The sequence below is a fragment of the Jaculus jaculus genome, chromosome 13, assembly GCF_020740685.1.
Source record: "Jaculus jaculus isolate mJacJac1 chromosome 13, mJacJac1.mat.Y.cur, whole genome shotgun sequence".
Lineage (NCBI taxonomy): Eukaryota > Metazoa > Chordata > Mammalia > Rodentia > Dipodidae > Jaculus > Jaculus jaculus.
This window is the reverse complement of record NC_059114.1, coordinates 24,990,978-25,131,699: the sequence shown is the minus strand read 5'-3', so window position 1 is coordinate 25,131,699 and position 140,722 is coordinate 24,990,978. Positions and strand designations below refer to the sequence as shown.

Sequence of the window (140,722 nt, the reverse complement as noted above, 5' to 3'; positions counted from 1 at the left end):
GAAGAGGTGGAAGAAAGAATGTAAGAGCCAAAGGTAGGGTAAGACTCCTTACAATGTGCTCCCCTCAGACACACAATGGCCTGGATATCCATGACCTCACAGTGCCCAACACTACCTACACAAGACCATCACAAGAGGAGGAAAAGATCATGACATCAAAATAAAAGAGAGACTGATTGAGATGGGGAGGGGATATGATGCAGAATGGAGTTTCAAAGGGGAAAGTGGGGGGAGGGAGGGTATTACCATAGGATATTTTTTTATAATCATGGAACTTGTTAATAAAATTTGGAAAAAAAAATAAGGCTCAAATTTTAAAACCTCTGTTCTCTATCTTGGCATTTCACTTTCACAGAAAGGAAAAACCATTCCTGCCTTCAGAGTTAAGGACCTCATTAATTATCACTTACCTCATACTAAACATGAACTTCTTGCATGGCTTGTTTTTTTTTTTTTTCAATATTTGGATTCCAAATCTCTCTCTCAAAACTCATCCTTTTTATGAGGCCACCAAAGGGTCCCTACTCCAGACATGTGTGCCCTCTTGTGCATCTGGCTAACGTGAGTCTTGGGGAATTGAACCTGGGTCCTTTGGCTTTGCAGCTAATCCATCCCTCCCCACAAGCCTTTTTTTCTTTTCTTTTTCTTTTTTTTTTTTTTTTGTTTTTGTTTTGTTTTGTTTTTCGAGGTTTCACTCTGGACCAGGCTGACGTGGAATTAACTATGTAGTCTCAGGGTGGCCTCAAACTCCTGGTGATCGTCCTACCTCTGCCTCCGAGTGCTGGGATTAAAGGCGTGCACCACCACACTCTGTGCCTTTTTTTCTTTTCTTACATGTCAACCAAAGACAAGCCTCAGCTATTCTCTGCCAAAAGAGAGGTGATACTTTTCACTCCTTACCCTACCTTTCAAACAATTGGATATGGTAACCTGGGGATGACCCCCTGCCTCCAAACGTTTGCAGCAGTTGCCCTCCTGGTCCCTGAGGCTGATAAGATATCCCTCTGTAGTCCTTTCCATATTCTCCTCTCACTCTCTAGAGGACTCCCAAGTCACCAAGCCTTTCTCTCTTGCCCCTTCCCATGTCCAGATTCTCCATGCTTGCCTTCTTGATCCAATCTCCTTTTTGAACAATCACCCCCTCTGAACCCTGCTGCTCTCTTACCCGCCACACATTCCTCTACACCATCCAACAGCCCCATTCATGTCTGCACAGATTCTCTAGATTTCTCTCTCAACCCATTCATACACATTCACGACTTCCCCTTATCTGATGCCCCTGACGCTTTATTGATGGCAGCGCCCTTAAACAGGAACCCTTTACAGGAGGCTATGCCATCCTCCAGGGTGATCCTCAACATCCCCAACACCCACAAATTGTGGGACATAGGCAGGGCCTTGGGTTAAAGCAAACCTAAGCTGTCTGACACAAAGGCCTCAGGCTATGGAGAGGTCGCAGCAGCCTGAAACATTGGTCAAATCTTGGGGACCAGAACAGCAGGAGAGCTCCTTCCCCCATTCTTGGGGGTTGCAGTTAACCTTGACCCCTGGACAAAATCTCGGACCCTGAGATCGTCAGGAAGTAAGGCCACTCCCTCTCCATGCATGGATACCTGGACATTCAGATAAGACTTAGGCTTTGTCCATAACCCTGTGGCCTTTGGCCAGTTGCCTAGGAAACTCCTTATATGGTATCAGCCAGCAATCTTTGCACAGCCCATCCCCCTGAACCATTGCCTATGTGCTTGAATGTATGTCCCCATATGCTAATTAGGCATCAACAAGCAACCTTGTACATCCAATCCCCTTAGGACTCAAATGCTTATAAACCCATTTCCCTATTGACTGAAGAGAGCTGTTCAGAGACTGTCTCCCAAGAGTAAATCTTTCGTGCGCTCACCACGGTTACCTGGGCGCTTTTGTGGGGGACCATGGCTGGCCCCAGAGGACCCAGGAACCCACAACAAAGCACAGAAGCAATGTCTCTGCCTCCACATACTACCTCCCAACAGGCCGAACTTATTGCTTTAACCAGAGCTCTCACCAGGGCAACCGCTCTCAATGCGAACATCTATACAGATTCCAAATATGCATAACATATACATCATACATTGAAATATTCTAATCTGGAGAGAGAGAGGCTTTCTTACACAGAAAGGGTCCCCCCCCCCACCAACTCATCTCTTATCCAAGCACTGTTAGACTCAGCTCTATTATCCACCCAAGCTGCTATTATTGTTCACTGCCATGGCCACCAATGAGAGTACACTACGTTTCTATTCTCAATTACTAGGCAGACACTCTTGCCTGCCAAATGCCTTTTGCTTACCCACAGCAATCTTTAAAACACACTAATATTTTTCTCCTCTCTCCCAGACCTACACCTTTATTCATAGCCCATAATACCTCTCACAGTTTTCCTAGCCCACCCACTAAGGAAATGATTTCATACCTACACTCCCTGTTCATACAGCCTCACTTCTGAAGACAAACACTTCCTCTAAAAGCTAACCGCTTCTTGTTCTATCTGTCAGAAAACTAATCCTAACTCTATTATACGTCCCCCTCAAGTTCCAACCCATCACATGAGGGGAACCTCTCCTGGCATGGACTGGAAGACAGATGTTACTCACATGCTCTCTGTCAAACGCTGCCGATACCTTTTGGTTGTTATTGATACCTTTTCATGGTGGATAGAAGCTTTCCCCACAATGAACATGGGGCCTCAACAGTCGCTAGACTCCTCCTTACTGAACTGAGTCCCGATTTGGTTTACCCTCCTCCCCGCAATAAGATAGTGGGTCTATAAAATTTCTGCTAACCCTCAAGACTCAGGGCTATATTCTTTTTTTTTTTTTTTTTTGGTTTTTTTTTGTTTTTGTTTTTGAGGGAGGATCTCACCCTAGCCCAGGCTGATCTGTCTCAGGGTGGCTTCGAACTCATGGTCATCCTCCTACCTCTGCCACCCAAGTACTGGGATTAAAGGCATGTGCCACCACACCCAGCCTTTTTTTTTTTTTTTTGTATTTTTAAAGTTTACTTCTTTTTTTAAAAAAAAAACAAACAAAATAATTGTTCTAACAGTACCTACAGTTTAGCATGCAGCAAACCCTCCTTTAACATTTATACTCTATGTTTACTCCAAAAAGCTTTCACAAGGAGCTTGCAATAATAGTAAATGTAAATAAGTAATCTGTTAAAGGTACTTCAAAAAGCACTACAAAAAAGTATATCTCTGCCTATTCCAATATTCAATATGAAACAGCACAAAAAGGCATGGACAAAAAAGAAAGAAAGAAAAGAAAAAAGAACAACAGGAAAGGAAAAGCAGGTCATGTCATATCAGTCAGGCATATTCTTTTTTTTTATTTTTCTCAATTTTTATTAACATTAATGTTTTCCATGATTATAAAAAGTATCCGATGGTAATACACTCCCCCCCCCGCAACTTTCCCCTTTGAAATTGCATTCTCCATCATAACCCCTCCCCATCTCAATCAGTCTCTCTTTTATTTTGATGTCATGGTCTTTTCCTCCTCTTATGATGGTCTTATGTAGGTAGTGTCAGGCACTGTAAGGTCATGGATATCAAGGCCATTTTATGTCTGGAGGGAGCATGTTGTATGGAGTCCTACCCTTCCTTAGGCTCTTACATTCTTTCTTCCACCTCTTCTGCATTAGACCCTGAGCCTTGGAAGGTGTGATTGAGATGTTACTCAGTACTCCAGTCACTTCTTTACAGCACTATGATACCTTCTGAGTCATCCCAAGGTCACTGCCATCTGAAAAGAGAAGATTCTCTACCCAAAATGAGAGTAGCATTAATATAAGGGCATAAATATTAAGAGAAGTGCTTACTGGGCAGTTTGATAAGCATAGTATATACATTTATCCAGACATCAGCAGATGTGACACCCCTAGGGCTCATGACTACCCCTGTTTTAAGTTTTCAGTATCAGGGATGTGTTTCCCCCCATGGAGCGGGCCTCCAGTCCAATTGGAGGGCAGTTGGTTTCCACCATGACAGACCTGCCACTATTGCACCCGTTGGCTCATTTGGCCTGGCTGGCCAATTATAAGGCTTTCAGTGTCCACTGTTGAGAATCTTCACTGGTGGTATCTCTTTCTCCCATTGAACTACATGTAAAATGGCTTCTTCCAGCTTTCTGTCAGCTGGTCTACATGGAGGAGGTTATCAGCTCAGTTCCAACAGCATTTCTCAGTGGCCTTGCAGCCCAAGTATGTGAAGTCTTCAACAATAGGGTCTTACCATCTATTCCTGGTGGGAAACCAAGGGCCTCGACAATGGTCTATAATGTTTTGGGGGCATCAAGAACCTCCCTGGCCAACAACTCACTGGAAGGTATCCCATCCCTGGCACTGAAAATTTTCTAACAATGATCTATGGCTCCTGAGTGTTACATTGTCTGAAACCAGAGGATTCCATATGATTTATTTGCATACTCTTAGATTTTGATTAGCCCTCCCTCCACTTTCCTTTACTCAATCTCTTCTCCTGACCTCACTTTGAGCCTTTTCACCCGCATTAATCTATTCTTCTACTTACATATATATAATACCAACCTATTAAGTACCCTTCTCCCTTCCTTTCTCTTCCCTTTATATCTCCTTTTTAACTTACTGGCCTCTGCTACTGGTTTTTTTCCTTCTCACGCAGAAGCCCAACCATCTGTAGCTAGGATCAACATATGAGGGAGAACATGTGGTGCTTGGCTTTCTGGGCCTGGGTTACCTCACTTAGTATAGTCCTTTTCAGCTCCATCCATTTTTCTGCAAATTTCATAACTTCATTTTTCTTTACCGCTGAGTAGAACTCCATTGTATAAATGTGCCACATCTTCATTATCCACTCATCAGTTGAGGGACATCTAGGCTGGTTCCATTTCCCAGCTATTATAAATTGAGCAGCAATAAACATGGTTGAGCACGTACTTCTAAGGAAATGAGATGAGTCCTTAGGATATATGCCTAGGAGTGCTATAGCTGGGTCATATGGTAGATCAATCTTTAGCTATTTTATTTATTTTTATTTTTTTAAATAAATAAAATAAACTTTTTATTGTCAACCTCCGTGCATATAGACAATATAACATGATTATAATCCCTTTCCATCACCTTTTCTCTTCCTCCTCTCAATTCCCTCCCTCCTCTGAATCTCTTCTTTCCAGCTGGTCTCTCTTCTATTTTGATGTCATCATTTTTTCCCTCCTAGCATGCTGGTCTTGTGTAGTAGGTAGAATCAGCCACTGTGGGATTATGAATACCAAGGCCACTTTGTGTTAGGCAGACAGTATTGTAAGCACACCTGCCCTTCTTTTGGCTCTTATATTCTTTCCACCACCTCTTCCACAATGGTTCCTGAGCCTTGGAGGATGTGATCTACAAGTTACTTTTGATTGGGTGTTCTTCTCCAGCAATGAAACATAACTGCTACACTCACTATAGAGTTCTCTTGGTGTTCTCTTATGTTTTCAAATGAGTAAGACTTCTCAGTGAAGATGTGTACTCCAAGAACCAAATTTCTTCTCTCTGTCTTTTTCTTTCTTTCTTTTTTTTTTTTTTCGAGGTAGGGTCTCACTCTGGTCCAGGCTGACCTGGAATTAACTCTGTAGTCTCAGGGTGGCCTTGAACTCACGGCGATTCTCCTACCTCTGCCTCCCAAGTGCTGGGATTAAAGGCATGCGCCACCATGCCCAGCTCTTCTCTTTTTAAAAATATTTTTATTTATTTATATGAGAGAAGGAGGGAGGGAGAGGGAGAGAGTATGGGCATGCCACAGCCTCTTGCCACCATAGATGAATTCCAGACACGTGCTCCACTTTGTGTGTCTGGCTTTACATGGGTACTGGGCAATTGAACCCCGGCCAGCAGGCTTTTCTAGTAGGCGCCTTTGACTGCTGAGCCATCTCCCCAACCCTCAAATTTCTTTTCTAACTCAGGGAATGATTGACCAATTTCTGAGCAAGAAAGTCCCAATTAACACTAGAGCTGATCATCAGCTTTAGCTATTTTAGGAACCTCCACACTGATTTCCACAATGGCTGGATCAGATTGCATTTCCAACAACAGTCTAGAAGGGTTCCTTTTTTTTTCACATCCCCGCCAACATTTATGATCATTTGTTTTCATGATGGTGGCCAATCTGACAGGAGTCTACCTTGTCAGACATTAGGATAGCAAGCCCTGCTTGTTCTCCAGGCCTATTTGCTTGAAATACCATTTTCCAACCTTTCACCCTAAGATAATGTCCAGACAGGTGAGTTTCTTGGAGACAACAAACTGTAGGATCCTGCTTTTTAACTCAGTCTGCAAACCTATGTCTTTTGGTTAAGGCATTGAGGCCATTGATACTAAGAGATTATTGAAAGGTGTGTATTTATGTTTGCCATTGTTTTACTGTGGTTCCAGTTCTACCTTTGCTCTCTTGTGTTAACTAGTATTTGAGTATTGCTTGTTTTTTACCAGGTTCCTTATATGTGTGCTTTTCCTTCTCTTTGGCATGGAGGGTTCTTTCAAGTATTTTCTGTAGAGCTGGTTTTGTCTTCAAATACTCCTTTAGCCTGCTTTTGTCATGGAATATTCTTATTTCTCCATCTATTTGCATGGATAGCTTTGCACGATAAAGTAACCTTTTTATATTGTCTTGATTTTTGGTGTTTCTTGTGTTATAATGTATGTATTTTTGCATCTTGGATTAAGTTAATGCTTGGATTTTCTAGTTAGCTGGGTATTCTTAGCTGTATCAATTGATCTGATGTTATATATCTTCAGGGTAGGGGACTCAAATGTTAGGTGTGGCTCTTAACACTCTCAGAGTATCTAGAAAAGTGTTCCTAGGGGTGAGTTTGCCTGATATGGGAGTATTCAAGTAGGCTGACTGGAATAAAATACAGGTAGATTCTAAAATTTATCTAAACACTGTACACATGCAATCAAAAACAGCACCAAGTATGTATGCAAGAGTAGGTATTATAACAACCAGATCCTCTATCAACAAAGAGGTTAAGATTTCTGGTCTGTTGAGGGTTCAAAGTCAGTTCGTGACCAAGTGAGACCCTTCCCTGGTGCAATCCCAGTTACCTTTTTCGATGATTTTGGTCTCAGTCAAGTTGGCTGGTTGGGTAGTTGGACCACTGTTCTGATTTCTGGAGCTGGGCACTGGCCTTTTCCTGCAGGGCAAACCGAGCCTGGCAACTGTGGCCCTGCATACCGGCATTGCCACTGCTGGAACCGCCGCTGCTGCTGCTGCTGGAGCTGCTGTTGCTGCTGCTGGATATGCCGCTGCTGGAGCCGCTGCTGCCAGTGCCGGGGCTGCTGCTGTTGCTGCCGGAATTGTGGCTTCCACCGCCACTGCAGCTTCCACTGCCACTTCTGCTGCCAGAGCCAGAGCCGCTGCTGCTGGAGCTGTCTCAGCCTGCCTGTGTGGGCACTGGATGCTCTGGATCACTCCTACTTCTCTGCTGTCATTTTAATTTCTCATACACCTCACTTTTTAATAAAAGTGTGTATTTTGCTGGGTTTTCTTTGGCTTTTTTCTCCCCTATGTCGCCATATTAACTGGAAGTCTTGCTGTGGATTTTTATGGTGATGATGACAGCACAAAGGAGAAGCTGGCTGATGACCCACCAGCCACCCCCATGGCTTTCCCATTGGGAGGCTAAACAAGTGATTAACAGTTTTCAGTGGGCACCAATCCCATCACCATATGGGGCTCCCTGCCCCAAGGAATTGTTTGGATTATACACAAAGTTAAACTTACTAACTATACTATTTTATGTGTGGCTGCGATGGAATTCACAGGAAATAGATATGTATGTCACTAATGACAGTTTCCTGCCAGTGCCAGATTGGCATAAGATACTGACCTTGGGTACCCAACATTATGCATTCCCAATTTTATCCTTACTGACCCAATACCACAACCTTATGCCACTTATGATGTTGATCCTCAGATAAATTATAAGTGCCTTGAATACTATATCTTATGTATTTTGGCTCTGGCAGCACCTGGGTTATAGAAATCTACCAAAGCCCAGGTGTCCCCTGCAGCCCTGTGTGTGCAGCATCCAGAGACCCTACCTTTTACTATGAAATATTTGTGGATCGCACATAATGTGAAGATTATATCCAAAAGCAATCATTATTCCTTATTTCCAAATAATATGACAGCTACTTTTATCAGCCCCAATCAGTTTCATTTGAATGGGACAGCAGTCAATTGGATGTTCACAGCGACCCAACTACACCTATGATGTTATGTCAATATGACATATAATGCCACCTGCATATTTGTACATGATGGGAAATAACAGAAGCGGCTATACTTTGCCAATCTGACTGTGCCAGTATTTTTGCAACAGAATCAAGGAAGCGTGTGATGCTCTGCAAGGTTGCAAACCCTGCTCCTCCCTTGATGAGCGCTCCATGTTCTTCCTTGATCCGGCCCAAGCACGACCAGCAGGTGGCGTCACGGGTGCAGGTTTCTTCCAGCAGACAGTTAAAACTTAGGTGATACCACTCACATTAGGGCAGAAAGTTCGTCTGCACCTTACCCTGGTGCCTTTGGATGTGCATATGGAAAATCGGATTATGCAGGAGTTGCAGTAGCTCGAATTACAGCATGTCTGCAATTGAATACATCTTTCCCAGACTGTGTGTCACCCCGATGGCCCTTTCAAGGATTTGACCTGTTGGGCAGGTTACAAATGAGATATTCTGTTAAACAAGAGGACTAGGGAAATTTGTGCTGGTGGAACTTGGATTTGGACTCTGACTCATCTCTTTTAAACTTCACCATGACCTCCCGTACTGTTTCTGTGTGATTTTGCCTCTACCCAGGGTATGTAAATGGGCAGTCATGGACTTGGTGACTCATTCACCATTTCATTTGATACTTCCTTCCCGTCAGTGATGAGATACACCAGGTATGAGTATGATTCAATATGGACTTTCCCATTATCATTTAAGACTTGTGATATTAAAGATGATAGTGATGTGCCTTGCATTTTAAGTAGAGGTGGACTGAACCAGTCACATACATTCTTTTTTTTTAATTTAATTTTTTTTTTTTGTTTATTTTCATCGATTTATTTGAGAGACAGAGAGAGAGAGTGGATGGGCCAGGGCCTCCAGCCACTGCAAACAAACTCCAGACGTGTGCTCCCCCTTGTGCATCTGGCTCACGTGGGTCCTGGGGAATCGAGCCTCGAACTGGGGTCCTTAGGCTTCTCAGGCAAGTGCTTAACCGCTAAGCCATCTCTCCAGCCCACATAAATTATTTACAGCCCATTACAAGCCAGCAGTTTTGCAGGCAATGGACTTGTTAGACTCACCTAAGGTCACAGAGGCACCAGTGCTAGTTCCTGACCTGCCAACCCCAGTGAGACTTGTAGTTCAACCTCGAATACAGCCCATTAGGGTGACTTTTAATTTGAAGGACTGGGTGCCACCTAAGGGATTGTGTCCAGAACAGTCTCTCCCAGTTTTTTCCTATTCTTCTACTAATAGGTGGTCGGCAAGGAAACCTCTTCAGTTCCTAGTGGTTGGTGCATTCATAGTGGGTGCAGCTTTAGGTGCTAGCATTGCATCAGCTATGTTGACACCCATGCAGGCAGATATCAAATATATTAAACAGCTGACACAAGAGCAGTCACAAGCAATTACAGTGTTGTCAGATGTTCTGCAGACTACATTTGCTTTAGTTGCTCGAATGCAGAACTAAGAACAACTATTGCAGGAATCCATATGAAGTCATATGGAAAGTCTACTCTTGATTCTCTGGACAATTTATTGATATTTGTTAAGGGCACTAGATCCACCCAATGATGCATGAAAATTCAATCACTTATGAATAAGCTAGAAATGGAATTGAACCCTTTGTTTGTTTTGGTTTTTCAAGGTAGGGTCTTGCTCTAGCCCAGGCTGACCTGGAATTCACTACAAAGTCTCAGGGTGGCTTCGAACTCATGGCAACCCTCCTATTTCTTCCTCCTGAGTGCTGGGATTACAGGTGTGCACCACCATGCCTGGCTGATGGAATTGAACACTTTGTTTGCTACTGGCATGGGTACAGAAGCCCCAACATTTAAATCTATTTTGGATGGTCATGAAACCTCATATTGTGAAAATGGTATATGTGTCATCAATTACCTACAGGTTTTTCTGGACACAGCAGTACCTGCACAACTGACTGTGCCATTACCATGAAAGCTGGGCAACGCATTTGTCCAACCTGTATGGTCATACATCTGGGCGAACATTTCTAACGAACTCCAGTATTGTCCTTTAGATGAGACCTTCCATCTTGAAGCTAATACCGATGTAGTAATACCACCAAACCTTTGCTTACTGATTTGCAGATCTCAGGAGTCTCTTTAACTACCTTTTATGATTTTGGGAATGATGTTTTTAAAAAATTATTTATTTATTTGAGAGATTGAGAGAGAGAGAAAGTGGCAGAGAGAAAATGGGCACACCAGGGCCTCCAGCCATTGCAAATGAACTTCAGACGCATATGCCCCCTTGTGCATCTGGCTTACGTGGGTCCTGAGGAATTGAACTGGGGTCTTTTGGCTTTGCAGGCAAATGACTTAACTGCTAAGCCATCTCACCAGCCCCGACATTGTGAACAATTTAGGGAACTTTGTGTTCTCCGTTTGTGGAACCATACTATTTAACCTCACCACTTATTTTTTCAGTGTTACATCTTGGGAATACTCATCACCCTTAAGGCAGTTACCAGAAGGATGCCATTTGGCTTCTAACATGTATAAGGTGACCACCAATTTCTCAACCAAGTCCATGACTCATCTCCACAATCACAGGGCCACAATCTCACATCTTTGAGGAGCAAGACCTGACCCAGAAGCTGCCTCATGGGGGTCCAAGTAAGGTCCCATGCAAGTGCCCCAGGGGATTAGGGCCTGGAGGCTAGGTAGCTGGGAGGATAAGGAAAAAGGGAACTGGCTTAATTAACATGTGTGGAGAGTGAATAAAGTGTGTAAACTGATTTAACATAATCTACCTCTTGACTAATGAGTTGAGTTATTTAAGTTAGTTAAGTTTAGTTATCACTGAGGTTATAATATAAATCTTACAAAAGGTAACTTAGACATTGTGACTTTGTTCTTAGGAAACTGAGACACCTCCCCATATCCTAGAAAAAACTGCTATATACAAACAATCTTAATATAGTTTGTCTAAGCTTCATATATTCTAAGTCATAAATATTGCTTTATGTTAAGCTGTAAAATGGCTCAATGATTAAAGATACTTAAAAATTACTTTGTGTCTGTCATAATGTCTCTAATGTATGTTAAAATTAGGCTAGCTTAATTCAACAATAACCAGGTTTGACTTTATTCTTAAACTATGTATAATCACTCTTAGTCAGGTTTTTAAAAAATTATTATTATTTCGTGATTTTTGGTTTTTCAAGGTAGGGTCCCTCTGTAGCCCAGGCTGACCTGTAATTCACTATGGAGTCTCAGGGTGGCCGCTCACTCATGGCGATCCTCCTACCTCTGCCTCCTGAGTGCTGGGACTAAAGGCGTGTGCCACCACACCTGGCTAAGGTTTTATTTAAATAAGTTCATTGCTTATACATATATTGATACTTAAACACGTTCCCGCCCTAGAAAAATAACCTTAAACTACTGTCCTGCTTCAGTTTGAAGAGTGACTGGTACCTGCATAGGTATACAGACTAGCCAAAGTTGTTTTCAAACACAGGTGCCAAGTTTTTATGTCTTTATCTTTTCCTGACATACAATATCTAGATTAAACCAATTGGCTTAAAACTATTGATAAAACATAATGGATAAAATATTAATTTCAGAGCTACTAAAATGTTCTGCCTGTACTTATCATTAACAGATACTTAAAAACATAATGTATATGTTTTCTATGTTCCAGACATAGCTTACATTGTCACCTGACAACTAAACTTAAATACTAATCAAAATGATTTTAAATTATTATGTCATTCTCTGTCTAGATTGGCCTTGCTAACCAGATATGTTCTATACCTTTTTAACTAAACCTGTTTTGTTAATCAGATACTGACAGTCTCTCTGCATGATTAATAACCATATATAAAAGCCAAAGGCAATTGAAAACATCAGTGTTAAAAAGATAACCAGTATTTTGGTTCCTGCTCCCAGGTCAGAAGGCCTCGGGAGATGATAGGACACTTGCTAGCCTGTAGCCTCTGGTAAGTCACCTGTCTTCTGGATCAGAGAGGATATGGAGACCCATAGATGAATTCCAAGCCAGTGTATCTGCAACAGGAGAGTCACATCAGAGGAAACTCAGTCCTCCAGGCTTCCCAAAAGAGGGAGATCCACTTGGTCAGCACGGCCTTGACTTATCCTAGCAGATGACAATGCTGAGTGAGAGTCATAGAACTCCTCACAGGTCCTAAAAGTCTCTCCTACAGCGCCATTATTGACCTCCAAAATATACAGTTAATTCTGCAGTGTGTATGGTCTTAATAAAACCAATAAAAATATAACCACAAAACATCACAATATAAACAAAGATTCTGACTAATAGGCTCCTCTGTCTGATGCTGGCTTACAATACTAAACTCTAACATTAACTCATGCCTTCTGCCTCTGCCTGGCCCTGATTACTCACCACTGTTGCCTTTAAATAAAAATTCCAAAAATTGTCCTTGCTGGTTATGTTCACCTCACAGTTATTGATTTATATTAGTCCAATCTATCCTTTATGTATCTTAATTAAAGGAGGTACATCACTAAGGACAGATCTCAGACTACCATCCTAACATGTAAAAACAATTTAGAATTCTAGCTATTTGTACTTGCTGGTATGGGTGGTGCTGGTTGTTCAAAGATGTCTCTTTGCTTAGATTTATAGAGGTAAACCATATTTGCTTGCCATCGATGGTACTCCTATAAAATTTGTAACACAAGGTGACCCACATGCCATCAGGAAATTGGGCCTGTACCCATTAACCAAGGGATATAAATTCAACACCCCAGAGTCAAGATTTCAATGTCCTCAGCTGAGTGTAACAGCTAACAGATTACCAGGAACCCAGAGGGTCCCCTTCCAGTCAAGATCCAGAGGACACCTGCCCCTGACAAGGAGACTACAGGCCTGCTCTAGTCACTCTGGAAGCTGACTAGTCTACTCATGACAGAAGCTTGAAGAATTCAACATGAGATTTAAAATATATATGGACATAATGTACACTGTACCTGGTTTAAAAAATTGCATGTGAAAATATGAAAGATTTGACTGAGAAGAGAAGAAAAATGTAAAGTCACTATAAGAGTTAACTGCTATGCCAGGCATGGTGGCGCACGCCTTTAATCCCAGCACTCAGGAGGCAGAGGAAGGAGGATCGCCATGAGTTCAAGGCCACCCTGAGACTACAGAGTTAATTCCATGTCAGCCTGGCCCAGAGTGAGACCCTACCTCGAAAAAAACAAACAAACAAACAAACAAAAAAGAGTTAACTGCTAAGAAACTGAAGGAATCACAAAAAAGTAACTGGTATCAACCTTTGTTCAGTTGTTCCCTTTGGTTAACTACTCTTATTCCAGCTGCAAAGGGCCCTTTATCACTTGTCTTACTTCCCCAACAATTGGCTCATGCGTTCTCCGGGACATTACTAATTTTATATCCAGACAGACAAAAACCACTAAAATACTTGCTCTTTGCAAACATTATCAACCAATACAGTCTGGAAATACTGGAAATAACCCCCCTCCCATCAAAGATTTGACAGGGATACACAAAAAAAGGAGGAAATGACGAGCCAACCTGACTCCATTTTAACAGCAAGAGCCATTTTGATGTAATGACGAAGTTAAGTTTCTGTTCCTCTATGTTTCTGTGTCTGGGCCGGGGCCACCAGTTGTTCCTGGTTACTGCTCCCAGTATTCATAACATCCCGGGACGTAGTTTAACTGTAACGGCTGGTCGGCTTCTGCCACCACGCTTGCTTGCCTCTGAAAACCCCTTGCCCTGTGATTTCTATGGTTTCTCCCTATAAAAAGAGCCTGAAAAGCTGACTCAGGGCTGCTCTCAACACCCTGCCTCAGGGAGGCAGCCGCCAGACTGGCTTTATTGTGCACAATTAAAAGCTTGCTTCAGGGCTGGAGGGATGATGGGTAAGGCACTTGCCTGCAAAGCCAGAGGACCCAGGACCCTCAGCCAAATGCACAAGGGGTGCACGTGTGTCCGGAGTTCATTTGCAGTGGCTGGAAGCCCTGGCACCCTCATTCTCACTCTCGTGTGCACTCTCTCTCTCTCCCTCTCTCTGACTCTTATAAATAAATAATTATTTTTTTTTTTTAAAAAAAAAGCTTGCTTCAATTTGGCCACAATATGTGGTCAGTGGTCTTTATTCTTGTAAATTTTGGGTTAATAATTTCTTCAGCCCCAGATGAGTTTTATAATGAGATAAGTCACATCAAAGGCACACCTCTGACACTTCAGTTGTTTTGATTCAAATTTCCCTTTAAGTTCTTCTGACAAGAAGTTAAGAAGTTTAGTACTAGAGTGTACATTCCTTGGAAAATCGCTGGACTTCTTGCAACAGCCCCTTCTTTTCTAAGTTTAGTTACCACTTCCAGTGTGAAGCTTTGAAGTTGATAAACATATTCCTTCCAAGTGTGAGCAGTTGGTCCCAGTCATCAGTCTTCTTTCTCTTTCTTTCTTTTTCTGGGACGTGGGGGTGCAGTGTGTCTATGTAGACCAAGCTGGCTTGGAAGGAGCGATCTTCATACCTCAGCCCTCAAGTTGCTGAGATTGTAGGTGTGAGCCTCCACGCCTGGCCTTACCCTCAACTTTTCCAGCATTGGCACTGGAAGCTCCTTATCCCAGTGAAACCTACGTCCCAGGCAAACTGGAGAGTTAATCTGAGAATTTACCTCCCTTGCTAGCAACACTGCCATACACAAAAAGAAAAAAAAAAAAAGGCCTGGAGAGATGGCTCAGCCTTTAAGACACTTGCCTGCAAAGCCTAGCAACCTCGTTCAATTTCCCAGTAACTACATAAAGCCAGATGCACAAAGTGGTGCATACATCTGGAGTTCATTTGCTGTAGTTAAAGGCCCTGGTGTGCCCATATTCCCTCTCTCTCTCTGTATCTTTCTGCTTGCAAATAAACAAATAATAAAAAACTAGCCAGGCATGGTGGCGCATGCCTATAATCCTAGCACTTGGGAGGCAGAGGTAGGAGGACCACTGTGAGATTGAGGCCAGCCTGGGACTATAGAATGAGTTCCAGGTCAGCCTGGGCTAGAGTGAGACTCTGCTTTGAAAAAACCAAGCAAGCAAATAATAAATAACTTATAAAAATTAAATAAAAATTAGAAATACTGGGTTTCAGGGATGAAGCTCAGGTTTTCATGATTGCATGGCAAGAGCTCTTACCTGCTAAGGCATCTCCTCAATCCTCCCATGGTCTTTTCCATTCTAAGTGCTCAAAGGCTTTGGGTGTTTTGTTTGTTTGTTTTATTTTTCTTTTTGGTTTTTCGAGGTAGGGTCTCACTTTAGCTCAGGCTGTCCTGGAATTCTCTATGTAGTCTCAGGGTATCCTTGAACGCACGGTGATCCTCCTACCTCTGCCTCCCCAGTGCTGAGATTAAAGGCATGTGCCACCATGCCCAGCTTTGTTTTGTTTTTCAAGGTACAGTCTCACACTAGCCCAGGCTGGCCTGGAGTTCACACTGTATTCTCAGGGTGGTCTCGAACTCATGGCAATCCACCTACCTCTGCCTCCTGAGTGCTGGGATTAAAGGCTTGCGCCACCACGCCCAGCAAGTTAAAGCTTTAAGTTTACAATCTGAATACCATAGCAACTGCTACCAGCCAGGACTGTCCTATGTTAGTCTGATGTAAGCCCTAGGCTAATAGTCATTTTATGTCTCAAGTCTATAATCTGATCAAGTACTCTAAGGCTTAGTTAATCAACTTTGTCCTTAACTTTCTGTTTAAGTTTACTCATACCTTCATCCACATACTTTTACCTTACAATCTATATAATCACTCTGTAACAATGATTTTCATCAAACTTAAAAAGATTATTTATTTATATATTTATTATTATTATTATTATTATTTTGGATTTTCAAGGTAGGGTCTCACTCTAGCCCAGGCTGACCTGGAATTCACTCTGTATTCTCAGGCTGGCCTTGAACTCATGGTGATCCTCCTACTTCTGCCTCCTGAGTGCTGGGATTAAAGGCATGCACCACCATGCCTGGCTTAACTTTTTTTTTTTACAGCTTCCATACTTACAGACAATAAACCTTGCTAATTGTCTCCCCCCGACACTTTCCCCTTTACAAATCCACACTCCATCATATGCCCTCCCTCTCTCCATTAGTCTCTCTTTTATTTTGATGTCATCAGTTTTTCCTCCTGTTATGAGGGTCTTATGAAAGTAGTTCTAGCCTCTGCAAGGTCATGGATATTGAGGTCAATTTCTGTCTGGACAGTTGCATTATAAGCAGTCCTATCCTTCCTTTGACTCTTACGTTCTTTCCGCCTCTTCTTACTCAATATACCCTGAGCCTTGGAGAGTGTGAAATGTTTCAGTGGTGGACACTCCTCTGTCCCTTCTTCTCAGCACTATGGTGCCTTTTGGGTCATCCCAGTGTTTACCAACATCTGAAAAGAGAGGCTTCTCTAAACAAAAGTTAGAGTACATTAATATATGGGCATGAATGTTAAGTAAAGTGCTTATAGGGCAGTTTGTTGAGCATAATATATGCATTTAGCCAGACAAGAGCAGGTGTTACATTCCTAAGGCTCATGACCTCCCTCACCGTAGGCTTTTGATTAGGTTTTTAGTACCAGACATGTATTCTCTCCCATAGAGTCGGTCCCCAGGTCAGTTAGAGAGCAGTGGGTTATCCCCATAACAGACATGCCACTATTGCACCCATTTGGTCATTAGCCTGGCTGGCCAAACTTGAGGCTTGTGATGCCCATGGTTTTCATCACTGATGATGGCTGTCTCCCATAGGGCTGCACACAGTGCAGCTTTTTCCAGCTTCCCATAAACTGGTTTACAGGGAGGAGGATATCAGCTCAGCCCAAACTTGATTTCTCAGTGACCTTATAGCCCAGGCACGTGGAGTCTTTGGCAATTGGGTCTTACCATCTGTTTCTGGGGGAAAACAAGAGCCTTGGCAATAGCCTGTAATGTTTTGGGGGCATCAAGGACCTCCTTGGCTAACAATTCACTGGAAGGTATCCCATACCTGGCACTAAAATTTTTCTAGTAATATTCACTGACTTTGGATGTGCCATTGTCCAAGAAAGTAGGCTTTCAAATGGCTTGTTCACAATATCTTGATTTTTTTGTTTTGTTTTGTTTTTAGAGGTAGGGTCTCACTCTAGCCAAGTCTGACCTGAAATTCACTATGTAGTCTCAGGGTAGCCTTGAAATCATGATGATTCTCCTACCTCTGCCTCCCAAGTGCTGGGACTAAAGGCATGTACCACCATGCCCGGCTGACCACAATATCTTGATTTTTGGTTAACCTTCCCCCCATCTTTCTTTTGTTCCATCTCTTCCCCTGACCAACCCCCTCTCCTTCCTCCCTTATACCACTTTTCTAGCTGACTGACATCTGCTACTGATTTTTTACTCCAACTCACACACAAATCTAAGCACTTGTAGCAAGGATCAACATATGAGAGAGAACATGTGACATTTGGCTTTCTGGGCCTGAGATACTTCACTTAGTATAATCATTTTCAGATCCAACCATTTCCCTGTAAATTTCATTTTTCTTTACCATTGTGAATAGAACTCCATTGTATAAATGTACCATATCTTCATTATCCATTCATCAGTTGAGGGACTTCTAGACTGGTTCCATTTCCCAGCTGCTATAAATAAAGTAGCAGTAAATATGGTTGAGCAAGTATTTCTAAGGTAGTAAGAAGAGTCCTTAGTATATATGCCTAGAAGTGGTATAGCTGGGCCATATGGTAAATCTATTTTTAGCTGTTTCAGGAACATCCACACTTATTTCTACAATAGATGTACCATATTATATTCCCACCAACAGTGCAGAAGGGTTCCTCTTTTTCCATATCCTCACTGACATTAATTGTCATTTGTTTTCTTGAGAGTAACCATTCTGACAGGAGTGAGATGGAATCTCAAAGTAGTTTTAATTTGCATCTCCCTGATGGCGAAGGATATAGAACATTTTTTTTAGATATTTACATACCATCTGTATTTCTTCTTTTAAGAACTATTTAGTTCCATAGCACAATTTTTAAATTTATTTTTACAATGGCAATTTCCATAATTGTAGACAATAACCCAAGGTAATTCCCTCCCTCCACCACCACTTTCCCCTTTGCAACTCCACTCTCCCTCATACCTCCTCCCCCTTTCCATCAGTCTCTCTTTTATTTTGATGTCATCATCTTTTCCTCCTATTATGATGGTCTTGTGTAGGTAGTGTCAGGCACTGTGAGGTCATGGATATCCAGGCCATTTTGTGCCTGGAGGAGCAAATTGTAAGGAGTCCTACCCTGCCTTTGGCTCTTACATTCTTTCCTCCACCTCTTCCGCAATGGACCCTGAACCTTGGAAGGTGTAATAGAGATATTGTAGTGCTGAGCGCTCCTCTGTCACATCTTCTCAGCACCATGGTGCCTTCTGAGTCATCCCACGGTCACTGCCATCTAAAAAGAGAAGCTTCTCTAACCAAAAGTGAGAGTAGTATTAATATATGGGTATGAACATTAAGAGAAGTGCTTATCAGGCAGGTGGTGAGCATAGTATATACATTTAGCCAGACACCAGCAGGTGTTATACCCCTAGAGCTCATGACTACCCCTGTTGTAGGTTTTCAGTATCAGGAATGTATTCCCTCCCATGGAGTGGATCTCCAGTCCAATTAGAGAGAGGTTGGCTTCCCCCATAACAGACTATTGCACCTGTTGGCTCATTGCCCTGGCTGGCCAAATTTAAGGCTTGCAGTGTCCACTGTTGAGTGTCAACTCAACTGAAATCACCAACAGTGGTGATTTCTCGCTCTTTCCCATTGAACTTTATGCAGTGTAGCTTTTTCCAGCTTTCTGTCAGTTGGTCGACATAGAATAGGTTTTCAGCTCAGCTCCAGTAGGATTTCTCAGTGACCTTGCTGCCCAAGTATGTGGAGTCTTCAGCAATAGGGTCTTACCATCTATTCCTGGTGGGAAACCAAGGGCCTTGGCAATGGCCTGTAATGTTTTGTGTGCATCAGTGATATCTGTGGCCAACAACTCACTGGAAGGTATCTCATCCCTGGCACTAAAACTTTTCTAGTAACAATCTATGGTTTCTTGGTGTTCCATTGTCCAAAAAAGTAGGTTTCTGCCAGGTGTGGTGGCACACGCCTTTAATCCCAGCATTCAGGTGGCAGAGGTAGGAGGACTGCCATGAGTTTAAGGCCACCCTGAAACTACATAGTGAATTTCAGGTCAGCTTGGACCAGAGTGAAACTCTACCTCAAAAAACAAAACAAAACAAAACAATAAAAGTAGTTTTCCATATGACTTATTTATGCCCTCTTAGATTTTGATTAGTCCTCTCTCCACCTTTCCTTTACTAAATTTCTTCCCCTGACCTGGCTTAGGCCTTTTCACTTCCAATTAATCTGTTCTTCTACTTACATATATACAATACCATTTTATTATGCGCCCCCCTTTTTGTCCTTCTTTATAGCCTTTCTAGCTTAGTGGCCTCTTCTACTTTTATTCCTATTCACATCTAAGTCCAATCATTTGTAGCTAGGATGCACATATGAGAGGGAACATGTAGTGTTTGGGTTTCTGGCCTGGATTACCTCACTAAGTATAATCCTTTTGAGACTTATCCATTTTCTTGCAAATTTCATAATTTCATTTTTCTTCACTGCTGAGCAGAACTCCAGTGTATAAATGTGCCACGCCTAGTTATCCACTCATCAGTTGAGGGACATCTAGGCTGGTTCCAATTCCTAGTTATTGTGACTAGAGCAAGAATAAACATGGTTTTAGCAAGTATCTCTAAGGTTGTGAATTGAGTCCTTAGGATATATACCTAGAAATGGTATAGCTGGGTCATACAATAAATCTATTTTTAGCTGCTCAGGAACCTCCACACTGACTTCCACAATGGCTAGGCTAGACTGCATTTCCACTAACGGTGTAGAAGGGTTCCCCTCTTTCTGCTTCCTGGCCAGAATTTATGGTCATTTGTTTTTATGATGGTAGCCATTCTGACATCAGTGAGACGGATTCTCAACATAGTTTTAATCTGCATTTCCCTGATGGCTAGGTATATAGAACATTTTTAGATGTTTATATGCCATTTGTATTTTTTCTTTTGAGAACTCTATTTAGTTCCATAGCCTTTTTTTTTTTTTTCCTTCGAGGTGGGGTCTCACTTTGGTCCAGGCTGGCCTGGAATTCACTATGTAGTCTCAGGGTAGTCTCAAACTCACGGCAATCCTCCTACCTCTCCCTTCCAAGTGCTGGGATTACAGGACTGTGTCACCACACCCAGCTATAACCTATTTTTTAAAATTATTTATTTATTTATTTGAGAGCAACAGACACAGAGAGAAAGACAGATAGAGGGAGAGAGAGAGAATGGGCGCGCCAGGGCTTCCAGCCACTGCAAACGAACTCCAGACGCATGCGCCCCCTTGTGCATCTGGCTAACGTGGGACCTGGGGAACCGAGCCTTGAACCAGGGTCCTTAGGCTTCACAGGCAAGCGCTTAACCGCTAAGCCATCTCTCCAGCCCTGTAACCTATTTTTTAATTGCTTTGTTTGATATCTTACTATTTAGTTGTTTAATTCTTCTGGATATTAATACTCTGCCAGATGTATAGCTAGCAAAGATTTTCTCCCATTTTGTAGGTTGCTTCTTTGCTCTATTTAGTGTCCTTTGCTGTACTAAAGCTTTGTAATTTCATGAGATCCCAGCAGTTGACCCATAGTTTTATTAATTGGGAAACTGGAGTTATATTTAGAAAGTCTTTGTCAAGAACAATATGTTGAAAAATTTCCCTACTTTTTCCTCTAGCAGTTTCAGGGTTTTTGGGTCTGATATTAAGGTCTTTGATCCATGTGGACTTAATTCTTGTGCACAGAGAGAGATAAGGATCTATTTTCATCCTTCTACAGATACATATCCAGTTTTCCCAGCACCATTGGTTGAAGAGGCTGTCTTTTCTCCAATGAGTATTTTTGGCATTTTTGTCAAATATCAGGTGGCTGTAGCTACCCAGACTTACATCTTGGTCCTTTATTCTGTTCATCTGATCTACATGTCTGTTTTTGTGCCAGTACCGTGCTGTTTTTGTTATTATGGCTCTGTAATATAGGTTAAAATCAGGTATGGTGACACCACCAGCTTTATTTTTGTTGCTCAAATTGTTTTAGATATTTGAGGTTTTTTGTGCTTCCAAATAAACTTTTGAATTTTTTTTTCTATTTCTGTGAAGAATGCCATTGGAATTTTGATGGGGATTCCATCAAATGTGTAGATTGCTTTTGGCAATATTGACATTTTCACAATATTGATTCTTCCAGTCCAAGAACAAAGGATAACTTTCCATTTCCTAGTGTCTTCTGAAATTTGTCTTGAGTGTTTTAAAGTGTTCATTGTAAAGATCCTTTACTTCCTTGGTTAGCTTTATTCCAAGGTACTTTATTTACTTTTGATGCAATTGTGAATGGGAGTGATTCTCTGATTTCATCCTCTGAGTTTGTTGTTAGCCTATAGGAAGTCTACTGATTTCTGTGTATTTATTTTGTATCTTGCTACATTGCTATAAATGTTTATCAGCTCTAACAGTTTGATGGTAGAGTCTTTAGGGTCCTTTATGTATAGAATCACATCAACTGCAAATAATGATAACTTGATCTCTTCCTTTCCAATTTATATCCCTTTTATGTGTGTCCCTTGTCTTATTGCTATGGCTAAGACTTCCTGTACTATATTAAATAAAAGTAGGGACAGTGGACATCCTTGTCTTGTTCCTGATTTTAGTGGAAAAGCTTCAAGTTTTTCTCCATTTAGTATTGTGTTGGCTGTAGGTTTGTCATAAATAGCCTTTTTTTTTTTTTTCAAGGTAGGGTCTCACTCCAGTCCAGGCTGACCTGGAATTCACTATGGAGTCTCAGGATGGCCTCAAACTCAGGCAATCCTTCTACCTCTGCCTCCTGAGTGCTGGGATTAAAGGCATGCGCCACGATGCCTGGCATAAATAGCCTTTTTTATGATATGTTCCTTCTATTCCCAGTCTCTGTAGGACTTTTGTCATGAAGGGATGTTTGATTTTGTTGAATACTTTTTCTGCGTCTAATGAGATGATCATGTGATTTTTGTTCTTCAGTCCATTTACATAATGCATTACATTTATCGATTTGCATATGTTGAACCATTCCTGCATCTCTGGTATAAAGCCTACTTGTTCATGGTGAATGATCTTTCTGATATATTCTTGTATTCTGTTTGCCAATATTTTGTTGAGAATTTTTGCATCTATGTTCATGAGGGAGATTGGTCTGTAAATTTCTTTTTATGTTCTACCTTTGTCTTGCTTTTGGTATCAGGGTGATGCTGGCTTCGTAGAAGGAGTTTGGTAGGATGCTTTTTTATTTTATGGAAAAGTTTGAGAAAGATTGGTGTTAGTTCTTCCATGAAGGTCTGATAAAATTCACCAGTGACTCCATGTGGGTCTGGATTCTTAGTTGGGAGATTTTATTTATTTGTTTGTTTGTTTGTTTGTTTGTTTGTTTATTTAACAGAGGAGGGAGGGAGAGAGAAAGAATGGGCGTGTCAGGGCCTCCATCCACTGCAAATGAACTCCAGATGCATGTGCCCCTTTGTGAATCTAACATGGGTCATGGGGAATCAAACCTGGGTTCTTTGGCTTTGCAGGCAAATGCTTTAACTGCTAAGACATCCCTGCAGTGCAGTTGGGAGATTTTTTTATAACTGCTTGGATCTCCATAATTGTTACAGATCTATTTACATGGTTAATCTCATCTTGATTTAATTTTGGTAGGTCATATAAATCAAGAAAATCATTCATTTCTTTCAGATTTTCAAACTTAATGGAGTATATGTTCTTATAATACCAGCATGTCCCTATGATTTTTTGAGTTTCTTTGGTATCTGTTGTGATGGTGCCTTTTTCATCTCTAAATTTATTAATTCGTATCTCTTCTCTCACCATCTTTTTGTTGTTGTTGTTGTTTTTGTTTTTCAAGGTAGGGTCTCACTCTAGCACAGTCTGACCTGGAACTCACTATGTAATCTCAGGGTGTCTTCGAATTCATAGCGATCCTCCTACTTCTGCCTCCCAAGTGCTGTGATTAAAGGTGTGCACCACCATGCCCAGCTCTTCTCTCTTTCTGTTGGTCAGATTTGCTAAGGATTTATCAATCTCTTCATTTCATTCATTATTTGGATTGTGTTTTGGTTTGTATTTCATTAATTTCTGTCCTAATCTTTATTATTTCTTCCCATCTACTGATTTTCCATTTGCCTTGTTCTTCTTTTTCCAAGGCCTTAAGATGAAGCATTACATTGTTTACTTGCAACCTTTCTAAGTTCCTAATATAGGCACTGAAAGCTATAATTTCCCTCTTAGGATTGCCTTGTGACCCTAAAATTTTGGTATGTTCTGTTCTCATTATAGTCTGATTCTATTAATTTTTTGATTTTTTTCTTGATTTCTTCATTGACCCAAATATTTAGTAGTGTATTGTTTAGTTTCCATGATTTTTGTTTTGTTTTGTTTTGTTTTGATTTTCAAGGTAGGGTTTCACTTTAGCCCAGGCTGACCTGGAATTCACTATGTATTTTCAGAGTGCCCTTAAAGTTACGGCGATCCTCCTACCTCTGCCTCCTGAGTGCTGGGATTAAAGGCGTGTGCCACCATGCCTGGCTAGTTTCCATGATTTTGTGTATGCTTTTCCTGCTATTGATATGTAGTTTTATCCCATTTTGATCAGATAGAGTACAAGGAATTATTTCATTTTTCTCGTATTTGTTAAGATTTGCTTTGTGTCCTGATATATGGTCTATTTTAGAAAATGTTCCATGTGCTACTGAAAAGAATGTGTATTTTGCAGCTTCTGGAATAAATGTCCTGTAGATATCTGTTAACTCCATTTGTTCTATGATCTCATTTAATCCAGAGGCATCTCTGTGTATTTTTTAGTGAAGTGACCTGGCAATTGATGAGAATGGGATGTTGAAATCACCCACTACCTCTGTGTTTGGTGTTATGTGTGACCTTAGTTCTAATAGCATTTGTTTGATGGAATTGGGACCCCCCATGTTAGGTGCATATATGTTTAGGATTATAATGTTCTCCTGTTGGAGTGTTCCTTTAATCAACATAAATTGATCTTCCTTATCTTTCCTAACTAATGTTAGTCTGAAGTCTATCCTGTCACTTGCTTGAAACACCTTTTCCAACATTTCACCCTAAGATAGTGTCCATCCTTTGTAGAAAGGTGAGTTTCTTAGGGGCAACTGAAGGATCCTGCATTTTAATCCAGTCTTCAATCCCTATGCCTCTTGGTTGGGGCATTGAAGCCATTGATATTAAGAATTATTATTGAAAGATGTGTATTTTTGCCAGTTTCTTTTTAAAAATATTTTTATTTATTTATTTGAGAGCGACAGAGAAAGAGGCAGATAGAGGGAGAGAGAATGGGTATGCCAGGGCCTCCAGCCACTGCAAACGAATTGCAGACACGTGCACCCCCTTGTGCATCTGGATAATGTGGGTCCTGGGGAGTCGAGCCTTGAACTGTGGTCCTTAGGCTTTACAGGCAAGCGCTTAACTGCTAAGCCATGTCTCCAGCCCAATCTTTGCCAGTTTCTTGTTTTGCAGTTCTTCTGGTGTTACCTTTGCTCTCTTGTATTAGCTAGTATTTGAGTATGGGTTGTTTTTTCCAGGATCCTTATCTGTGTGCTTTTCTTTGTCTTCAGCATGGAGCCTCCTTTCAAGTATTTTCTGTAGAGCTGGTTTTGTCTTCAAATATTCCTTTAGCTGCTTTTGTTGGGGAATGTCCTTATTTCTCTGTCTATTTGACTGAATAGCTTTGCAGGATAAATTAACCTTGGTTGACAGTTGTTATTTTTCAGAACTTGGAATACATCATTCCAGGCCCTTCTGAATTTTCAAGTTTGTGTTGTATAATCTGCTGTGATCCTGATGTGCTTGTCTTTGTATGTGACCTGATTTTTCTCTCTAACTGCTTTCGATATATTTTCTTTATTTTTTGTGTTTTGTAGTTTAATTATAATATGACCGTGAGAGGGTCTTTTTTAATTTTTTGTTTTGTTTTGTTTTTCAAGTTTTTCAAGATAGGGTTTCATTGTAACTCAGGCTGACCTGGAATTCACTATGTAGTTTCAAGGTGGCCTCAAACTCACAGTGATCCTCCTACCTCTGCCTCCTGAATGCTGGGATTAAAGGCATGTGCCATCACGTCTAGCTTTTGTCTTTCCTGATTTTGTCCGTTTGGCATTCCATAGGCTTCCTGTATCTGTATTGGCATCACTTTCCCTACTTGGGGGAAGTTTTCTTCTATGAGATTGTTGAAAATGCCTGTTATGCCTTTGGAGTGAAATTCTTCTCCTTTTACTATGTCCTGAATTCTTATGTTTGGTCTCTTCATAATGTCCTAAATGTCTTGAGATTCCCATTCATGCCTTCCTATTAGTTTGCCTTTCTCTTTGTTGGCCTGTATTGGATCTGCCACCTGGTCTTATAGTTTAGATATTTTTTCCTCTCCTTGATCCATTCTACTGGTGAGACTTTGTACAGTTTTCTATTTGACTTACTCCATTTTTCATATCTAGTATTTCTGATTGGTATTTCTTCATTATTTCTATTTTTTCACTAATGTTTTGTATTGACCTACTTATTTCATTGAGTTGGTTTCCTGTATTTTCTTGGGATTCCTTCAGAAGTTAGTTTTCTTCTTTGATTCCTATAATTTCTTCTTTGATTTCTTTGAACATAGATATAATCTCTTTTTGAAATTTTTGTCAGGCATTTCATCTAAAGCAGTCATATTGAAAGTCATTTCTGATGGATATATAATTTTGGGTGGGATTGTATTGTATTGATTATTTTTTTATAAATTTATTTTTGTTTTTATTTTTATTTATTTGAGAGTGACAGACAGAGAGAGAAAGAGGGAGGGGGAGAGAGAGAAAAAAAAATGGGCACGCCAGTGCCTCCAGTCACTGTAAATGAACTCCAGATGCGTGCACCCCCTTGTGCATCTGGCTATTGTGGGTCGTGGGGAATTGAGCCTCAAACCAGGGTCTTTAGGCTTCACAGGCAAGCGCTTAACCACTCAGCCATCTCCCCAGCCCTATATTGATTCTTTTTTGTTTCTTGTATTGTAATGTAGACATTTTCACACCTTGAGTTAATTTTATGCTTTGGTTTTCTAATTATATGCAGTGTTCTTAGTGTAAATATGACTTTATATATCTTCGTAAGAGCTTAAGGTGCTAGAATGTAGCTCTTATACTCCACGAGAAACAGCAGAAGTGACCCTAGGTGATGAGTTTGCCTGCTATTCAAGTATTGTAGTAAACTGGGTGAAGCAAATCACTGGGAAATTCTAAAGTTCAACTGAGTAGTATAGACATTTGATCAAAACCAGCACAAGTGTGGGGATTAAACTAAATAGATAGTCGAGTAAAGCCAAAGTCCCTAAGGGTGTGTGTTGCTCCACATCCTTAATCCTGTAAACTAGGAGGCTGAGATTTCTAGTCTGAAATGGGTTCAAGTCAGCCTGGAGCCATTTAGTCCCATTCCCCAATAATGACAGAAGAAAAAGACAAAAGCCCTAAAAATCAGGAAACAAGATGCAACAATAGTTAACACCAAAATACAGCTTATTTGAGAAGGGTAAAGCCAACCAAGAATATCATTCACATGTCATACATAACCTTTCCTGACATGGAAAGAGAGATTATCACTTCCAGTGCAGGTTTATGTATCTGGCTTTGTATAAGTAGGCCCTGTTACCTTTTTGGATGGTTTCCAATGTCACCAATGCTGAGTGCCCACCTTGACCCCTCTTGGTGCTGGGCTGCCAGGGATGAATGAGTTCTCTGGACTTCATGGCCCTGACGGTTGGGGGATGGGCGACTTTGCAGGGTGCCTGGGTGTACTGTAGCTGCTCAGCTTTTGTATCTCCTTTAGCAGCTGCTCAGCTGGTCTCTGGTATCTTCCCTTTCCGGTTTCTTGCCTTTGCAAGGAGGCTGAGTGGAACATCCCCTCACCTTGTTTCTGCTCCTGCCGCTCTGCACAGACAGCCAGGCAGGCTTGTGGATCAGGGGTGCTGGTGCCTCGGCGGGATTCTGGCCCGTTTCCTACTTTCTGGAATATCTTGGTCTCTCCTGCTTCTCGGCGGTGGTTGATGATCACTTACACACCTTCACTTTTCAGTAGAAGAGTGTATTTTGCTCTGTTTCTGTTTATTTCCCTCCCTAGGCTGGTTTGGTGTAGCTAGTATGTCACCATCTTACCCAGAAGTCGCCATAGACCATTTTTTAAATTTTTTTGTTTTATGTTTATTTATTTATTTGAAAGTGACAGACAGAGAAAAAGGCAGAGAGAGAGAGAGAGAATGAGCGTGCCAGGGCCTCCAGCCACTGCAAAAGAACTCCAGATGCATGCGCCCCCTTGTGCATCTGGCTAACGTGGGTCCTGGGGAATCGAGCCTCCAACCGGGGTCCTTAGGCTTCACAGGCAAGCGCTTAACCGCTAAGCCATCTCTCCAGCCCAAGCCCATTTTTAATTGGGTTGCCTGATTTTTTTTTCAAGGTAGGGTCTCACTCTAGCCCAGGCTGACCTGGAATTCACTATGTAGTATCAGGGTGGCCTTGAACTCATGGCAACCCAACTACTTCTGTCTCCCAAGTGCTGTGATTTCTTTCTTTCTTTCTTTTCTTTTCTTTCTTTCTTTCTTTTTTTTTTTGAGGTAGGATCTCGCTGTAGCCCAGGCTGACCTGGAATTCACTATGTAGTCTCAGATGGCCTCAAACTCATAGTAATCCTCCTACGTCTGCCTCCCGAGTGCTGGAATTAAAGGCATGCACCACCACACCTGGCTTGCTTATTCTTTTGAGTTCTGAGTTCTTTGTATATTTTGGATATTAATTCTCTGCCAGATGTATAGCTAGCAGATTTCCTCCCATTCTGTAGGTTCCCTCTTTGCTGTATTCATGGTGTCCTTTGCTGTACAAAAGCTTTATAATTTCATGAGATCCCAGTGGTTGATTAGTGGTTTTATTTCCTGAGCCACTGGGCTTACATTCAGAAAGTCATTACGTATGCCAATATATTGAAGGGTTTTCCTTACTTTTTCCTCTAGCAGTTTCAGAGTTTCAGGTCTGATATTGAGGTCTCTGATCCATTTGGATTTGATTCTTGTGCATGGGAGAGATAAGGATCCTTCTAGATATAGATATCCAGTTTTCCCAGCAATATTTGGAAAAGAGGCTGTCTTTTCTCCAATGAATATTTTTGCATTTTTGTTGAAGATCAGGTGGCAGTAGGTACCTAGACTTACATCTGGGTCCTCTATTCTGTTCTATTGTTTTACATATCTGTTTTTGTGCCAGTACCATGCTGTTTTGTTAGTGTGGCTTTATAATATAGCTTAAAATCAGGTATGGTGATACTGCTAGCCTTATTTTTGTTGCTAAAAATTATTTTGGCTAGTCAAGGTCTTTTGTGGTTCCAAATGAATTTTAGGTTTGTTCTTTTTCTATTTCTGTGGGGAATACCATTCGAATTTTAATTCACTATGGAGTTTGCATTAAATGTGTAGACTGTTTTTGATAAGATTGACATGTTCACAATATTAGTTCTTCCAATTCAAGAAAATGGGATGCCTTTTCATTTCCTACTGTCTTCTGGTTTTTTTTTTTTGTTTTGTTTTTGTTTTTGTTTTTGTTTTTGTTTTTGTTTTTCAAGGTAGGGTCTCACTGTAGCTCATGCTGACATGGAATTCACTCTGTAGTCTCAGGGTGGCCTTGAACTCATGATGATCCTCCTACCTCTGCCTCCCAAGTTCTGGGATTAAAGGTATGCGCCACTATGTCCGGCTTTTTGTCTTCTGCAATTTCTGTCTTGATTGTTTTAACATAATTTTCATTGTAGAGATCCTTCACTTCCTTGGTTTTGTTTGTTCCAAGGTGGTGCACAAATCTGGAGTTTGCAGTCGCTAGAGGCCCTGGCACACTCATACTCTCTATTTGCATGTTTCTCTCTCAAATAAATCAATAAATAAAATGGAACATCCAACCATCCATCAGATTTAACGCATAATTGGCACTGCCATGGAAGGTGCAATTAGCGCTTCCAACGCAGTCCTAGGTACCAGGCTTTTTTGGTGGGTCCTAACCTGGAGTAAGTAGGTCCTGTTACATTTTGGGATGGCTTTGGTTTCAGCTATGCCGCATGTCTGCTTGGGTCCCTCTTTGCCGTGTTGTGGGCTAGCTGGGTTGGTGGCTGCTCTGATCATCTGTGCTGTGTGCTGTGTATCTGAGTTCCTTTCCCAGGTCTCTGGTGGCTGCTGGCACTGGTAGTTGGGGAGGGAAGGTTTTGGAGGGTGCCTGAAATTCTATCAGAGCCGCATGGATGGTCCCAGAGATCCTCTTTCTCATGAGCTGCTCAGCTGGTCCCTCCTGCAGGTTTCTTGAGTTTTTGAGGAAGCCAGTGTGAGAAAATCCTTTCACCTGGTCTCTCTTGCAGCTCAGGCAGAGCCTGGTGGCTGCACAGACCCGCACAGCTGCTGGAGCCACTTCTGCCTGCTTGTGTGGTCTCTAGAAGCTCTGGATCTCTCCTACTTTTCTGCTGTGGTTGGTAATTTCTTATACACATTCACTTTTTGGTAGAAGAGTATATTTTGTTGTTTTTCTGCTTATTTCCTCATTATGCTGCTTTGGTGTGGCTCCTACACCGTCATCTTACCCAGAAGTCAAAAAGTTGTTTGAGACAAGTTCTCACCAGGATGGTGTCAAATTCAAATTTTTTTGCCTTAGTCTCCTAAGTGCTGGAATTCCAGGCCTGCACCTCCAAGCCCAGCACATATACAACCCAGGAGCTTCTATATCTTCTGTAAACACAAGTTCTGCCATGTGACCCTCACTTCCTCACCCCAAATGGAAACCTTCTACTCAGCTGCAGCCACTTCCCACCCTTCCTTTCTCCTGGCTTCTGGAAACTAATCATCTACTTTCAGTTTCTAGAGATTTCTGTATCCTGGGATTTCCTATAAACAAAGCTTGCCATTTGTGGTCTTCTGTGTCTGCCTTATTTTGGCCTTGACTTTTCAGGGTCCATCCATGGTGTATCTGCACTTCACTCCTTTTTGCAGCTGAGTAATATACTAGTAAACAGATATACCACAATTTATCTGTTTAAGCTTGAGACAGGCATTTAGGTTACCTCTCCTACTTGGCTATTAAAAATACTGCTGTGTCCATCCAAGTTTGTATATCAACGAATCTATTCACATCTCTAACATAACAGATATTGTGACACATGCCTTCAATCCCAATACTCAAGGGGCTCAGGCAGGAGAACTGCTGCAAATTTGAGGTAACCCTGTCTTGAAGAGAAACATCTCTGGGAGTAGGGCGTGGTGGCTTATGCCTTTAATACCAGCACTTGGGAGGCTGTTGCAGTCCGGTTCACATTGCTGGTAGAAATCACCCAACCAAGAGCAGCTTCTGGGAAAAAGAGATTTATTTTGGCTTACAGGCTCAAGGGGAAGCTCCACGATGGCAGGAAAAACGATGGCATGAGCAGAGGGTGGACGTCACCCCCTGGCCAACATAAGGTGGACCACAGCAACAGGAGGGTGTGCCAAACACTGGCATGGGGAAACTGGCTATAAAGCCCATAAGCCCTCCCCCAACAATACACTCCCTCCAGGAGGCATTAATTCCCAAATATCCATCAGCTGGGGAGTTAGCATTCCCAACACCTAAGTTTATGAGGGACACCTGAATCAAACCACCAGAGAGGCAGAGGTAGGAGGATCACTGGGAGTTTGAGGCCACCCTGAGACTCCATAGTGAATTCCAGGTCAGCCTGAGCCAAAGTGAGACCTTACCTCAAAAAACAAAAAAAAATAGAAACACCTCTGGACTTCCAGTTAAGATGGCAGCGTAGGAAACATGCCAAAGCAGCCTATGGGAGAAAAATAAAACAGCAAAATACACTATTCTACCAAAAAGTGAGGTGTAGAGGTGGGCATGGTGGCACACGCCTTAAATACCAGCACTCAGGAGGCAGAGGTAGGAGGATCACCATGAGTTCGAGGCCACCCTGAAACTACATAGTAAATTCCAGGTCAGCCTGGGCTAGAGTGAGACCCTACCTCAAAAAAAAAAAAAAAAAAAAAAAAGTGCCAGCAAGCATCAGAGACCTGGAGAAGGGAGCTCACCTACACAGCATCTGGCACAAGTGATCAGAGCAGCGATCCAGTGACCCAGCCAGCCTACCTGACCCCACAGCACAACAAAGAGGGACCCAAGCAGGAGCGCAGCATAATTGAGACCAAAACCATCCCAAAAGGTAACACCAGGTCAGTACCCATCAAATAAGCCTAGTCTATAGGTTTGAATCAGAAGTGCTAATTGTACTTTCCATATCAGGGTAAATTATATGTTAAATCTGATCGGTGGTTGGACCTGCCATTCTTAAATAAGCTATATTTTTGGGCTTGTCATTTGTTGCTTCCTAATTTTTTTTTTTTTTTGTGTTTTGTTTTTCAAGGTAGGGTCTCACTCTGGCTCAGGCTGACCTGGAATCCACTATGTAGTCTCAGGGTGGCCTCGAACTCTCAGCGATCCTCCTACCTCTGCCTCCCAAGTGCTGGGATTAAAGGCGTGTGCCACCACGCCCGGCTGCTTCCTAATTTATAGTGCCTTTGTTTCCTCTTCTGTCATTCTCTAGGGAAGGGTCTCACTTGGTCACAAGCTGACTTGGAACCCTCAACGGACCAGAAATGTTAGCCTCTGCATGAGCCTGACCGAGCAGTTATGTGCCAGTTTTACATGAAAGACGGTGTTACTGCAAAGGATGTCACTTGTGAGAGTAGAAATTGTGACCTGATACCAGGTTCTGCCATTGATGCCACACTGTTCGATCATGTGGGTGTTCAGTGGATGAAATGAAATTGAATGGAACTTATTGGACAATCACATCACTCCAGAACCGGAATTTTCTTATGTCAGCTTTGAAACAAACTTATAAGTTAGACCTCCTATGATGACCTGATCATGAAAGTTGTGGACGTCTTCAAGCCAGGAAAGTTTGTGACCACTTTGTTTGTTAATCAGAGTTCTAAATGTTGCACTGTGCTTTTTTCACAACAGATTGAAGGTTTTAAACATCTTGATTGCCAGAGCACCTTGTTCAATGATTACAATTTTGTTTGTACCAGCTTTGCTAAGCAGCAACAATAGCAGAGTTGACTATGAAAAATGAAGAAAAAGTGCACAAAGAAAAGACACAACACAGAAGGTGGTGGCTGCTTCCTAGATGTTGGTATTGGGGGCCATGCTGTTCCTCACCGCCACCTTGTAGTTGCAGAAAGCCCTAGGTGTCATGACAGTGTAATCACTCTGAAGTGTATGCATTATTGCCTCAAGGAGTTGGATAGCTTGCATGAATGCTATCTTCTGTGTTTAGGTATTCTATGCCACTCTTGCTGTGAAGTGCATGTAGAAAAAAAAAAAAAAAACTGCCGGGCATGGTGGCGCATGCCTTTAGTCCCAGCACTTGGGAGGCAGAGATTGGAGGATCATTGTGAGTTCATGGCCCACCCTGAGACTACCAAGTGAGTTCCAGGTCAGCCTGAGCTACAGTGAGACCCTACCTCGAAAAAAAAAAAAAAAGAAAAAAAACTTTTACTATATGAATCTTTACAACTCATGTGGAGACAATTCAATGTGGTTTTTGCACAGTATATTTCTGTAAGTATCATCCAAAACTTCCCACTGACAAGGCTTTCATCCTCATTAGATATTGGCCTCAGCTGACCATCTGGGATTGTTCTATTAAATCCCTGCCGGAATTTTACATCCCATTACTTCCACTACCTAGAACATATTCTCTACAACTGTTAAAAATCAGTTTCTACTTCATACAGGTGTTTTTTGCAACAGCAATTCAAGTTTTCCTTCCACAAGATGAGTCTTTAAGAAAATGATTCCACTTCATTTGGGTATAATTATTTGAATGATTACTCCTACATTTGAAGTCCCCTCACCATGGTGTCGTGCCTCCCATCCCCCCCAATTAAAGCAATACACTGTTCCATAGTGGGTTTGTATACTAATCTTACACCCCCGATGGGGAGTGGGGGAAAAGGTCCCTGGGCTTAATTTTCCTTTAAGGCCACAGGAATGTGGCCTTTTGAACTCTTCTGGAAGATAATGACAATAATGTCTCAAAAATGAAAGAAATTAAAGGTCTCCTGGATGATGAGTGGGTGGACACATAGACAACTGGTAGATCAAGATGTAGTCGAGCCCTGTGGAAACCATCTGCTATGGGATGCTCTTTAGTAGTTAGCTTTTAATGCAGTAGTGTGCTGCCTTTACTAACTGGTTAAGAAGTGATCTGAGGCTGGATAGATGGCTTAGCGGTTAAGGCATATGCCTGCAAAGCTTAAGGACACAGGTTTGACTCTCTAGGTCCCATGTAAGCCAGATGCACAAGGTGGCGCATGTGTCTGGAGTTCGTTTGCAGTGGCTAGAGGCCATGGCACGCCCATTCTCACTCTCTCTCTCCCTCTCTCTGTCTCAAATAAATAAAATGTTTAAAAAAAATGAAATAAGGGCTGGAGAGATAGCTTAGCGGTTAAGGCGTTTGCCTGCAAGGCCAATGGACCTCGGTTGGATTCCCCAGGACCCACATAAGCCACATGCAAAAGGGGGCGCATGTGTCTGGAGTTTGTTTGCAGTGGCTAGAAGCCCTGGCCTGCCCCTTCTCTCTCTCTCTCTCAAATAAATAAAAATAATCTAAAATAAATAAATAAATAAATAAAAAGAAGTGATCTAAGGGGATTTTTACCAAGAAGTTTAAGCGGGGAGATTTAGTGAAGAGGTGTCCTGGACGTAGATCATTCACCTTTGCTTACTTCCAGCAGCCATCATCACCCGTTTCCACTAACGGTGTCCCGTAAACTTGGGCTTAGAGCTGAATCTGTGGCTTTTCCATCGCAGCTTCAAGTTGTGTGATTTGTGACGCATGTGGACTGTCTGGCTTTACCTGTTCCTTTTGGTCTTCATTCACACGATCAAATGTATGACTGCCCAGAATGAGAACTGTTGCCCTGATAGCCATACAGCAGAGTGCATGAATGAATAAGAGTCTTCTGAAAACACTCAATGGGAGCAGACAAGAAATGCCAGCTCTCTAGACTTGTCATCTTTTAGCTAATTTGCAAATGCTGTGGGATTTATGTAATTGAGATAAGAACAAAGTTGACTACATTTCAAATCTATTGTCCTCACAGGTTTTCCCTGACAACTTTTGGATTGATGCAGTGATATTTTGTTCCTTCCATATTTATATATGAAACACTTTTTTTTTATAAAGTATTTTTACACATAGAATCTACTTGGTTTGAAATCCAGTGGTTGGAAGAGTTCTGACTTTAATGTTACACACGCTATTGATGGAATGTTTCGCTGAGCAACTTTCAGTCAGCTGTATCAGTTTGCCTCTGTGGTGAGCCCAGAGCTTAACCTTTTGACTTGCTCGATGGCAAGGAACATGCTTAAGATGAACTTTGTTCTTGAGCAGTGCCCCAGTAAATTTGATGACACTTGTTGGCTTTAAGTTTGATTTCTTTTTCTCCCCCTCAATAGAATGAAGAATTCTGGGTCTGGGGAGATGGCTTAGTGATTAAGGTACTTGCCTGCCAAGCCAAAGGACCTAGGTTTGATTCCCCAGGACCCATGTAAGCCAGATGTACAAGGTGGCACATGCATCTGGAGTTCATTTGCAGCAGCTAGAGTCCCTGGCCTGCCCATTCTCGTTCTCTCTCTCTCTCAAATAAATAAAAATAAAGTTAAAAAATATTTAAAAAAAAGAATTTTGATGTTGAAAATGCACAAATTTGTGTGGAATAAAGCCTAAAAATATGAGAACTGTATATCAAAGGGGATTTAAAGGAACAAGGAAGGGAGGGAGGGGGAACTTAATAGGATGGTATTGTATATATGTAAGTAGAAGAACAGATTAATGGGCATGAAGAGGTTTAAATGAGGTCAGGGTAAAAGACTGAGTAAAGGAAAGGTAGAGGGAGGGCTAATCAAAATCTAAGAGCATATAAATAAGTCATATGGAAACCTACTTTTTTGGACAATGGAGCACTCAGAAGCCGTAGATTGTTACTAGAAAATTCTCAGTGCAAGGTATGGGATACCTTCCAGTGAGTTGTCGGCCAGGACAGCCACTGATAAGCCCCCAAACATTACAGCCCATTGCTGAGGCTCTTGGTTTCCCACCAGGAATAGATGGTAAGGCCCTGTTGCTGAAGAGTCCATATACTTGGGCTGCAAGATCACTGAGAAATCCTGCTGGAGCTGAGCTGAAAACCTCCTCCATGTAGACCAGCTGACAAAAAGATGGAAAAAGCTATGCTGCATGCAGTTCAGAGAGAGAGAGAGAGAGAGAGAGAGAGAGAGAGAGAGAGATCATTAGTGAAGATACTCAACAGTGGACACTGCAAACCTTAAATTTGGCCAGCAAGGCCACATGAGCCAACGGGTACAATAGTGGCAAATCTGTTATGGGGGAAACCAACTGCTGTCTAATTGGACTGGAGGCCTGCTCCATGGGAGGGAATACATGCCTGATACTGAAAACCTATAACAGAGGTCATCATGAGCACTAGGGGTATAATGTCTGCTGGTGTCTGGCTAAATGTATATACTGTGCTCACCAAACTGCCCTGTAAGCACTTCTCTTAATGTTCATACCCATATATTAATGCTACTCTCGCTTTTGGTTATAGAACCTTCTCTTTTCAGATGGCAGTGACTTGGGATGACTTAGAAGGCATCATGGTTTTGAGTAGTGACAGAGGGGTGCTCAGTATTGAAATATCTCCTCTATCACACCTTCCAAGGCTCAGAATCCATTGCAGAAGAAGTGGTAGAAAAAATTTAAGAGCCAAAGGAAGGGTAGGACTCCTTACAACATGCTTTTCCAGACATAAAATGCTTGAATATCCATGACCTCACAGTGCCTGACACTACCTACACAAGACCATCATAATAGGAGGAAAAGATGATGACATCAAAATAAAAGAGACTGATTGGGAGGAGGAGGGGATATGATGGAGAGTGGAGTTTCAAAGGGGAAGGTGGGAATGGAGGGAGGGAATTACCATGGGTTATTGTCTACAGTTATGAAAGTTGTCAATAAAAAATTAAATTAAGCCGGGCGTGGTGGCGCACGCCTTTAATCCCAGCCCTCGGGAGGCAGAGATAGGAGGATCACCGTGAGTTCGAGGCCATCCTGAGACTCCATAGTGAATTCCAGGTCTGCCTGGGCTAGAGTGAGACCCTACCTCAAAAAACAAACAAACAAAAAAAAAAAACTTTAAATTAAAAAGAAGGCAGGATGCTTTGCTTGTCCAGTTCACTGGATAGTATCTGGCATAAGATGTTTTATTAATACTTGCCCAATGCATTAGTGAGACTGAATCTGAAACTTAGCTATAAAAACACAGCTTGGAGGGGTGTTGGAGAGATGGCTTAGCGGTTAAGGCATTCGCCAGCAAAGCCAAAAGAGCTCAGTTCAATTCTCCAGGACCCACATAAGCCAGATGCACAAGGGGTCACATGCATCTGGAGTTGGTTTACAGTGGCTGAAGACCCTGGCATGCCCATTCTCTCTCTTTCTCTCTCTCTCTCTCACTGCATCAAATAAATAAATAAATAAATAAATAAATAAATAAAGTATATTTAAAACAAAACAAAACAATAAATTAAAAAAAAAAAAAAGCGCCTGAAGGTGGGCCCGGCTCCTCCGCACGCATAGCCCCTGTCGGTGGCGCCCGGGAGCAGCCTGCCTGCCCGATGCTTCCGCCCGGGTTGTGGCGGGCCGGGCTGGACACTTAGTGGCCGGCTCAGGCTCCCGGGAAGCACCCTGGGTAGCAGCGGCCTCCGCCCCGAGACCCAGTGGCTTGAGGACGATGCGGAGAGGAGGATGGGGCTAACTAACCACTTAGTGGTGCTCAACGTGTACATGCACTGGATGAATGAATGCACCTCACCCATTGGAATCTGAGTAGAGAATTTGCTTATGGTGGCCATCCTTATCCTTTTTCTGAACTATGTGAAATTTCCCTAGGAAATGCTTCTGAAGGAGGACAAACATTTAAATTTAAAGAAGCTGTTGTTTTAGGGAGCACTGACTTTCTAGAAGATGATATAGAAAAAATGTAGAAGAACCGGGGAAAGAATATAAAGGCCATCCTTATCATTTGATGCATAAAAACTGCAATCACTTTTCTTTAGCATTATCAGAGATTCTTTGTGGGAAAGAGATTCCTCGCTGGCTTAATCGACTGGCCTACTTCAGCTCCTGTGTCCCCTTTCTACAGAGCTGCCCCTGAAGGAGCAGTACCCCGCTGCCCTGAACTCCAGGATGGACTGGAAGAGGCAGAGGATGCCGCTGCTTCTGCAGCCATGGCAGGCCTTGCAGCAGGCTCCAGACAGACCTAGGGACACTCTAAAGGTTAAGCTTCTCCAAAGTCACACCTTTAGAACTGTTTTGCCAGCTGAGTATCACTAGAGAAAAGCAAAGTAAGCATCCTTTGGAGATTTTGTATGCAAAGATAGGTCTCCCCCAAGTCCCAATTTTTCAGCTCAGGATTATATTTGTAATAAAATAAGAATAAGAAAATTACTTGGCGCAGGAAGGAGAACTTTGTACGAAGCTGCCTTCTGTTTTATTTTTACCCACTTGTAAATTTAGGTTTACTTCTGTTTTATACATGCTCTGTTATGTTATGTTTACAGTGTCTTGTATCGCTGTTTACAAATTTTGCATGGACTTCTGCCACCATGAAAGAAATCTTCATCTTCAAAAATTAGGCAGGTAATCTTTGTACATATCCTGACAGTGCTATGGCAAATCATAGGTGCATAAGAAGGTACTCGCCAGTTATAGTTATCAACACCTGCTTAGCCGTCTTTTAGATTTGTATGTTTTTTTTTATTTTTAAAATATTTTTATTTATTTATTTATTTGAGAGAGACAGACAGAGAGAGAAAGACAGGTAGAGGGAGAGAGAGAGAATGGGCGCGCCAGGGCTTCCAGCCTCTGCAAATGAACTCCAGACGCGTGCGCCCCCTTGTGCATCTGGCTAACGTGGGACCTGGGGAACTGAGCCTCGAACCGGGGTCCTTAGGCTTCACAGGCAAGTACTTAACCGCTAAGCCATCTCTCCAGCCCAGATTTGTATGTTTTTGTTGCTATTCTGACACCAGATACAGGGAACCAGACTGGCCTGGCGTGAAGGAGCACACAGCACGGAACGTTCCTCCTCACACCCTCCCTTTCTGAGTAGCACAGCTCCCATGGAACAGTTGGTTTCATCCCAATTATCCGTCCACCTCAGCAGGGTGGGATTCTTGTATCTGTCTGCCTTTGATGCCTCTGATTGTATAAAAGATTTTCTGTTGTTGTTGAGGATATTCTTGTAACTGAAAGTGGTTTTGCACATGCGCTGGGGAAGGGGCTTCGTCTTTATTTTAATACATAATTCCCTCTTGCACAGGACTTTTTGGTAAGGTAGGAATATCTTGAGTGGTAGCCTTCTGACTTAACAGTACAAGTTGATATTGAACTACTTTTTAACTATTTGGGCTACCTTTTGTACTGGACCTTGAGTCTAAAGAAACACACCCCAAACAAGTAATTCTTTGATATTTCATACTTTTTACGTCCCATATCAGAAAGTTTGTTGGAATTTATTAGTTTATAATGAGAATAGTTTCACCTCATAATAGAAAGTCTATTCTCATTGACCTCTTTTTTGAAAATCACATTTTTGTGTGTCTTAAAATCCATCTCTTTATGTTCTTTCAAATGTATGTCTCTTACCAACATACTCTAAGAATGAACACTCCCACAGATAAATCCTCATTAGCAAGGAAGCTGTCTGCTAGAGTCTCCCAGACTGACCATTGGATGTAAGAAACAAGTCATTACATATCACAGTGTTGTGCCTTAAGAATGAATGTCCTGGGCTGGAGAGATGGCTTAGCGGTTAAGTGCTTGCCTGTGAAGCCTAAGGACCCTGGTCCGAGGCTCAGTTCCCCAGGTCCCACGTTAGCCAGATGCACAAGGGGGCGCACGCATCTGGAGTTCGTTTGCAGAGGCTGGAAGCCCTGGCGCGCCCATTCCCTCTCTCTCCCTCTATGTGGTCTTTCTCTCTGTATGTGTCTGTAGCCCTCAAATAAATAAATTAAAAAAAAAAGAATGAATGTCTTATGTCATATTAAATGCAGTATATAAATGACCCAAGGCAGTGACTTCAGATATAGATAGATAGATAGAGAGAGAGAGAGAGAGAGAGAGAGAGGGAGGGAGGGGGCAGGAGAGAGGGGAGTCATTTATACTTATTTAAACTTTTAGATTGGGTTATCTACTATTTCTCTATGTAAGGATAGATATCTTTCAGTATACATTTTTAACTTTTCTATAAGTTGATTTTGATTGACTTTTATCAACATAAGCAAACCCTGTTCATAGGGAAAATAAACTTTAGGTTATAAACATTGGCCTAAGGCAAATGAAACTACTTTATGATGTTTTGCCTGTTCTGTTTCCAGAGAGGAAAGTGGTTACAAATTTCTCTGCTCTGCAGGGTTTTAAGAGAGTTGATAGAAGGAATATGTGATGTTTATGGAGAGCTTAGTTCAGGTCTAGAAGTGAGGCTTAGGACAAAACATTAAGGCTCCAGTAGTAAATTGTTCCCAGATTCCTAGCCCCAAAACCTAAGTTACTAAGTTACCTTAGTGGAAAGTGCTTGTAATAATATGGAGCAGCGTTTGCTATCCGCTGAAATACACGTCGTGAGCCGGCTGGTCCCTTGAAGCCCAAGGGTGTGGCCCTTCCCCGTTTTGGGGTTAACAGCCAGAAACATTCTACCTGTGATTATCCAAACTTCAGACACTCAACACATGAAAAGTTTGATTCTATTTATTTCTTTCTGAAACATTTGGAGTTTTAAAATAGTGTAAAGGGTCTTAATAAAAATAAATAGTGGTCTAAGGCCAATTATCTAATAGCAGATTCTGGACATGAGATACCTTGTAATCTAATCGTACTTGAGGCTGAGGAAAAGAGTTTCGAAAATCTCACTCAAGTTAGGTCCTTTTCTACAGTTCAGATTAAGAATGGCTTTAACTAACTAGCATTTGACCAGCTTTTCTTGCCCTTGGGAGAAAAGAATCTTGTTCTCAACTTGAACTCTTAAGAAAATTCCAGCTCAAAACTCTGTGATTAAAGGAATCTCCCTCCCTCCCCCCCATATATACGCACACATACATACATACATACATATATGTATATATACATACATACATATATATATATATATATATATGTATATAATTTTTTTTAGTAACCCAAATGGACCACATTCTTCCCAGTGGGTTGATAGAGTTATACGGTGAGAAATGTCTGGTTTCCACTGTTTCTTTAGATTATCCTGGGGGGGGGGGTTAATCCTCAGCAGGGGTCATCAGCTTTGGAAAGTGTCTTGTGGCCTTGTAGAAGGCAGTGGTCTTAGAGCGCCTCTACTTGATGCCTGAACGCCAGCCAACTATTGCTCTGGCCCACAGCAATAGCATATGTTACCCATCATCAGCATTTGCACAGAGCAGGAAATTCCGGTTTTAGTCCATTGATAGCACCGTGTGTACAGAGATTCGACACCACAGACAGCTGTAGGACTCTATTTCCATGGCTTCTTCTATCACATAACGGGTAGAAACATGTTACTGCCTCAGGGCTATAATGTACGTCTTAAGGCCCCATTCTGAAAGATTCCCTGTAATTTTGATACAGGCTGTTTTCTTTAAATGACTAAGTTTAAAGCATTTGAGTTGTTTTCAGCAGTTGACCATCTCGTCATCCTTCATCAGTGTGCTTTAAGGGTACAGCTCGATTGCTCCACTTTTTGCTGTCCACTCGGTACACACACACACCTCTCCACTGTCGACAGCTGTACCACCTGTCAACGAATCTTCATGGACCTGAAGATCATTTTTTGTGAAGTTGAATCCAAGTGTACTGTCATTCATAGTGTTTATATAAAAATACCAGGAATCGGGGCTGGAGAGAGAGCTTAGCAGTTAAGGCACTTACCTGCAAAGCCAAAGGACCTAGGTTTGATTCCCCAGAACCCATGTAAGCCAGATGCACTGTAGGAAAAAACCCCCACAGGGGGTCCCCACGCTCTGCCTGGATAAGGCGACACCCCAAATCACTCACTCACGAGAAGCGGTCTTGATGCAAACTGCAAGAGGATTTTATTCCAAGCGCGCTGGGGCCCACAGTCGTACACCGCACAGGGGTAGAGGACTGCAGAGCCCTGAATGCAGGAACAGGACAGTTTTTATAGGGTTTCTAACAAAGCCTGTGCCTTAGACCAATCATTTTCTAATATTAGGAGCCCCACAGGGTGTTAGCCAGTCAGTTGGTGCCACCCCATAGTTTCTAAGCCAATTAGTTTATGACCTTGGTGGTCAGCGTTTGCGCAGGTCCTTGGGTGGGAGTAGCAGAGTGTGGTATCAGTCTCCTGTGACCTTGGAGGTCAGCACTTGTGCAATTCCTTAGGTGGGGGTAACAGAGTATGGTATCAGCCTCCTATGACCTTGGTGGTCTGAGGCAGGCTGCTACAGCCTATGGTGCGAGTTACTAAGGCTTACAGTGTAGGCTACTAAGGCTTACAGTGTGGGCTATTAAGGCTTATGGTGCAGGCTATTTACAGAAACCAAATAAGTGGTTCACTTCATTACTCATTTCCCATCCTTGAGGGCTATCTCAAGCCCTTTTACCTAGTTTTATATTAGGAGTGGGCTCTGATACAATGAGAAGAGGGATTCTTTACTTGCTTCTGACAGAGAGTAAAACCTGGAGTTTGAGGTATGCAGGTGGCCCGCTTAAGCTCCCTTTGGAGCGTGATAGTATTTCTGAGCTTCTGAATTCTTGGGCCTTTCAGCACAAGATGGCACATTCTCTCTCTCTCTCTCTTTCCCCTGCTCCCTCTGTCTCTCTCTCTCTCAAATAAATAAAGATAAAATATTTTTTTAAAAATACCAGGAATCTTCACATTAGCTATCTTGATATAGCATTCGGATATCATGTTACAACACTGAAGTACATCGATTTATTAAAAAATACTTTTATTGAAACAAACAAACAAACACAGCTGGCCGGGCATGGTGGCGCACACCTTTAATCCCAGCACTGGGGAGGCAGAGGTAGGAGAATCACTGTGAGATCGAGGCCAGCCTGAGACTACATGGTGAATTCCAGGACAGCCTGGGCCAGAGTGAGACAAGAGGAAACTGTGTCCAAGAAGAGGAACAACGGCATCATCCCACTTCCTCCGTATTTTTCAACTCTCCCTAAAATTGTTATAAGATACTCTCTCCTGGCACTGGGGAGACAGAGGTAGGAGGAGCACTGTGAGTTCGAGGCTACATAGCAAATTCCAGGTCAGCAGTAAAAATCGGTAAGTAAATAAAAAGCAACTGACTTTGGGGCCGAGATATGGCCTGGCTCCAGTTTCAGAGGAGGGCATTTGATGGGACAAGTGGCCTCCACCCAGGGCACAGGTGCAGATATCTCCGTGACAGCCCAAGTGGGTCCCCGAGGGTCAGGTCTGCTCTGAATGTCACTCCTCACTCGACAGCGGACCCTTCTAGGCGGCCTCTCCTAGTCCTGAGGGGGCGCAGTCACCCTCTCTGCAAACTCGCCCCCCCCCAAGGCGGACCTCGCTCGCGGGGAGGGTGGGGATGCGCTCCTCGGGCCCCGCAGCGCCTCTTCCGGGCCCTCCCCCACCGCCCACCGCGTCGCCGCGGGCCTGCGGGGCGGAGCTCCGGCGGGGCGGGCCCCGGGCGGCGGGGCGCAGAGCGCGGAGCGGGCGGCGGGCGCGGGCCATGGCGGGCTGCTGCGCCGTGCTGCGGGCCTTCCTGTTCGAGTACGACACGCCGCGCATCGTGCTCATCCGCAGCCGTAAAGTGGGGCTCATGAACCGCGTCGTGCAGCTGCTCATCCTGGCCTACGTCATCGGGTGAGGGGGCGCGAGACGGCCGGCGCGGGGGTCCGGGGAAGGGCCGCGGCGGAGGGTACCGCGACGGCCGGGGTCGCGTCCCCGCGCCTGCGCGCCCGCCGTGCACCCGCACCCCGGGGGCTGGCGACCCCAGCCCGTTGACACCTCCTCGCGGGGAACGGACTTTGCGCTGGGACTCTGGGGTCCGATGTTGTGAGGGCAAAGCCTAGGGAGCCGGTTCCCTCAGCCTTCTTCACCCGTCACCTCCCGCCTTGTTCATGATGTCCCTGGGCTGTGAACGGCCTTAACCTACAGGACCCAGTCTTGGCTCTTCACTTCTGTTCAGTTGTTTCTGGGTCTGTGGCTTCCAGTCCTTTGGTCTGAGCGCCATGTGGTAACTCAGTACACGCAGAGGTCCCACACTTGTCACATGCCTAAAGGTCACGTCCTTGTGTGGGGTTGTTTGGGGGTATGGGTAGTTCTGCACATGACCCTGACCACTTCCCCCGCTCCCTTCTTGTGCCTTGCTACTCCTGGGCCTCATACTGTGTTTGCTTGGTGGTGTCTATATATATACTTTTTCAAGGTAGGGTCTCATTCTATCCCAGAGTGACCTGGAATTCACTGCCTTATGGTGGCCTGGAATTCACGGTGATCCTCCTACCTCTGCCTCCCAAAAGTGCTGGGATTAAAGGCATGCGCCACCACGCCCGACTTTGTTTTGTTGAGGTGGGGTTTCATCTCAACCTTTTGATTCAGTTGCTTTAGAGAAGAACTCCAAACACATGACTCCCCCAAGAGATTTTTTATGCAACCCCAAGTATATAAAGCAGATATATAAATCAAACATTGATTGTTAATGCCAGAAATTTAGCTTAAAACAGTTCTCTTGTATACATGTAACTTTACATTTTTGTTTTGTTTTGTTTTTGGTTTTCGAGGTAGAGTTTCACTCTAGTCCAAGCTGACCTGGAATTCACTATGTAGTCTCAGGGTGGCCTCGAACTCACGGTGATCCTCTTACCTCTGCCTCCCAAGTGCTGGGATTAAAGATGTACACCACCATGCCCAACTAACTTTACTTTTTTTTTTTTTTTTCCCCCAGATTGGGTCTTACTCTGGCCCAGGCTGACCTATGTCTCAGGCTGGCCTCAAACTCACAGTGACCTTCCCACCTCTGCTTCCCAAGTGCTGGGATTAAAGGTGTGTACCACCATGCCCTGCTCAAACAGCTTTTTTTTTTTTTTTGAGAGCGATAGAGAGAGAATGGGTGCGCCACCTTATCATCTGGTTTATGTGGGTCCTGGGAAATTGATCCTCAAACCGGGGTCCTTAGACTTCACAGGCAAGCACTTAACCGCTAAGCCATCTCTCCAGCCCTCAAACACCAACTTTTAAAACTAAACATTCTAGTGCAATATAGTCAAGAGAAATACTAATTTGAGGGGACTGGAGAGATGGCTTAGTGGTTAAGGCGTTTGCCTGCAAAGCCAAAGGACGCAGGTTTAATTCCCCAGGACCCACGGAAAGCCAAATGCACAAGGTGGCACATGCATCTGGAGTTTGTTTACAGTGGCTACAGGTGTGCCCATTCTCTCTTTCAAATAAATTAATAAAAATAAAATATTGCCGGGCGTGGTGGCGCACGCCTTTAATCCCAGCACTCGGGAGGCAGAGGTAGGAGGATTGCCATGAGTTCAAGGTCACCCTGAGATGACAGAGTTAATTCCAGGTCAGCCTGGACCAGAGTGAGACTCTACCTCGAAAAACTAAAAAAATAAATAAACAAATAAATAAATAAATAAAAATTTAGCAGTGGGCATGGTGGTGCACGTCTTTAATCCCAGCACAGAGGAGGCAGAGGTAGGATCCCTGTGAGTTCGAGGCCACCCTGAGACTGCATAGTGAATTCCAGGTCATCCTGAGCTATAGCAAGACCCTACTTTGTGTGTGGGGGGGGTACTAAATAAAATAAAAGATCTCTTCCACCTTCGGTTGGGGTTTGGAATCTGTTTACACTGCTACACTAAGGGAATCCACAAGCTGGCAGGCTCTTTCTAACTTATATCTGCCCAGCAGCAGCAGCAGCAGCAGTAGTGCTTATTATTCTAGAATGGGTGTGGTGGTAATGAATACGCCTGCAAGTCCAGCACTAAGGAGGCTGAAGCCAGATTTTGAGTTCAAAGCCAGCCTGGGCAATATACAAGACTCTGTCTCCAGAAAAAAGTCTTGCTAGGGATGTAGCTAAAGTGTACTTAGTGTACATGAGGCCCTGGGTTCAATTACCAACAGTTAAAAAACAAGCAGAAAACAACATGATCCAGGTTTGGACTTACAAAGTCTCAGTATAAATTCCAGCATGACCAGCTTGTCCCACCACGAGCCATGAGACCCACCACTGCTGCTGAAGTAACTCACACTTGCCTGCTTAGACAGGAAGCATCTGGAGTCAAGAGCTCTCAGGTAGCTTTGAACCCCTGGCCTTTGTTCTCCTGCCTCAGGAAACTAAAATTTGGGGTTGGACAAAGTATCTCTGGTTGTCACACTTTACGGTGGCCATTAGGCACATTAAACACTTGAGCAGTTTTTCTTCCAAATTGAGGTGCAATAAAGCAAAAAACATGGGTTAGAGAGATGTCTTAGTCATTAAGGTGCTTGCCTGAGAAGCCTAAGGACCCAGGACCCACATAAGCCAGATGCACAAGGTGGCACATGTCTCTGGAGTTCCTCTGCAGTGGCTACAGGCCCTGGTGCGCCCACTCTCTCCCCCCACCCCCTTTCTCTCTCTCTTAAATAAATAACTGGTGTGATTCTGTCCTACACGTCTAGTGCAAGGCGCCATAGTTAGTTGTCTCTGTCCATCTCCTCACACCCCCCCCAAGTGCGTGCCACCCCCCATGGAAGATTCGATGGACATGGACATGAGCTCGCTGAGGCCTCAGAACTACCTTTTCGGTTGTGAATTAAAGCTGACAAAGATTATCACTTTAAGATGGATAATGATGAAAACGAGCACCAGTTATCATTAAGAACGGTCAGTTTAGGGGCTGGGGCAAAAGATGAACTGCACATCGTTGAGGCAGAGGCAATGAATTATGAAGGCAGTCCAATTAAAGTAACACTGGCAACTTTGAAAATGTCTGTACAACCAACGGGTTCTCTTGGGGGCTTTGAAATTATACCACCTGTGGTCTTAAGGTGGAAGTGTGGTTCAGGGCCTGTGCATATTAGTGGACAGCACTTAGTAGTTGTGGAGGAAGATGCAGAATCAGAAGATGAAGAGGAGGAGGAGGTAAGACTCTTAAGTATGTCTGGAAAGCAATCTGCACCTGGAGGTGGTAACAAAGTTCCACAGAAAAAAGTAAAACATGCTGCTGATGAAGATGATGATGAGGATGATGAAGATGATGAGGATGATTTTTTTCTTTTTTAATTTTAATATTAATTTTAATTTTTAAATTTTTATTAGCATTTTCCATGATTATAAAAAATCGCATGGTAATTCCCTCCCCCCCCACTTTCCCCTTTGAAATTCCATTCCCCATCATATTACCTCCCCATCTCAATTATTGTACTTACATATATACAACATCAACCTATTAAGTACCCTCTTCCCTTCCTTTCTCTCCCCTTTATATCTCCTTTTTAACTTACTGGCCCCTGCTACTAAGTATTTTCCTTTTCACACAGAAGCCCAATCATCTGTAGCTAGGGATGATGATGATTTTGATGATGATGAAGCTGAAGAAAAAGCTCCAGTGAAGAAATCTATACAAGATATTCCAGCCAAAAATGCACAAAAATCAAACCAAAATGGAAAAGACTCAAAACCCTCAACACCAAGATCAAAAGGTCAAGAAACCTTCAAAAAAAAACAGGAAAAAACTCCCAAAACACCAAAAGGACCTAGTTCTGTTGAAGACATTAAAACAAAAATGCAAGCAAGTATAGAAAAGGGTGGTTCTCTTCCCAAAGTAGAAGCCAAGTTCGTCAATTATGTGAAGAATTGCTTCCGGATGACTGACCAGGAGGCTGTTCAAGATCTCTGGCAGTAGAGGAAATCTCTTTAAGAAAGTAGTTTAAACAGTTCCTTGAAATTTTCCGTCTTCATTTCTGTAACAGTTGATATCTGGCTGTCTTTTCTATAATGCAAAGTGAGAACTTTCTCTACCATGTTTGATAAATGTTGTCCAAGTCCCATTGCCAAGAATGTGTTGTCTAAAATGCCTGTTTAGTTTTTAAAGCTGGACTCCACCCTTTGCTTGGTTTTAAGTATGTATGGAATGTTATGATAGGCCATAGTAGTAGTGGTCAGACATGGAAATGGTGGAGAAACAAAAATATTACATGTGAAATAAACCCAGTATTTTAATTAAAAATAAATAAATAGCCAGAAGGATTGATGTGAGTTCGAGACCATTCTAAGACTACATAGTGAATTCCAGGTCAGCCTGGGCTAGACTGAGACCCTACCCATAAAAACCAAAACAAACAAACAAATAAATAAAATATTAACAAATATACATTGGATTGTGAAGCTGTAGTTCCAAAAAGAGTAAAATATCACACCGACACCTTTTTTTCTTTGGCAGTATCGCGTTTTGAACCCAGGGCTGTATGCAGTAGGCTGTCAGTCTGCCACTGAGCTACACTCCAGCCATATCCTAATACTTTTTGGGTTTTGTTAAAGGGAACTTTGTCACCCAGACTGACCTCAAACTTGGTATATAACACAACGATGGCCTTGAACTCCTGATCCTCTTACCTCTACCTGCCAAGTGCTAGGATTACAACTGTGCTTAGCTCTCAGCCCAGCATTTAAAAAAATTGTTGACATTAAAATATTTTAGCTATATTGGGATATAGAAAATATGCCATTGACTTTTTTCCTGTTTCTCTTTTAAACAGTCATTTTTGTTTTGGTTTATTTGTTTATTTACTTGAGAGAGAGAGAAAGAGAGAGGGCGTGCCAGGGTCTCCAGCCAATGCAAACAAACTCCAGATGCATGCGCCCCCTTGTGCATCTGGCCTACGTGGGTCCTGGAAAATCAAACTGGGATCCTTTGGCTTTGCAGGCAGATGCCTTAACCACTAAGCCATCTCTCCAGCTTTTTCCTGTTTCTTTTTAACATAGCCACTAGAATATTTTAGAATGTATATGTGGCCCACATTTTTGTTTTGTTTTGTTTTTTGAGGTAGGGTCTCACACTAGCCCAGGCTGACCTGGAATTCACTATGTAATCTCAGGGTGGCCTCGAACTCATGGCAATCCTTCTACCTCTGCCTCCCAAGTGCTGGGATTAAAGGCATGCGCCACCATGCTCTGCTCCCACATTATACTTCTGATCATGCCACTGAACTGAACCCTCAGGCCCGCCTACTTGGGCATGAATAGTTCCATAGGGTTCCTTGTGAAGTATTCTCTGCCTGGATCTTTTTTTTTCTTCTTCAAGGTAGAATCTCACTCTAGTCCAGCAGTTCTCCTTATTCCTCCCAAGTGCTGGGGTTAAAGACGTGCACCACCACACCTGGCCCTTAAGTATTTTTTTATTTGGGTTGGAGAGATGGCTTAGTGGTTAAGGCACTTGCCTGCAAAGCCTAAGGACCAAGGTTCAACTCTCCAGAACCCACATAAGCCTGATGAACCCATTCTCTCTCTCTTTCTCTCTAGCTCTCCCTCCCTGTCTCTCTGTAATACATAAATTTAAAATTTAAAGGCATTTGCCACCACACTGGCTTTAAAAATAATTTATTTATTTGCAAGCAGAGAGAGAGAAAGAGAAAAGAAAAGAAACAGACAGAGTATGGGGGCACCAGGGCCTCATGTTGCTGTAAATGAGCTCTAGAGGCATGCACCATTTTATGTATCTGGCTTTACATGGGTACTGGGAAATTGAACCTGGGTCATTAGGCTTTACAGGCAACAGCCTTAACCACTGAGCAATCTCTCCAGCCCTTAAATATTTTGGGTTATTTATTTGAGAGACAGAGAGAGAGACAGAGAGAGAGACAGAGAGAGAGACAGAGAGAAAATGGGTGTACCAGAACCTCCAACCAGTGCAAACAAACTCTAGACACAGGTGCCTTCCTGTACATCTGGCTTTATGTGGGTACAGGGGAATCAAACCTGAGTCCTTTGGCTTTGGGGGCAAACACCTTAACCACTAAGCCATCTCTCCAGCGTTCCTTTGGTTTCACTCTAGTCCAAGCTGATCTGGAATTCACTATGTAGTCTCAGGGTGGCCTCAAACTCATGGTGATCCTCCTACCTCTGCCTCCCGAGTGCTGCGATTAAAGGCATGTGCCACCACGCCTGGAAATTGATTTTTTTTTTAATTTTTTTAAATTTATTTATTTGAGAGCGACAGACACAGAGAGAAAGACAGGTAGAGGGAGAGAGAGAGAATGGGTGCGCCAGGGCCTCCAGCCTCTGCAAACGAACTCCAGACGCGTGCGCCCCCTTGCGCATCTGGCTAACGTGGGACCTGGGGAACCGAGCCTCAAACCGGGGTCCTTAGGCTTCACAGGCAAGCGCTTAACCGCTACGCCATCTCTCCAGCCCCTGTTTTTTTATTTATTTGTTTGAGAGAGGAAAAGAGAGAGAATGGGTGCATTAGGACCTGTAGCCACTGCAAATGAGCTCCAGATGATTGTGCCACCTTGTGCTTCTGGCTTATGTGTGTAGTGGGGATCGAACCTGGATCCTTTGGCCTTGCAGGCAAGTGCCTTAACCACTAAGCCATCTCCCCAGGCCCTCCACCTTTTTTGAGCAGGGTCTCACTATGTAGCCCAGACTATCCTTGAACTCACTATGTAGTCCAAGCTGGCCTGGAACTTTCAGTACCTTCCTGCCTCAGTCTTATGAGTGCTGCTGTTACATACATGGCCAGGTTTATTTTTGTTGTTGTTGTTTTGTTTGTTTGGTTTTGTATTTTTTGTTTTGTTTTGTTTTTTTTGAGGTAGGGTCTCACTATAGTCCAGGCTGACCTGGAATTCACTATGTAGTCTCATGAGGATCTTCCTACTTCTGCCTCCGGAGTGCTGGGATTAAAGGCTTGCACCAGGGTTTTAATTTACTTTTTAGCCTCCTGATCTAACTAATCTTGGTGAAGGTGTGGTCTCTTTCTGAATAAAGCAACCTGTTCTCAAGAAGTCACTGACAACAAAATTCTAGTTCTGCTCCTCATGTGATGAGGAAATAACCACATGATTACACCATCTGTTTCTGAAAATCACAGTGGTGGCTTTCCTTCCCTAAGCTCTGTCAGGGTGGAAGTACCTGGAACCCGTGGTGCAGCTAGATTCCTAGAAGCCCTGTAGAAGGGGACCTGGCAGGAGAGAAGCCCACCCCTAGGAGGGCCAGTGACTGTGGGATGGCTCAGGTCAGTCAGACCCATTAATAAGTAATGCAAACTCAGTATCGAGAGCTTTAAAGGCAGGAGATGGATCTAGTGTGACTCGATTCTAGAAACAGCAACAGTTGTGTCCTGTAGAAATCGAACATCTCTGATGGGGAGGGATTCGGATTGCTGTAATGGTAGGCCAAAACAAACCCGGTTATGAATATCTGACATATCTGAACTCTGTAAGCTCATGACCGTCCCGTGAAGCTCTGTTATCACGCCTGTGAAATAGATCAGAAAAACTGTGACGCAAAACAAATTAGCAACTTGAGTGTGAACTGAGACTCACTGACTGCAAATTATGCTCCAGAATCCAGTCATAACGGCCTCCTTTCCTTTTCTTTCTTTCTTTTTTTTTGAGGTAGGGCCTCATTCTAACCCAGGCTGACCTGGAATTTACTGTGTAGTCTCAGGGTGGCCTTGAACTCTTGGAGATCTTCCTACCTCTGTCTCCCAAATATAGGATTAAAGGTGTGTGCCACCAACTCCCCTCCCTTCCTTCATTTCTTCCTTCCATCCAGGTTAAGTTTTGCTCTAGCCCAGGCTGACCTGGAATTCAGTATGTAGTCTCAGTGTGGTTTTGAACTCATGGACTGTTGTCCTACCTCTGCCTCCCAAGTGCTGGGATTAAAGATGTGTGCCACTACACCTGACTTCTTTCTCTCTTATTTATTTATTTATTATTTTGTCTGTGTCTCCAGCTCACCACCAAACTCTGGGTGAGCTACTCTGGTGACTGTAAGGTTTGGGAATAACCACGCAAACCACTCTGAGGCAAAGACAAAAGCTTTTATTCAGGAAAAGCATGAGCTGCCAGGGCTGACTCACAAGAGAGGAGCACGGCCAACCTGAGTTTTCAGGTGGTGGGCTTTGTAGGGCTTTTTCAATTGGGGGAAGGTGAGGGAGGGAAAATAACTCGTTTGTTAAATTGAATAAAGTTTCTTTGGGCTGGAGGGATGGCTTAGCGGTTAAGGCATTTGCCTGCAAAGCCAAAGGACCTTGGTTTGATTCCCCAGGACCCACGTAAGCCATATGCACAGGCTGTCACGTGTGTGTGTATATGTCTAGAGTTCATTTGCAGTGGCTGGAAGCCCTAGTAAGCCCATTTTATCTCTCTCTTTCTGCATCTTTCTCTCAAATAAATAAAATTTTTAAAAATTTAAGAAAAAAAAAGAAATGCCTTTAAATAAAAAGTTCCTTTAGGGTAGGTCATAGCCATTTAGAATAGTCAGGGTGTGAGACCAGAACAGTGACCAGGTGACTTAGGAGACAAGAGGGCAGGAAACCATGACCTGGGGGCATTGTTAGACAAGGAAGGGATAATAGCTGGGCAGCTTCTTGAGGAATTTGGATAATCCACTTCCTTATGCCTCAGTCACCATTCTGCTGTCCCTGGTGACTCCATCTTGGGAGCCCATCCCGACCTAACAGCGACCCATTATGCACCTCTGTAATGTCAATCATACTCAACACAACTGCTTGATTCCATTACTTTGCCCTCAACCTTGGCAAGCAAATGGGATGTCTTATAAGGATGGAACTGGTCTGTCATGTTGCAGATAATTTGGCTAATTAATGGTTATATCAGATGAAATCTTTGATTGCAACTTTTTGGTATCTTCTGCTTCTGGTGTGTTCTAACTCTGACTCCTATTTTGAAATTCTGTTATATTCACCCAAACTTTAATTGTGTACCATAATGGGTTGGAACATATACTTGGTTTAGTGGTAAAAAGGATTAGTGTGCTAAGGAGAGCATCCAGTGAGCTAGATTACTGATTTCCAAAGGTCTTTGTATGGACACATGCACGCAAATAATTTTTTTTCCCAAAATGTCTAAATCTTTAAGCTAGACATGGTGGCACATGGCTTTAGTCTGAGCACTCTGGGGGCAGAAGTAGGGGAATTGCTGTGAGTTTGAGGCCTGAGACTACATAGTAGACTCTGCCTTGAAAAAAAAGTTTCAATTATTAATCCCAGCTCTTGGGAGGCAGAGGGAGGAAGATTGCCATGAGTTCATGACCAGTCTAGGACTATAGAGTGAATTCCAGGTCAGCCAAGTAAAACCCTACCTCAAAAAAAAAAAAAAAAAAAAAAAAAAAAAAAAGCTCAAATCAACTGGGTGGGATGACAGACACCTTAATCCCAGCATTTGGGAGACTGAATTGGGAGGAGCACCATGAATTTGAGAATAGCTTGGACCAGAGTGAAACCCTGCCTCAAAAAAACAACAAAAAGTTGGGCTGGAGAGATGGCTTAACAGTTAAGGCACTTGCCTGAGAATCCTAAGGATCCAGGTTTGATTCCCCAGGACTTGCATAAGTCAGATGCACAAGGGGGCACAATGCATCTGGAGTTCATTTACAGTGGCTGGAAGCCCTGTTGTGCCTGTTCTATCTCCCTCTCTGTTTCTCCCTCTGTAAATAAATAAATAAGTAAATGATACATTTCTCAAAAAAGTGAACAAAGAGGGCTGGAGAGATGGCTTAGAGGTTAAGGTGCTTGCCTGCGAAGCCTAAGGACCCAGGTTTGATTCTCCAGGTCCTATGTAAGCCAGATGCACATGATGGCACAGGTGTCTGGAGTTTGTTTGCAGTGGCTGGAGGCCCTGCCATGCCCATTCTTTCACTTACTCTCTCTCTCTAATAAATAAATAAAAATAAATAAATAAAACAGTAAGCAAAAAGTGAACAAAGAGCCGGGCATGGTATCACTCGCCTGTAACCCATCACTTGGGAGGCAGGGGTAGGAGGATCTCCATGAGTTCAAGGCCACCCTGAGACTACATAGTGAATTCCAGGTCAGCCTGGACTAGAGTGAGACCCTACCTCAAAAACCAAAAAAAAAAAAAATAATAATAATAATAATAATAATAATAATAATAACTCTTCTTGCCCCTTGGTTATTCTCATAGGCCATGGTATATTGAGCATGCTCAAGTCACCAATAATGGAGCTGGCATTCCTGGAGCCTTTCCTCCCTGCTGATCGCCACTGAGCACTTTGTCTCATTAATGTCCCACAAAGAATGAAAGGGGGTTACAAAAGCAAACTGGAGCCTCCAAAAGTGAAGCAGTTTTTGCAAATTTCCGTTATTAGTAAATGCCATTGATACCAACCACACCCCAGTATGTGTCAGAATTCACTGAATCCTATCATACTTTAAGATGCCTGCTTTATTTTATAGGTGGGTGTTTGTGTGGGAAAAGGGGTACCAGGAGACGGACTCTGTGGTGAGCTCAGTTACAACCAAGGCCAAAGGTGTGGCCGTGACCAACACTTCCAAACTTGGATACCGAATCTGGGATGTGGCCGACTATGTGATTCCAGCTCAGGTACGTCTCCTTTGTGTGGCGCTGAATATTTACACTCATCCTTTTTTTTGGGGGGGGGGTGCAGTGGTTTGATATCTTGCTCTAGCCCAGGCCGACCTGGAATTCACTGTGTAGTCTCAGGGTAGCCTTGAACTCACAGCAGTCCTCCTACCTCAGCCTCTGGAGTGCTAGGATTAAAGGCATGCAATACCACGCCCCGCTTCACACTCATTCTTTATCAGCTTTGTACACGTGATTAACAATTCGGAGACCAGAGTTCTGCCATCTGCAAGGTCCAAGTGGTTTTAGCCAGAGAAAGCAATGCAGTGATGTCTCTCTGGGATGTCAGGTCTAACAGGCAACTGGGCAGCTCTGGCTCTGCAGCTGTGAAGTGTGGCTGGCTTCAACCCAGGACTTTGTCCTGCCCAAATGCACATCTCAGTCTGTCTCAGGCCATGAAAAGTAAGAAAGCAAATGCCTGAGACCCTGGGAAAAGTTCAGCTGGAAATAGGACTTTCCTATATTTTGTTTGTTTTCCTGGCTTACACCACAAGGTAAAGCCTGTCAGACAGTGTTAAAAACTTGAGCAGGGGGCTGGAGAGATGGCTGTGTGGTTAAAGGTACTTGATTGCAAAACCTGACGCCCAAGTATCCATGTAAAGCCAGACCCACTAAGTGGTGCATGCGCCTGGAGTTCATTTGCAATAACAGGAAGTCCATATTCACTCTGTCTGCCTTTCAAATAAATAAAACTATATAAAATAAAAATTAAGGGGCTGGAAAGATGGCTTAGTGGTTAAGGCACTTGCCTGCTAAGCCTAAGGACCCAGGTTTACCCCATGTAAGCAAGATGCAAAAGGTGGCGCATGCATCTGGAGTTTGTTTGCAGTGGCTAGAGACCCTGGTGTGCCCATTCTGTCCCTCCATCCCCCCCCTCCCCACGTGCCTCTTTTTCTCTCTCACAATAAAATAAATAAATAAAAGTTTTTTAAATTAAAAAGGTTGAATAGCAATCAGAGACCAAAATCTTAACCAGAAGGATCCAGCATCAGATTCCATAAGGAACAAAGGACAAGGAAGATATTGCGGGATTGGCAACTTAGTCTCTAGTTTGTTGATTCACAAAGCTGCCGCCTAACATTTTGGTCTCTTATTCTAGTGCTGAGGGTGAAACCAGAGCCTCATACTTGTGAAGCAAGTATCCTATCACTGAGCCACATCCCTAGCCCAAAGCTGCAATTAAATATTGACTGTAGCTGTGCCACTTGGCTAAACCCTGGCCTTGGCATGCTCCTCTTGCCGGCTGGTATGCTTGCCAGTGTGTGTGGTAGCCAAATGCAGAGAAGTTGTGAGCTCTTGGTGTTGTGAGAAGGAAAGCTAGAACTTTAAACTCTTTGAATGTGTTCATTTTCCTTGCCTTCCTGGGAGAAAGGTCTGATGGGGGACAGGGGCAAAGAGAACCCAGAGCTAATGAGCCAAAAAAGTCCAATGGAGGGACTGAGGATGGTAGATTGCCTGCCTAGCACACTTGAAGCCCTGGGGTCAGTCCTGGCAAGGTGGCACGCCTGTAATCCCTGCCCTCGGGAGGTGAAGACAGAGGGATCAGAAGTTCAAGGTCAAACTACTTCGTAAGCTTCAGGTCTGCATGGGCTACATGGGACACCTGCTTTTTAGTTTTAAAACAAGTGGGGAGGGGATAATCCGCAGATGTGTGGTTACCCATGTCTTTTAATCCCAGCTACTCAGGAGGTTGAGGCAGAATTACGACTTCTAGGCTTGTCTGGACAGTTTCCCAAACCCTATAGAACAAGTAAGAAAAAAAAAGGGGGGAAGGGTGCTTGGAGAGATGGCTTAGCGGTTAAGGCACTTGCCTGTAAAGACACAGGACCTAGGTTCAATTCCCCAGGACCCACGTAAGCCAGATGCGCAAGGAGGTGCATGCATCTGGAGTTCATTTGCAGCGGTGGAGGCCCCGGCATGCCCATTGTCTCTCTCCATCTCTGCTTCTCTCTCTCTCAAATAAATAAAAATAAAAAATAAAAAAAGCATCAACAACAAAAAGAAGTCAAATTTGGTGTGAACATGCCTGAGCACAGTGAAGGCAGCTTCCTGCAAAGCCACAGTCTTTTCCTAGCTCTGGGACTGTCACATCGAGGATGTCTGCCGCCCTGCTTCTGGCCCTGAGTGGGAAGAACTGGTGTGGCGCAGCATGGAGGCCAGTGAGTTCCCAGGGCCGAGCTTCCAGCACGGCCTGTGCCTGTCTATGGACGCAACAGTAATCACCACCTCCATGTGGCTCATCTCCACACTGAACCTTCCCAAATTTAAATAGAGAGCCAGGCGTGGTGGCGCATGCCTTTAATATCAGCACTCAGGAGGCAGAGGTAGCAGGATCGCCATGAATTCGAGGCCAGCCTGAGACTACATAGTGAATTCCAGGTCAGCCTGAGCTAGAGGGAGACCCTACCACGAAGAAGAAAAAAAAAAAAAAAAAAAAAAGCTGGGAAACAAAAAGTAGGCCACACTGAATCCTTTAAGTCTAACCTGGGGAGGTTCCAAAAGAGACTTTAATGACACCAGATAGGTGTTTTTACCTGTTAAACAACAAGGCGGTGACTGACAGGGTGTCAGGAGAGTACTCTAGCCTCACCCCTCTTGTGGCCATTTCCTTGAGTTCCAGCCATTGCCAGAGCTTTCCCTGCCTTGTGTGACCTAGGGGCGGACATGTCTGCAGTGATCTGATCCCTGAAATGGCTCCCAGAGCTGAGTCTCTTCCCAGAGGATGCTAGAAGCTTCCTGAAGCTCCTTAGAATGCCAGCACCCCCTGGAAGAGGATTTTCTGGGGCTGTTGTCTGTGATTCCTCACAGGTCAAAGTCAGTACTTCCTCTCTATGGTCTGTATGGAATTGCTTCCTAGAAACTGCTAGTCAGTGACTTGGCACCATCACAGCTAAAAGGAGTAAACAGAACTTACTTTAAAGAGACGTGTCAGTTGCTAACCCCAATCAAGTGTTCTCTGGAATGTTTTATGTTTTATTTATTTTATAGTTAGAAAAGGAAAACCAGTCAGTTTGGGACTTTGGACGCATCATGGTTTTATGGTTCAGAGGTAATCAACGCAGGATGTTACAAGCAATTGTTGGGGAAGCAGTCAATTGTAGACTGTTTATCTCGGCCCGGTGGCTCACGCCTTTAGTCCCAGCACTTGGGAGGATGAGATAGGAGTTTGAATTTGAGGCTAGCCTGTGGCTACAGAGTGAGGAGAGTGAGACTCTGCCTCAAAAAACAAGCAAAAAAAGCTGAACTTTTAGAATACTAAACTTTTTCTTTTCAATTTTTTGCTTCTTTTAAAAATTTTTTTCTCAATTTTTATTAACATTTTCCATGATTATAAAAAATATCCCATGGTAATACCCTCCCTTCCCCCACTTTCCCCTTTGAAATTCCATTCTCCATCATATCCTCTCCCCATCTTTATAATTTTTAAAAGACATATTTTATTTATTTATTTGAGAGAGAGAAAGAGGGAGGGGGAGGGGAGAGAATGGGCACACCAGGGCCTCCAGCCACTGCAGATGAACTCCAGACATGTGCGCCCCCTTGTGCATTTGCCTTACATGGGTCCTGGAGAATCGAACTGGGATCCTTTGTCTTTGCAGGAAAACGCCTTAACCACTTGGTCTTCCTGCTTCCACCTCCCTAAGTGCTGGGATTACAGGTACACACAACCCACGTTACACAGTGCCGGAGACTGAACCCAGCTCCTCTTGCATGCTAGACATGCACTCCTCAACTGAGCTAACATTGTCCAGCCCTGAAAATTTAACATTTTATTTATCTATTTACTTTTTTGTTTTGTTTTGTTTCGAGGTAAGGTTTCACTCTAGCACAGGCTGACCTAGAATTTACTGTGTAGTCTCAGGGTGGCCTCGATGTCAACCTCTGGCCTCTGCATATATGCGCATACACACACATTCACACACACACACACGTGCGCGCACACATGAACATGTGTGCACAGGTATTTGTTTGAGTTGCTATTTTAACTTCCTGTTTTATAAGGGGTTATAAACCCTCATGAGAGAGACCAGGAGATCATAGGTCAGTATTTTTATCATTCTATTAAGGAAACTTTGGTTCAGGCATAGTAATGAACACTTCTAATCCCAGTACTCAGGCAGCTGAGACCTGAGGATCAGGAGTTCAAGGCCAGCCTTGGGTACATAGCCAGTTCAAAGCAAACCTGGACTACATGAGACTCTGTCTCATTCCCCCTTCCCCAACCACCTCAAAAAAGAAAACCTTTATAGTTCTGTTCACCTCTTCTTTTTTCTTTTCCCAATTTTTATTTATTTGTGAAAGAGAGTGAGTGGGCATGCCAGGGCCTCCTGCCACTGCAAAGTCCAGACTCATGTGCCACTTTGTGCATCTTGCTTTACGTGGGTACTGGGGAATTGAACCCAGGCCGTCAGGCTTTTCAAGCAAGTGTCTGTGACCACTGAGCCATTTCCCCAGCCCCTGCTCACCTCCGGAAGGTGACTTGACAGGACTCTTCTCTGCAGGAAGAGAACTCCATCTTCATCATGACCAACATGATCGTCACCCTCAACCAGACACAGAGCACCTGTCCAGAGGTAGGGAAGCGCCTCAGGCCTCACACTCACCTTTCCACCCTTGGCAAACCTTGTGTGGGGCCGGACCACGCGCGACTTGTCTTCATAGTCTTCTTTTTCCAGATTCCTGATAAGACCACCATATGCCATTCAGACTCCAACTGCAGTGCCAACTCTGCAGACACCCACAGCAACGGTATGAGTCAGCACCCAGGACCCTCAGCAGATGCTGGACCTGAGGAGGTCGGCTCCCTGTGAGATCACATACCCTGTGCAGCATCTCCGATAGAGGACCACACCAGGACAAAGACATCGCCCAGCCTGGGGTGCAGTTCAGTGCTGTGTATGGGCGTAGCTGGCATGAGGCTCTGGGACTCATTCCCAGAACCAGAGAAGAAAAACCTCCCAATCCTCCAGTGCCCCATGGCCCCTAGAGGAGCCTGATGTAAGCATAGGACCCAAGGGGCTAGAGAGTGGGCTCAGCCGATAAGGTGCTTACATGCAAAGCCTAAGGACCCAGGTTCGATTTCCCATTACCCACATAAAGCCAGATGCACAAGGTGGTACATGCATCTGGAGTTCGTTTACAGTGGCTAGAGGCCCTCACACACCCATTCTTTCTATATCTGCCTCTTTCTCTGTTGCTCTCAAATAAATATATTTTATTTATTTTTAAAGTACTTTTAAAATTAAATAAATAAATATATTTAAGAAAAAGAGTAGGGGGCTGGAGAGATGGCTTAGTGGTTGAGGTACTTGCCTGCAAAGCCAAAAGACCCAGGTTCAGTTCCCTAGGACCCATGTAGGCCAGATGCACAAGGTAGCACATGAATCTGGAGTTTGTTTGCAGTGGCTGAAAGTCCTGGCACACCCATTCTCTCCTTCTGTCTGTCTCTCTCTTGCTCGCTCAAGTAAATCAAATACATTTTTTTTTTAAAATTACAAAAAAAAGAAATGGGGCCGGGCGTGGTGGTGCACGCCTTTATTCCCAGCACTCAGGAGGCAGAGGTAGGAGGATCATCTTCAATTCGAGGCCACCCTGACACTACATAGTGAGTTCCAGGTCAGCCTGGACTACAAGGAGACCCTACCTCAAACAACCAAAAAAAAAAAGTAGGACCCAGGAGGCCAGTGGTGGTGGTGCACGCTTTTATCCCAACACTCAGAAGGCTAAGGTAGGATGATTTCTGAGTTCCAGGCTAGCCTGAAGCTACAGAGTGAGTTCCAGGTCAGCCTGGGCTACAGTGAGACTGTACCTCAAAGAGAAAAACAAGTGCTGGAGAGATGGCTTAGCAGTTAAGCGCTTCCCTATGAAGCCTAACGACCCCGGTTCAAGGCTCGATTCCCCAGGAACCACGTTAGCCAGATGCACAAGGGGGCGCACGTGTCTGGAGTTTATTTTGCAGTGGCTGAAAGCCCTGGCGTGCCCATTCTCTCTCTCTATCTGCCTCTTTCTCTCTCTGTCATTCTCAAATAAATGAATAAAAATAAACAAAAAAAGAGAAAAACAAAACAGTAAGACCCAGGGACACTCTCAGCATTCACTTGTGTTGTGGGAGCCCCAGATGACCCGGATCTACCTGTCATTACCTGCTATCACTTTGGCATCTGTTTGCCAAGATGTGACCAGGCCTTAGGTAGTCAGCTTGCCCCCGTTCCATTTTCTGGACATCTAAAGTCCAGAAGTGGACTCACTCAGAATCGGCTGCCCAGCATACTGTGGGGGCTCCCACCGCACCCCACAAAGGGAGAAAACTGGAGAGCCTTATAGACCTGGGCCCCGTCCTTCCCTCACAGGAGTCAAAACTGGAAAATGCGTGCCATTCAACGAGACTGTGAAGACCTGTGAGGTGGCAGCATGGTGCCCAGTGGAGAATGATGCTGTTGTGCCAAAGTGAGTCCTTCCCAAGGTCCCCTGAGCCTGGTTCCTAACCCTGTGTGGGGAAAGGGAGATGAGGCAAATGCGACTCGACGTGCTGGGGCTTTCTGCACACTCTTGTGTCTAAGGGGTCCCACTGCCCTGGAACAGCAGTTGTCAGCAGCAGAGCAATGACTGTCGGTGGCAGAGGGGCCGCAAGGGTTTGCACCTTGTGGTGAGGATGCAGGTGACTCTTGTGTGTCAGAACGCTGTCGGTTGCAAATAACGGACAGGAAGCAATTCTGAGTGGGGTTCTCGCTCTTGTTTTCCATGTGTCTCATGTATTGTGTGGGTTCCCCTGTGTGCACGTGCCACGTGTGTGCGTGCATGTGGAGGCTGGAGGTTGATGGCAGTTTCTTCCTTAGTTACTCTTCATTTTCCTGAGATAGGGTCTTTTCTTTCTTTTTTTTTAATTTTTAAATTTTTTTTGTTTATTTTTATTTATTTGAGAGTGGCAGACAGAGAAAGGCAGAGAGAGAGAGGCAGAATGAGCGCATCAGGGCCTCCAGCTACTGCAAACGAACTCCAGACACGTGCACCCCCTTGTACATTTGGCTAATGTGGGTCCTGGGGAACCGAGCCACAGTGCTGTCTCCCCAGCCTCCCTTTTTACTTCCAAATGTGGCTGCTAGGAAATCTTCAAGTATATGGAGCCAGCTGTGGTGGCATGTGCCTACCATCCCAGCACTTAGGAGACAGAGGCAGGAGGATGTCAAGTTTGAGGCCAGCCTGGGGTATATCACAAAGCCCTATTAGAAGAAAGAAAAAAAGAGGCTGGGAAGATGGCTCAGTAGTAAAAGGCACTTGCTTGCAAACCTGCTGATCTTGGTTTGGTTTCCAAGTCAACCACATAGGATGGACGGAAAATGAGGCACAGGCTAGTATTGGCTGTCAGTGAAAAGAGGCCCCGGTGCACCCATACACATGTATGCAAGAACAGAAATGAATGCAAGAGAAAAAAGCAATGTGGCTTGTAGTTGTGTCTTACAGTATATAACAGCACCTTTCTTCTGCCTCTTTCTCTTTCAAATAAATAAAATAAAAATGTTAAAATATACACCTATTTCCATTCTTTTTAAAAAATATTTTATTATTAATTTGAAAGCAGAGAGAGAATGGATACACCAGTTCCTCCTGCCACTGCAAACGGATTCCAGACACATGTACTGCTTTGTGCATCTGCCTTTACATGGGCACTGGGGAATTGAACCCAGGCTGTCAGGCCTTAGGAGCAAGCACCTTCAACCACTGAGCCATCTGTCCAGCACCACCCCCAGCCTTTCCCTCCCAATCAGGAAGAATTACGGAGTTGGGATGCCTTGATAACCACTTGCTGATTTCCATTTCTCACAAAGAACAAGCCCCAGAATACACACCTCAGCCAGACAATGATATTCACTACATGGTGTTATTTTATTTCTTTGAGAGAGCGAGGGGAGCAACCACACCAGGGCCTGTAGCCCCTGCAAACAAACTCCAAATGCATGCATGCGTCACCTTGTACATCTGTCCTTACATGGGTACTGGGGAATCAAGCTCAGGTCCTTAGACTCTGCAGGCAGAGTTTTAACCACTGAACCATCTCTCCAGCCCTAGTTTTGTTTTGATTTCACTAATGACCTCTGATTTGTGGCAGGTGATGTATTTGTTGATCATAATAGACATTTTCATTATTTTAAAAAGTAAATTTTGAGCAACTCAAGTGTCTACCAGCAAGGGGATGCATAAACAAAGTACAGTGTGTGGTACAGTGGAATATTGCTCAGCCTTAATGAGAGGAACTAAGCATGACTAAGTGAAAGAAATGAGACACCAAAGCCACGCGTTACCTGATTCTATTCATATGAAAGACCCAGAACGGGAAAACCCATAGAAAGTAAGTAGACTGCTTGTTCCCAAGGGTTAGAGATGGGGGACAGGCAGTAATTGCTTAGTGGATATGCAATTTCAGTTTCCTCTGGGAGTAAGGAGACTGTTCTGGAACTAAATAGAAGTAATAGTTGTTCAACAGTATAAATGGACTAAATGATTCATTGCATTTTACTTTACATTTTGTTTTTTTGAAACAGGATCTAATGCTATAGCCCAAGCTTGCTCCACCCCCACCCACCCGTGGTCGAGTGGAATTCACTATGTAGTCTCAGGGTGGCCTTGAACTCAGTGATCCTCCTATCTCTGCCTCCCGAGTGCTGGGATTAAAGGCGTGCACCAGGCTGGCTTTTGAATTTAGCGATTCTCCTCCCTCAGCCTCCCCAACGATGGAATTATTAGTGTGAGCCACCATACCTTGCTGAATTGATTTATTTTAAATGGCTAATCTTAGATGCACAAGGTGGTGCATGTGTCTGGAGTTCGTTTACAGTGGCTTGGAGGCCCTGGCGCACCCATCCTTTCTCTCTCAAATAAATAAATAAATATTTTTAAATGGTTAATCTTATATGAATTCCACTTAGGTTTTATGAATTGAAAATAATGCGCTAATCATGAGATCCTTCCTATGCTGAGATGCTGCATAGGAAGTGTGTATGGATGGTATAGGAAATGACAGAAGTTTGAAAACCTCCTGTTACAATCTCTCACACTTATTGGGGACCTTGAGCCAAAGAGATGCTTGAGGCTTTACTTGGATACAGTGGTGATCACTCAGCTTTCATCAGCACGTGTCCCTCAGGGGCCTCACGCCTGTTGCAGAGTTGGCAAGATGCCATTTTTTTTAAGTAGAGTCTCGCTATGTATGTAGACTTAGGGTGTCCTTGAACTCACAGCGATCCTCCCACCTCTGCCTCCCAAGTGCAGTTTAAGGCCACTCTGAGGACTATATAGTGAATTATAGGTCAGCCCTGGGCTAGAGAGAGACCCTACCTCAAAAAAAAAAACAAAAACAACAAAACATAAAGATAAAAAAGAAAAGAGGGCTGGAGAGATGGCTTAGTAGTTAAGCGCTTGCCTGTGAAGCCTAAGGACCCGGTTCGAGGCTCGATTCCCCAGAACCCACGTTAGCCAGATGCACAAGGGGGCGCACGCGTCTAGAGTTCAGTGGCTGGAGGCCTTGGCGCGCTCATTCTCTCTCTCTGCCTCTTTCTCTCTGTCGCTCTCAAATAAATAAATAAATAAAAACAAAATTTTTTTAAAAAAGGAAAGAAAAACCTTACGGACAGATTCAACTTGTATTGTCAGTCCAGAGCTGACGTGGCACCTCTGAGGAGGCTGTAAACCAGCTGGCAGGCAACTGTGGTGCCCTTTGCAGCCTGCAGGTGACCTCACCTTGTAGAACCAGATCTGTGGAGCATTTGTTCCCCAAGAACACCTGAGGAGGCAACCTGGAGACCAGCACCTGCTGTGGAATGATTTCCCTGAGGCCATTAGCCAGGGCCCTCCTTAGCAATGGCTCACTGCCTGCTGCCTTGGCCAGAAGCCCCGTCCTTCCAGAATTATTAGATAGAAGAGTCAATCTGCCAGTGCTGTTTCAATTTCTCCTTGACAAAGAGACACTGTAAATCATGTTTCAGAAATAGTAACACACCTATGTCAGTAGGCACTTTTTTTTTTTTTTTTTTTTTTGGTTTTTCGAGGTAGGGTCTCACTCTAGCCCAGGCTGACCTGGAATTCGCTATGTAGTCTCAGGGTGGCCTTGAACTCACGGTGACCCTCCTACCTCTGCCTCCTGAGTGCTGAGATTAAAAGTGTGCGTCACCACGCTCAGCTTCACATTGGTAATTTTAATAACAACGTTACAATTTTTTTTCAGACCTGCTTTTTTAAAGGCTGCAGAAAACTTCACTCTGTTGGTGAAAAACAACATCTGGTACCCCAAATTTAATTTCAGCAAGTAAGTGGTGGGTGGCCAGGCGTATGAGTCCTTAAGCATTTTAGAGAAACTTCTGGCTCTTCCATGAGATTTCCCTTGCTCTGATTTTGTTTCCTCCCCAACTTAAGGAGAAATATCCTTCCCAACATCACCACCACCTACCTCAAGTCATGCATTTATGACGCTCGAACGGATCCCTTCTGTCCTATATTCCGTCTTGGCAAAATCGTGGAGAATGCAGGACACAGCTTCCAGGACATGGCCATCGAGGTAGGTGCCAGCTTGGCTTTTCTCACACTGTCCAGGCCACGGCTTGGACCTGGGCAACCTCTGACTTCAGCTCGCTCTGTGTCCACTGCTCCCTCCACAGGGAGGCATCATGGGTATCCAGGTCAACTGGGACTGCAACCTGGACAGAGCTGCCTCCCTCTGCCTGCCCAGGTATTCCTTCCGGCGCCTCGACACCCGGGACCTCGACCACAATGTGTCTCCTGGCTACAATTTCAGGTAGGTGTGAGGTTGGGCTGTCACTCATGGGTTGGAGAATGACTGGTACCCTTCAGGACAAGGTGTGTATCATTGGTCCGAGATAGGCAGGCCAGGTGCCGGGCAGAGTTCCAAGCAGGCTTTGTTTTGTGGTGTCCTGGCCCATGAGAGCTCCTTACTGCTCATTACTCCTCATGCTGCCAGAAATGTGTTGAGATTTTCAGGGCAGCTGGGAGAAGCTGGCGACTTAGGACCAGCCAGCATTGGCCATAACCTTTCTCACTGTTGTGTGGAGTGGGGTGCTTGTGACACTCCATCCAAAGGCCTATGGGGCCTGGCTCTCAATGGTTGAACTTGCCCTAGAGTCTCCGGCATGTGGAGGATGCAGGTTTTAAGCTCAAGAAAGGCCTGTGCTCAAGCTAGGAACAATGGCAAACATGTATAATTCAGCACTTGAGAAGCTAAGACAGGAAGAACACAAGTTCAAAGCCAGCCTGGGCTCCCTACCAAGACCCTGTCTTTTAAAAAAAAGCCTACACATATGCTTATATTTTCCTATTGAAAATGCTAGCCTTGGGCTGGAGAGATGGCTTAGCAGATAAGGCACTTGCCTGCAAGGCCTAAGGACCCATGTTCAACTCTCCAGATCCCATGTTACCCAGAGGCATGAAGGTGAGGCAAGCACAAGGTCACATATGTCCACTAGGTGGTGCAAGCGTCTTGAGTTTGGTTGCAGGGGCTGAGGACTTTTTTTTTTGTTTCACAGTTCTGAAAGCCAAGTGTCTGCACAGTTATGCTCCTGCTCAGGCCAGATCCTTCCTTGCCTCTTCACGTTTGTTTTTTTTTTTTTTTTTTTTTTGAGGTAGGGTCTCACTCTAGCCCAGGCTGACCTGGAATTCACTATGGAGTCCCAGGGTGGCCTCGAACTCATGGCAATCCTCCTACCTCTGCCTCCTGAGTGCTGGATTAAAGGTGTGCGCCACCACGCCTGGCTTCTCTTCATGCTTTTGATGGCTACAAGTAACCCTTGGCTCATACATGTGTCTTGTGGTCTTATGGTCTTCCTTCTGCATGTCCTGTCCTTCTCTTCATTTTTGCTCTTTTGAGACCGGGTCTCATGTGGCCCCCAGCTGGCCTCATAGCCGAGGATGACTTGGAGCTGCTTCCTGCCTCTCCCTCCAGGAACTCCTCCTACCTCTTGGTTCTCCAGAGCACTGGGATTAAAGGCACCACCACACCTGGCCCAGCTTCTTGTTCGAAGACACTAGTCATGTTGGATTTAGGACCCACCTGAATCCAGTATGACCTGACTAATCTTAACTATTTCCATCTGCAAAGATCTTATTTCCAGTTGAGGTCATATTTGCAGGTCCTGTGTGTACATGAAATTCTGGGGCAAAACACTATTAAGCCCAGGACATCCGATGAGAGACCCAGGAACATCTTTTCCATTTCCTTGAAGCCCCTAAATTTGTAGCTATGTGCATCTTTTTCTGTGCCACGGACTCCTGAGTGTGTCAACAGGCTCTTGTGTTGCCTGGGGCTCCCTCTTGTGGTAACATGTCATGCGGTATCAAATACACGTTCCACGAGAATACCTGTGCAACCATGCCATTACGGGTGGTAGGTAGGGTAGCGATTTGAACTTTTCCCTGGGTGTTACATCTGTGGTGGCTCCATCTCAGGATTCTAATAGAAACTTCTCTGGAGACCTCACACTTGGGGTGGAACCTAGAACAAAGCTGATGAAGCCCCCAAATCCCCAGCCCCTGGCCTTGCTTGCACCAGCCTCACCTGCATATGAAAAGCTGCAGACCAGGGGGCTTAGGTGTGGAGTCCTGGTTGGGTGGTGAGGCTGGGGCATGGTAGAGCTAAAGGGAATGAGGTTGCTTTTAGAGGTGACGAGAGGTTCCGAAGTTGACTGGTAGCTTTTTATTTTTAATTTTATTTATTTATTTATTTGAGAGCAACAGACATAGAGAAGAGGGAGATAGAGAAAGAGAATGGGCACGCCAGGGCCCTCAGCCACTGCAAACGAACGCCAGACGCGTGCGCCCCCTTGTGCATCTGACTAACGTGGGCCCTGGGGAATTGAGCCTTGAATCAGGGTCCTTAGGCTCCACAGGCAAGCGCTTAACCGCTAAGCCATCTCTCCAGCCCAGACTGGTAGCTTTTAATCTGTGAACACATTAATAACCACTGCGTTCTATACTTTTTATTTTTTATTTTTTTGGAAACAGGGCTGATGTAGCCCCGGCTGTCCTCAAACTCAGTGCAATCCCTCTGCCTCAGCTTCTGGAGTACTATTACTACAGGCATGTGCCAACATAGCCAGCTTCAATACTGTACTTTAGTGGGTGAATTGTATGACACTGTGCAATCTCAATCTGGATTATATATATATATCCGATGGTAGATGAGGAGAACTACTGAGACATTGCATGTCATATCAGGAGCCAAGGCCGTGGACCAGTGCTGCAAATTTTGTGGCTGGCTCCGACCCCAACCTGCAGTGAAGTCCTGGAAATAACTGCTTGACTATCAGAACAGACGTTCACAATAAAAGGGTGGGGCTTACACCATCTCGAGGACACTGATGACAGGAGTGGTCCTGTGCTTCTCCAGCTAGGTCTGTCCCCCTCACCACCACGATAGCTGGGAGACTGTCTTGAGGTGTTTGGTCTCTGCTAAGCAGGCATAGCAACTCATCAGCCAGGACCATCTGTGTGAGGGACTCGGGTCCTCCTCTGACAGCCCTCCCAGGACCCAGAATCTGGTCTGGTCTATGCCCTTTCCCCCAGCCAACACCCCTTTCTCCCAGGTTTGCCAAGTACTTCAGGGACCACACTGGCAATGAGCAGCGCACACTCATCAAGGCGTATGGCATCCGCTTTGATATCATCGTATTTGGAAAGGTTGGCCCTCGTTTTACCCCACTGGGACAGGGGCTATTTTTTTGGTCTTACTTACCCCTGTCAGAACTCTCTTCTACTCTCATCTTAACACAGGCTGGGAAATTTGACATCATCCCTACCATGATCAACATTGGCTCTGGCTTGGCACTATTGGGGGTGGTGAGTGATTGTCCCTTCTGGCCTCTCTCAGTGGTCAGTGGCTTAGTTGATATCCTTCCCCTAGACCTTGAACCCCTCCCTCAGGCTTCCTTCCCCTCCTCTACCATCCATCTCCAAGATCAAGCCCCTTGGGGCCCAGTCTTCTCGAGAGAGATGGGGAACCCTTCCTTTCCAGTAGAAGATCCTAGCTTTCAAGGGAAAAGGACACACAAGGCAGCAAAACCAAACAGCATCCTGGCTCATTCTCTCCTTGTGCTAAATTCAGGCAACGGTGCTTTGTGATGTCATAGTCCTCTACTGCATGAAGAAAAGATACTACTATCGGGAGAAGAAATATAAATATGTTGAAGACTATGAGCAGGTAGGGATCTTCCAGTCGTAGGCAATAAGTCTGGGCATCTGAGAACCCTGGGCTTGTCTGGTGAGGCCCTCCTACAAAGGCTGGTGCCATTTAGCTGCCCACTAACTCATCACCCACACAGGAACAGCACCTGCTTCACCTCTAGACCACCTGTTCTACAAGTTGCTTCTGGCTTCTCTTCAGATGGTCTCTTTTTAAAATATTTTTTTGGTTACTTTTATTTATTTATTTGAGAGCAACAGACAAAGAGGCAGATAGAGAGAGGGAGAGAATGGGCTCACCAGGGCCTCCAGCCACTGCAAAGAAACTCCACATACGTGTGTCCCCTTGTGCATCTGGCTAACATGGGTCCTGGGGAATCAAGCCTCGAACGGGGGTCCTTAAGCTTCACAGGCAAGCGCTTAGCCACTAAGATATCTCTAGCCCAGTCTTTTTGTTTTAATTAGTGACATCTTGAGTTGATTATGATAATGGATAGTACACCACCACCCATCTTCATACAACACTTAAATTCGTCTTGCGTAACAAGGGTTCTGTCCCACACTGTGAGACTCCTGCTCCAGGATGAGCGGGCCTCTCCATTGTGAAGGACTGGCCTGGCCCTGGTGGTGGGAGTGAGCTCTCAGGGCAGTGTGTACTGGCTGTAAGGAACCTGCTTATCCTTCTTTGCAGGGTCTTGCTGGGGAGATGGACCAGTGATGCTTACTCTACACCGGGACTCTCCATGGCCTTCACCCAAGCATAGTGAGAAGGGAGAAATAGCTGCTGTGTCACCCCAGAGAAGGTTCCAGATTCAAATTCAGTCTCCACTCCACAAGTACTCAGGGTTGCCCAGCAATTCTTGTGCTGTGTTGGTCTTTATTTTTTTTTATTTTGAGACCATGCAGGCCAGGCTGGCCTCCAACTTGAGATCTTCCCCCTGACTTCTGGGATTCCAGATGTTCACTATGACACCTGTCTCCTATGGGGTTCGTTTGTTTTTGCCTTTTGAGACAGCGTCTCAGTCTATGTCCAGACTGGCATTAAACTCAAGGCATTCCGCCCGCCTCAGCCTCCATGCCCATTTTCTAATTTTATTTTTGTGTACAGTTCACTCAGCCACTCCTTATGGATCCCTGCTCTACTGCTGGCTAGGTCCCTCTGTTGTCGCCACAACACAGGAGGGTTGGGGCTAGCAACCAGCCCAAGGTCAGCAGTGCTGCTCTGGCCTACGGGACTGGCATTTTCTCCCAAAACTTCCAGAAATGGCTTTTCTTAGAAGCTCATCTTCAAGTCTTCCTGGACAGGTCTGAAGCACAGCAAACCGTTCAAGCACTTTACAAAGGAAGTCCTTCCCCGTGTTGTCACCGGGCCATTATCAGGTCTAGGCTTCATCGGGTCCTGTCTTTGCACTCACTAGGTGTTTTCCCTTTGAGAACAGCTATGGCAAGATGATTGGGGACCAAACATTAAAACAAATGACTTTTTTAAAACCCTTGCCTGTGTCGTCTCATAGTATGTGCTGCAACTTTCCTTCCTGGTGTGAAGATTGTCATTATACACATGGAGTCCTAAGCCAAAGCCAGGAAGGTGTGCGGGGAGAAACCTTGCAGTGAAGGCTGCACCCAGGAACAGCCACGCCCTAACTGCAGCCTCAGTCAGCAATTCTAAGTGGCACTGTCCTCCTGGTGACAGCCTGTACACAGGACTGCCCGCAGTAAGCCCCTGCAACCGAGGAACTTGTGTTTCAAAACAACCAGAATACACTTCCCCTTTTTGCCTCTCAAGCTTTCTCTAGTCTCAGCCTCCTTTGGCTGGACCCGCGAACACCACGGCTGCCTATGACAAGGTTTTGTTGTTCTGGGGTGTAGGGACCCAACTCAGGGTCTTGTGCGTGCTAGGTAAGTCTCTAGCACTGAGCTACACCCCAGTCCTTGCTTCAGGAATTCTGGCAACTTTTTTCTACTTTAACTTCTTTCAGGCCTGAGAATTCTGGGTGAGAATTGGGTGGCACTCCTGCAGAGTATACCTGCTTGTTTTTCTATACTGGCTTCTCACCTGTACTGATCTTTTTATGTAAAGACTATTATTCTATAGGTGACACAATTTCAGGGAAGTGGCTTGTCCTCTCCCCTCCCCATTAGTCACAGACTTCCAAATCAAAATGGTTCCACCTGCACCTGTCTTGCCAAAGGTGTGAATGGAGCTATTTCCAGCTGTGACTTCACAATTTCACACTGACTTCTGTATCAAATGTTCAGGATGCCTCCAAGGAAAGCAGCCTGCTCCACCACCATCCCCCTCACCCCCTGCCCCATCCCTACTGTGCATCATTTCGTAAGTACCAAGGAGCTTTGGCTTGGGTAATCTTTTGTTGTTTTATTTTTTTAATTGCAAGCCAGACGGGAGGAATGGGTGTGCTGCAAACGAACTCTAGGCACATATGCCATTGTGTGTGTCTGGCTTTACGTGGGTATTAGGGAATCGAACCCAAGCTGTCAGACTTTGCAAGCAAGCACTTTTAATTGCTGAGCCATTTATCCAGCCCCAGTTTGTGTAGTCTTTTAAAAACAAAACAAAAAAAACCTTACTTGAACACAAATAGAGCTAAAAAGAACTAGAAGTTTTAGGAATGGTGATGCCTGAAATGTCTCCCAAATAATCTGTGTGTAGGCCGGGCATGGTGGTGCATGCCTTTAATCCCAACATTCGGGAGGCAGAGGTAGGAGAATCGCTGTGAGTTCAAGACCACCCTGAGACTACATACTGAATTCCAGGTCAGCTTGAGCTACAGTGAAACCCTACCTTGAAAAACAAAACAAGTGTAGGAAACTCAGTGAATTCCCAGTACAAAGTATGAAGTAGGGATTCTGGGAGGGGATTGAATCATCATGAATTCCTTTTTTTTTTTTTTTTTTTTTTGTTTTTCAAGGTAGGATCTCATTCTAGCCCAGGCTAGCCTCTTACTCACTCACTCCTACCTCTGCCTCCCAAGTGCTGGGATTAAAGGCATGCACCACCACGCCTGGATCAAATAAATATTTTTTAAAAGGGCTGAACAGGAAATTCTCCTCTTTGTGGCCCTTCCAGCTTCTAATTACCACCTTGGAAGCAGACAGCAGTCCTCACTAGACCCTGACCTTGTTGGCATCATGATTTTGGACTTCCCAACCTGCAGGACTGTGTGAAATAAATTTCTGTTCTTTGCTAACTAGCTAGACTTGGGTACTTTATTACTGTAGTACACACAAGCTAAGATACAGAGTGTGTTCACTATCTTGCAGGCTATGGAGAGATGGTGGTGCGCTTTGGAGTAGGGGGTGAATTTTTTGGGTAGCGTCTCTCTCTAGCCTAGGCTTACTTGGAATTCACTATGTAGTCTCAGGCTGGCCTCAAACTCACAGCGATCCTCCTACCTCTGCTGGGATTAAAGGTGAGTGCCACTACACCTAGCTCTGACTTCTCTTTTCTAAAACAGAATGCAAATACCAGTTGAGGGGGATGTTGGAAGGCATTGCTTACTTCGCTCTCCTAAGTCATCTTGTGTTGGGCTATATCCCCACTTGCTGGCACACCCTGATGCAACTTAAGTAAGATTCTCAAAATCATGTCCATCACTGGGTTTCTGGACTTCTCTGAGACCCCTACATCTATCTGTGCATTTCTTCTCTGTTCTCAGATCCTCAGTGGACATTCTGAATAGAAATCTCATGACTCTCACCAATCTCTTTCTTTTCTTCCTTCCTTTCCTTAGACAAGAGTCCTATTATGTAGCCCAAACTGGTCTTGAACTTGCCATCCTCTTGCCTCAGTTTTCTAAGTGCTGGGATTACAGGCTTGTGCCATCACCCAGGCAACAGGCCAAAGTTCATCACTGTTTTTATGCAGCATGGAACAGGACTCTCAGACTTCACCTGCTGATCCCTTACAGTAGGAAAGTTAAATTCAAAGCCAGGAGAACAATGCCATGGAGTAGAGTCACATTGGAGAGCTTGTTTGGAGGTTGTAGCAGGGGAGCACAGCTGCTCGTATACCCCTGACTGAAGACTGGTCCTCCTTTATTCGGGGAAGGTCATCCTCTGCGACCAAGCACGCAGCTTTGGGAGGGACGCACATTTAGCAGTGAAGGAGGAAGGGGACACCTGCCTGGCCAGCCAGATCAGCCGAGTCAACCCTGGAGATCAATGGGGTGACAGATGTCGCAGCCAGATCACCCTCACATCCTAGAGTCACATTTGAAATGCAAGGAGCCCCAGGCTCCAGCCTGGAAGCATCCCAAAACCGTGAGAACAGGCATGAAACCCCTCAGGATGCTGGGGCTCAGGTGCTTTGCTAACAAAGTCAAGGCCTCTGACAGCCGACTTCAGCTCACAGGTGATGGGGATAGAGTGTCACACAATGGACCCAACCCACAGGACATTTCTCATCGGATGGAAAATACTGCTGGCTGCTCAGCCTTCCAAGATCCTGCCCTTACCTTCACACTTCATCTTGTGGCTGGGTCACTTGGGAGCAGTTTGCGCTGGGCTATAGCACATGCATTCTGCCCTGCTTCTAGATATTCCCAGACACAGGTCTCAGACCACACTGAGCAGTAATGTCCCAGGGCATGTCCTACATCTGTTGGCTTCATTACTCTTGACTTGGGCATATGACCTGCTGCCAGCCTAAGGAAGGAAACCCTATGTAAGGACAGATGGCCTGAAGGAATGACCAAGCAAGCAAAAAACCCCAGAGGCGCAGGCTTTGCACCATTTTGCTGTCTGTTTATTTCAAGTTTACAGAGCTTAATCATCTGTGGAAAAACATTGAAGGCTTATCTTTTAAGTTCATGTACTTGTAAGTGATAAATACACAGTATTTAACTTTGTACACCTGATAAAAGGAAAATGCATAGTAGAAAGGATCAGGAATCAAACAGAAGCATCGGGCATTGAATAAATCACAGATAGAAAAGTTCAAAGTCCCAAGAAACTGGACCCATTAAGCTGGAGAAAGATGAAAACCAACAAGCTTGAGACCTTCCCTAGCACCTTGGAAGCAAGTGGAGGTTCTGTTTCTGCCATCAGCAGAGTGAAGCTCCCCTCTGGAAGGTGGTGAGAGCCACAGGCTTGCCTAGTGCCAACCTGTACAGGAGTTCCAGAAAGGTTTGGGGACAGGAGCTCTGCCCCATGGAAAGGCCAGACCAGATATAGCAAATGGCCTCTGCAGCCACAGGTGGCAGCTGATAAGGGGCTCCAAAAGGTGTCAGGTCACTGGCACCTGTGGGATTGTACAGGGAAGGTGGGAAAGATGAGAAGAGAAAGGAGGGTGAGTCTTGTGCTTCCTTCAAGGTGACAGGTGCAGGCTGCAGTTGCTTACACCACATTGGTCCACACACGAGCCAGCAGTGGAAAGGAACTATGGGCGGCATCCAATCTGTCCAATTGAGAAGCCAGCTTCTGCCCTTTCCTGGCAGAGCCAGCCGCAGAAAACTCCATGTTTGTGCTCTAATGACATAGTTACAGCCAGGTCTGCTTGTACTTTACATGGAGGGAGGGGCAGTTCCTTTCCACAGCTTTCTTTGGTGAAAAAGAAAAAAAGTTAATCAATGTGGACTTCCCAAAACCACCTGCCTGAATAGTCAGGTGCTTCCTGAAGTTCCATGGAGGGGAGAAATGGTATCACCCAATGTGGCTGTGTAAACATAGGAAGAAAGTTCTGCAAGTTTCTGCATGCTGCCTGCTCTCCTTGGGCAGGTAGGCCACGCGGCCAGGCCAAAGTCCATGCTGGGACTGAGCCTAAGGACCTGTTGGCTTTAACCACCACAAGGTGCTTTATTGCAAACTAGTCAAACCCCATCTGTTGCCAGAGGGGTGGAACTATTGGGTTGTTTCTCCATAAATTTAAAGCAGAAGGGCAAGAGGAAAACTAGGTCACAAAGACAATGCAAGCAAGTAAGGGGGCCTCCCAAGACTGGAGTCTTTGCCCTTCAGAACCAGCATGCCCTAATTCTAACTGCTTATGCGATAGCAAAAAGTCTGGTTAAACTACGGTCAAGAGCTTAAGAAACTCTATGGAAGCCAAGAACGCTTGGACTCTGCAAGTGGCTGGACACACAGGTCTTGTTCTGTCTCTCAGGAAGTGCCTCACCTAGGCTCATGAATAGAAACTACAGGACAGCAGTCTTCTGAGCCATGGTCCTGACATGACACCATATTTTAACCAGATCCCCTCAAAGCACTGGGGAGCAGAGCCTGCATTCCTCCTTAAACTTCATATTCACCCCGTGAGGCTCTGGGCAGTCACCCCCAAACCTCCGCCATGCTTCCAACATTGTTTACAAGTCAACAAGATTAACTTGTGCTCTCTAGGCTTATGGGGCTATGAAAGGGGAATGTCCCTTGACAAGCCTGGCTCCCTTGTCCCCTGAGAATGCTTCAGGTTCCAACAAGCTTCTCTACAGGGGTGCCCCAATGCCACTACAAGAACCCTACTAAAGCTTTGACCCTAAGGATGGCCATTTGTGCCTCAGCCAAGTGATAGTATGTCCCAAGTGTCCCACGGGAAATTGGTTAATATTGAGGATGAAAACAAAACCTTAGCAGTCCCGAGAGCACACACGCAACAGACATGCAAAGCCGCAGATGGACAGGCATGGGTTTCATCCGTGCTCACTCTGATGGCGCGCCGGAAGCCACAACAAAGAACCTGGAAGCTCGATTATGTAATTTCTGAACTTCTTTAGAGTTCAGTCCAGTTAGAGACTTGAGTCTTAACCCATGTAATATACATGGAAGTGTAGGATTTCACCCTGAAGTTTTTATCATTTTACAAAGAGATTTACCAGAGCTCAGCTGATCTCAGAAACCCACTTTGAGCAGCTGACATAAAGAAATGCATTGAGCCCTCTAGACAAACCTTTTCCCACCAGAGCTGCCGAGTGCCTTCCTAGGGTTGTGAAATCCCCTTTGAGAGCACTTAAACTTCAAGCCCTTTCAGTTTCCTGACTATAATTTTACCCATAAAAAAGTAAAAAGTCCTTCTTACAAATAAGTTGCATCAAAGCTCCCTGCAGCTACTGAGGGCTAGCCCTGTTCTTCCGCAGTTGGGAAGGTGCCGTGGCTTGGCGTGTACACAGGTCACACCCAACCTTTCACTCCCTCTCAAATGTAGCCACATACTCTGTGGCCCCAGCCCCTGGGGGTTTCCCTGCTCACTTCTCCATGCAGTTCAAACCACACACACATTCACTTGGTACATCTGACATGGTTCTGAATTCACAATGAAGGATTTTTGGCATAAAAACATTTTACAAAGCAATTGTCCCAAAATGCACAAGGGTTCAGGTCTGCAACTCCTTAACACCCGCTGGTCTGGCCAGCCAGCGGCCAAAGTGGACGTCATGGAGTCGGTTTGTGTGTGTGTGTGTGTGTGTGTGTCCCCTTAAAACAACAAAGAAAAAAAAACAAACAAACAAATAACCAGAGATGACAGTCAAGGCTCTACACATGTGCTCAGTTTCCGTAGGACATGCTACTATGGAAACGCAGGGTGCAGCAGCCCTGTGTGGCGCCACACAGCCAGGCATGTGAGGTCGAGTGGTCCAGGCAGCTACTCCGGCTCCATTGCCTCCTCGGGCTGCAGTGGAGGCATGGGTGCAGGGCAGCTGGGGGCTGGAGCTCCCCAACTTTCCACATGGGGACCACCTTTCACAAGAGTACTTCCTCCTCCCCCACGGGGGCTGGCTCGGGGCCTCGGAGGCTGTCTTCGCTGCCTTGCTTCCTGAGCACCGAACAGAAAACCAGCATTAAGGTTCAGAAAAATGATGGCAGAGCCCTGACCTGTACCCCCCCTTTGCACACCATCTGCCCAAGTGTGTCATCTCTCACCACCTGGGATGTGATAACCGTTACCTGCTCTCCCTTTACTCTTGTTCCCTTCAATTCTTCTGCCTGTGGAAACTGGGAGCAAGATGTGCCAAAAATAACAAGGAGCTACAGAACAGATGCTAAACTATGTAACACCCCAAATCATTGCATGGGTCACAGTTGTAGAAGGCAGGTCCCACAGTGGGGCATGTTTTCTGAGAATCTGAGGGCCCTGGGCTCTCCTGTTCCTCTAAGCTAGAAATTCCTATGGAACAGAAGCTGTGATGCTTGTCCTGTCACTCCCAATTACGCTCCTAGGGCAGTGGCAGGGCCTGCGTGCTGGGCTGGAATATGCAGGCCTTCAGGCAAGGTTACCAGCAATCACCCAGCTCAAGGGCAGACCTTGGAAAGAAGGCAAGGCCCTCCCTTCTCAGTAAAGTCCTTGTGTCACTGAAGAGCTCACCATACCCACTAAAGCTGCCTTCTGTGACAGCAATAAATGAAGTTTCATTAGAAGGGAGGGTCAATCTCTAAGGAGGGGGTCCAGCCCCTGGCCTCTAAAGCTTATAAGGAAAGCTACCAGATTCCCCACTCAGGGCTATTGTCCATCATTCCCAACAACGATTTGTAAGCCCTGTCCCCAAGCAGGGGATATCATGATGTCTGCACAGACCTAGGAAGAAATGTCTCTTTGAAAATCACATTATCTATTGGCTTGTGGTTAAGATCAAGTGAAAATCATTATCTGGCTTTTAATGTTCCTGACACAGAACAGGAGATGAAAGCTCCTGGGCAAGTAAAAGCTGCTCCTAGATATGAAATCAGGTCCTCAGGTTCTACCCTCGAAGCTGCCAGCTGATCCAGACTGAGTCTGGCTGCAAAGAGCAGGCAGGCTTCAGTCCAGGGTCTCTCATGACCCGATAAATTCTAGGCGCTCCCATGGGCTGCAGGCAGGGAGCCCCAAATGTTGCTGGGACAACCAATGAGGGGCTAAAGGGATATTGAAGCCCTGTGAGCCAAGCTCATTCTGTTGGTATCTTGCAATTCTGATTACACTGAAAATAAAAAAGAAACAAAGAGGGTTGGGGATTTAGCTCAGTGGAAGAGCACTTGCCTCAAAAGTGTAAGACCCTCGGTTCGGTCCTCAGCACTGAAAGGGGAGGGGAGGGGAAGAGGGAGGGCAGCCTTGTTCACAGGTAGGAAACATAATGGCTGACCTTATGGAGAGTAGAACAAAAGAGCTGAGGAAAGGCTTCCACTCAAGCCTAGAGCAGAGCCATCTGGGAGCGAGGTGAAGACCAGGGCTGCTTAAAAGCACATGTTATTGTGAGTGCTCATGCAACTCCCTGGCTCTACTCTGGACAGCTGGCTTCTCTCAAAAGCACAAACAATTCCCAAACAAACAAGTATTCTCCTAGATCACTACATAAGCCCTGGCTCCCAAGGTATAGGCAGCCAATAGGTTTGCTCTCAAGCCAACTGCTAACAAAGTGGAACAGTTTCCAGTTGTACACTCATGTTCACGCAGCACCGTTCCTTTGTGACAGCCACAACACAAAGACAATGTCCACTGATGGATGAGTGGATAGACAAAGTGTGGCCCATCTGAATATTATTCACTCATAAAAATGAATGAAATGCTGACATGCTGCACCATGACATGTGACACTGAGGGAAAGAAACCAGACACAAAAGCCACATATGTATGACTATTTAAAGGAAATGTCAGACTAGAAAGATTGCTTAGTGGTTAAAAGTGCTTGTTTGTAAAGCCTGATGGTCTGAGTTCAATTACCCAGTACCCATGTAAAGGCAGATGCACAAAGTAGCATCTAGAGTTCATTTAGCATGGCAGGAGGCCCTGGCAACATATTCTCCCTCCCCCTCCTCTTAAATAAGTAAGTAAAAATATTATGTGTGTGTGTGTGTGTGTGTGTGTGTATGTATAGAGAGACAGACAGACAGACAGACAGACACAGAGGGAGAAAGCACACAAATGTCAGGCTGGAGACATGGCCTAGCAGTTAAGGCATTTGCCTGCGAAGCCTAAGGATTCATGTTCAACTCTCCAGGTTCCACGTAAGCCAGACACACAAAGTGATGCAGTGCAAAAGGCCACACAAGGGTTGCACATGTCTGGAGTTCGACTGCAATGGATGGAGACCCTGGTGCACCAATTCTCTCTCTCACATTAAAAAAAAAAAAGGTCAGTTTGTTGGGCTTGTCCCCCCTCCCAAAAAAAAAGCAAATGTCCAAAATAGGTAAAAAAAAATTTTTTTTTAGTAGAAGATATGAAAGTATGGAAGGTTAGTTAATGGTGGGAAATAGGAAATTTGGGTGGAAATAGCTCAGAAGGGCAAGGTCTGGTTTTGGGCTTCCACTGTGGTAACTGCCAACTATGACTATACCATATACTTCAAATGGGTGGGCTATGGTACATAAATTATCAGTACAATAAAGTCAATGCTTTTGTTTTGCACTGCTAGGAATGAAACCTAGGGCCTTGTGCACGGTAGACCAGCTCTCTTACCAAGAAGCTACAGCCTCAACCCTTAATAAAGCTGCTATTTTTTTGTGGTGGAGGGTATTTTGAGCTAGGGTCTCACTGTAGCTCAGGCTGACCTGGAATTCACTATGTAGTCTCAGGATGGCCTCAAACTCATAGCAGTCTCCTACCTTGACCTCCCAAGTGCTGGGAAATAACTGCTTTGGGAGTGCCCATGTTCAGTGACAGTGAGGATACTGGCATCTCAACCCTGCTGCAGGCAGAAGGGGCAAAAATGGCAGCAGAGTTGCCAACCAGGTCCACTCAGTTTTGCAAAGACAGAAGTACTCATCTGTCCTGGGAGGTAACACTGGCCTGCACGTATGGAAAGACGGCTGAGCAGGAGGGGAAAAGTTCAGATCCTTCATGGGCTAACCAGCAGAAGACTTATTTTCTAGATCTTAACCCACCAGAGAGGAGTAGGTGCTGAGGAGCCCTACTGTAGAGCCATGGAGCATAGCAGGCCTGCTCTGCACTCTGACCATGCACACATCAGTGAGCATCCCGGTGCAGCAACACAGTTTTAATGCCATTTACGTGCATGAAGTACGCGGGTGCTCAGCTGGGCCTGAAGGCCTTGGTGAGTTCACAGGCATTCCCAGTGGAGCGCCATGCACTGCAGTATAGCCCACATGCACACCCACCGTCGGGCCCAAGCCCCTCAATTTAACCCTGGAAGCCCTCAGTGAAGGAGACACAGAAGCCTGAGCTAGAAGGTGTAACTGCCAGGAGGAGACACCCCCGTGCTCTGCAGCTGCCCCGCCCCCAGGCCCCTGCAGAGGGGAGGCGAAGGCACAGGCAGGCAGGCAGGAGTTACCTTTGGCTCAGACAGGGGCTCCCACTCTCTGGTTGTTTTTTTGCTGGAATTGCCAGAGGGAGGGAAAAGGGAAGTAAGAAGGGACCCTTGGAATGCCCACCACCCACCCAGAGCAGCAGACCCCAGCACCGGCTACAGAGCCAGGACGAGGGCCATCTTTTTCAGCAAGCGGGTGGACCTGTCTCTGTATTAACATGGAAACTCCCCAAGCAAGATCTCGTGACTCACCCATCACAGGGCCTAACAGTCCCCCTAAAACACCAGTGCTTGTGGGGCTACAGAGTGCTATGGCCCAGACACCCCCAGTGGAAGCATGAATTCCCTAAGGAAGGTGACACTTCAGTGAAGACAACTGGCATCTCACGGATGCTGGCAGAGCCCAGGATGTAGTGAGAGCAAAGCCAATGGCTGCTGAGGTCCCCAGTATGCTGGAAAGGTCTCCAAGTCTATCCCCCAATCTGAGAGAAAGGTGGGAGACACTCACATGAGCAGATTTCCAGGTGCTGACAAGGAGCGCTCCTCCCGCCGGCTGCACTCAAAGGGGTTCCCAAAGGAGCGCTTGCGAATCATGGTCTTCACCAGGATCTAAGAAGGGAGAGCACCCAGTGACAGCTCTGCCACAAGGGAAGTTCCTTCCTGTTCCCTATCCCTTCCAGGTTCCAGGGCTCACCGCTCTCAAAGGGCAGCAGCCTTCCTACCCAGGATATCTAGCCAGTGCCATTCGTTCCCCAGCCACCAAGTTAAGTTCCAGGATGTGGGGCTGATTCTGTCTCAGCCCACCAAGCCCCATAGGCCTATGTTCCAGGAAATGTGGCTGCATAGCCTTCGGCCATACCTGGTACCACCTGTGTCCCCTGGGCCATTACTAGGTGGGCCTTCCTGGCCCATTCATCTTTCTCATCTTGAAGGTGACCCCATCCCACCCCAATGAGAAACAAACTTTTACACATGTGGTTTAATTCTGGGGGTGAGGCTTCTTTTACAAAACTAAGATAACATTTAAAAATGATAGATTGGTGAGCCAGGCGTGGTGGTGCACACCTTTAAACCCAGCATTTGGGAGTTAGAGGTGGGAGGATCACTGTGAGTTGGAGGCCACCCTGAGACTCCATAGTGAAGTCCAGGTCAGCCTGAGCTAGAGTGAGAACCTACCTCAGAGAAAAAAAAAAAAAAAAAAAGACAGATTGACCACTCTAAAGTACAGTTGCCCCTTGGTATTCAGGGGACATCCAGAACCCCATGAGCCTGCTAAAATCTGTGGAATGGTTCAGTATTTGCATATAACCTGTGCACATTCTCTTGAATACCTGAAACCCTCTCTAGATGATGTATAACAACTAACACAATCTAAGTGCTATGTGGTCATTCCATGGCATTGTTTAGGGAATGAGAACCAGAGAAAAGAGTCTTCATATTCAGTGAAGATAAAATTTTCTTTTGTCCCTGTATTCCTGACCTTGAGGTTGGCTGAGTTCACAGATACAGAAGTCACAGATATGGAGAATAACTGAATACAATTCAGTAGATTTTGGCATATTTACTTCACCATGATTCAAATTCAGATTTATGTGATCTGACAAAGAAACTTCCCATCTCTCCCCCACAGCTTTTGGCAACTACTACTCTTTCTGTCTGCACGTTTACCAATGCTGGTTACTTCCTACAAATAGAATCGTACTGTCCATGGCCTTTTATGTCTTACCTCTCTCACTTAGCAAAATTTTGTTTATTTTAAAAAATATTTTATTCTTACTTATGAGAGACAGAGACAATGGGTATGCCAGGGCCTCTAGCCACTGCAAACAAACTCTAGATGCATATTCCACCTTGTGCATCTGACTTACATGGGTTCTGGGGAATAGAACCTGGATTCTTGGGCTTTGCAGGCAAGTGCCTAACTGTTAAGCTATCTCTCCAGCCCTATTTATTTTATTTAGTTATGAGAAAGAATGTATTGCCAAAGCCTCTAGCCACTGCAAACAGACACCACATGTGTGTGCCACCACATGCATCTAGCTTATGTGAGTTCTGGGGAATTGAACCTTGGGTCCTTGGGCTTTGCAGGCAAGCACCTTAACTGCTTAGCCATCTCTCTCTGAAGATAGATAGGTAATTTTTTGAGACAGGAGCTCATGTGGCCCAGGCTGGCCTTGAACTTCCCATGTAGTCAAGAATACCCTTGAACTTCTGAACCTCTTGCCACCATTTGTGGTTTATGTGGTGCTGGGGATTGAACACAGGGCTTCATGAACACTGAGAAAGCACTCTACCAACTGAGCTATATCCCAGCCCTTAGCATCATTTTGAAGTTCATCCATGTCACAGCAAGCACCAGTGTTTCATCTCTTTTATGGCCTAATAATATCCCTGTGTGTGGCTGGACTACCTTTGTGCTCATCTATTCACTGTCTGGCAAACATTTGGGTTGTTTCTACTTTTTGGCTGATGTGAATAGTGATTCTATGAACATCTATGCTCCTACCTTTTTGTTTGTTTGTTTTTCAAGGTAGGGTCTCAGTCTAGCCCAGGCAAACCTGGAATTCACTACAGAGTCTCAGGGTGGCCTCCAACTCACAGTGATCCTCCTACCTCTGACTCTCGTGCGCTGGGATTGCAGACAGGTACTACCATGTTGGGCTTATGCTCCTACCTTTGTGTAAGCACATCTTCTACACAGAATGCTTTCATTTCTGTTCAGTGTATACTAAGAATGGCAGCTCTGAATCTTACGATAACTCAATGTTAAATATTTTGAGGACATGTCAGACTTTGCCACAGAGGCTGAGCCATTCTAATATTTCTCCAGCAGTGAGCAAGGGTTGGTTTCTCATGGTGAGGTGAGCTGGGAGAGGGATACCATTGTCACTGAAGCTGGGAAACATCCCAGGGCACCAAGCATAGCTGGTTCACACATTAACGTGACATGAGGTTCCACGAATGCCCAGGGCCTGGGCCTAGTTTGCCCTGTGCCTCACTCACCCTACACCAGGCTGGGAGGCAGCTTGGCTGGGGAGCCAGGCTGCCTGTGGAAGGCAGCACAGGGCACAGCTGTGGCTCAGTGGTCTACCTTCTGACCTCTCCCAGTCTGTCCTTTATCCTTCTCAAACCCATTCTGATTCCCTCACTCCTGAACTTGGAATTCTTCTCCCATAGAAGTTTGGAGCTCTGCTGCTGCTGACCATGGAACCCTGGAAAGTTCTGGAGCAAGGGAGCAAATTAATCCCCCTTGGAGAGGCTTTGCAGCACTACATTCTGTGATGTGACTTGTCAAAGGAGCTAGGGTCACTGAGGAGTCCGGCTTGGACCCTCACCCCTCCTTCCCTCACAGCACAGTGCCTCTTCAAGTGATTTCATGTATAGACTGAGCTTCTAATTATTTTCAAGGGTTTGTTGCTAAGAAGAAAAGGAAGCCAGGTATTGTGGCTCATCCCTGTAATCTCAGCACTTGGACGTGAAGGCAACAGATCACAAATTCAAGGTCATTCTTGGCTATACAGTGAGTTTGAGGTCAGCAACCCTTCAAAAGAAAACAGAAGAGCAGAGAAGAGAAAAATTTGTAAAAACGCTTTCATTTACAAAAGGGAAAAATACCCAAATGTCTTTTTTTTTAAGTGTGGTTTATCTGTATAGTGGAATGTTATTTGGCCATAAAAAGGGTTGGAGAGCTGATACAAAGGCCACATAGCATATAGTCACTGATGCAAAGTATTCAATACAGTGAACCCAGAGACAGAAACAGGTCCTTGGGTGGAGAGATTGCTTAGTGGTTAAGGCACTTGCCTGCAAAGGACCCAGGTTCAATTCCCCAGTACCCACACAAGCCAGATATGCACAAGGTGGCACATGCATCTGGAGTTCATTTGCAGTGGCAGGAGGCCCCGACACACCCATTCTCTCTCTCTGTACCTCTCTTTCTCTCTCAAATAAATGAATAAAAATATTTTTTTTTTCCAAAAAAGAAAGCAAGTCCACAGTCTTCTGGGATGAGGCAGGGTTTCTTATAGGGTGAAAATGATTCAGACATAGGGAGGTGACAACAAGCACTCTGAAATGATTAAACACAACTGTGACTTCAATAAGAAACGAAGATCACTGGGCATGGTGGTGCACGCCTTTAATCCTAGCACTGGGGAGGTCGGGGCAGGAGTTTGAGGCCACCCTGAGACTACACAGTAAATTCCAGGTCAGCCCGGGCTACAGCAAGACCCTACCTTGGGGAAAGGCCAGTCACCTAGAATGAAGGCTATACGCCATCAGGCTCTGTGGTTGTTGTCCACTCTCCTGCATGGCACGTGCTCAGCAGGCCTTGGAACACACTTGACCCTTTCCTCCACGCCTTGGTAGGTGTTGCTCCCTGGGGTAATTGCCTTGCCTCATCTGTATCTGTAAGTGTCCCCTCCAGGCACCTCCTGCTGGCTCTGATCCCATGGGAAAGTCACACTTTTGTTTTGGTCTATCTTTCTCACCAGCATCCCCTGAGGGTTGGCATCAGACCTTGCTTATCTCTGTCATCTTGAGCTAGGCACACAATGGGCACTGAGTATCTGTCCTAATTCCCTACATGGAACACTTTCTAGTACCTGTTTGCCCGTCCCTGCAGGAGCTGTCCATGCTCTTAGGGGTGAGATTTAAACCTCCACCTTGTTCTGCTCCAGCAGTGCAGGCTTTCTAGAAGCTGAACCCTGTTATGTGGTTCCCTCTTTCTGGGCTATCTGCTCCTCACCAACCCCCTCAGCTGGTTAGCACCCTGTCATTGTCTCCATGTTCATCCCCTTGTTCCAGGAAGCCACCACTGATCCATCACAGGGCCACACATTCCTCCACTGGGGACATGCCTTACAGCCTCTCCACTGTATTTGCACACATTTACCTGTGTGACCACCATCCGCCTCCCAGGGTGGCCGGACCAGCCAGACCTCTCTGCCCCCTTGCCTGAGAAACTGCTCTGAAATGGCTCAAGACCCATTTCCTGAGTGATAGATGACTCCTCCAGACCTTCAGGGCCAGGCACTTTCTCCTAATAATGAGCAGAGGGACAGACTGGGGCAGGCCCAGAGCCACCACGGTGGGTACAGTCAGACCCCAGCTGTCTCCCCCACCACAGTACGGAGTGGGTGGGTGGAGTAGGAAAAGTGAGTGGGTGTGGGTGAGTCTGGAAGAGTGAAGGTCATGCAGAGCCCCAAGCGGGGGAGAGGAGACATGGATGAGTACCCAGCCAAGGGGCTCAGGCTTTGAGGGAGAGAGGCAGTGTGGGGTAAGCAGGAGGAGCAGTGCAAAGCTGGAAGAGCAGGAGCCAGTTCTCAGGCTCCTGAAGGGGCTGGGTGCTGGCTGTGCGGATAGTCCAATGCCTGCTGGCCTACCTGACTGCCTGGCCAGTACTGGCCACATAAAACCTAGGCTTCTAAGTGGCTAAAATGGCCTTGGGCTCCTTGGAGCCTGGACCTCTGGAACTCCTGACACTAGACCTCATCTAAGGCTGAGAGCAGGCAGTGGGGCGATCCCCACCCCTGAGATCAGGCCCGAAGTCTTCACATACAGCTTCCTTCCTCTGAGCCAGGATCTAAGTTCTATGCCACAAAACTCCATGCTTCACGAGCCCAGAAGAACTTTCTGAGGTGGGAGCCACTGGCCCTGAGAACCACCCACATGGCAGACGAGGCATGGGAATTTCATTAAGACACCTCAGTTCCAGGCTCATCACTGCTTCTTCCCTGGCTGTCCTCATTCTCCTGGCCCATCTCCCTTGATGTGCTCTGAAAGCAGGAATCCTAGAAGGGACAGCATGACCCCTGCATGGGGGCCAGTCATCTCTAAGGAAAATGGGAGGCCCAGGGGCTCCCTGCCCCAGTAAGTAGTTGGGGTTTAGGGGCAGCCCTGGCTGGCTCTGATGTTCAGGCCCCACATCTGCTTGTTTCTCAGCATCTGCCTGTGTCCAGCCCTGTTCTTGTTGGGCTCACTCAGGCTCTCTTTAGTGGACCTTCCCGCCTTACCACGGTCGCCAGGCTGGGAATGTGTTTGACCGAGTTCTCGACCTCCTCTTCGGTCACCTCGACCAGCGTGCAGTTCTCATCCTCCGATGGCAATGGCTCGGCCCCGTGCCTCGTTACCCAGGGGTGCAGCTTCAACGAATGACAGGAGGGGTGAGGGGCCTTCGCAGCTGGCTCCCTCAGGCCCTGCCAGTGAGTGGAGCCAAAGAGGGCATGCAGGAAGGAGAGGCCAGGGACTGTAGTCTGGCATGCAGGAGAGCTAGTGAGCCAGGCAGAGGGTAGATGAGTGAGTGAGATGGAAGAAATGAGAAAAAGCTGAGACAGAGATTGTGAGGCACCACAGGGCTGAGATGTGTGCAGACCCAACTCTCCATCTGGCCCCAGGTTGTGGCAAAAGTGAACTCGGCACCAGACTTGTCCAGCTGGCCGAGAAGCTCCCATCGATCCCTAGCAACTCTCCCTAACACCAAAGACTCCCTTCAGGGCAGGCAGCATTCTTCTATCTCACAGAAAGGAAAACTGGCTCAGGGAGGCACAGTAGTACCAGCTGAAACGACACACTCAGGAGAGAACCCAGGCCAATGTTTGTCCCCCACTCCTACCCTAGGGTCCAAGTACTCATCTGTGACCTCTGGGCTGCCCCCTATTAAGTTACCCTCCAGTGCTAGTTAGCCAGGTGCCTAGAAAGCCCTGAAAAACAGCTCGAGATTTACTCCCTCCCCCTTTTTTACACAAGGTCTGTGTAGCCGAGATGGGCCTTGAACTCTTAATCCTCTTGCTTCCATCTTCTAAGTGCTGAGATAACAGGCATGCACCACCACACCCGTTTTGTGCAGTGTTAGGAATCAAACCTGGTACTTCGTGCGTGCTAGGCCAGCTCTGTGCAACAAAGCCACATCCCCAGCCCCATCTCAAGATTATGTAAATCTGGTTGTAGTGGCACAGGCCTTTAATCCCAGCACTCAGGAAACAGATGTAGGAGGATCGCATGAGTTCAAGGCCAGCCTGGGCTAGAATGAGATCCTACCTCAAAAAAACAAACAAACAAACAAAAACAAAAGAGAGAGAGAGATTATTTAAAGGTCCATATGTGGCCGGGTGGGGTGGCGCACACCTTTAATCCCAGCACTAGGAAGCCAGAGGTAGGAGAATCACCATGAGTTCGAGGATACCCTGAGATTACATAGTGAATTCCAGGTCAGCCTAGACTAGTGTGAAACCCTACCTTGAAAAACCAAAAACTAAACTAAACTAAACTAAACTAAAATAAAATAAAATAAAGGGCCTTATGTGTGTATGTTCCATCAGCAGAGAGTGAGAGTGGACAAGTTTCTCTTGAAAGTGCTTCCTGCAACAGAGTGGAATTCAGTAGCTGGAGTGGTCAAATTGCTCCCACTATCACTACAAATTCTCAAAGGGGCTGGCCACAACTCTGACAGGGTCACAGAAAGGACCTGAGCAGTGTGGCATGAAGCACTCAGAAGCCCCAGGTCACTCACTGAAGGATGGACACCATCAGCACAAGCCAATGAGAGCAAGCGCAGGCGACCCAGCTGGTTGGTCACAGATCCCACTCCCATGATCACACTGGACATTCCATGAACCATCCTCCCCACCCCTTGTCAGCCTCCAGCAGCCCAGAGCCCCAAGACATGGGAGGGCAGCAGTGCCAAGGAGGGCATGGCGCTGTGAACAGAAGTGGAGCCAAACAATTCCAAGCACAGGACACAGGCCTTAAATATTGGCCTCTGGGGCCAGCAGTTCCCCTCACCCTCAGTACCTTGATTTCTGGCACCACAATCCTCGACTCTGGGTTCTTGTCCAACATTCGGGTGATAAGGTCTTTCAAGTCCTCAGCTATGTCAGGCCTAGAGGGAGAGCATGTCAGGGGTAGGACAGAGAAAACTCAGAAACAGTACTGCCAATAGCTCACAGGGTGATGACCAAGGACAGGCAGACAATACTCACTGGTCTGGAAATTCTAAGGCCTGACTCTTGATCTTACTGTGCAAGCACATGATCCGTTCATCCATGAATGGGCACTGTGAAGAGAGGCCAGACACAGTGTGGTGGTCACTGGTTGCCCTTTTAACATTCTTCATGAATTACAAAAGAGGAAGTAGCTTTCATCCCCATAGATCTAGAAGGAACAGGAATATTCTAGGTCTGGAGTCCTCATCCATCACATCATTGCCTCCCTGTGTGATACAACTTCAGTGCCCTACTTGTACAAAAGCAAACACTGAAGAGATGACTGACCAGTTAAGGTACTTGCTTGCAAAGCCTAACAAGCTTGGTTCAACTCCCCAGTACCCACATAAAGCCAGATGCACAAAGGGGCACATGCATCTAGACTTCATTTGCAGCAGCTAGAGACCCTAGCATACCTATCTATATTCATTCTCATTTTCTGTTTGCAAATAATTAAAAAAAAAATTTTTTTTAAACCCAGTGTGTTGGGACTGGAAAATGGCTTAGTGTTAAGGTGCTTGCCTGAAAGCCAAAGGACTGAGGTTGGATTCCACAGTACCCATAAGCCAGATGCAGTATGTGGAGCATGATCTTGAGTTCACTTGTACTGGGTGAAGGCCCTGGCACTCCCTCCCTCCCTCCCTCTCTCTCTGCCTTTATCATTCTCTCTCAAATAAATATCTGAGCCAGGCATGATGGCATATACCTTTAATCCCAGTACTTGGGAGGCAGAGTTAGGAGGATTACAGTGAGTTGGAGGCCAACCTGAGACATAGTGAATTCCAGGCCAGCCTGAGCTAGAGTGAAACCCTACCTCAAAAAAACAGAAAACAAAAAAATATTTTTTTAAACATACCTTTAGTCCCAGAACTCAAGAGGCATAGGTAGGAGGATGGCCAGGAATTCAAGGCCAGCCTGGTACTACAGAGAGATTTCCAGGTCAGCCTGGGCTAGAGTAAGACCCTACCTCAAAACAAACAAACAAACAAAAAAAAAAACCACCACAAAGGGGAAAGTATTGGGGGGAGGAAGGGAATTTCCATGGGATTTTTTTTTTATAATCATGGAAAATGCTAATAAAAATTTAAAATAAAAGAAAAAATAAAATTCTTGCTAAGTAAAAAACAAAACAAACAAACAAACAAAAAACCCCAGCAAATGCGTTTCTCCCCCTGCCAAGTAAACACACTGAGAACGCTACACTTCCACAGGCCAAGGGGCAGCAGCAGTGATCACGAGTGCGCGGGCAGCTCAGGACGCATAGGTTATCTGTAACCAACACCCAGTCCACAGCACCCTCTACCTGAAATCATCTTGTCCCCCTCATCTGCACTGATCCCTCCCACCATGACTAATCGAGGCTCACCTCTGAGAGGCTTCCCCTCTCAGTCCCAGCCCATCCCTATCCCCAGCACAGTGCTTATCCCTGACATCATCATTTGTTGACTCCCATTGCAATGCTACTTCCAGGATCGCAGCAGGTCTTCCTGGCTGGCTTGGACTTCCCCAGTGTCAAAGAATGTTCCTGGCACAAAGTAAGGGCTAGCAAAGATCTGCTGAACTAATGAATATTCAAATTAGTTCTGTCCATCCTCCCAGAAGCCATTAGACATGAGTACTGGGCTAGAGACACAGCTCAGTGGTACAGCTTCTGCTCAGCATGCACAAGGCCCTGAGTTTGATCTCCAGCTCAGGGATAAGTGGCTGGCTGGCTGGACTGATCAGTAGACATAAGTACTGGGCTAGGGGCATAGCTCACCGGTGCAGTTTCTTTTTAACATATGTATGGGTTTAATCACTAGCTCAAAGATAAATTGGATGGGTCTGCAGATATGGCTTAGCAGTTAATGAACTTGCCTGAAAAGCATAAGGACCTAGGTTCAATTCCCCAATACCTACGTAAGCCAGATGGCATAAGTTGACACATGAGTCAGGAGTTTGCAGTGACTGGAGGTCCTGACGTGCCCATTCTCTATCTGCCTCTTTGTCTGTCATTCTCTGCCTCTTTCTCTCTCTCTCTCAAATAAATAAATAAAATGAAACAAATGATAAACTGGATGGATGGACAGGCTAGATAGACACATGGAAGTCAGGTAGATGAGGAAGTATTATCCCCATTTTACTAGAGAGAGAAACATTAGTTCAAAGAGGCAACAGGCCCTAGAAGGATTTGTACCTCAAATGAATTGACTCTGAAGTACACTTTTTTTGTGTGCCATCTCCACGGTGGCAAATCAACTCAATGCCCTCATCAAACCAAGAGCCTGGCCCAAAAGAAACTGGGTTATGTATGCTGGAGAGCTGGGGTGGGAGAAAACTATCTTATTTTGTTTGAGGTAGGCCCTTACTATGTAGCTGAACCTGGCCTTAAACTCAGCTTTCTGAGTGCTTGGATGCCAGGCACATGCCACCATACCTGGCAAAGAAGAAACTCCTGCATGGAGCTAGAGGGACTGGAAAAGGGAGTAGGATGTCACTTGGTCTGCTCCTGTCCTAAGAAAAGAACTTAAGAGCAGTGACTTGAGATAGAACCCATCAAGAATAATGGCCTCAGGACTGGAGATATGGCTTAGCAGTTAAGGCATTTGCCTGCAAAGCCAAAGGACCCAGGTTCAATTCCCCAGGACCCACATAAGCCAGATGCACAAGGGGCACATATGTCTGGAGTTTGTTTGCAGTGGCTATAGACCCTTTCATGCCCATTTTCTATCTCTCTCTTGTCTCTCTCTCTCTCTGCTTGCGAATAAATAAAACTTAAAAAAAAATGTTGGGTTGGGCTAGAGAGATGGCTTAGAGGTTAAGCGCTTGCCTGTGAAGCCTAAGGACCCCAGTTCGAGGCTCGAATCCCTAGGATCCACACTAGCCAGATGCACAAGGGGGCACACACATCTGGAGTTCATTTGCACTGGCTGGAGGCCCTGGCGCTCTGTTCTTTCTATCTGCCTCTTTCTCTGTCGCTCTGAAATAAATACGTAAAAATAACAAAAAAAAAATTTTTTTTTTTTTTGGTTTTTTGAGTTCACTATGGAGTCTCAGGGTGGCCTTGAACTCACGGTGATCCTCCTACCTCTGCCTCCCGAGTGCTGGGATTAAAGGCGTGCACCACCACACCCGGTAACAAAATTTTTTTTTTTAATTCTGGGCAAAAAATACTTCAATTTCCTTTGTGTCTACACAGAACAAGTCTTATGCTGTCTTCCACAGGAGCACAAGTTCATGAAGGGAAGACTTATGTCTTTATTGTCCAGAGTCAAACTGAACTTCGCAACTGAAGTCTGTAAACATCAGCAATACTGAGACAACAGCAGAACTGCAATAACAAAAAAGACAAGATGCCACTCCCCAAATCAATAATGCTGAATGGATTCCTTGACATCAGAGTCTAGGAATGCAGTCTGATAAAAGAACATCGAGGGCTGGAGAGATGGCTTAGCAGTTAAGCGCTTGCCTGTGAAGTCTAAGGACCCCAGTTCGAGGCTCGATTCCCCAGGACCCATGTTAGCCAGATGCACAAGGGGGCAAATGCGTCTGAAGTTTGTTTGCAGTGGCTGGAAGCCCTGGCACACCCATTCTCTCTCTCTGTCTCTCTCCCTCTTTCTCTGTCTGTCGCTCTCAAATAAATAAAAATAAACAAACAACAACAACAAAAAAAGAACATCGAAGCTGTATGGGGTAAAGAAGGAAAGAGTGCAGTGGCTGATTAGTGATGTCTGTCCTGAGCTCAAGAATGGGGACAAGTTGCATGTTTGCTGTCCTTACTCTAAATCATCAACTATCGCCAGTCTCTAAGGTCTCTACCAATCCTTCTGTCTTATCAGACCACTTCTGCAGGTGAGACTATCATACATGAGTATGTATATTGAGAAGGGCATCCTTTTTTATATTCACATAGAGCTGTGGAAATATAAATTACAAATGAGTAAGTACTGTCTCTTCAAGGAGACCATAATTTAGATAGCCACCCACTTCTTACCTGGCCAAAGACAAAGCAGTACAGCGTCACACCCATGGCCCAAACATCCAAGGCCTGCAAGAAAAGAGAGTTTAGTGTGATGGGCCAAGGGCAGCTAAGGGCATCTGCTGCTTTTGCCTGCACAGCAATAAAGCATCCAGCATCCTTGGAGAACCACCTCTTCTCAATCCACAGTTGAGTGGAGTTGACCCTGTCTCCTAGCCTCCTTGGTGAGTGAATGGCACAGGCCTCGCCAATGAGATCACCTTCAGCTATAACTGATAGGGCCAAGGATGGGCACATGACCCACACTAGGCCAATCACAGCTAGTTCAGTCTCAGGACTGTTTGCTGTTGTTATTCAGAGGAATTCTGGCAATTGAGGTTTGTCACCTGATAGGAGATGCTAGTGTCTTACCCACCAGCAGGGGAAACCAGTTAAGGAAAATAGAGCTGAAATAGAGAGGCAAAGATTCCTGTTTCAGTCCTTGTATCTAGATATCTGAGGTCAAAGTCAAACACACCCTTTCTTCAACTACATGACCCATGGGCTAGCTGAATAAGCCACTTGCCTTGGATTTGTACTACTTACAACCAAAGAACCCTGATACAGACAGAAGTCAGTGGTTCAGGCGGGTCCAAACCTACCTTCCCTGAGAAGATCTTGCGGGTCTCTGAGAGTGATTCTGGTGCCATGAAGGCAGGTGTGCCCACGGTGTTAGACAGGAGGGCATCACTGCCCTTGAACTCATTGCTCACTCCAAAGTCAGCGATCTTGATGTGACCATCTTCTCCCACCAGGAGGTTAGAAGGTTTGATGTCCCGATGGATGATCTTCTGGTAGTGTACTGGGTATGGGTTAGATGCCAGTAGTAGAGAAGGGGCAAAAACAAACACACAAAAAGCCTCAGGATCTCAGAATGCTCTTGGTGCCTCTCCCAAGCCCCAAGGCTTTCCCCAACCTTCCCCCTCCACCATGCTCTGCAAGCTAAGGGGGAAAGAGTATGCAAGGACATTTACCGCATTCTCAAAACACTAACGAGACTGGGGAGATGGCTCTATAGTTAAAGGCACTTGGGTTGCAAAAACTTCCAGCCAGGGTTCAATTTCCCAGTACCCACGAAAAGCCAGATACACAAAGTGTGGTGTATGCATCTGGAGTTTATTTGCAATGGCAAGAGGCCCTGGTGTACACATATTCTCTCTTTCTCTCTCTCTTCACAAATAAACAAATAAATAAATAAATAAATAAATAAAAACATCAACCACCTATAACAATTTGTAACCCCTTGCTATAGTCAAGTCATAGTGTATAGAAAGTTTTGTTGAGTCAAAGTCACACAGTATCATGTACCAATAGCCAACACACATCTTAGTCACCAAGCCAACCGTGGCTGTCTCTGCCAACGTCAGTGGATGGCAACAGACAACAGTCTAGAATCTCAAGTGAAAATGTAATAAGAGCACTGATGCCCTTCAATGAGCAGCAGGCCACAACTATGTTTTTTCACATTTATCCCAATTAATTGTCACAAGAATCCCATGTGACAGGCAAGGGTACAAGCCAAAACATCCAACAGGAACAGAAAGGCTCTCTCTGCCCATCAGAACCAGCCCCCCACCCAGTCCTTTACACAGAGGAGTTAACAGGATCCCCATCCCAGACTGACAGATTATGCAAGAAAAGCCCCATTGTACCTAATTCACATAGAAAGTACTGTATTAAAGTTCACTGTTACTATGACTCTTCAATTTTCTTGGCAGGAAGAAGCACAGCCCAGGCCAGTTGTATGAAGCTGAGTGTGACCTCCGCATCTGACACAGTCCTATTTCCCTGCCCACCTCCTCATGTTCCAGTAGGGAAATGAGACATATTCCATGTTCTACTCAGTGACAGCATCACTAACTAGCCCTTGGGCAAAGAGTCCTCCCACAAGCCCTGCTTACAATACTCAATGCCTTTGATCAGATCCTGGAAGTAGAAACGGGCCTGGTCTTCAGAGAGTGGTTTGAGGGTAGGCACTTCCATCACAGGCCTGAAAGATTGACACACGTGTGAACGAGGTAAGCCAGCACTGACCCTGACCCCACAGAGCCTGGCTCCCTTCACTCAGCTTTGCAGGTAGACAAGCCTCTGACACCATGCCTGGAAGCTGAACACTCACCCTTGGTTGACCAGTTCAAACACTGTAGGGAAGAGAAGGAGGTAAACTGTCACACTGTGACACTGGAAATCCACCTCCCTCCTTGTCCACCCACCTTATCCACCCTGCCTCCAAACTGTAGCAGTATGGAGGCACAAAGATGGGAAGTGGGAGGGACACAGTCCACTAACCCCAAACTACCCAATCTCCTGCTTTACTAAAGACCAGACTCCTCATGTCCCCAGGACCATAAACTGGCTTTATTTCTAGTTCCCAAAATAGCCACGGAGGGCTGGAGAGATGGCTCAGCAGTTAAGGCGCTTGCCTGCAAAGCCTAACAACAAGTTCAATTCTCCACTACCCACATAAAGCCAGATGCACAAAGTGGCACCATGCATTTGGAGTTCATTTGCAATAGCTGGAGGCCCTGGTGTGCCCATTTTCTCTTCTCTCTCCCTGTCCCTCTCTCCATATATATGTATATGTCATCTAGCTCTCTCTGCTTGTAAATACATTTTTAAAATATTTTTAAAGGAAGGGTGAGGGGAGGGTTAATCAAAATTGAAGAGACTATGACTAAGTCATATAGAAACCTACTTTTCTGAACAATGGTGTATCCAGAAGCCAGACATGGTTACTAGAAAATTTTCAGTGCAAGGGAAGGGATACCTTCCAGTGAGTTGTTAGCCAGGGAGGTCCCTGATGCCCCCAAAACACTACAGGTCATGAGTCCTAGGAGAGTAACACTTGCTGTTGTCTGGTTAAATGTATATATTATGCTCAATAAACTGCTCTGTAAGCACTTTTCTTAATGTTCATACCCATATATTAATGCTACTTTCACTTTTAGTTAGAGAAGCTTTTATTTTCAGATGGCAGAGACCATGGATGACTCAAAAGGTACCATAGTGCTAAGAAGAAATGACAAAGGAATGTTCAACACTGAGACATCTCTATCACACCTTCCAGGGCTCAGAGTCCATTGTAGAAGAGGTGGCAGAAAGAATGCTAACAGCTAAAGGAAGGGTAGGACTGCTTACAATGCAATCTTCCAGACATAAACTGGCATGGATATCTATGACCTTGTACTACTTACACAAGACCTTCATGATAAGAGAAAAAGATGATGACATCAAAATAAAAGAAAGACTAATTAAAACTAATTAACATGGATTTCTTACCACAGCATCCTCTGTACCTATTATAGCACCAGGATGGAGCAGATGCTCAACAGAGTTGCAATGAAAAAACACAAAACACATATTCAAAAACTCCCTTATGCCTCCTGCTTCAAATCAGAGGTGTGGGCTTTGCAGGGCTCATTGTCAGGCCCAGCTGGACCAGGAAAGCAGAAGCTATATTTGGTGGCATGTTTTAAGGCTGCCTTGAGAGGACACCTGGCATTGCATGTGCAGCTGCCTCAGCATGGGTGGTGGAAGAAAATGCCTCTTACCCATGTACAGGTGGTCCTCATTTGGATCATCCAGGACCTGTTGGCACAGCCACAGGAACCGAGAAAAAAAGAGAGAAAATGTGAGACAAAGGAAGAAGGAACATATGCCCACATGTGCCCACAAGAGGGCGCACATCCCACCTTTCTTCTTAATCTGTATGAAAGATGCAGCAGTTGCCAGAGTATGAGAGCCAAGCAGGTAAACACTGCCCAAGCCAAGAGTCCCAAACACCCTGAAAACAGGTACAGCAGGAAGGAAGAAAGCCTCTTCAGAAACATTTCATACCGGGATGAAAATCCATCTCACACCCTTCCTGGACTCAGGTAGCCTTCTACCAAGCAACTCCATTCCATCCCAATCCCCAACTGGAAACTTCTCCATGCTTGCCCTTGCCTCTCTGTAGGCACTGGGCAATGCCCACCTTGGCTGTCTCAGTAGTGTCCCATACAGAGTTGGGCACACAGTAGGTACTTGGGAAACACCTAACAGACACGTAAACCAACAGATGGGCTGGCAGAGCCTTCTTGAGTATAAAGGTCAGATGCCACAGGGCCTTGGGGGAATGAGTGATCCCACCAAGACCATTTGCACTCCATATGCTTTGGGCTTTCTCTAAGGTGGCCAACTCTAGCAATAGGGAGTTGAGATCATGAACCTAGGTTAGCAATGGGACAGAGGAACACGGCCTGTAGATTCCATCTCTTTCCTTTGGGGAAAGACACAGGCAGGATAGACTAAATAGACCTACCTCTTCCCACATTCCCTAGCCACCCAAGGTGCACGAGAGAGACCGCAGACACTGAGAAAGTGATGCATTCCAGTCCAAGCCAGGCAACCCACCTGGAGCCCTGCGAGAAAGTCAGACCAAGAGCTCACCTAGAGCACTACACCCTGGACCCAAGCAAGGGTTAAAGAGTCTCTTGGGCTGGAGAGATGGCTTAGTGGTTAAGTGCTTGCCTGTGAAGTCCAAAGGCTCCGGTTCAAGGCTTGATTCCCCAGGACCCACATTAGCCAGATGCACGAGGGGGCGCACAGGTCTGGAGTTCATTTGCAGTGGCTGGAAGCCCTGGCGTGCCCATTCTCTCTCTCTCTCTCTGCCTCTTTCTCTCTCTGTCATTCTCAAGTAAATAAATAAAAGTAACAAAAAAAATAAAAAAAAAAAAAAGAGTCTCTCATCTCCCCAAATAGCAGTGCCTGCCCTTTGCACATGCTGTTCCTTCCCAAGCAATGTCTTTCCCTGTTGTCTCCCACCAGGGAACTACCAGAGCCATGTCAAACATCACTTCCTCCAAGAAGCCTTCCCCATCTGCTTCAGGCTGAGCTGACTGCTCCCACTAGACACTCCACGGCACTGTGAACAACAACCCAGTCCTTTTAACAGTGTTTGCATGTACAACAGCGATGCTTCTGACATAACCCAACCTCCAGGGATAGGATCCTCGAGAGACTTTCAAAGAGTCTACTAGATGGAGACTAATTTTACCTTAAACCTAAAGCTTCCACTAGAAGTCAGAGCATTTGCCAGGCATGGTGGTGTGTGCCTTTAATCATAGCACTCAGGAGGCAGAGGTAGGAGGATTCCAGGAGTTCAACGCCACCCTGATAATTCCAAGTCAGCCTCAGCTAGAGTGAAACCCTACCTCAAAAAAACTAAAAAAGAGAAAGAAAGAAAAGAAAAAAGAGGGTTGCCAGGGATCAGAAAAGAGGCAGATCCCCCCACACACACTTTCTTTGGTTTTTCGAAGTAGGGTCTCACTCTAGCCTAGGCTGACCTAGAATTCATGTAAAAGAATTATTGTTTTTAGATGGCTTCATACATAATTTAAAATTTTATTACCTTATATTCTAATGTGGTAAATATGAGTAAACATAATTGACCTCGGAGTGGCCTTGGACTCACAGCAATCCTCCTACCTCTGCATCCCAAGTGCTGGGATTAAAGGTGTGAGCCACCATACATGGTCTTTTTTTTTTTTTTTTTTTTTTTGGTTTTTCAAGGTAGGGTCTCGCTCTAGCCCAGGCTGACCTGAAATTCACTATGTAGTCTCAGGGTGGCCTCGAACTCACAGTGATCCTCCTACCTCTGCCTCCTGAGTGCTGAGATTAAAGGCGTACGCCACCACGCCTGGCCCGGCCTTTTTTTTTTTTTTGAGACAAGGACTCATGCAACCCCAGGCTGGTCTTAAACTTGCTATATAGCTGAGGGTGGCCTGGAACTCTTATCTTCCTGCTGCCCCACCCTCTCAAGGCGGGGATTACGGGTGTACACCACCATACCCCATGTAGGCTGTGCTGCGGTCCGAACTCAGCACTTGGCGCATGCTGAGCAAGCACTCCACCAACTCAGGCACATTTCCCTTGCAAAACATGCAAAACTGTGCCACTTTTCTACTTTTTTGGCTTTAGGAAATGGTTATTTTTCATAAAATGTATTACTCATGTTCATCTGACAGAATTATTGTTTTTAGATGGATTCATAGATAATTTAAAATTTTATTAGTTTATATTCTAATGGGTAAATTTGAGTAAATATAATTGACGTATGTAATAGCATACTGAGGGGCTGTGGTAGTTTAAACATGAAATGTCCCTCACAGTCTCAACTGAAGGCTTAGTCTTCAACTCCTGACACTATTTGGGTGGAAATTTCAGGAAGTAAGGCTAAGCTGGAGGACGCAGATGAACTCAAAAGTGTGTGTTTAGAGCTGAGGAGATTGCTCAGTGGTCAAAGGTGCTTGCTTGCAAAGCCTACCAGCCAGGTTCAATTCCCCAGTACTAACATGTGGTGGTTTGAATGTAAATGTGTTTCCCCCAGAGCCTTAAGGTATTTTTTAAATTTTTATTTATTTATTTGAGAGGGAGGGGGGCAGATAAGACAGAGAAAAAATGGGCAACCAGGGCCTCCAGCCACTGCAAATGAACTCCAAACGCATTGCCACCTTGTACATCGATCTGTCTTACATGGGTACTGGGGAATCAAACCTGGTTCCTTAGGCTTCACAGGCAAGCATCTTAACTGCTAAGTCATCTCTCCAGCCCACCTTAGGTATTTTTGATTAAGCTTCCTGCTTAGTCTTCAGTAGATGGAGCCCTGTTGGAGGAGGTAAGTCACTGAGGGCAGATCTTGAATGCAACCCAACAAGGTGTGAAGACAGCAGATTTGAGCTCTGGCTGTTCACACTTGCTAGTGCAAGCAGTTTTCTCTGTACTGTGGATATATAATGGAGTGAGCCATCTTCTGTCATGATAAAATTTTTCCTGGAACCTGTAAGCCTAAAAGAAACTCTTTCTTCCCATAAACTGCTTCAGGTTGGGTGTTTATCCCAGCAAAGAGAAGGTAACTGTAACAACCACATAAAGCCAGGTGCAAAGTGGTACACGCCTATGCCATGCATCTGCAGTGGCTGGAGGCCCTCGGATGCTCTTAATGTCTGTGTCTGTCTCTCACTCTCTCACTTTCCTCCCCACCCCATGTACATGTGTTATCTCTCAAATAAATAAATAAAAACATTTTTCAAATACACATTAAAAAGTTGGGTGTGGGGCTGGAGAGATGGCTTAGTGGTTAAGTGCTTGCCTGTGAAGCCTAAGGACCCCGGTTTGAGGTTCAATTCTCCAGGACCCACGTTAGCCAGATGCACAAAGGGGCACACACGTCTGGAGTTCGTTTGCAATGGCTGGAGGCCCTGGTGCGCCCATTCTCTCTCTCTTGCTCACTCATTATCTGCCTCTTTCTGTCTCTGTCACTCTCAAATACATAAATAAAAATGAGCAAAAAAAAAATTTTTTTTAAAGTTGGGTGTGGTGGTGCACGCCTTTAATCCCAGCACTCAGGAGGCAGTTCAAGGCTACCCTGAAACTACATAATGAATTCCAGGTCAGCCTAAGCTAGAGTGAGACCCTACCTTGAAAAACAACAACAACAAAAAGGGCTGAAGAAATGGCTTAGCAGTTAAGTGCTTGCCTGTGAAGCCTAAGAACACTGGTTCAAGGTTCAATTCCTCAGGACCCATATAAGCCAGATGCACAAGGTGATGCATGCATCTAGTGTTTATTTCAGTGACTGGAGGCCCTAATGCGCCCATTCTCTCTCTCTGCCTCTTTCTGTCACCCTCAAATAAATAAATAAAAACCTAAAGGTGTGCATAGGAAGGATATCTTGTCTCTTGCTCCTTCCTGACCCATTCTCTGCATCCTGGCCACCATGAGGTCAACAGTCTCTGGCACACACTCCAGCTGTTGTGATGTTTCTGCTTCAGCTCAAAGCAAGCCCAGAGCAACAGAACCCACTGTGGTGGTATGAGTCAGGTGTCCCCATAAACTTATGTGTTCTGAATGCAAGGTCTCTTGGAGCTCCAGTGGCACAGAGTGTTAGTGCATGGTACTTATATGAATGCTAGGTCCCCAGCTGGTGGCAGTTTGGGAATTGGTGCCTCCAGGAGGTGCATGGTTGGGGGCAGTCTTATAGGTGTTATAGCCAGCTTTCCCTTGCCAGTGTTTGTCACACTCTCTGCTGCTATTGTCCACCTGATGTTGACCAGGAGGTGATGTCCACCCTCTGCTCATGCCATCATTTTCCCTACCACCATGGAGCTTCCTTCATGTCTATAAGCCAAAATAAACTCTTTCCTCCCACAAACTATTCTTGGATAGATGTTTTAAGATAACAACACAGCTGGACATGGTGGCGCACGCCTTTAATTCCAGCATTCAGGAGACAGAGGTAGGAGGGCTACCTTGTGTTTAATGCCACCCTGAGACTCCATAGTGAATTCCAGGTCAGCCTGGGCTAGAGTGAGACCCTACCTCGAAAAAAAAAAAAAAAAAAGAAGTCCGAGAACTGCTAACCTAAAGCAGACATTTTCTAAATATAGCATGTGGCTCAAAGCCAACTCTCGTCATGATTCTGTAAATAAATATTTATCAGAACTACAGTAGTGTTCTTGTTTAATGTGTGTGGCAATTTCTGTGTTCTAACTACCTATATGTATACTAGTAAGAGAGTCAGCTTCAAAGACACAGAAACGGGCAAAGGGCAAGCTCACAGTCTCAACTTTTGCATCTGTAAAATGGGAAAATAAACCATTTTAAGGAGTGTGGTGAAAAGTTCCAGTTAAGATGGCAACAAAGGAACCATGAAAAAGCAGCCTAGGGGAGAAAATGCCAAAAAAAAAAGAAAAAAACCCAGCAAAATACAATCTTCTACGAAAAAGTGAGAAAGAAATTTCCAACTGCAGCAGAGAAGTAGGAGAATTCAGAGCATCCAGAACCCACAGAAGCAGGCAGAAGTGGTTTGGGGAGGGGGGCTCCAGCAGCAGCACCAGGTCCACGTGGCCAAAGCTGCAAGGCTTGGCCTGAGCCACAGGAAAAGCCAAGAAATGTGAAGGGAGGACAGCAGGGAACAACGGAGGAGCGGCTCATGAGGAAGAGGATCGCGAGGACCAGCGGGAGAACCTCAGCCACCATCCACAGCCTCCCCTCCCCCAACTACTAGTGCGAGTACCAGCCAGCACCAGAGACCTGGGGAAGGGAGCTCACCCACACAGCACCCAGCACTGCGACTGGAGCAGTGTTCCAGAGACCCAGCCAGCCTACCTGAAGCCACAGCACCAAAGGAGGGACCCAAGCAGGAGCGCAGCATAACTGAGACCAAAACCATCCCAAAAGGTAACTGGGATTACACCAGGTCAGTACCCACCAAATAAGCCTGGTATATAGGCTTGAGTCACAAGTGCTGATTGCACCTCCCATGTCAGGGTAAATTATATGTTAAATCTGATGGGTGGTCGGATTTGCCATTCTTAAATAAGCTGTATTTTGGGCTTATCATTTGTTGCTTCCTAATTTATAGTGCTTTTGTTTCCTCCTTTGTTAGGGAAGGGTCTCACTTGGTCACAGCTGACTTGGAATCCTCTACAGACCAGAACTTTTAGACTCCTAGTTGACAGGATTAAGGGTGTGGGGCAACACACATCCAAAGGGACTGTGACTTTGTTAGAGGAACTGGTTGTCATAATACCTACTCTTGCATAAATACTCTGTGCTGCTTTTCAAAGGAGTGTGGTGGTAGCAGAAACATGAAGTAACCATGGTAAAGGAGCCTGGGGCAACAGGTGCCTTGGCTCTGCTGCATGCCCTCTGGTGTGACTTGGCTCTTCCCAGAAACTAGTGATGAGTTGTCTGGCCATCAGCCCTCTCCTTCCTCCTTGGCATCCTCCTCACCTCCACCAGCTTCACCACGTTGGGGTGGTCCAGCTTCTTGAGGATGGCGATCTCCTGGTACACCTGCTCGATGGGGCCCCTGGGCTGGATGCAGCCCCCTGGAGCTGGGCGGGTACCTCGGGGCGGGGGGCGACCTGCAGGAGACACCAAGGAAATGAGACTTCCCTGTGCAGAGGGCAGCGGCCGACCAGTGGTACAACCAAAGGAATGGAACTTGGTGGAGCCAGAGATGCTGTGGCCAGCAGGGACTTTAGTGAGCTTCCTCTGGCTCCCTGGCTGCTGGAGATCAGGGAGGCTGGAGCCCAGGCCTGTTGCTCAGCTCCTTGACTCTGTCACATGACCCAGTCCCCAGAAACAGGTAAGGGCTCAATTAGGAAACAAGTTGGACTCAACTATCTCAACATCCCAGAATAAGGGCTGAAGTATAAACAGCTCCACTGGCACGGCGAGAGCCTAACACACAACACGCATGAAGTCCTGGGTTTCCTGCCCAGTACTGCATATAAACCAGGCATAGTGAAACACACCTGGGGAGGATCAGGAGCTCAAGGTCATCCTCAGCTACAAAGTAAGTTCAAGGTCTGTCGCAAACAAAGTAACTTTTGGGGGGGTGTTTTCTGAGGTAGGGTCTCACTGTAGCTGAGGCTGACCTGAAATTCACTACATAGTCCCAGGGTGGCGTGTCAAACTCGGAGTGATCCTCCTACTTCTGCCTCCAGTGTGCTAAGATTAAAGATGTGCACCACCATGTCAGCCTTTTTTAGTTTTTGAGAGAGAGACAGAAAGAGGCAGGAGAGAATGCGCACGCCAGGGCCTTTTAGCTGCTGTGAACAAACGACAGATGTGTGCACCCCTTGTGTGCATGTGCAACACTGCACACTTGTGTCACTGCATCTGGCTACGTGGGACCTGAAGATTCAAACATGCACTCTTAGGCTTCTCAGGCAAGCACCTTAACCACTATTCCACTCATTACTTATTATTATTACTTTAAATTTTTTTTTTTTTTTTTGGCTTTTCAAGGTAGGGTTTTGCTCTACCTAGGCTGACCTAGCATTAACTATGTAGTCTCAGGGTGGCCTTGAACTCATGGTGATCTTCCTACCTCTGCCTCCTTAGTGCTGGAATTAAAGGTATGTGCCACCAGAAGGCATCATAGTGCCGGAAAGAAGTGACAGGAGTGCTCAGCAATGTGATACCTCTATCAACCTTTCCAGGGCTCAGGGTCCATTGCAGAAGAGGTGGCAGAAAGAATGTAAGAGCCAAAGGAAGGGTAGGACTCCTTACAATGTGCTCCCCCAGACACAAAATGGCCTGGATATCCATGACCTCACAGTGCCTGACAATACCTACTCAAGACCGTTGTAATAGGAGGAAAAGATCATGACATCAAAATGAAAGAGAGACTGATTGAGAAGGGCAGGGGATATGATGGAGAATGGAGTTTCAAAGGGGAATGTGGTGGGGGAGGGAGAGCATTACCATGGGATATTGTTTAAATCATGGAAGTTGTTAATAAAAAAAAATTAATTTGAAAAAGAAAAGGTATGTGCCACCACACTGGTTAGTTTTTAAATTTTTTGTGGGAGTGAGAACTGGCACACCAGGGCCTCGGCCACTACAATTGAGCTCCAGATGCTTGCACCCCCTAGTATGCATGTGCAACCTTGCACTTGCCTCAACTTTGTGCGTCTGGCTTGCATGGGCTCTAGAGAGTTAAATATGGGTCCGTAGGCTTCACAGCCAAGTGCCTTAACCGCTTAGCCATCTCTCCAGCCCTAGAGTGGTTAAAGCACTTGCCTGCAAAGCCAAAGGACCTAGGTTCAATTTCCCAGGACAGACATAAGCCAGAAGAACAAGGTGGTGCATGCATCTGGAGTTCATTTGCAGTGGCTGGAGAGAATGGCACACCCATTCTCTCTATATCTGCCTCTGTCTCTCTCATAAATAAATAGATAGATAGATAGATAGATAGATAGATAGATAGATAGATAGATAGGAAAGTTGGAGGCCAGCCTAGGCTACATAGTGCAATCCTATGTCAAAAAAATTGCAGGGTGAGGGGAGGAGGCTGGAGACATGGTTCTGTGGTTAAAGGCACAAATTTGCAAATCCTGATGCTCTTGGCTCAATTCCCCAATATCTACATAAAGTCAAATGGCACAAAGTGGTGCTTGCATCTAAAGTTCGTTTGCAGTAGCAGGAGGCTATGACATGCTCATACTCAAGTTCTGTGTTTCTCTTTCTATCTCTATGAGATAAATAAAAAACAAAATTGAAGCTCAATGAGGTGGCTCCCATCTTCAATCTCAGTATTTAGGAGGTTGAGGAAGAAGGATTGCCACGAGTTGGAGGCCAGCTTGAGCTAAAGAGTAAGTTCTAGAGCAGCCTAGGCTACATAGCGTGAGACCCTGCCTCAAAACACAATTAAAAAAAATACTGAGAGGCTGGAGAGATGGCTCAGTGGATAAGGCGCATGCTTGCAAAAACTAAGGACCCCTGGTTCAATTCCCCAGTATCCGCATAAAGACAGAAGCACAAGGTGGCGAATGTGTCTGGGGTTCGTGCCCATTCTCTCTATATGCCTCTTTCTCACTCTCTCATAAATATTTAAAAAAACTAAAACAGTGAAGAGCAGGAAACACTGATTACATCCTCTGGACCACGAGTAAGACCGTAAAAACCATGGTAACATGGTACTGCCTGGTTAGGGGCAGATCTGCTGTGTTCTGGATACTGATAGAATTAGAAAGTGGGTGTCTGGGTGGTAATTAGGTCACCAGGGAGGAGCCCTTGTGAATGAGATTAATGCTGTTAGAAAAAGGACTCCAGGGGCTGAGGAGATGTCTCAGTGAATAAAATGCTTGCCACCCAAGTGTACCTGAGTTTGGATTCCTGGAAGCCACGTTCAGCCAGATGCCATAACATGAACATCTGAAATCACAGTGGACCATGGCAGTGAGAAGAGAAGTGGAGACCGGAGGCTAGCTGGGAGCTCCCAGGTCACCTGGCCTGATAAACACAGCAGTGAAAAATGAACTTGAGGCCTTGCCTCAAACAGTGGGAGGTGAAGACTGACACTCATGGTTGTCCTCTGACCTCCACACATACGCCACAGCCCAGGCACACCCACACTGACACACATGAACACACACACAAGACTCCACAGCTGTGTGGCTTCGGCCCATGTCAGTGTGCAGTAAGACGGTGTCATGGGTGACCAGCTCCCATGGCTGGAAGGAAAGGATGCCTATGGTTAAGCTTTGAATCTGTGGTACTGCACAGCCGCTGGACCTAAGTAAGTCGGAAGACAACAAGTGGTGTGAGCGAGTGAAATCCTAGTCTCACGGAGGACAGCAACGGATGCAGGTGGCATATCAGTTCACGGCCACACGAGGATGTTACCTAGCTCAGAGTTCAGACATGCGGGACAACCAGGGTCCTGGTGCTAGACCAGGCTTGATGATAGATTTGCTCCTTTGGCCCAGACCGACACTGCCCAGCACTGCTAGCAGAAAGCACAGGCTCCTCTGCAGGTCTGTCATCTAACTACATACAGGAACTACGGAGCTAGGGAGGGCTGGGGTAGGGAGGTAGTCCGGAGGAGGACACTTACCCTGAGGTTGGTCATCAGTGCTACACAATAATAACACCAAAAAATGAAAGTGCAGTGTGTGATGTATGCACATGTGTGCAGATGTGGGTCCCACTTGCATGCATGCAGAGGTTGGAGAAGAACATCAAGTGTCCTTCTCTTACCACTCATCCACAGGGATCCTTGAAACAGGCTCTCCCCTCAACCCAGAGCTGCTGTCTGTCAGGGAGCCCTAGTGATGCCCTGGTCTCTGTTCCCCACAGGTTTGGCCAGGCCCAGCTTTTCTGATCAGCTCTAGAGAGCTGAACTTGGCAGTCTATGGCTCCAGAGGCCCTCATGTTTAAGTGGCATGTACAATTATTAATCTATGAGCTTTTTCCCAGCCCTATTTTTAGAAATATTTGTGTCAGAGAAAGAATGGACATGCCAGGGCCTCTTGCCACTGCAAACAAATTCCAGATGCAGGTACCACCTTGTCCATCTGACATTATGTGGGTGTTAAGAGAACTGAACTTGGGCCATCAGGTTTTAAAAGCAAATGCCTCTAACCACTAAGCAATCTCTCCATCTCCAGCCCCCCACCCCCCCCCTTTTTTTTTTTTTTTTTTTTTTGGTTTTTCAAGGTAGGGTCTCACTCTGGCTCAGGCTGACCTGGAATTCACTAAGTAGTCTCAGGGTGGCCTCAAACTCACAGCAATCCTCCTACCTCTGCCTCCTGAGCTCCTATTTTGTTCTTTTGAGGGTTTCATGCTGAGGTTCGTCTTGAACTCCTGATCCTCCTGCTTCCATTTCCCAAATGCTAAGATTACTGGTATGTACTACAATGCCTGAAAAGTAGCTTTTAATTACTTATTTTAAAAAATCCAGGCTGGGGCCGGGCATGGTGGTGCATGCCTTTAATCCCAGCACTTGGGAGGCAGAGGTAGGAGGATCTCCGAAAGTTCGAGGCCACCCTGAGACTACATAGTGAATTCCAGGTCAGCCTGAGCCAGAGTGAGACCCTACCTCGAAAAACCAAAAAAAAAAAAAAAAAAAAAATCCAGGCTGGGGAGATGGTTTAGAGGTTAAGGCACTTGCCTGTGAAGCCTAAGCACCTAGGTTCAATTCCAATACCCATGTAAGCCACATGCACAAGGTGGAGCATACATCTGGAAATTTGATTATAGTAGTTAGAGGCCCTGGCATGCCCATTCTCTCACTCTCTCTAATAATAAATAAAAGTTAAAAATATTAAAAACATGGACTGGATGGATCCAGCTGAAACCACAGAGGAATTGGGGAAATAAGCAGGAGTGCTGCTTTCTCGGTGAACCTGATATCAGCACAAGGGTGAAGGAGACAGACACTGGGCACTCTCAACAACTACCAAACCAGAGACCCTGAGACTCCTAAGAGCCCATCACCAAAGTAGACTTAAAATACACCCAACATGGCTCAGGAAATTTTGCTTTAGAGAGCCAGAAAGATTATTAGAGCTACAAATTGGGACATAATGCACAGAGGCATTGCTTCTCCCCCATAACGGACTGCTACCCCCACAGTGCATGAATCACAATCCCCATGGGGTTGACCTGCATCCCTAATGAGGAGGGCCTCTTTGGAAAAGGGGCAGAGATGAGGGAAAGGATGGTACCAACATGTGTTGTTTAAATATTAAGTATATCCATATCAAATAAAAATAAATTTTTAAGAATCTGGGCTGGAGAAATGGCTGAGCAGTTAACATGCTTCCCTGCAAAGCCCAAGGACCCCGGTTCAATTTCCCAGGATCCATGCACAAGGTGGCATATGAGTCTGGAGTTTGTTTGCAGTGGCTGGAGGCCACTCTGCAAGGGACCTATTCCCTGAGCTCTTCTGCAGGGTACCCCATTTCCTGAGTTTTGCAAGGGATCCCCACTCCCTGAACTCTACAGGGGATCCCATTCCTTGAGTTCTGTAGGGCACTCTATTCCCTGGGCTCTTCTGCAAGGAGCCCCATTCCCTAAGATCTTCTACAAGGAGCCCCATTCCCTGAGCTCCGCCCCGTCTCACCCCACCTTCACACTTTGAAGCTAAGGTCCATGCCACTCACGTGGGAAGCCAGCCTGCCGGATCAGCTTCTTCTTGGACAGCACCTTCATGGCCTGCAGAACAGCAGAAAGAGGAGAGGGTGATGGGGACTCTCCACTCCAAGATCCCAGGCCACTGGCAGCCTCAGGAGAGTGCCGTGAGAGCACTGTCACCAGCTCTCATTGGCAGCTACTGAGCTGGGTGGTAATTGGAGCCCTCGCGTTGCACCAACCCTGAGGTGCTTCTGAGATCAGCTGTCCCATCTGGAGACCTACAAGCTTGTGACTCACTGCCACTATATCAGAGCACAGGTGAGCTGGATCAACAGCCCAAGGATGGGAAGCACTGCTTGACCAAAGTCGTATGGGTGCAGCACTGTCAGAACAGATGGTTGAACCCACAATGAACTGACTCCCGTAGTCACTGCAAGGGCCACTTAACCATCTATTGTTTTGTTCCTCATGCTATGGATACAATAAAAGGGCAGCTCAGAGTCCCACACTAACTGGGCCAATCACCTCCTGCCCCACCTCCCCATCTGTAAAATGGGGATACTACTTCCTTCCTAATGACCTGAGAATAAAATAGATGACAGCTCTAGAATCTTCCAAAAGCTGTGTGTGGAGAAGGAGGCTTTTCTTTGAATAAGGGGAAGGAGACAGTGAGGATACTCACATAGTATGTATTGTCATTTTCATTGTAGGCCAACTTGACCACACCATAGGAGCCCTGGAGAAAGGAAGACCCCATGACATACTGAAGTACACACTGAAGCAATGGTCTTCAAAACGTGGCCCTAATGCAAAGCGCACAGATTGGCACTCATAATCTGGGCCAACATGCCATGTGATTTCCTGTTGTTGGATCTGCAGTTTTTACAAAGTCTGAATTAGTTGCAAATATTTCAATGGAAAGATCCAATAAACCCATGATCCCAGTTTTATTTGGAAAAACTGGAAGATATGACCAGATGAAGACCTCATTTTCACACAGGAAGAGTTTACCACCGATCTCTATGTACCCTGCTTCACTCATGAAGCCTTGCTATAGATATTAAGTTTGCCTCATCACTCCCTGAGGACTTACACCTAGCATGTCTCTATTGCTTACTTTCTCTTTTTTTCTCTCAAGGTAGGGTCTCACTGCAGCCCAGGCTGACCTGAACTTGCACTGTAGTCCTAGGCTTTTTTTTTTTGGTTTTTGTTTTTCAAGGCAGGGTGTTACTCTGGCCCAGGCTAACCCGGGATTCACTATGTAGTCTCAGGGTGGCCTCAAACTCATAGCAATCCTCTTACCTCTGCCTCCCAAGTGCTGGGAGTAAAGGCGTGCACACCATGCCCGGCTAGATAAATATTTTTAAAAAGACATTTACCTTCCCAATTTCATCCTTCAGCGTGTACTGGTTCAACTGCACACAGTCCTGGGAAGTAAACAGACACACAAGAGAAATGAATCTTATGTAAGCAGGACATATGTATGGTCACAAACTAAGCATATACATGTAACCAAGACTCAATTTCCTTAAGAGACCCAGTATGTGGGAGGCTGAGGCTGGAGAATCAGAGCCCAAGGTCAACCTTGGCTACCTACTAAGCTTGAGGGTAATGAAAGCTATATGAAACTGTCCTAAACAACACAAGACCAGAGTGAGACCCTACCTCAAAAAAAATTATATATAATTTTCTGGTACATGTCTTTAATCCCAGCAATGGGAAGGCAGAGGTAAGAGGATCTCCGTGACTTCGAGGCCACCCTGAGTCTATATAGTGAACTCCAGATCGGCCTGTGCTAGAGTGAGACCCTACCTTGAAAAAAAAAATTGTATTTATTTGCATGCAAAAGAGAATGAGGATGGGCACTCTAGTGCCTCCAGCCACTGTAAACACGTATACATCTGGTTTTACATGGGCACTGGGGAATCAACCCATACAGACAGGCTGCAAGTGCCTTTAATCACGGGTGCCATCCGGTCCACAAAGTTAGTTTTGTCTTTTTTTTCACCAAGGAGAATATTCCCAGCTCCCCCAGAAACATCCTAGCAGTATCCCCTCCCCAGGGTGACCACTAGCCGAACTTCCAACAGAAAAGATCTTATTATAACACACTGTCAAAATGTAATCTTGCAGGATTGAAGCCCAGCTCAGTGGGGGAGCACTTGCATGAGTAAGTCTTTATATGCATGTCTTTGTTTCTCTTCGAAGGGTAAAACCCAGAAGTGGATGGTGGGTCCAATGGTAGGTATATGCTAACAAACAGATGGACTGGGGAAGTAGATCAGTTTAGAGAGGGCTAGTCTAACATGCATGAAGCCCTGGATTTGATCACAGAACCCCATAAACTGGGCAATGTGTTGCATACCTGGAATTCCAGCACTCAAGAGGTAGAGGAAGAAGGATCAGAAGTCCAAAGTCATACTCCCTACATAGGGAGTCTGAGGTCTGACTAGGCTACATGAGGCCCTCGGGAAGGTGAAGAGGGAGGCTGGGTGGAAAGGAGGAGGGATGAGAAGGGGTGGGGGAGGTAGAGAAGAAACAGTTAAACCTTTGGAGAAGGCTGCCCACTTTCCATGCTGCCAGCAGAGCAGTGTGGAGAGACTGTGCTCTGCATTCTCACAGCACTTGTACTGGTTATTTGCAGCTAACCTACTGAGTGTGGCTTTCATGTACATTTCCTCAATGATGAAGGCTCTTTTCATCTGCATAGTCTTCTGAGGGCAAGTTTCTGTTGAGATCTTTTGCCCGTTTTTCGTTAGGTTACTGACTTAAAAAAATTTTATTCATTTATTAGAGAGAGAGAGAGAATGGGCATGCCAGGGCTTCCAGCAACTGCAAACTAACTCCAAGGTGCATGCACCATCTTCAGCATCTGGCTTACATGGGTTCTGGAGAATTGAACTCGTCATTAGCCTTTGCAGGCAAGCTCCTTAATCACTAAGCTATCTCTCCAGCCCTGTTTTTATGTTTTGTTTTGTTTTGTTTTGAGTCAGAGTTTCACACTAGGCTAGGCTTACCTGAAACTCTATCATGGAACTCCTTCCAAGTGCTGGGATTAAAGGCATGCACCACCACATCAGGCAGATTATCAAATTTACTGAATTGTAAGCATTCTTTACACACTGTGGATATCAGTCCTTTGTTTAATTTATTTATGTATTGTGAATTATTTCCTTGACCCAAACTATTTTTTTTGGGGGGGGGTTCAAGGTAGGGTCTCACACTCTCGCTCAGGCTGATCTGGAATTCACTATGTAGTCTTAGGGTGGCTTCAAATTCACGGTGATCCTCCTACCTCTGCCTCGGAGTGCTGGGATTAAAGGCATGTACCACCACGCCCAGCTCTCAAAACTTTTTTCATTGTGTATTATTTATTTTCAAGCACAGAGGGAAAAGAGGCACACCAGAGCCTCTTGCAACTGCAAATAAACTCCAGATGCATGCACAACTTTATAAGTCTGGTTTTATGTGGATCCTGAGGAATAGAACCCAAGCCGGTAGGTTTTGCAAGCAAGCCCCTTTAACCACTGAGCAATCTCTCCAGCCTCAAGATAAACTATTCTTGAATAATGTCCTTTTTTAAAGATAGAATCTTATTAGACAGTCCAGGCTGGTCTGGAACTTGCAATCCTTCTGCTTCAGCCTCCTGAGTGCTGGGATAACAGATAACCAACATAACCAGCTTTTAATAGTGTCTGAAGAAACCAAACCTTTTTTTTTTTTTTTGTTCTTGCCAAACACCTCCACTTTTACTCATGTTACAAAAGTTGTAAGTGACACATTACTACAGGAAAATACACAGCTTTGCTTGTAACTCACCCTTGAAAATGAGAAGTCACATGAAAGTGAGTACAGACTCTTATATTTACTATAAAGGTTAAAGTCAAAGGCATACAGTAGGAGTGGAACCATTGTTTTCTTCTTTGTTGAGATGTGACACACGTTTTTCTATTACTGTCTACCAAAGCTGACAGGTGACAGCAAAGCTGTGCGCCGCCCGCCGGAGCTGAGCCTGTCAGAGGAGCACTGTCTTGGCAGGGGAGAGTCTGACAGGATTAAGAACGTGCAGAGCCCTGACTAACCCCGCAGAAAACCTAGCACACTGGCTTAAACAGAAAGGATTTTAAGCAAACATGCAGAGACACAGCAAAACCTTTTTTTTGTTTGTTTTGGTTTTTCGAGGTAGGGTTTCATTCTACCGCAGGCTGACCTGGAATTCACTATGTAATCTCAGGGTGGCTTCAAACTCATGGCAGTTCTATTACCTCTGCCTCCTGAGTGCTGGGATTAAAGGTATGTGCCACCATGCCCAGCACCCCAATGAAACTTAAAAAAAAAAAAATTTTTTTTTTAGTTTATTTATTTGCAAGGAGAGAGAGAGGGAGAATGGGTGCACCAGGACCTCTAGCCACTGCAAATGAACTCCAGATGAATGTGCCACTTTGTGCATCTGGCTTTACATGGCTACTGGAGAATCGAACTCAGGTGGTTAGGCATTGCAGGCAAGCGTTTTAACCGCTGAGCTATCTCTCTAGCTTAAGAAACAAAACTCTTAAATTTGGTGAGGTCCAATGTACCACCTACCACCTTTTGTACTTTGTACCGTTTTTGGTGGGTTATCTAAGAAAACGTTATCCACCCTCAGGTTGTACAGATAGTCTCTTCCTGGACCACTATACGTTTTTATAGGACAATATAGTTGTGCTTACTGGTCTAATTTAAAATTTATACAAGTTGGGAGGCAGAGGTAGGAGGATTGCTGTGAGTTAAAGGCCACCCTGAGACTACATAGTGAATTCCAGGTCAGCCTGGACTAGAGTAGACCCTACCTCGAAAAAGAAAGTATACAAGTTTAGGGCTGGGGAGGTGGTTCAGTGATTAAAGGTGCTTGCATGCAAAGCCTGATGGCCCACGTTCAATACCCCAGCACACATAGAAAGCTAGACACACAAAGTGGCATGTGTATCTAGAGTTCTTTTACAGTACAAGAGGCTCTGGTACAGCCGTTCTTTCTCTGTCAAGTAACTAAAAAAATTTTTTTTGCTTTTATTGAGGTAGGATTTCACTATAGCCTTGGCTGACCTGGAGCTCTCTGTAGTCCCCAGATGGCCTCAAACTCATAGCAATCCTCCCACCTCTGCCTCTCAAGTGCTAGGATTAAAAATGTAAACCACCATGACCAAAAAAGAAAAAAAATATATATATATATTTTTTTCCTTTTTTATTTTTATTAACATTTTCCATGATTATAAAATATATCCCATGGTAATTCCCTCCCTCCCCACCCCCACACTTTCCCATTTGAAATTCCATTCTCCATCAGATTACCTCCCCAATACAATCATTGTAATTACATATATACAATATCAACCTATTAAGTATCCTCCTCCCTTCCTTTCTCTACCCTTTATGTCTCCTTTTTACCTTAGAAAATATATATATTTTTATAATTTAATTATTTATTTAAGAGAGAAAAAGAGGCAGAGAGAAAGGTGAGAGAATGGACATAGTAGGGCTTCTAGCCACTGGAAACAAACTCCAGATGCATGTGCCACCTCGTGCATTTCGCTTACATGGGTACTGGGATATCAAACCTGGGTCCTTAGGCTTCACAGGCAAGTGCCTTAACCACTAAGCTACCTCCCCAACCCCTAAATATATATATTTTGAGGTAGGGTCTCACTCTAGTCCAGGCTGACCTAGAATTCGCTATGTAGTCTCAGGGTAGCCTCAAGCTCATGGTCATCCTCCTACCTCTGCCTCCTGAGTGCTGGGATTAAAGGCATGTACACCACTCCTAGCTAAAAAAAAAATGGGAGGGGACTGGAGAGATGGCTTAGCAGTTTAACACTTGCCTGTGAAGCCTAAGGACCCCTGTTCGAGGCTCGATTCCCCAGGACCCACATTAGCCAGATGCACAAGGGGCGCATGTGTCTGGAGTTCGTTTGCAGTGGCTGAATGCCCTGGAGCACACATTCTCTCTCTCTCTCCCTCCTTCTCTGTCACTCTCAAATAAATAAAATAAAATAAAATAAATTTTAAAAAAATAAATGAAATTTAGGGGCTGGAGAGATGGCTTAGTGGTTATGGCATTTGGCAGCAAAGCTAAAGGACCCAGGTTTGATTCCTCAGGACCCATGTAAGCCAGATGCACAAGAGGCACATGCATCTGGAGTTCGTTTACAGTGACTAGAGGCGCTGGCACACCCATTCTTTCTCTGCCTCTCTTCTCTGTATCTCTCTCTGCTTGCAAATAAATAAATATTTTTTAAAAAAAGAATAAAATTTAGGGCTGGAGAGATGGCTTAGTGGTTAAGGTGTTTGCCTGCAAAGCCAAAGGATCTCAGTTTGATTCTCCAGGACCCATAAAAGCCAGATGAACAAGGGAGTGCATGCATCTGGAGTTCATTTGCAGTGGCTGGAGGCCCTGGCTCCCCCACTCTCTCGCTTTCTCTGTGCCTCTTTAGCTCAAATAAATAAATAAATAAATAAAATATTTTTTTAAAGAATAAAATTTATATAAGTTTATTTAATTTTGTAGCAAATAAATTTGGGGGGCTTGAGGCAAGGTCTCAGTCTAGCCCAGGCTAACCTGGAACTCACTGGAAGTCCCAGTATGGCCTCAAACTCAGAGATCTTCAGTCTCTGCTTCCTGAGTCCTGAGCCTAAAGGCATGCACCACTATATAGTTTCAGGCTTGCCTTGAACTCATGGCAATCCACCTAGTTTTGCCTCCTGAGTGCTGGGATTAAAGCCTTTGCCACCACACCTGGCTCACAGACACGTTTTTGAAATGGCAACAACCTTTAAAAAAAAGTATGAAGCTATGTGTGGTGGTGCATGCCTTTAATCCCAGCACTCAGGAGGCAGAAGTAGGAGGATCACCATGAGTTAGAGGATACCCTGAGACTACATAGCGAATTCCATGTCAGCCTGGGTTAGAGAGCAAGACCTTTATATTGAATAACCAAAATAAATAAATTTAATTTTAATTTTAAAAAATCACATGCCAGGTGTGGTGGTGCATGCCTTTAATCCCAGCACTCAGGAGGCAGAGGTAGGAAGATCACTGTGAGTTCAAGGCTACCCTGAGACTGCATAGCGAATTCCAGGTCAGCCTGGGCTACAGTAAGACCCTACCTTGAAAAACCAAAAACAAAACAAAGAAAGAAACACACACACACACAAAGCAGTTCACTGGGAAAAGAGCAGAGAGGAAGGATGGGTTAACAGGTACCTTGGAGAAATGTGTGGATTATAATGAAGTTTTCTCAGATACAAAATTAACTTTTTGGGGGAGGGGGTTTGAGGTAGGGTCTCACTCTAGATGCACTGGTACATTCAAACAATGGGAAAAAATTCAGTATAAAAATGAACCAACTGCTGATACGTATGTCCACTGGCATAAATCCTCGAGTCCCTTATATGAAACAGCAGAGCAGTGCTGTGGTGCAGTGTACGACCTGCACACAGCCTCCCTCATGAATATGTTTGGAGAAAGAAGGTAACGCAAAGTCTAACACTAGTCCTGGCTGGCCTAGAACTCACTGTGTAGATCACACTGGCCTTCAACTTGTGATAATCCTCCTATTTCTGCCTTCTAAGTGTTGTGACTACTGACATGCAATACAACACCCAGCCCTCCCTCACACTTTAAATAATCTTAAGGTTATTTAAATATTTAAACTTTTTTTATATTTTTAAAATTTATTTGAGAAAGAGGGAGAGAGAGAGAATGGGTATACCACAGCCTCCAGCCACTGCAGATGAACTCAGATGCATGTACCACCTTGTGCATCTGGCTTATGTGGGTCAGGGGAAATCAACCCTGGGTCTTTTGGCTTTGCAAACACCTCAACCACTAAATTATCTCTCCAGCCCTACTTAAACACTTAATGCAATGTCAGTGCTATGTAAATTATCTAGTGTGTTATGACTGTTTAAGTTATTGCTTAATGACAAAAAAAAAAACAAAAAACCACATGCCTGGCGTGGTTGCACACACTTTTGATCCCAGCACTTGGGAGGCAGAGGTAGTAGTATCGCCATGACTTCAAGGCCACCCTGAGACTACAGAGTGAATTCCTGATCAGCCTGAGCTAGAGTGAGATGCTACCTTGATTTAAAAAAAAAAAAAAAAAAAAAAACTCTGCATGTGATCCCACAGTTGCCGTTTTTCCTTCTGAATATTTTCAATCTGACACTGGCTGCATCTGAAGTTCTGGGGCCAACAGTATACGCAACAGCATGGGTAAATCACAAATTCATTATGCTGTGGAAGAAACTGAGCTAAAAAAGCGTGCGTGGGAAAGGATCCACTTACATAAATTTTAGAACCTACAAACTGGTCTATGATGATATAAAAAGCAGTTAAGAGCATTAGGCATGACTGTTATCCCAAACCTTAGGAGGCTAAGGCAGGGGGACTGCCACAAATTCAAGACTAGCCTGGGCTACATAATGAATTCTAGGCCAGGCTGAGCTTACAGAGACCCTGCCTCAAAAAACAAACACCAAGTGGTGACACATACCTTTAATCCTAGCACTGGCAGGGGGCGGGAAGGGGGAGGTAGGAGGATCACTGTGGGTTTGAGGCCACCCTGAGACTACATAGTGAATTCCAGGTCAGCCTAGGCTAGAGAGCAAGACCCCAACCTTGAAAAATCAAAATAAATAAAAAAAAATAAAATGTTAAAGAAAAACCCCCACATATACACAAAGCAGTTCACTAGGAAAAGAGCAGGGAGGAAGAATGGATTAATGGGTGCCTTGGATGGCCTTGAACTCACAGTGGTCCTCCAACTTCTGCCTCTGGTGTTCTGGGATTAAATGCATGCACCACCATGTCCCAACACACAAAACTAATTTTTGTAGACTTGAAATTGCACAGGGCTTTGTGAATGTTTGTGGTATGCCTAAAGGCATATATGTATTCATGTGTGTATGTGCATACATGTAGGGCAACCAGAAGTCAACATCAGGTGTCTTCTTCAGTCTCTCTCCACCATATTCTTTGACACAAGGTCTCTCACTGAACCCAGAGCTCACTGATTCAGCTAGTCTCTCTGGCTAGCATGCCCCTGGGATCTACCAGTCTCTGCCTCCCAAGCACTAGGATTACAAACGTGTGCTACCACAACTGATGTTTACATGGGTACAGGTCCTCACATGTGTTGCAAGCACTTTCCTAAATAAGCCATATCTCCAGCACTAGGTTTTTTGGGTTTGGGGTTTTTGGTGTTGTTTATAGTAGAGTCTTACTCTAACCCAGGCTGACCTCAAACTCACTCTATAGTCCAGGCTGGCCTCAAAATGATGATCCTCCAGCCCCCACCTACTGAATGCTGGGATTACAGATATGTGCCACCATATCCAGGTCAGTTTTGCTTTATTTTCTTCCTTCAGTTGTACCTCAATATAATTAGAAGGGTGGAGTGTTATTGAAACAAGAAGCAAAATTTGGAAAAGAGAAGTGATAGAAAAGAAAGCTTCTAGCAGGGCAGGGTGGTGCTGTAATCTCAGCAATTGGGAGGTGGAGGATCATCTAAACTCGGGAACAGCTACAGTGAGACTGTCTCAAAAACAGGGGGCAAGGCAGAGGATGCAGCTTAGTAGAGCACCTGTTTGGCATGCACAAAGCCCTCAGCTTGATCCCCATCCCCACATAAACATGTGCTGCACACCTGAAACCCCAGCACTCCAGGTGGGAAAAGAAAGATCTGAAGTTCAACATCATTCTCTTCTACCCCCTACTTGGTTAAGTTCAAAGCCAGACTAGGCTACATGGAACCCTGTCTCAAACAAGAAAAGGCTTCTAGTGTCAGAAATAAGCCTGGCATTTCCCTCCATTCCACTCCCCCCACCACACATCCTAGCCTTCTCCCCAAACCTGCATGTCAGTTTGCTGTATGCATTTCTAGGCCCTTCGTAAGATGCAACTGTTGAAAATATAGAATATTGCTTGGGAATTGGAACTGGAGGAGAGAGGTATATAAAGGTCACACTAAACCATTCCTCAACTTCTTTTTCTCACCTCGCATCTCCGGAGATGGCCCTGGGCAGCGCACACACACCACATCCTCCTCAGCTTGTGAAGCACCGCCCAAACTGCTGTGGTTTCCAGTGCTCCTTCCTGCCTCCAGGCTCAAGGCTGACTTCACAGCCTAGACTTCAAGGTCTTCTAAAGCTCCAAATTTTTCAGAGTCGCCTAATTGACCTCCTGAAATACAAGCCCCCACCTCATCCTTCTCTGCAAAGGAGGGATATGTTCCATCTGGCAAACCTCATGGCCAACCCCTCTTATAACTCAGGGTGCCATGTGGCAGAAGTTGTTGGGTAGTTTCCAGGAAAGAGAGGACTAACTTAGAAGGCAGGTACCTGGGCTGGAGAGATGGCTTAGCGGTTAAGCGCTTGCCTGTGAAGCCTAAAGACCCCGGTTCGAGGCTTGGTTCCCCAGGTCCCATGTTAGCACAAGGGGGCGCACACATCTGGAGTTCGTTTGCAGAGGCTGGAAGCCCTGGCGCGCCCATTCTCTCTCTCTCCCTCTATCTGTCTGTCTTTCTCTCTCTGTCTGTCGCTCTCAAATAAATAAATAAATAAATTAAAAAAAAAAAAAAAAAGAAGGCAGGTACCTTTGTCCTTGTCCCCTGTTCCTTCTTTGTCCCTGGAACAGAGATGTAAAGGCTAGAGCCACAACTTACATCTTAAGACTATAGAACCACCAAACCAATCCCAGAATGCCTAGCTCCAAATTTATTTTACATAATAATCCCTACCAAATTAAAAACACTGCAGGGGGAGCAGAAGATCTGTTTCTCTAAGCTGATTCAATTCTGCTATAAACCCCAACTATTCCTCTGCCTCCGTAACAGCAATGCCCTCATTATAAGGCTCACACTGAACTCCTTCCTCCATTATCACCTCCGGGCCATATTGCCCTGCACTGAACTGTGTACACAACTCTACCTCACCTTCAAAACGCAGCTGCAGACCCTTCAAAATCAGCCAAGTTAAATTCCCTCCTTCCGAAAATATTTTTAAGTTCCTACGGCATGCCAGGCACTGTGCTGGAAGCTGGGGATACAGTGGTAGATGAGACAGCTCTAGTGAACCTTTACATTCTTTTTACAAAAACTTAGCCAGGCGTGGTGGCGCATGCCTTTAATCCCAGCATTTGGGAGGCAGAGGTAGGAGGATTGTGGTGAGTTTGAGGCCACCCTGAGAACACATAGTAAATTCCGGGTCAGCCTGGGCTAGAGTGAAACCCAACTTGAAAAACACCAAAAAAAAGGGAAGGGGGGCTGAGAGATGTCTTAGCGGTTAAGGTGTTTGCTTACAAAGCCAAAGGATCCCAGTTCAATTCTCCAGGACCCATGGAAACCAGATGCACAAGGGGACACATGCATCTGGAGTTTGTTTGCAGTGGCTGGAGGCCATGGCATGCCCATTCTCTCCCTTCTCTCTCAAATAAATAATTTTTTTAAAGTTCCAGAATATCACACATGCAAGCACCCATCTAGAATAATTTTTTTCTAGCCAGCACAGAGGCACACACCCTTAATCCCAGCACTCTAGAGGCAGTGGTAGGAGGATCACCATGAGTTCAAGGCCACCCTGAGACTACATAGTGAATTCCAGGTCAGCCAGGGCTAGAGTATAACCCTACCTAAAAAAGAGGGGCGGGGTCTAGAGAGATGATTTAGTGGTTAAGGCGTTTGCCTATGAAACCGAAGGACCCAGGTTCAATTCCCATGCGTCTGGAGTTCATTTGCAGTGGCTAGAGTCCCTGGTGTGCCCATCCTCTCTATCTGTCTCTCTTCTCTCTCTCCTTGCAAATAAATAAATAATTTTTTTAAAAGAAAAAGCAAAAAAAAAAAAATTCTTTGCAAGGAGAGAGAGGCTTCTTGTCACTGCAAACAAACTCCAGATGCATGCACCACTTTGTGCATCTAGCTTTATGTAGGTACTGGGGAACTGAACTCAGACCGTCAGGTTTTGTAAGCAAGTGCCTTAACAGCTGAGCCGTTTCTTCAGCCCCACCTTTATATTCTAACAGAAGATAGGACAACATAGACACTGATAAAGAAATGCAAAAGGAAAACTGGGTTAAAGGCACCTGCTTGCAAAAACCTGAGACTTCATAGTGAATTCCAGTTCAGCATGGGCTAGAGCAAGACCCTACCCCAAACACAGAAAATAAAGTAAGGGATGGAAAAATGGCTTAGTGGTTAAGGCACTTTCCTGCAAAGCCAACAGACCATGATTCTATTCCCTAGGACCCATGTAGGCCACATGCACAAGGTGGGCCATGCATCTGGAGTTCGTTTGCAGAAGCTGAAGGCCCTGGCATACCCATTCTCTCTCTCCCTCTCTCTCTCAAATAAATAAAGTATTTTTAAAAAACCAGGGGGGGGGGAGGTCTGAAGAGATGGCTTAGCAGTTAAGGCATTTGCCTACAAAGCCAAAGGACCTCAGTTTGATTCCCCAGTACCCACATAAGCCAGTTGCACAAGGTGGCACATGCATCTACAGTTTATTTGCAGTGGCTGGAGGCCCTGGCACATGCATTCTCTCTCTGTCTCTGTCTGCCTCTTTTTCTCTCTCACCTCTCAAATTAATTAATAATAATAAAAAAAAAAAAAGCCCATCCCAGCACTCAGGAGACAGAAGTAGGAGGATGGCCAAGTGTTCAAAGCCAGCCTGAGACTACGTAGTGAATCCCAGAAGAGCCTGAGCTTGAGTGAGACCCTACCTTGAAAAACCAAAACAAAATAAATAAATAAAATAAAAGCACAAACTGACTGATGAGTACCATGAAGCAAAGGCCACAGGAGAGAGGGGCTGGGGCTACTGGAAAGGCTCATCCAGAAGGCCTTTCGGAGGGGGGCCAGGGCATGTGAATTCAGATGGCAATGCTTGATGGAGACAGCCTTGCAAGGCAAGAGTGGGGGGTCCAAGTAGACAAAACAGCAAGAGCAAAGCATCTGTTAAATGGGGAATGGGCTCAGATGTGAGAAGAATCAAGAAGGCAGACATGCGCCTGGAGTTCTACTGCAATGGCTGGAGGCCCTGGCACACCAATTCTTTCTCTCCCTCCCATAAGAAAGAAAAAAAAAAAAAGCAGACTTGGGACTTCCTGAGTGGGTACTAGAAAGGTGGGGGAAGGAGCAGAAGGGGAAGAGGCAGATGGCAGGGCCCTGTGATCCCTGATGTGAGCTCAAATCTACCTCCCCAATACTACAGAGATGTGTCTAGATTCTGGACACCATGCCTACTGAAGACAAACATGACCACTTTAGGGCCCCATGAGCACTGATCCTATCACATCAGCCAACTGCCAGCACCTACACCCTCCTATTTCTGCCATGTTGAGGTGGAGTTCTGAGCCTTATGCATGCTGTGCACATGCACTACCACTGAGCTACACCTCATGTCCTGTATCTCCTTATCAGACTCTCTCTAATCCTGAGGCTGCTCACACAAATGACCCACAGCCCTGCAGCCCTCAACAAGGATAGGTGGCAATTCAAGTACAGATACTCAGAGGTCCTTGTTGCCCCAAGAGGGATCCCTCTAAAGCTACAGGTGCCCAAGATGGTGACAATCCTACAAGCCTTTGATGACTTCCTTCTTTCCACCAGTGTTTCCTGGGATGGCTTCCAACTGCACAGTTGGACTGGAATCCTTCCAGAGGGGCCCAGCCTGTGTCCCCAGGCAAGACTACAGGGGGCTAGGGATCTAGGATACTGAACCCAGCCTCCCCAGCTCACGAACCTGCAAACCAGTGATAGAGACGTGGTGTGACTCCACTGTAGGTCTCCGAGGCAGCCGTGGTGAGGACTGCGGGGAGCTGGTGGGTGAGTAGGGCAGGGATGGATAGATACAGCGTCCATTCATGTCCAAGCTGCTGCTAGATGCCCGCCCACCCTGGGACCGCTCTTGCAGGGACAGTTTGCGACCTGAGAGGGAACGCCGGGCCTGAAGTTCAGGGACATCAAGGGGGACCTCTGCATCATCAACCTCCAGGGGCTGGTCCTGGGCCAGGCTGAGGTCTGCAGCCTGGCCTGGCTCACATTCAGTGACCACGATGAAGGATTCCATGCCCAAGTGAATGCTCAGGGATGAGAGGCCCTGCAGGGCCTCGCAGGACTTCTGGCTACTGCCCACACTTCCCAGCTCATGCTGGGGGGCAGCCTGGTTACTACTGGGTTGGCTAGAGATGCATGATGACATGGTGTGTGGGCCAACTTCATCAGCCAGGGCACTTCCATCGGCAGCAGAGCCACCTGCAGAAAAAGAAAGGGTTAGCAAGGTAGGAATTAAAAAAAAAGGGGGGAGGTTCCCCTCTGGCCAGACTGAAGTCTTACTGCTGCAGTGATTCAACATTCTTAAAAACATCCCAACTGCTGCTCTCACAACTCACAATCCACAGCACTATGGTGAATATGAGTAATCCCACTGAAGAGAGCCCTCAGTAGAATAGGGGCAGAGAGAAACCAAGGTACCAACACATGATGTGTCCACACAAACTTTCTACTTAATTTAAAAAAAAAAAATCTTCATCTTGCAGCTCAGTGTGGTAGTGTGACATTCAGGAGCCTGATGCTGGAAGATCATCAGGAATTGGAGGCCAACCTAAGCTAGCATGAGCCCCGTCTCAAAACAAACAGGAGGCCAAGGTAGGAGGATCACTGTGAGTTCAAGGCCAGTCTTCAGCCTGCACTAGAGTGAGACCCTGCCTTGAAAAAAACAAGAGTCAGGCATGGTGGCACACACCTTTAATCCCAGCACTTGGGGAAAAGAGGTAGGAGGATCGCTGTGAGTTCCAGCCCAACCTGAGACTACATAGTGAATTCCAGGTTAGCCTGGACTAGAGTGAGACCCTACCCCAGGAAACACACACACACACACATATTGCAGCTGGACATAGTGGTTCATACCTATATAATCCCATCACTGAGGAGGCTGATGTAGGCAGAGATTGCTGTGAGTTCAAGGCCAGAATGGGCTAGTCAGACATTGCCTCAAAAAATAAAAATAGGGGGCTGGAGAGATGGCTTAGTGGTTAAGGCACATGGCCGCGAAGCCTAAGTAGCTAGAGGCCCTGGCACACCCATTCTCTCTCTCCCCCCATCTCTGTCTCTAATAAATAAATAAATAAACGAATAAATGAATAAATAAATAAATAGATCTTTAAATAAAAAAAATTAAATAAAAACAAGGCTGGGTGTGGTGGCACACACCTTTAATCCCAGCACTCGGGACGCAGAGGTAGGAGGATCACTGTGAGTTCAAGGCCACCCTGAGACTATAGATGAATTCCAGGTAGAGTAGGACCCTACCTTATAAAACTAATAATAATAATAATGATAAAACAAAAAATAAAAATAGGGGTCTGGAGAGATGGTTCAATGGCTAAGGTGCTTGCCTCCACAACTTTACAATCCAGGTTCATTTCCCCAGTACTCATATAAGCCATATTTACAAAGTGGCACATGCATCTAGAGTTCCTTTGCAGTGGCTAGAGGCCCTGGCATGCCCATATTCATTTTCAATCTCTGTCTCTCTCTCTGTTTCTCTATGCTTACAAATTAATTAATTAATTAATATTTTTAAAACTTATTTACTTTGAAGAGAGAGAATTGGGAAGCAGAGGTAGGAGATCTCTGAGAGTTTGAGGCCACCCTGAGACTACATAGTGAATTCCAGGTCAGCCTAAACTAGAGTAAGACCCTACCTCAAAAAAAAAAAAAAAAATATATATATATATATATAATAAAATAGGGGCTGGAGAGATGGCTTAGCAGTTAAGGCACTTGCCTGTGAAGTCTAAGGACCTACGTTCAATTCCCTAGTATCCAAGTAAGCCAAATGCACATGGTAGCGTGTGTGTCTAGAGTTCGTTTGCAGTGGATAGAGGCAAGGCATGCCCATTCTCATTCTGTGCCCATTTTCTATCTGCCTTCCTCTCTCTCTCTCTCTCCCTTTAATAAATAAATAAATATTTTTAAAAAATTACACACACACACCAGAAAAAAAGCTGGATGTTGTGGCACATGCCTTTAATCTCAGGAGGTAGAGGCAGGCTAATCACTATGTATTCAAAACCAGCCTGGGAGTACAGAGTAAGCTGCAGGTCACCTTGGGCTAGTGAGACTTACCTCAAAAAATAAAAAAGAAAAAGAAAATGAAATTTGGGGGCTGAAGAGACAGCTCAGGGTTAAAGTGCTGGCTTACAAAGCCTGCCAGCCTGAGGTTGCAATTCCCCAGTACCCATGTAAAAAAATAGATGCACAAACTGGCACATGTGTCTGGAGTTCATCTGCAGAGGTACACCCATACTCTCTATTAAATAAATAATTTTCTTTTTTTATTTTTATTTTTTTGGTTTTTCAAGGTAGGGTCTCACTCTGGCTCTGACTGACCTGGCATCAACTATGTAGTCTCAGGGTGGTCTTCAACTCACCACAATCCTCCTATCTCTGCCTCTTCAGTGCTGGGATTAAAGGTGTACACCACCACACCCAGCTTGTTTTTAAAAAATTTTATTTATTTATTTGAGAGCGATAGACACAGAGAGAAAGACAGATAGAGGGAGAGAGAGAGAATGGGCGCACCAGGGCTTCCAGCCTCTGCAAACGAACTCCAGACGCGTGTGCCCCTTGTGCATCTGGCTAACGTGGGACCTGGGGAACCGAGCCTCGAACCGGGGTCCTTAAGCTTCACAGCCAAGCGCTTAACCGCTAAGCCATCTCTCCAGCCCTTGTTTTGTTTTTTGAAGGCAAGAAACACTGGCATATGGTACAGCATGGATAACTCTTAAGTCAAAGAGGCCAGTCACAGACCTCATATTGCACAATTCCATGGGTATGAAATTTCTAGACTAGGGTACCCAGAACTTGAGAGAACTTTGGGGAAATGGTGAGTGATTGCTTAATGGGTACAAGATTTCATTTTGGGCCAATGAGAATGTTCTAGAACTTAAATAGAGGTGGTGATTGTATAACTCTGTGCATGTACTTAATTGCACTGCACTGCTGACCCTATGAGGGTCAATTTTAGGGCTGGACAGCTCCTTGACAAAGTGCTCAGAGGCCTTGAGGTCTATCTCAAGAACCATCCCTCCTAAAAAATCAATTTTATGTCACATGGATATTTGTTTGTTTTCTTTTCTTTTTTCTTTTTCTTATTGGTTTTTCAAGGTAGGGTCTCACTCTAGCCCAGGCTGACCTGGAACTCACTATGTAGTATGTATTCTCAGGGTGGCCTTGAACTCTCAGGAGAGCCTCTTACCTCTGCCTCCTGAGTGCTGAGATTAAAAGTGTGTGCCAACACAGCTGTTTATCATATGAATTGTATCTCAGTTTTAAAGAGAGATTGATACATTCCCTTAGGTTTGTCAATTCCCTCCATTTCAAGGGAATTTTGACCCCTGGCTCATGTGTTTGGCATATTCTACTGACCAAATGTCCCAGGGTCCCCCAGAGTTGATGAGTATATCCAAGTGACAGGTCCATGTCAGTGAGCTGTATCATGAAGGGTCTCTCTGGGAACTAGTGAAACAATGGACACTGATAGAAATTTTACAAGTGAATAAAATGACTTCTGATTGTGCTGATTGAGGTTCATCAAGAGGAAAGTACGAGCCAGGTGTGGTAACACACACACCTTTAATCCCGGCACTTGGGAGACAGAGGTAGGAGGATCGCTGTGAGTTCGAAGCCACCCTGAGACTACAAAGTGAATTCCAGATCAGCCTGGACCCTACCTCAGAAAACCAAACAAGAAAAAAGAAAGAAAAGGGAAGGTGCAGATAATAATGGAAAGACAGAGCATGCTGGAGGACTCAGCTGAGAGGTGAAAAAATATCACTTGGCCTTATTGGGACCACCATTCCAGAAGAATTTGTAGAACACCTATTATGTCATGCAAGATGGCCAGGAAAAGTCCAATGAGAAACACTATGAAAATAAACCACATCTTCAACCTGATATGCATCCATTATATGGATACCATTCATGGTACAAAAAATACAACAACAGAGGCCAGTAAGTTAAAAAGGAGACATAAAGGGTAGAGAAGGAAGGGAGGAGGATACTTAATAGGTTGATATTGTATATATGTAATTACAATGATTGTAATGGGGAGGTAATATGATGGAGAATGGAATTTCAAATGGGAAAGTGTGGGGGTGGGGAGGGAGGGAATTACCATGGGATATATTTTATAATCATGGAAAATATTAATAAAAATTTAAAAAAAATACAACAAACCCAGCTACATGACAAACTGCTCAGCCTGGTTCACAGGAAGAGAAGTACATGCCAAAACTACAATACAGCAGTTGGACAGTCCCCCAAAAGTTACAGGTGGGGGCTGGAGAGACGGCTCAGTGGTTAAAGGGCTTGCCTACAAAGCAAAACAAAACAACCTGAGTTCAATCCCCCAGATACACAAAGAGGCGCATACATCTGGAGCTTGTTTTCAGTGGCTGGGGCCCCTGGAAACCCCATTCTTTCTTCTCTCTCTGCTTGCAAATAAATAAACAAAGAAAATTTTTTTAAAGTTACAAGTGAGAGCCAGGCGTGGTGGCGCACACCTTTAATCCCAGCACTCGGGAGGCAGAGGTAGGAGGATCACTGTGAATTCGAGGCCACTCTGAGACTCCATAGTGAATTCCAGGTCAGCCTGGGCTAGAGTGAGACCTTACCTCGAAAAACAAAACAAACAACAACAAAAAAGTTACAAGTGAATCAGGCATGGAGGCACACATATTTAATCCCAGAACTTGGGAGGCAGAGGTAGGAGGATGGCTGTGAGTTCAAGGCCACCATGAGACTACCTGGTGAATTTCAGGTCAGCCTGGACTAGAGCAAACAAAAAGCTACATGTGGAATTTCAACATGAAGTTTGGAAGTGACAGAATTGAAAGCAGGGTTCAGATCTCTGTGTACCAATGATCATAGCAGTACTGGCTACAACCAGCAAAAAGTGGAAACAACCCAAGATCCATGAATGGATAAGTTAATTTAAAAAAAGTTATACGAAGCCAGACATGGTTGTGCATGTCTTTAATCCTAGCTCACTTGGGAGGCAGAGGTAGGAAAATCGCTGTGAATTCGAGGCCACCCTGAAAGTACATTAGTGAATTCCAGGTCAGCCTGAGCTAGAGTGAGACCCTATCTTGAAAAATAAAAAAGAAACCGGGTGTGGTGGCACATGCGTTTAATCCCAGCATTTGGGAGGCAGAGGTAGGAGGATGGCCATGAGTTTGAGGCCACCCTGAGACTCCATAGCGAATTCCAGGTCAGCCTGGGCTACAGTGAGACCCTACCTCTAAAAAACAAAAAAAGAAAGAAAGAGAAAAAAAGTGTGGTAGGACCACATAAGAGACATAAAAAGGTAAGAGAGCCAGACATAGTGGCTCATCCCAGCACTCAGGAGGCTGAGGTAGGAGAACTGGTATGAGTTTGAACAAGCTTGGTCTACAGAGTAAGTTCCAGGTCCACCAGAGCTACAGTGAGACCCTTGCCTCAAAAAAAAAAAAAAAAAAAAAGCCAGGTGTGGTGGTGCACACCTTTAATCCCAGCACAGAGATAGGAGGATCACCATAAATTCCAGGCTACCCTGGGACTCCATAGTGAATTACAGGTCAGTCTGGACTAGAGAGACACCCTACCTTGGGGGAGGGGGGAAGGATGGAAAGGCTATGGTGTGGAAGCACCTCGAAAACATCTAAGTGAAACAGGCTGGACACCAAGAGACAAGTAGCTCATGACTTCACTACAATAGTCAAATTCATACAGCAAGAAAGCTGAACACAGCCGGGGACGAAAGTCCATTGGTAGAGTGCTTCCTGAATCACAGAAGCAGATGAGCTAATCATGAAGTATCATGTCCAGCACAACTGTGTGCTCAAAAACTATCCTTTCAGTACATACCTGCTGAATGCTTACTACTACTACCAGCAGGACTGTGTTCTAGAATGTTCCTGAGAGCAACTGTTCTCCCAGCACCTACTCTTGTGTGCCTTCTGGCCTCCCCTGGGGGAGGGGGGCTGACAGGGCCACAAGCATTCCTGAGAGGAAAACTAGACCTAGCAGTGCATGGGAGTCAAAGGAGAAATTATTTTCCTTGCCAACAGAAAAACGATTGCTTATCGATCTCTACTCCAGCCAAGGACACCAAGCATCCGCCCCAGCACAGCTACTTTTAGTCAGCTGCCTTGGCCAGCCTGCGTGTGGCCCAGGCCTCCCTAGACACCGTCTCTGATGCAGCCCTGGCCGTCAAGGTCTGGGGTAAGGAGGTGAACAGAAACAAAACTCAGACCCAGGCCAAGGCTGCTGTGTGGGAGGTACAGGAGGGCCCAGGTCTTGGGAAGACAGGGTACAGGCCAGGCGGCCTATGTGGTGGGATCCTGTCCTTAACCTACCCCCAGTCTAAATCTTTGGGGGCCACAGGCCCTATAAGAATCTACCAGCACTAAAACTACACAGAAACAGTATTTTAGCATAAAAATGGCAGAGCCAACATTCTGCTAAGTTGTCAGGCACTAGGTCTGGTACCTGGTGGTGCAATCCCCACAGGATAAGCCCTCTACGAGGAGGGGCAGTAAGTAGAACACTGGACTGAAGAGGACCTTCCTGCAAAGCTGCTTGGGTTTGACAAAATGCCAGGAGTTCTGGCTCAGCCTGGTGCCTGGTCATTCCCCATGAGTCACAAGTAGTGCCCAGCCCAGAAGGCCCCTCCCTTTCACAGAACACCCAGTGAAGCAGAGCCACCAGTCCCTTCCTGGAGCAGATGGATCCAGACCAGGCCAAGATAGGGGAATATTCCTCCCTCTGCCAGGAAGCCAAGTGCCACAGGCCTCCAGGAAATGCCTTACCGTTTTTCCATTTCCTGGGGGCAAGTTCCAACCTGCACCTGCTGCCCACCAAATGCAGAGCTCCTGAGCAAAGCCACAGTGAGGTTTCTGGTATGATGAAAAGCCAGTGGGTGAGCCCCCAAGCCCAAGGTATAACTTGTTCAGGGTTCCTAGGCCCTCTCATCCCCGACACTCCAGATCAACAAAGGGATCCAAATTAGCTGAGGATCCTTCCATGACTAGGTTTCCCATCCTTCCTGCCTTTCTGGAATAAGGAATGGCTGGGCAGCACATCTCTCACCTGGGGAAACTGAGGCCCTAAGTTCCTAAAGGAAACTCATTAGTTCACTAATTCTCTCTCTCTCTCTCTCTCTCTTTTTTGTTGTTGTTGTTTTGTTTTGTTTTGTTTTGACGTAGGATTTTACTCTAGCCAGACCTGGAACTCACTCTGTAGCCCAGGCTGGTATCAAACTCATGGCAATCCTCCTACCTCTGCCTCCTGAGTTCCTGAGTGCTGGGATTGAAGGTGTGTAGCCCCACATGCAGCTCATTTGTTCTTTAAAAACAAATTTTTTTTTTGTCTTTCATTCACTATTCAGAGAGAGAGAGAGAGAGACCCCAAAAGAGAGTATGGGTGCACAAAGGCTTCCTGCCACTGCAAAAGGCACTTAGTACACCTGGATTATGTGGGTACTAGAGAACCAAACCTGGGTCATTACATTTTGAAGGCAAGTGCCTTAACCTCAGTCATCCCTCCAGCCCCTCAGTTTTGTTCTTTTTCCTTTTTTCTCTTTTTCTTTTTTCTTATTTTGGTTTTTCAAGGTAGGGTATTGCTCTAGCCCCCTGGAATTCACTATGCAGTCTTAGGTTGGCCTTTAACTCCTGAACTCACAGTGATTCTCCTACCTCTGCCTCCCAAGTAGAGATCAAAGGCATGCACCATGCACTACCACACCTGGCCTCGTTTGTTCTTTTTTTTTTTTTTTTTTTTTTGGTTTGTTTTTTGAGGTAGGGTTTTACTCTAGCCCAGGCTGACCTGGAATTCACTATGCAGTCTCAGCATGGCCTTGAACTCATAGTGATCCTCCTACCTTGGCCTCTGGAGTGCTGGGATTAAAGGCATGCATCACTATACTAAGCTTCATTTGTTCTTTTTAACAAGTAATTATGGCTGGGCATGGTGGTGGCATGTCTGTAATCTCAGCACTCCAGAAGCCAAGGTAGGAGGATTACCATGAGTTTTGATGCCAGCCTGAGACTACAAAGTGAATTCCAGGTCAGCCTGGGTGAAAGCGAAACCCTACCTCAAAAAAAGTAAATAAACAACAGAGGAGGGGTGGGGAAATGATTCAGCGGCTAAAGGTGCTTGTTTGCAAGCCTGGCGGCCCGAGTCTGATCCTCCTCAGTGCCCATGTGACGCCAGATGCAAGGTGGTGCACAGGGCTGTAACCCCAACACTCCTACAGCAATGGGAAGCACAGCCAGGAGGTCCGGAAGCTCACAAGCAGCAGTGAGAGAGACTCTATCTCAATAGGTTGAAAGAGAGGGGAAACACCCTGAAGTTATCCTCTCACCTCCACACACACACTATGGTACATGCATGCCTATGTACACATACATATTAAAGCACACACAAGACATTTGTTTTGTTTTGTTTTGGTTTTGGTTTTGGTTTTTCGAGGAAGGGTCTCACTCTGGTCCAGGCTAACCTGGAATTAACTCTGTAGTCTCAGGGTGGCCTTGAACTCACAGCGATCCTCCTACCTCTGCCTCCTGAGTGTTGGGATTAAAGGCGTGCGCCACCACGCCCGGCTTCACAAAACATTTTTTTAAAAAATGAAAAAAAGAAGGGGCTGGAGAGATGGCTTAGCAGTTAAGGAGCTCGCCTACAAAGCCTAAGGACTCAGGTTTGATTCTCCAGGTCCCACATTAGCCAGATGCACATTGTGGCTCATGCATCTGGAGTTCGTTTGCAGTGGCTAGAAGCCCTAGCATGCTCATTCTCTCTCTCTCCCTCCATATCTAATAAATAAATAAACAAAACAATAAAAAAATTAAAAAAGAAAGCAATAAGTCTGGGGAGATAGCTCAGGCAATAAAAATATTTGCTACATAAGCATGAGGACCAGAGATTAATCCCCTTTACCCACGTAAGCAAAAAGAAATTAGGGAGGCCGGGTGTGGTGGCACATGCCTTTAATCCCAGCCAGTGTGCAACCTCTCTTCAATTCCAAAGTCAGGCTACAGGCCAGACTTCCACACCCTTACTCTGTCTCAGCTGTGAGAGTCATGGAATGTTAGCAATACAGGCAAAAATCTCCATGGTCAATGACCCAAACACTTCATTTCACCAAAAGAAAACAAAGGCTCAGGAAAATTTATTGATCTACCAAAACTCATTTTTTCTTTTCTTTCTTTCTTTCTTTCCTCTTTTTTTTTTTTTTTTTTTTTTGGTTTTTCAAGGTAGGGTTTCACTCTAGCTCACACTAACCTGGAATTCACTATGTAGTCTCAGGGTGGCCTTAAACTCATGCTGATCCTCCTACCTCTGCCTCCCCCAGTACTGGGATTAAAGGCATGTGCCACCATGCCCGGCTCTTTTTTTCTTTTGATTTATTTTGTTGAGGTGATGGAGAACATGGTAAGCAAGTGGTCAACCACTGTGACTATGCCATAGCCACAGGCCTGGTCTGAGTATTTCAAGAAAGAACTAAAAGGCATAGCCTTGTAAAATCCAAATAGTATGCCCTGAATGAAGTCCAGACTGGGGGCTGGAGTGATGGCTCATGCCTTTAATCCCAGCACTCAGGAGGCAGAGGTAGGAGGATCACTGTGAATTTGAGGCCACACTGAGACTACATATTGAATTCCAGGTCAGCCCGGACTAGAGTAATGACTTAGCAGTAAAGCGCTTGCCTGTGAAGCGTAAGGACTCAAGTTCGACTCTCCAGGTCCCACATAAGGCAGATGCACAAAGTGACACAAGTGCACAAGGTCGCACTGTGCACAAAGGGGCGCACCAGTCTGGAGTTCAATTACAGTGGCTGGAGGCCCTGGCATGCAATTCTCTCTCACTCTGTCTCTCTCCTTCTTTTGCATTAAAAGAAAAAGAAAGACTGAAAGAATAAAGGCTTTAGCCAGTATCAAATCAAGCCCCTCAACCGGCTGCAAATTATACTGAAAAAAAAAATTTTAAATCTTTAATCCCACAGCAATCTTCCTACCTCTGACTTCCAAGTGCTGGAATTACACTCATGAGCCACAACCAGTTAAATTTTTTTTTAAATTTTTAATTTTATTTATTTATTTATTTATTTAATTTTTAATTTTATTTATTTGTAAGGAGAGGCAGACATAAAGAATGGGCGCATTAGGGCCTCCAGACACTGCAAACAAACTCCAGACACATGCATCACCTTGTGCATCTGGCTTTATGTGGGCATTGGGGAATCAAACTTGGGGCATGAGGCAAGTATCTTAACTGCTAAGCCATCTCTCCAACCTAAATAAATAAAAACATCTTAAAATATATACATGTATATGTGTATATATGTGTGTGTGTGTGTGTGTGTGTATACACACACATATATATATTTTGGAGGGGGAGGTTTTTTGAGGTAGGATCTTACTCTAGCTCAGGCTGACCTGGAATTCACTATGTAGTGGCCTCAAACTCATGGTAATCCTCCTACCTCTGAATGCCTTAAAGACATTCACCACCAAGCCCAGCTTTAAAAAAACAGACAGACAGACAGACAGATATATATGCACACACACACATATATGTATTTGAGAGAGAGATAAAAAGGCAGAGAGAGAGAGAAAGAGAATGGGCACACCAGGGCCCCCAGCCACTGCAGACGAACTCCAGATGCGTGCACCACCTTGTGCATCTATCTGGCTTACGTGGGTACTGGGGAATCAAGCCTTGAACCGGGGTCTTTAAGCTTCAAGGCAGGTGCTTAACCACTAAGCCATCTCTCTAGCCCTAAAAAATATATATTTTTTAAAGTAAAAGGTATAGTGGCACACACCTTTAATCCCAGCAATTAGGAGGCCAAGCAGGATGATCACTGTGAGTTCAAGAAATCAAATATATGTATATATATATATATGTGTGTGTGTGTGTGTATATATATATTTTTTTAATTAGATTAAACAAGCCCTTATGCTGGAAACAACACAAATGCCCATTAGTGGATAAACCCAATTTGGTCCACTCAGACCATGGAATATTACTCAGCCACAGAAAGGAAAGCAACACAGATAGATACATACTACACCCTGAGGAAATGATGCTAAGGAGAGAAGCCAAACACAAAAGACCACAGAGCATATATTATTATAGTCACAGAAAATATCCATAGGACACAAATCCTAGAGACAAAAAAATAGATGCATGGGTGCTGTGTCTGGAGGGAAAGATATTGGGAACCAGGAGCAACTGTTTAACAGATACAGATTTCTGGCTGGGGATGGTGGCGCACGCCTTTAATCCTAGCACTCAGGAGGCAGAGGTAGGAGGATCGCTGTGAGTACAAGGCCACCCTGAGACTACAGAGTGAATTCCAGGTCAGCCTGAGTTAGAGTGAGACTCTGCCTCAAAAAAAAAAAAAAAAAAAAAAAACCTGATAAAGATTTCTATATCTTTGTACAGGGCCTGGGGTGATGGCTCAGCAATTAAACATGCTTGCTTGCAAAGCCTGGTGGACCAGGTTCAGTTTCCCAGTACCCATGTAAAACCAGACACACAAAGTGGTACATGCACTACGAGTTTGTTCGTAGTGGCAAGAAGTACTAGTTGGTCTTGTTCTTTCTCTCTCCTTCAAATAAATAAAAACTTTAGGGCTGGAGAGATGGCTTAGTGGTTAAGCACTTGCCTGTGAAGCCTAAGGACCCCGGTTCGAGGCTTGATTTTCCAGGACCCACGTTAGCCAGATGCACAAGGGGTGCACACGTCTGGAGTTCGTTTGCAGTGGCTGGAAGCCCTGGTGAGCCCATTCTCAATCTCTCTCTCTCTCTCACTCTCAAATAAATAAATAAAAATGAATAAAACTATTTAAAAAACTTTAGGGCTGGAGAGATGGTTCAGTGGTTAAGACACTTGCCTGCAAAGCCTAATGACCAGGGTTCAATTCCCCAGTACCCATGTAAAGCCAGATGCGCAAGGTATCACATGCACCTGGAGTTCGGCTGCAGTGGCTGGAGGTCCTGGTGTACCCATTGTCTTTGTCTCTCTTCTATCTCTCTCTACTTGCAAATTAATAAAAATATTTAAGAAAATACAGAAAAAATAAATACATAGGTTTTAAGAGGTAGGGTCTCACTCTAGCCCAGGCTAACCTGGAACTCATTCTGTAGTCTCAAGGTCTCCTACTCAGTGATCTCCTACCTCTGCCTCCCAGGTGCTCAGATTAAAGGTGCATGCTACCACACCTGACCTAGAAAAAGTATTAAAAAAAAATCAGTCTAAGCCAGGTGTGGTGGCACACACACCTTTAATACTAGCACTCAAGAGGCAGAGGTAGGAGTATCATGGTGAGTTCGAGGCTACCCTAAGAATACATAGTGAATTCCAGGTCAGCCTGAGCTACAGTGAGACTCTGCCTCGAAAGACAATAAATAAATAAATAAATAAATAAATAAATAAATAAAATAAAATAAAAATAATAAAAAATAAAGCCATTCTGGAGCTGGAGAGATGGCTTAGCTGTTAAGGCATTTGCCTGCAAAGCCTAAGAATGCATGTTTGAATCTCCAGGTCCCAGGTAAGCCAGATACAAAGTGAAACAAGCATACAATGTCACACATGGGCCACAATGAGGTACATGTGTCTGGAGTTCATGCACAGTGGTTTGAAAGGTCCTGGAGTGCCCATTCTCTCTCTCTCTCTTTCTGCCTCTCTCTCTCTGTCTCTCTCACTCAAAAATAAAATAATATTAACAAATTAAAATTAGGCTGAAGGGATGGTTTAGCAGTTAAGGCATTTGCCTGCAAAGCCAAAGGACCCAGACTCGATTCCCTAGGACCCATGTTAGTCAGATGCACAAGGGGGCACATGCGTCTGGAGTTTGCAGTGGCTGGAGGCCCTGGTGCACCCATTCTCTCTTTCCCTCTCTCCCTCCCTCTTTCTGTCAAATAAATAAAAGTTAGAAAATTAAAATTTAAAAAAGCAGTCTGAAAGAAGTCAGTTTCAAAAGAGAAATTTCACTAAGCATGGGAATATAAGCCTTTAGCCCCAGCATAGAAGGATCAAATCCTACAGAGTGAGTTCCAGGTCAGCTTAGGCTACAATGAGACCCCGTCTCAGGGAGAAAAAAAAAAAAAGAGAGAGAGAGAGGTCTGGAGGGGTGGCTTAACAGTTAAGGAGTTTCCCTGCAAAGCCAAAGGACCCAGGTTCAACTCCCCAGGACCCACGTTAGCCAGATGCACAAGGGGGTGCACACATCTGGAATTCGTCTGCAGTGGCTGGAGGCCCTGGTGCACCCATTCATTCTCTCTCTCTCTCTCTCTCTGCCTCCTTCTCTCTGTCAAATAAATAAATCCTCAACTTCCAAGGAAGAGGTGTAGGTGAGATCATGAAGGGAGCTTTAGTTCTCAGGAGACATTCCAGAGCTCTCTGGACAGCCTACCCAGAGAACTACTGGGGAAGAAAGCATTCAAGAGAAGCAATGCTGCAGGGCCTCAGCGCAAAGAGAAATCTGAAGTGTCATGTGCTCAGACCTCCAGGATGGCAGGAGGAAGAGGAGAGGTCACAGGTGCTCAATCTCTCAGAATTCTTCCAATCAAAAAGGTTCATGGGGGGGGGGAGAAAGTTCATGGGGTGGGGGGCAAGGGTGACCAGTGGCCCATGGTAAATTTTGAGCTGAAATGTCTGAGCAGAGGCTTAGCTTGTGCCACTCAACTGGCACATCCCAGAAAAAGTTGCCCTGGTCCACTGTCTATATGCAGATGATGAGGGCTCTATGTCAGGTCTCATCCTATTCTCCCCTTCACCAGTCCCTCAAGACTCAGCACAAAGGACACTTCCTTCAGGAAGCCTCCTGGGTCTACTCCCACCAGAACTCATCCTGTCCTTGCTCCGTCCATTCCAACACTTACAACTTGTGGTGATTCTCAACGCAGGCAACACAACAGCAGTAATGCTGGCATTCAGGGTAGGGCCATTCTTACAGGACATTTGGCATTCCTTCTAGCTCCTGCCCACCAAAAGCCAGTAGTGCTCAGCCTCATTATGTCAACCAAAAGTCACCCCCACACTTTTCAAAGTGCTTACCAGGAGGGTGGGACCGCCCCCTGAGAACTACTGCATAGTTATTAGGGAATATATTTGGCTACCAGCCCACTAACAACCTAGGGGCAAGGACAAGCCTAAGTCCCTCCAGGACAGCAGAGCCTGTTGAGATCTGTGTCTCCCTTGGCTGTTTATTAACTAAGTCTGACACCCGCAAGAAGGTGAGGGAAGCTTTGACAAGACCCCTGCTCTAGAACAGGCAGTAAAGCACAAAGCTCTAGGGTCTGATGTGCCTGCATTGACTATGTGATCCTGGCCAATTAATTAAACTCTCCAATCCCCTCTATAAAATGGGGGAAGAGGAACTGAATCCAAGACTGAAGGATTGTTAGGAGCCTCAACCTCCTATTCTCCACAAAGGGGACAAAAATCCCCACCATATAAGATTTAGGTAGGTAGGCATGAAATGAGATAATGCAGGCAGCACATAGCACAGTGTCTGGCACACAGCCAAGAATGCAGTGTTATTGGAGGTGGGAGTGTGGCTCACTGTTAGAGGGTATGCTCAAGGGCGTAAATTCCATCCCCAGGACCAAAAAAAAAAAAACAGTTATTTTAAAAAAATATCTTAGGCCGAGAGTGGTGGCACATGCCTTTAATCCCAGCACTTGGGTGGCACAGGTAGAAGGACTGCTGTGAGTTCAAGGCCACCCTGAGACTACATAGTAAATTCCAGGTCAGAGTGAGCTAGAGTAAAACCCTACCTCAAAAAAAAAAAAAATTGTATATATATAATTTTTGGGCTGGAGAAATGGCTTAGTACTTAAAGCACTTGCCTGAAAAGCCCAAGGACCCAGATTCAATCTCTCTCCAGATCCCACGTAAGCCAGACACACAAAGGTGAGCCAAACACAAGGTCATACATGCCAACTAGGTGGCACAAATGTCTGGAGTTCAATTACAGTGGCTGAGGCCCTGGTGCACCAATTGTCTCTTTTGTCTCTCTTTCTTCTACACTCTAAAATAAAATTTAAAAATAATTTTAAAAATCTTATTTTGGGGGGCTGGAGAGATGGCTTAGTGATTAAGGTACTTGCCTGCAAAACCTAAAGACCAGAGTTCAGTTGCCCAGTACCCATGTAAAACCAGATGCACAAAGTGGTGCATGCATTTGGAGTTCTGCAGCAGCTGGAGGCCCTAGGTGTGTCCATTCTCTCTGTCTCTTTTCTTTATATCTCTCACTCTTCTTGCAAATAAATAAATAATTTTTTTAAAAAAATTATTTTTCTGCCAGGCGTGCTGAAACATGCCTTTAATCCCAGCACTCGGGAAGCAGAAGCAGGAGGATCACCATGAGTTCAAGGACACCCAGAAACTACATAGACAATTCCAGGTCACCCTGAGCGAAAGTGAAACCCTACCTCAAAAAACAAAACAAAACAAAAAAAAAATTTCTTGATTTATTTGAAAGAGAGAAAAAGGCAGATATGGAAAGAATGGGTGCACAAGAGCCTCTAGCCAGTGCAAACAAACTCCAGACACATGTGCCACCTTGTGCATCTGGCTTACATACATGGGCCCTGGGGGATCAAATTGGGATCTTTTGGTTTTGCAGGCTAGCGCGCCTTAACCACTAAGCCACCTTTCCAGCCCAAAAGTTTTTCTTTTTCTTTCTTTCTTTTTTTCCTTCCTTTTTTTGTTTGTTTCTTTTTTGAAGTAAGGTCTCACTATAGCCCAGGCTGACCTGGAACTCTGTAGTCCCTGGTTGACCTCAAACTCACAGCGATTCTATCTCTGCCTCTGGAGTGTTGGGATTAAAAGCCTACACCACCATGCCCCAACACAGAGGGAAGCATGGGGTGCACCAAGGCCTCTAGCTGGCTGCAAAAGAACTCCAGATGCATGTACCACTTTGTGCATCTGGTTTTATGTATAAGCTAGAGAATCGAACTCTGGTCATTAGACACTGCAGGAAAACACCTTAATGGCTGAGCCATTTCCACAGGCCCTCCACCCAAAAAGTTTTGTTTTGTTTTTATAGTTCTTGAGGTAAGGTCTGGCTCTAGCTTAGGCTGACCTGAAATTCACTATGTAGTCTCAGGATGGCCTTGAACTCACAGCGACCCTCCTACCTCTGCCTCCCAAGTGCTGGGATTAAAGGCGTGAGCCACCCAGCCCCAAAAGCTATTTTTATTTAAGATACGGGCTCAGCAAATAATATTCCTTACTACAAAAATATGCTGCAGGACCTCACCAACAATGCTTGTTTTCTGTGTGGGGTACGAGCAGCCATCTGAAGAGCTCAGAGACTCACCCTGAAGCTAAATTTGCACAGCATGCACTGTCTAACACTACACCGTTTTGCAGGATGGCTCTGAACAGTTGCAACCCCTTGCCTCTTCCAAAGAACAAAGGAGCTAGGGGGCACGGAGATATCCTTCTCTCTCCTCTGGGGACAGAATTGGGAGAAGTACTGGCATTACTGGTCCTAGGGGCCCCTGCAGTTTCTACCCTAGAACTGGGGGAAAACAAACAGCAGGCTGAGAAAGATAAAAGTTCCCCATAGAGTGGTGGACGCTGCGTGTCCCACCCCCAGACCAGGTGGCCGCTTTTCTGCCCAGGCACTGAGATGCCCGCCCCAGCATCTCAAGTGCAAGGTGCCACCTCTTCAGCTGCAAGTGAGAGCCAGCCCAGGAGGAGGTTGGCAGAGCTGTGAAAACACCCCACTTCCCAAACTGGGCAGCCAGGGAGGTGGGGAGAAGCCAGGCATAGCTCCAGGCAGGATCGGGTGACAAGGGGCACTAAGTCCCGATGTTGAGTAAGCGGGGTTGTGCCCACGTCCCCAGTGAGGCAGAGGGGCCGGGCAAGCACTCCTTGGAGCTCTGCAGCCCTGAGATAAATTTAGGTCAAAAGGATCAAACCGACTGGTGAGGTCCGGACTCGGGGAGGAGGTGGAGTGACCAAAGGGCAGAATGAGGTCCCCACAACCGCAGCTCGAGGGTCCTGCCGCCCGGTGCCCAAGCTCCTCGGGCCGGGTCTACAGGGGTGGGATGCTCTAAGTCGGACGCCGGGCTTGGCTGCCCGGGACTGTGCGCTCAGGCTGCTCACCTGTCAAGCGCAGAGGGTGGGCCTAGGCCGCTTCCAGGATCGCGGACCGCACGGATGCGGCTGACCTCGGTCCAAACTCCGGGTCCGCCCCAGTCCCCGGGGCCGAGCGCGGCCCAGCCGAGGCAGCCCGCCCCCCCACCCCGAGGCCCGGGCGCATGGAGGACGCGGGGAAAGGGTCGCGAGGGGGCCGCAGCCCTCCACGTGGCGGGGCGCGGGGCGGCGCACGTGGGGTCCCCCCCCCCCCCGGGAAGGAAGCTCCCCTCGGGCGGACCATTTGGGCTTTGTCTGCCATCCAGACGGTGGTTTCTCCCCCGCCACCGCGCCGTCCCCCGGATGGAGGGAGACGGACGGGGCGACGGCGCCCGGGTTCGCGGCGGTAAGCAGCCAGCATCTCCCGCGCCGCGCGGCTAAGGCCAGCTCACCTGGGCTCCGCGCCGCCGCCTCCCGCGCTCGCTCGGCGCCCCCGGCTCGGCTCAGCCCGGCTGGCTCACGGCGCGGCCGCGCGCCCTCCTCTCAGCGGCCGGGCGGGCGGGCGGCGCGCGGGGCGGGCGGGCGTGGGAAGGGGCGGGGCGAGCCTCGAGCTGGGCGCCGATTGGCTGCGGCCGCGGGCACACTCCGCGCAGAACGCGCGCGCCCGCCGTCTCGGCCGCGCGCTTGGGCGGGGGCGCGCAGCTGTCGGCGCGGCGCGCACCTGCAGAGCTCTCCCGGGTTTCCCGACCGACCCGGAGCTGCAGCCCGCGGCCGCCGCCGCGCTCGCTTTGTGAGGCCCGCGCGGGCTCTGCAGGGCTGTGGCTGAGTGTGGGGAAGTTCCCCAAGGCGACGGGGAAACCCAGGGCTGTGTTTTGGTGTCTGGACTTGAGGCCCCACCCTTGCGAAGGAAACCGTTTTCCGCAGCCGCCTCCCCACGGGCCCAAAGGATGGGGGAGGCGGGCTCTTCCTGTCCCCACCCAAGTTGATGCTTCAGACGACACGGCCCGGGAAAGTTGTGGGTTTCCCACGCGACGGCTGAGATGCGGGTGGTGATGTACCTACTGCCCTCCCCGCTTTGGGGCACCCGCCGAGTCGAGTGTTTCAGTCTCCTAGCGGGGTAACTGCGGAGGGAAAAGGAGACTTCAAGGGCTCGCTGTGGTCCGCAGGCCTTGGGATGACGGTACCCAGGGGATGCCAGCCTGACCCAGCCGTGAAACAGCCAAAAGGGAATCGAGTTGGGATCCAAGCGCCAAATTCCTGGAAATTCAAATTCCCTGATATTCCAGCCCCCATTAGAAAATTCCTCCAGTATTTTTCTAGGCTTGCAGAGGGACTCACAACTCACAATCCCAAAGACAAAACAAACCGGTCCGATGAAAATTCCAATATAATGACCTCTTCTCATTTTTTACTCAACAGTCATGTGTTGGTAATAGCAAAAACAACTGGATGGGCTGGAAAGATGCCTTAGCAGTTAAGACGTTTGCCTGCAAAGCTAAAGAACCCAGGTTCGACTCCCCAGAACCCACATAAGCCAGATGCACAAGGGGGTGCGTGCGTCTGCAGTTTGTTTTCAGTGGCTGAAGGCCCTGGCACACCCATTCTCTCTGTCTCTACTCTACCTGCCCATTTCTCTCTCTCTCTCAAATAAATAAATAAATAAAAACTGGAGCCTCACATGAGTCACAACAGTCAAAAGGAGTTTGTTAGATCTAGTTGTACCCACAAGAACGGAGAAAAGGCATGTTGAGTATAAGAGCAAGTAACAACAAATATGATGCACAATTTGTGTATTTTCTTTCTTTTTTCGAGAAAGGGTTTCACACTAGCCCAGGATGGCCTGAACTTACTATCTAGTCTCAGGATGGCCTCGGATTCACGGCGATCCTCCTACCTCTGCTTCATGAGTGCTGGGATTAAAGATGTGCGCTACCACAGCCGCCCTCAATTTGTGTATTTTTTAAATTTTTATTTGTTTATTTATTTATTTACTTGAGAGAGAGAGAGGCAGAGAGAGGGAAAAAGAGAATGGGCACACCATGGCCTCCAGCCACTGCAAAGGAATTCCCGACACATGCACCCCTTTGTGCATCTGGCTTAAGTGGGTCCTGGGGAATCGAACCTGGGTCCTTTAGCTTTGCAGGCAAACACCTTAACTGTTAAGCCATCTCTCCAGCCCAATTTGTGTATATTTTAAATATTTTATTTATTTATTTAACAGAGAAAGAGGAAAGGGAGAGGGAATGGGCAGGGCCTCCAGGCACTGCAAACGAACTCCAGATGTGTGGGCCCCCTTGTGCAGCTGGTGAATGTGGGTCCTGGGGAATACAATCTGGGTCCTTTGGCTTTGCAGGCAAACGCCGTAACCGCTAACCCATCCGTCTAGCCCTTGTATGTATTTTTTTTTATTTTTTAATTAATTAATTTATTTATTTGAGAGCGACAGACACAGAGAGAAAGAGAGAAAGAGAGAGAGAGAATGGGCGCGCCAGGGCTTCCAGCCTCTGCAAACGAACTCCAGACGCGTGCGCCCCCTTGTGCATCTGGCTAACGTGGGACCTGGGGAACCGAGCCTCGAACCGGGGTCCTTAAACTTCACAGGCAAGCGCTTAACCGCTAAGCCATCTCTCCAGCCCC

At 45.5% G+C, this 140,722-nt stretch overlaps 2 protein-coding genes and 1 pseudogene across 5 annotated transcripts; 2 read left to right on the top strand and 1 right to left on the bottom strand.

The window, feature by feature from the left end:
• Positions 1 to 37,292: 37,292 nt before the first annotated feature.
• On the top strand, positions 37,293 to 37,810 carry LOC101607411 (annotated as a pseudogene).
• Positions 37,811 to 43,253: 5,443 nt separating this feature from the next.
• Positions 43,254 to 69,830, top strand: P2rx4 (purinergic receptor P2X 4). Its single transcript, XM_045132877.1, has 12 exons — positions 43,254 to 43,398; positions 53,967 to 54,114; positions 58,656 to 58,727; positions 58,830 to 58,902; positions 60,504 to 60,600; positions 64,373 to 64,453; positions 64,561 to 64,702; positions 64,803 to 64,939; positions 67,740 to 67,833; positions 67,927 to 67,992; positions 68,258 to 68,353; positions 69,026 to 69,830. The coding sequence occupies exons 1-12, from the start codon at positions 43,265 to 43,267 to the stop codon at positions 69,050 to 69,052; spliced, it is 1,167 nt and encodes a 388-aa protein (XP_044988812.1). The 5' UTR covers positions 43,254 to 43,264; the 3' UTR covers positions 69,053 to 69,830.
• A 5,748-nt stretch (positions 69,831 to 75,578) lies between these two features.
• Camkk2 (calcium/calmodulin dependent protein kinase kinase 2) lies at positions 75,579 to 138,592 on the bottom strand. Of its 4 annotated transcripts, XM_004670991.2 has the most exons (17): positions 138,538 to 138,592; positions 120,684 to 121,195; positions 108,290 to 108,337; positions 107,593 to 107,646; positions 106,940 to 106,991; positions 101,274 to 101,407; positions 95,051 to 95,087; positions 93,619 to 93,640; positions 93,401 to 93,489; positions 92,102 to 92,301; positions 91,476 to 91,529; positions 87,500 to 87,573; positions 87,312 to 87,399; positions 85,535 to 85,663; positions 80,029 to 80,129; positions 79,545 to 79,587; positions 75,579 to 76,096 (listed from the first exon to the last, which is right to left on the bottom strand). In XM_004670991.2, the coding sequence occupies exons 2-17, from the start codon at positions 121,140 to 121,142 to the stop codon at positions 75,926 to 75,928; spliced, it is 1,755 nt and encodes a 584-aa protein (XP_004671048.2). In that variant the 5' UTR covers positions 121,143 to 121,195; positions 138,538 to 138,592; the 3' UTR covers positions 75,579 to 75,925. The 4 variants fall into 4 exon arrangements, with proteins under 4 accessions (XP_004671048.2, XP_004671050.2, XP_044988324.1 ...); XM_004670993.2 differs by lacking the exon at positions 79,545 to 79,587; XM_045132389.1 differs by lacking the exon at positions 85,535 to 85,663.
• Positions 138,593 to 140,722: the final 2,130 nt, after the last annotated feature.

Excerpts from the sequence above, each read along its gene's own strand:
- P2rx4 (XM_045132877.1), top strand. The coding sequence starts at position 43,265 with ATGGCGGGCTGCTGCGCCGTGCTGCGGGCCTTCCTGTTCGAGTACGAC. Across the intron at positions 54,115-58,655 it reads ACTATGTGATTCCAGCTCAG|GAAGAGAACTCCATCTTCAT; the intron begins GTACGTCTCCTT and ends TCTTCTCTGCAG. Across the intron at positions 67,993-68,257 it reads GCTTGGCACTATTGGGGGTG|GCAACGGTGCTTTGTGATGT; the intron begins GTGAGTGATTGT and ends TGCTAAATTCAG.
- Camkk2 (XM_004670991.2), bottom strand. The coding sequence starts at position 121,142 with ATGTCATCATGCATCTCTAGCCAACCCAGTAGTAACCAGGCTGCCCCC. Across the intron at positions 95,088-101,273 it reads ACGTGGTGAAGCTGGTGGAG|GTCCTGGATGATCCAAATGA; the intron begins GTGAGGAGGATG and ends CTGTGCCAACAG. Across the intron at positions 80,130-85,534 it reads TTCCCAGCCTGGCGACCGTG|ATCCTGGTGAAGACCATGAT; the intron begins GTAAGGCGGGAA and ends CTCCCTTCTTAG.